The sequence below is a fragment of the Paroedura picta genome, chromosome 6 (genome assembly GCF_049243985.1).
Source record: "Paroedura picta isolate Pp20150507F chromosome 6, Ppicta_v3.0, whole genome shotgun sequence".
Lineage (NCBI taxonomy): Eukaryota > Metazoa > Chordata > Lepidosauria > Squamata > Gekkonidae > Paroedura > Paroedura picta.
In genome coordinates this window covers 1,477,502-1,616,231 of record NC_135374.1, presented here as the reverse complement: position 1 = coordinate 1,616,231, position 138,730 = coordinate 1,477,502, and the positions used below count along the sequence as shown (strand labels likewise).

Genomic DNA, 138,730 nt, shown 5'->3' with positions numbered 1-138,730 from the left:
TCCCATGTCTCGGGGCACACCCCCTCCCCTCCCCACAAGGCAGTTCCACCAATGAGTGTTTTGCAGGAGAACGCAGAAAGGAGTACGGCAGGAGCTACAGAACTACACAAACAGGATGTCTGGGGAAGGACCCCCACGCCTCAGCCACTGGGGGGGGTATTCAAGTGTCACCAAGGGGGCGTCTGTCTCCCATGGGCCTGCTCCGCTGGGGCATGCCGGCCTAGGCAGGACAGGCAGTCGGTTAGCTGTGGAAGGTCACTTTACGTGCCCCCAACCTCCCTTCTTTGGGGAAGGTCATCCCTGGCTCCCATGCAAAGCAGCAGCACCCCAGGGGGATCCCCCAGGCTCCTTCGGGGGGCTGGGGAGGGGGGAGAAGACTCTTTTGTTATTAGGGCAGACAGCCAGGCAGGTATCCATCTGGCTCGGAGCCAGACTGTCCTTCATGCTCTTCGAAGACCAGCCCAAGAGTGGGAACGGCGCCCAACTGGACTCCTTTGCCATTCTTCCTTGCAGGAGAACAGGGCAGGGAGGCCCCTGAGTCCACCTGGGAAGCTGCTTCCCAACCAGGAGCTACCTTGAGTGGGGGGGTTGGCTCAACTCTGCACATGGGCAGAAGGCTCTTTGCTCTGGCATTCCCTCCAGCATCCTCTGTCGCTCCTCTTGGGGAAGGCTCAGCCGATGATACTGCTGTCCTCCCCCCTCCCCAAGGAATACAAGAAGTGGGGCTTTTTTAAGGCAGTGACTTTGGGGTTTTCACCAGCTGCTTAGGATGGGGGAATCAGAGTGTGGTGCCGCAGCCGCAAGTAGGAAGAAGGGCCGTCCGTCTGTCTGTCTGTCCCTCCCTTCCGCGGAGTCGCGTGGTCAGTCCGCCTGCCGCTTAGGGCACATCCACACAACTTGGGTGGGTCACTGTCCTGGCGGGGTGGGAGGGACAGGCTGATCTTGGCTAAGGAAGCCTAATCTTTTCATTCAATTTAATGTGATCCTAGTCCCCCGTGAGCAGTTCTGCAGGTGAGATTCGCCCCCCCCCCCCAGCTATGAGAGGTCAAGACCACCCTGGTCTGGACAAATAATTACAGAAAACAAACATCCTCCCTCATCAAGTGCTTTGAAGACCGGCATTTGCCCTGCCCGGAACATCCGATGGCTTTTATTTTTGATCTTTCGGCCATCGACTCTCCGCTGAGCCACGCTGACTCGGCAGATTCCTTGGGGGGCTCCCCTCCACCTATTAATTGGGGTCTCAGCTTCCTTGACTCCCAAGGTGCAATGAATTCAGATTCTCCTGAGCCCCCCAGGTCAGAGCAAAAGGCAAGCAGAGGCGGATGGCCAATATCTGCCTCTGGTCAATTAGAGGCTGGGGGGGGGGGACAGGAATGGGACCCCCTGAGCTTTAGAGTCCTGGGGGGGTTCGGCAGATAAGATGGTAGAAAGGGAGAGGAGAACAGGTCTGGGGAGAAAAGGGGGGGGCCGTCTTCCGAGGAGCGGGTTTGGGGCAGAGGGCATTGCTGCCTGCCGGGATCAGCTCCCCGCCCCCAGGGGGAAAAGGCAGCTCCGTGACTTAATTCCCGCCCCGGTTGGTGTGCTCTAGGATTGCCAACCTCCAGGCAGGGCCTGGAGAACCCCAGCAATACACCGGAACCTCCAGCCAGAGAGGTCAGTGCCGTGGGGAGGGGAGGGGAGGGCGGTGGTGGAAGGTGGGCTCTACGGCATTATGCCCTGAGGGGGTCCTTCTCCTCCATACACCCCCCCCCCAGGATCCATGGGTTTCCCAGCCCAGAGGTGGGTGGGAGGGAGGTCTTGGGGAAGGGGCGGGGGCGGTATTTCTTCCCCAAACACAAACGGCATGGGATACACAGACAAAACAGAAGCCCAGGCCAGGGCAGAGCCCCCCGTCGCCACTCCCGCCCCCCCCGGCCCCCCTCAGTTGACGCTGTCTTCATCGCTCCCTTCCGCCCGGTCGTCTTTGGTCTCGGACAAGCTGCTCTCGTCGATGTTCTCCAGGGAGTCGGCGTGCTGGATGGAGAGCTCGGCCAGGCCCACCGTGGGCAGCAGGCTCTGCTCCGGGAAGAGCCAGGGCTTGAAGTGGGGGCCGTGCTTCTGCTTCCACTCCGGGTACTTCACACACGCCTTGTACATCTTCTTCATGGCCTGCGGGGGGGGCAAAGAGAGAGGGGGGGAATCAGCCCAAGCTAAGGAGGAGGAAAGGGAGAAAAAACAAAACAGTCTGGGGAGGGGATTGGAACCGGGATCCTTGGGGATTGGGCTAAGTTGGTCTGAAGGACCAAAATGAGCCTCTCTTCCTCGGGGACATCGGAGTCCTTCCTGGGTCCTGTGAGAGTCTGAGGTCGGCAGCACACTGCAAGGGCCTCAGGAGAGCCCTGCTTGGTCAGGCCAGGGAGGGTCCCTCCAGTCCAGCCTCCCGTCTCACCCAGGGGCCAGCCAGTTCCTCTGCAGGGCCAGCCACAGGGCAGAGAGGCCGAAGCCTTCCCCTGAGAAGACCCTCAGAAGAGCCCTGCTGGGTCAGACCAGGGAGGGTCCCTCCAGTCCAGTCTCCCGTCTCACCCAGGGGCCAGCCAGTTCCTCTGCAGGGCCAGCCACAGGGCAGAGAGGCCGAGGCCTTCCCCTGAGAAGACCCTCAGAAAAGCCCTGCTGGGTCAGGCCAGGGAGGGTCCCTCCAGTCCAGCCTCCCGTCTCACCCAGGGGCCAGCCAGTTCCTCTGCAGGGCCAGCCACAGGGCAGAGAGGCCGAGGCCTTCCCCTGAGAAGACCCTCAGAAGAGCCCTGCTGGGTCAGGCCAGGGAGGGTCCCTCCAGTCCAGCCTCCCGTCTCACCCAGGGGCCAGCCAGTTCCTCTGCAGGGCCAGCCACAGGGCAGAGAGGCCGAGGCCTTCCCCTGAGAAGACCCTCAGAAGAGCCCTGCTGGGTCAGGCCAGGGAGGGTCCCTCCAGTCCAGCCTCCCGTGTCACCCAGGGGCCAGCCAGTTCCACTGCAGGGCCAGCCACAGGGCAGAGAGGCCGAGGCCTTCCCCTGAGAAGACCCTCAGAAGAGCCCTGCTGGGTCAGACCAGGGAGGGTCCCTCCAGTCCAGCCTCCCGTCTCACCCAGGGGCCAGCCAGTTCCTCTGCAGGGCCAGCCACAGGGCAGGGAGGCCGAGGCCTTCCCCTGAGAAGACCCTCAGAAGAGCCCTGCTGGGTCAGGCCAGGGAGGGTCCCTCCAGTCCAGCCTCCCGTCTCACCCAGGGGCCAGCCAGTTCCTCTGCAGGGCCAGCCACAGGGCAGAGAGGCCGAGGCCTTCCCCTGAGAAGACCCTCAGGAGAGCCCTGCTGGGTCAGGCCAGGGAGGGTCCCTCCAGTCCAGCCTCCCGTCTCACCCAGGGGCCAGCCAGTTCCTCTGCAGGGCCAGCCACAGGGGAGAGAGGCCGAGGCCTTCCCCTGAGAAGACCCTCAGAAGAGCCCTGCTGGGTCAGGCCAGGGAGGGTCCCTCCAGTCCAGCCTCCTGTCTCACCCAGGGGCCAGCCAGTTGTGTGCCATTCCAATCTCACCCCCCCCCCATGCTGTCTTCCCGGGTAGCTGCCTGGGTTTTCCGCCTGACAGTCCATGTTGGCCAGGGAGGCCAGAGGCTCTGACCGGGAGCCACCTGGACGGCCTGACTTTCCCTTTGTCCAAGCGGCAGCCCTGAGCCGCAGTGGAGCTCTAGTGGCCTCAGGAAGGCCGGAAGCTGGGAAACATAAACAAGGGGGCTTGCCCCCTCCAGTCAGAGACATTCCTGGGCATTTGGGCTATGGAGTCCAAAGGGGGGGACCTCAGCAGGGCCCTTTCTTCCAGGGGAACTGATCTCTATCGTCTGCAGATCAATTGTCATTCCAGGAGATCTCCAGGCCCTACCTGGAGGTTGGCAAGGGTACGTGAAGGCCCCACATTTGCTGTGGCTTAGTTACTGGAAAACTACGTACAAAGGGCGCTGCATGCAAAGCCCCACCTCCTCCATTCCCTAGGGTTACCAACTCCAGGCAGGAAAATTCTTAGAGATTTGGGGGAAAGCCTTGGGGCGGGGGGGGGGGGGTGTGCTCAGCAGGGGAGGGCCCCCTTCCCAACAGCCATTTCCTCCCGAGGAATCGAGCTCTCAGTTGTCATTCCAGGAAGTCTCCAGGTCTTACCTGGAGGTTGGTAACCATATCAACAAGCAGCCCACACACCCAGAGTGGGGGGAAGACATACCTTTGGGGCCAGGAACTGCGAGGATTTATTCACGACCCACTTGGGCAAAGAACCTGAAAGGGAGGAGAAGAACATCAGGGAGGTGAGACAGGCGGGGGGGGGGGGGGGTTGGCCCCAGGCTTGGAATCCAGAACCCGCACAGGAAGGACCCCAAATTGCACCCCCAAAGATCATGTGTAACTATCGGCTGTCGCCACCCCAACCGTGTGGGGCTGAGAGACGCGGGCAGCTGTCTCCCCAGATGGCGCCTAGACAGCCCCGGTCTGATTCATTGCAGCCCAGCGTTTTCGCTCCTGACGCCCAGGAGCTTGGCCTCTCCGGGGGTTTGTCTTCACACTGGGCTGGGCTGGCTTGCCCTGGCTGAGTCAGAGGGAGAAGACGGATGGGCTGGCACCCTTCAGGCTGCCAGGAGCCGATACCGCATTGCTTGCAGCCTCTCCAGCGGAGGGGACAGGACTCCTGGGAGGAGGGGGCCTCAGCCTGCGGAGATTGAGGACCCCTCTCCCTGCCTCTTTTCCTGGATCATTTTCAGAAAGGGGACAGCAGCCGAATGCTGGATTGTGTGCCAAGTACAACGAGCCAAGCTGAGACCTGGGGGGGCCTGCCCAGGTCACCTCGCTCTTGTCGGGTCTCAGAAACCCAGTTAGGCTTGGATGGGAGACCCCCCAGGGAAGGGCAGGGTTGCTGTGCAGAGGCAGGCCACGGCAAACTGCCTCTGAATGTCTTTTGCCCCGAGGTCCGTGAGGAGCCACCCTAAATCAGGGCCTTTTCACGACCCCAGCCATCCCAAAAGCAGGATGGACGCTCCTCCCACCCTGTTTTGAACTCATGGCTCGATCTCCCAAGGGCCAGGCAGAGCACAAACAGGCAACTGTGGGAGCAATCCCAGGCCGGTCTACTCAGGAGCAAGCTCCGATCGGACCTATTCCTGGTGACGGTCCCTTTGGATCACACTGTGACAGCACAGGCCTACAACACTTGAAATCAGCATTTTTGTTCAGAACTTTGCACAGTGACTGCGAAGGGCCTCAGATTCTGAGTTTAGAACCCGTGTCCCTTGGTAGAGCTGGAGAAAATCCAGACAAGCGTGTTCAAGTATTTATCGCTTTCCTTGAATCCCCTGCCTTTCTCCCCAACGCAGCGTAACGGCATACCCCTCCTCACCCCAGCCTTGCAAGGTAGGCACGGCCAAGAGCGTGTGACCGGCCCCAGGTCAGCTGACAAGCTTCCACAGCAAAAGTGGGGATCTGAATTCGAGTCTTCCAGATACTAGCCCAGCGCTCTTAACCATTACGTCACAGAGGCTTTCGTTTGGAGACACTTCCCTAACAGAAGAAACTGGGGGGTGGGGGGTCAGTTTAGGAATAAAATGGACAGCTAAATTTATAAAAAATGATGCTGGGTGTTAAGAAAGCAGACAATGAGGACTTTGCTGTAATACCAGAGCTCAGGTCACCCAATGAAATTGATGAGTGATCATTTCAGGAGGAAAAAAAGGACTTTCCCAGGCTACATGCAATTACAGATGCCCATTCTATTTCTTTGTATTTATAGCTAACTATGGGCCAAGCCTGTTGCATTCAGGAATACAACGGGCACCAGACTGAGCAGGTTGGAAGAACTCTGTGGATGGCCTCCCCCTCCCCCCCAGGACCTGGAAAGGCTGCAGGCTTCAGGCTGCAGGCAGCTCTCACGCGGCAGGGATCCGCAGCCTCCGAGCCTCGGAGGGATGTGGAAGGAGGAGGGGGTGGTCAGAGGTGGGGGACGGAAGGCGATTGGCTGGCCGCTGGACAAACAGGCAAGCCGGTTGGAGGAGGAGGCACTCAGGGGCGGGACAGCCACCCTGAGTGGGGGTTAAGCGCTGAGTGGCACTTAAGCTCCTCCTCCTAGCCCTTACCCGAAATATATTATGTGGAACAGATTATAGCTAATCCATAAGAGTTCGTTATGAATTCCACAAAGAATTATTCGCCACGACCACCTTACAGAATTCTTGGTCTCAAAGCAGAACAGCTGTCTCTGGCTTAGCTCATTTTAAAAGAGGATTAGACACTTCCATGAAAGATGGTTAGCATCCATTGATGGCCCGAGGCTAGACTCAATAGAGCCTCCATGAAGAAGGGCAGTGTGTCTCCAAATGCCAGAGAGGAACAGAGCCTTACCTACTCTATCATACGTCACTTGAGGACTTCCCTGCCTGGACTGGATGGTTCTTTAGTCTGACCCTGCAGGGCAGCTGGTAGGGAGTTGAAAGAACAGCATTTAAACCTTAACCTGCTCGGAGTCTGCCCTCCAGAGTCTCCCCGGTTGACTTAAGAACCATCTTGGGGAAAGGCTCCGGCCACCGAGTTGCTTACAGATGTGGCAATTCCAGCCCCTGCCTCAATCCCAGGGTGCCAGAAGCACACACTCCCTACTCGAGAGCAAGCCTGCAATGCACCTGGTGCAAACTCTTCCCAAACCGCCACTGCTGCTACTCTCGCGGGCAGAAATACATTCCCTGCTCAGCTGGGATTTGTGCTTTAAAAAGGAAAGAGGCCGGCACCCAAATCTGACCAGCTTCGCTGTTGGCCAATCCCCGCCTGCCTCCACAACCAGCACTGCAGGGCTGTGAGGCTGGTGCTCAGAGACGCCCTCAGTTTGTGCAAGAGAGCGCCACGGTCCATTAAGAGAGCTAAGCGGAAAGATGCCTCCGGAGGCCGCGGGGAGAAGCAGAGAGACCTCATTTCTGGACCCTGCAAAGAGGAAGGGGGGCACCGACAGCCCAGCTGGGCTAATAATAATCCGGATTCTGCAAACGCCCACCTGGAGTTCTTCCCTTGGAGTCTACTGTGCCAAAGAGAGCATGGTTGGTGGCTTTTCTGTTTTGTGCATGAGTGCAGACAGAATTTCATGTGCCGCTAGGAACAGACCGTCCAGGGGCCCAAGGGGGGAAAGAGGCAGGACTAACAATGCTCAAACCAGCAGCACCTTCAAGACTATGACCAAATCTGTGACAGGGAGAGAGCTCTGGTGAGAGATTCACAAAAGCTCCTCCCTGCCACAAATTAGGTTAATCTTGAAGGTGTTTCTGGACTCTGGCTCTTTTCTGGGGCTACAGGCAGACACACGGGGCTACCTGTCTTGATCTGTCAAGAAGTGAGCCGGGACTCCCAACAGTTCCTCCCACCAGCCACAGATTTTGTTAGCTTCGATGGCTCTCCTGGACTCTGGCTCTTTTCTGCTGCTCCAGACAGACTAACGTGGCTCCCCACTTGGATTTATCTCCCTGGAAGGCGCCACATATTCAGCCGTACAGAATGGGACTCCTTGCCTCTAGCGACAAAAGGAAAGATGGACTCCCATTCCCGGTTGGTGTTCGTAGTTCGAAAAGGTCTTGTGTGTCGGTGGGGGAGAAGGAACGGGAAGTCAGAGCTCAGATGAGGCCTGGGACCTTGGCTGAAGGAGAAAAACCCCATCCCATAATAGTCCCTCCACGCAGGAAATCTCCCCTAGCTCCTCTCCGGCATGCATTACTGTGGCCTCAGGCGGGAGGAATCTGGGATTCTTGCATCCTGATCGGTTCCCAGGGGTCTGAGAGGGAAGCCCCTCTTCATCACCTCAAGAACAAACTCGAGTCATCGATAGAAGGGACTCAGGAAGTGGGCAAAGACTTGCCTTTGGGATCTACCTGCGCCAGGTAGGTGAGGCTGCAGCTGGTGGGTCCTTTCCCCTGGATTAGGTAGCCGGTCTGAATGGAGACAGCTCTCACCATATCTTTCCGGGGAGGGTATTTCTGGAAAGAGAGGAGCGGCACAGAGAGCCAATCAGCAGCAGGTCAGGCCTGGTTTATTCTGGCCAAAAAGCATCTGCCCCCCCCCCCCATAGGCAGAGCCAAGATCAGACTCCGCCCAGCGCAGCAGAAGGACCAAATCGAATTTGTGAAGCGAGGAGGGGGCAGTCTTTCAGAACATCTCCCCCCACCCCACCCCGAAGGCCAAAGTAGGTTTGCCAACTTCCAGGTGGTGGTGGTGGGAGGGGGGGGGCAAACATGCAAGGCGATTGAAAGCCATCCTAAAACAACGAGTAGAAAGACCTTCAGTAAATCATTTCATTACTGAATTTGATTCAGTAAATAATTACTGAAAAATAATTTCAGCAAATAATTTCATAAATTCAAACGTTAGTAAGCTTCAGTGACTTGTAATCCGAATTGTCTCTTGGCTGTGACCAGGGACTGACCCTTATTAACTTTTGATGAAGTTAGGGAATTGAATTATTTACTGAACCGATGAAGGTCTCACAGGCCGAACTGGTTTCTTTCATAGACTCCTCAAGCGATAAATAAGAAATGAAGAATTCTATGCGTGGTTTTATGATATTCTTCAACTGACTTGCAAGGGTCCATCCCCCCCCCCAATTGTTTCTGGCTTAATGCAGTGGAAACTAGGGTTCTGCGGATGGGTACAGTTCGGCCACCTAGGTTATCACCGAAGCGCAAAGCGGCGCACAGGAGGCCAGCACCGCGGCGGGCAAAGGAGGGGCAGTGGCGCCGTGCCAGATGGCAGCTGCACGCAGGCGCAGAGCTCTGTGCCCGCGTGCAGTCGCCAGCTGGCATGCCGCCCCCCTTCCTCTCTGCACAGAAGCACTGGCTGCCTCGGACTTCGGTGATTGTCAAGGTGGCCGAACCGCACCGAACCGCACAACCCTAACCCTTCTCTGGTTCACTTCACCTCCAGGTGGGATCTGGAATCACAACTGATTTCCAACCTACACAGAGGTCGTTTTCCAGCAGCTTCTGGCGTTTAGCAACCCCTTTTGTGACTACCTGGAAACCTCTTGCAGGCGAGAGATAATCAGGAGCTGATGACCGCTGGCTTCGGAGGTTAAAGAAGACCCCCTGTTGAAATTATTCCATTTCAAAGTAACGTGGATATCAATGACAAAGTGGACTTCAAAAGGGATGATTTTGAGCAGGGGTAGTCAAACTGCGGCCCTCCAGATGTCCATGGACTACAATTCCCAGGAGCCCCTGCCAGCATTCGCTGGCAGGGGGCTCCTGGGAATTGTAGTCCATGGACATCTGGAGGGCCGCAGTTTGACTACCCCTGATTTTGAGTATGGCCGGCTGGAAGCTCAGCAGAGTCATTGCAAAGAGCCTGATATGTCTGTTCTTAGGTCTGTTTCTTTTCTTATTTTCCATTCCTCCCTCTTTTATCTGTATTGAAATTGCTAATAAAAATTATAGCTAAAAAAAAGGAGAGATTGGTTTTCCTGGAGAAAATGGCTGCTGTGGAGGGGGGAACGGCCTGATATAGAATCATAGAATCATAGAATCATAGAGTTGTAAGGGGCCATACAGGCCATCTAGTCCAACCCCCTGCTCAACGCAGGATCAGCCCAGAGCATCCTAAAGCATCCAAGAAAAGTGTGCATCCAACCTTTGCTTGAAGACCACCGGTGAGGGGGAGCTCACCACCTCCTTAGGCAGCCTATTCCACTGCTGAACTACTCGGACTGTGAAAAACTTTTTCCTGATATCTAGCCTATATCGTTGTACTTGAAGTTTAAACCCATTACTGCGTGTCCTCTCCTCTGCAGCCAGCAGAAACAGCATCCTGCCCTCCTCCAAGTGACAACCTTTCAAATACTTAAAGAGGGCTATCATGTCCCCTCTCAACCTACTTTTCTCCAGGCTGAACATTCCCAAGTCCCTCAACCTATCTTCATAGGGCTTGGTCCCTTGGCCCCAGATCATCTTCGTCGCTCTTGGACCCCGCTGAGGGTCCTTCCCCTCCAAAAACCCTGCTGTCTCCAGCCCCACCCCCCCTGCCCAGGGAATTTCTCTCCCTGGTCTTGGCAGCCCTCAGATTAGGAAGCACAGGGGACGCTTTTAGGCAGGTGGGATTCTCAGACCCCCGTCTCTCTCCTTTATCACAAACTCAAAGTCACTTGCAGTCCAACCAAGACGAGCTCCGGAAATGTGAATTCCTTTAAAAGAAAAACCATGCCCATGATCCAGGGATTTATGAATGGCCCTGGCTGGGTTTTGGGGGAGGTGGGGTTGATGACACTTCCACATTAAAGCCCCCACAACTGAACCGCAAATCCCAGTTTAGGCATCTTTTCAAGAAGCTGTTTAAGAATCACAGAAGTGTAAAGTGATGCGGAGAAGAAACAGGACGCTGCGTGCCCAGAGTCACAGCACAAGATGACCCACACCAAGCCCAGCGGCTACGGATCCTTTTCTGCTTGTCTGTAAGAAGCAGAGCAAAAGCGGCCCTCGAGAAACCCCATTAAATCCAAATGCACCCCATTACATGCAATCCCCCACCTGCAGGGGAGTGTCTCACAGCTACTTCAAGCTGGGCGGCTGAATACAGTTGCCAGCTCCTGGCTTGGGGATACCTGGAGACTTTGGGGTGTATCCTGAGGAAGGTGGGAATTCAGGAGGGGAGGGGCCACAGAATCTGCCTTTCAAAGCTGCCATCTTTTCCCAGACAACCGAAGTCTGTCACCTGCAGATCTGTCACAATCCCAGGTCCAGACACCACCTGGAGGCTGGCAACCCTGCAGCCAAACTCCTGAGGCATATGCGCAGGGAGGGCATGCGCCTCCCTTCTGCTCCCCCCCACCCCCAGAAAGGAAAGGGGGCTCACGGGGTGCTTGACGGAGTAGTTCATGATGATGTAGTCACTGCCCATGGGGAGCCAGGAGCGGAGGGTGATCACGTCCCGGTTCTTCAGGGGTTTCGGGCACTTCCCTGCCGAGGAGGAAAAAGACGACTTGTGAGTCGGGGTAGGGAACCCTGCCGCGCAGCAGACTGACCCCAGCCACCCCTCTGCCACCCACAGTCCTTTTGCCTCCTCCAAGTTAAGGTGGGGCGGTTCGGAAAGCACCAGGTCTTGCTTGCTGATCCTGGCAAAACAGCCAAGGGGAGATTTTTAGGAGCCCAGAGAGAGGAAGGGGAAGGGGTGGACCGGAGGGTGGGCCTCGTCCAAGAGGCTAAAACATGTAAATTTGGATTTTGGAGGAGACCCATCAGGCTGGGATCTGGCAAACGGGAGGCCCAATTTACCAGGGCACTGATACTGGGGTACCATTACTGGAGCGGGCCGAGCCGGGAGGAAGGGCAGCCCCACCACAGAGAGCCCCAGTTCTCCCAGCATGCCCCGAGGATGTGCCCCCCCCCTGCTGTGCCCCCTCTCACAGGAGTAGTAGCCCACGTCCGCGTTGACCGTCAGCTTCCCGATGTCAAAGGTCTCTATGACGTTGGTGTCCCACTTTTTCCGGTACTCGATGTCATGCAGCACGTCGTAGAGGGTTTCCGCCGCCACACCCTTGCAGTCCATCCTGCACTGGAGAGGCAAAGAGGGTCAGATGCCCATCCCAGGAGCCCCACAGCCCCTCGGCAGGGCACGCGGCTGCCGACCTCCAGGCGGGGCCTGGAGATCTTCCACTGTTGCACCTCTGGGCTGGGAAGTGCCTGCAGACTTTGGGGGGAGAGCCGGGAGGGGCAGGATTTGGAGCAGGGAGGGACCTCAGTGGAGGATAATGCTCAGCAGCCCACCCTCCCAAGCAGCTATTTACTGCAGCGGAAATGAGCTCTTGAGGAGGAAGAGGGGGGGGGAAAAGGAGAGTTGGTTCTTCTATGCTGCTTTTCTCTACACAAAGGAGTCTCAGAGCGGCTTCCAATCACCTTCCCTTTCCTCTCCCCACAACAGACACCCTGAGAGGGAGGTGAGGCTGAGTGAGCTCTGTGAGAACAGCACTCTCAGGATTGGGAGTAGCCCAAGGTCACCCAGCTGGCTGCATGTGGACTAGAATTGGGGAATCAAACCAAGCTCACAAGGTTAGAAACTTCTGCTATTACACCAAGTCTGGAGATAAGCTGTAATTCCAGGGGATCCCCAGGTTCCTCTGGGAGGCTGGCATCTATTTATTTATTTATTATTTAAACTTATCACCCGCCCCTCCCAAACTGGCTCATGGTGGGTCACAATAAAACCCCAGTAAAACCCCGTTAAAAATTAAAACAATTGCGGACACACATATACATACAGTAAAAACAGAATCGTAAAAACCATGCCAGTCTGCAACCCCATGAACAAGGAGCCTCTCGCCCTAGGCCAGGGGCGGCCAAACTGTGGCTCTCCAGATGCCTACAGAGGCTGGCAGGGGCTCATGGTCATTGTAGTCCACCGTTTGGCCACAAATCAAGGGGACAATGTGTAGCTCGTCATAGAGGCCGGCTGGCAGCCGTGTGAGTCTGAAGCGGCAGAACCAAGTCTGCATCCAGGGGCCCCTTTGAGACCAACAGTTTGATTCAAGGGCTACGCTTGCATGTGCATGCGCACTCCCTCGGAGCCAGAGACTCTGGCGAGGCGTGCATGAGGCCAAAAGCACATACCTTGAATCACACCTTGTTGGTCTTCAACGTGCCCCTGGACTCGACCTTGGCTCTGCAGCTGATCAGTCTTCTCATCGGCCTCTGAGCTGTTTCGATGCTTAACGTGTATATATATATATCAATGACAGGCACCAAACAAACAACAGTGCCTGGGTAAATGCATAAATGCACGGAGACTCCCCGCACAATCAGCCAGCCCCCTGCCATTTATCCGGCTCGGCTCCTTTGCAAAGTGGGCTGGTGGGTATATATCAGCGCCCTCTCCTGGCCAGCTAAGGCCATTGCTGCTTCTGGTTTGATTTCCAAATAGCCACAAGCAACACGTATGGTGGGGGCTCCCAGCCTCTAGGAACAAGCCGGAGTCCTCCTGGGATGACAACGGAGCTGCAGAGGACAGTGGGCAATGCCAAGGGGGCATTCAGCAAGGCAGGCCCAGGGGCAATCTCTTGCAAGGTGGTCAACTCTCGGAGACTGGAGGGCTGTCTTGGGAGGGCGCGTTTTGGGGAGGGGGGGGATCTGATACATAATACCACGGAGTCCCTCCTCCCTGGCAGCCATTCTCTCCAGGACAACCAGTTTGCGGCACCAGCAGGTTCGTTGTTAACCCTTTGAGGTCTCCAGGATTCACCTGAAGATTGTCAGCTCTAGGCATGCCACTGATTCCACCCCAGATTATGTGCTCCACAGACCCCAGCTCCGAATTCCCAGGCCATAGAATGCAACTTGTTTGCCCCCCCCCAAAAAAAGCCTAGTAATTTATCCACAAGTGAGCTGCGGGGGGGGGGGGGGGTTGATGTGAAAACATCTTATACAGCACCCTGGGGGGAAATGCATTACGGAAGTCCCGGCCACAAGTCTGTGTAGGGCTCAGCCAGTGCTAAGTGAGGGGGGTGAAGCCGAGCCAGGCCAGCTGAGGCGGAGGCCGGTGTGGCCCTCTGGCTGGCGGTCTGGCCAGCTGCTTCTTTTGAGCCAGGAAGCAGAAATGCAAAGTGGAGGGGAGATGGAGGCGGTATGCGGGGCAGGACAGAGCGATGAAGCCAGGAAAGCCAGCCAGATGCGACTGCCCCCCTCACCCTCCACCTCCGTCACAGCTGGGCCAAACTGTCTGCCTCCGTCATAAAGCTCTGCCGTCCGGCCCCTTCCTACCACCCTTCACCCGGGTCTTCTTCCCCTCCTGCCAGCCAGCTGGCTGCCCTCTCCCCCTCCTCCCACGAAAGGATCACTTCCACAACCAGCACAGGTGTGGGGCACGGGGAAGAGACGGCTGTGGGGAACCCCATCCAATTGATCTGATGGCTGCCACGTAAAATGTTTGCTCGTACTTCTCATGCAAGAATCTGATTCTGCTTTTCACTGCCCAGAATCATAGAGTTGGAAGGTCCCCTAGAGGCCATCTAGTCCAACCCCCTGCTCAACGCAGGATCAGACCTAAGCATCCTAAAGCATCCAAGAGAAGTGTGTATCCAACCTTTGCTTGAAGACTGCCAGTGAGGGGGAGCTCACCACCTCCTTAGGCAGCCTATTCCACTGCTGAACTACTCTGACTGTGAACATTTTCTTCCCCTGATATCTAGCCTATATCGTTGTACTTGAAGTTTAAACCCATTACTGCGTGTCCTCTCCTCTGCAGCCAGCAGAAACAGCATCCTGCCCTCCTCCAAGTGACAACCTTTCAAATACTTAAAGAGGGCTATCATGTCCCCTCTCAACCTCCTTGTCTCCAGGCTGAACATTCCCAAGTCCCTCAACCTAACTTCATAGGGCTTGGTCCCTTGGCCCCAGATCATCTTCGTCGCTCTCCTCTGTACCCAAAGCATTCCCAAGCATCCCCAAGACCATTGCCTTCCCTCCCTCTTCCCACAACAGACACCCAGTGAGAGCTCTGGGAGAACTGTGACTGACCTAAGGTCGCCAAGATGGCTGCATGTGGAGAAGTGGGGGAACAAACCCATCTCTCTAGATTAAAGGCCACAGCTCTCAACTGCTACACCAAGCTGGCCCTCTTGAATACCCTTGGATATGCTGCAAACTATCTCTCTCGCGCGCGCGCCTACCTCACAGGATTGTTGTGAAGGGAAAATGGAGATAAATAGAATGACGTAAGCTGTTTTGAGCACCACCAGGACAAATAAAAATAGATTACTCATAAGAAGTAATAACGTGTTTCTAAACCATGGAGGCCTATGAATAATATCGTTTACATCTCTGTGCGTTAAGTGTCTGTTTCCAGCCTATGGCAACCCTGTGAATTAAGGCCCTCCAAAACACCCGCTCACTGGCAGCCTGGCTCCTGTCTTGCCAAGGGGAGGGCCGTTGCAGCTCCCTTGGAGGAGTCCCTCTGCCTCCCCCCCCCTTCTCCCTCTTTCCCACTTTTCCAGGGGTCTTCTTGTCATGTGACCAATGTACAAGCAATGGAGCCATCTGAGCTTCAGGGGAGCTTGCAGACTTGATCTGATGCATAAACCGTCGGGAGTCCCCAGAATTGGGCTTGGAATTGGGCCATCCAAACTGTGGCCACGGTGCATTTTGCCACACGAGCACACAAGCATGGCCGTGCGCATCAGAGGCCCTCGCACCCCGCCGGCCGGAGCTCTTGGCAAAGTGGGTCTGCGGATACATTTCCGAGGTTGCTCATTATTTATTAGGGCTATCGCTTGTGTCTGCTCACAAGCCGGAACTCTAAATATTTCATCAACTCCTGCAGGAGTCGTTTCTCGCCCGCCGACCCCCCCTCACCCCCCCCCACCCCCAGCCCAGAAACGGTCCAACAAAGGAGGCAGCCGAGAGGCGCAACGGAAAGGTCAGCACCCGGGAACCCGATGCGCACCACAATGCGGCCAGGAACATCAGGCGCTGAACAGGAGGCAGGCTGCCACTCGCAACCTTGGTGTTCCTGCCTTTTGTCCGAGCCGCTGTCTGGAGCACTCTGCAATTACACCTGCTCCAAAGCCCTCTCCTTCTTTCCACTCGGCACAAAGACAGAAACTGGATGAGCCCACTTTGACGTTCGCAGGAGTGCGTCAACCGGTAACGGGAGAGCTTTGGACGGGCAGACTTCACGAAGCTGGGGTTTTAATGAGAAATGAATGCCGGAACCAGACTGCTAGAATCCCAGAGTGGGAAGGGGCCACAAAGGCCATCTAGTCCACCCCCTGCTCAGTGCAGGATCAGCCTCAAGCATCCAGGAGAAGGATCTGCCCAGCTGCTGCTTGAAGACAGCCAGTGAGGGGGAGCTCCCCACCTCCTTAGGCAGCCCCTTCCACGGCTGAACTAGACTCCTAGAATCCTGGAGTGGGAAGGGGCCATGCAGGCCATCTAGTCCCACCCCCTGCTCAGTGCAGGATCAGCCTCAAGCGTCCAGGAGAAGGATCTGCCCAGCTGCTGCTTGAAGACAGCCAGTGAGGGGGAGCTCCCCACCTCCTCAGGCAGCCCCTTCCACGGCTGAACTAGACTCCAAGAATCCTAGAGTGGGAAGGGGCCATAAAGGCCATCTAGCCCACCCCCTACTCAATGCAGGTTTAGCCTCAAGCCTCCAGGAGAAGGATCTGTCCAGCCGCTGCTTGAAGATGGCCAGGGAGGGGGAGCTCCCCACCTCCTTAGGCAGCCCATTCCCCTGCTGAACTAGACACATAGAATCCTAGAGTGGGAAGGGGCCATGAAGGCCATCTAGTCCACCCCCTGCTCAGTGCAGGATCAGCCTCAAGCAGCCAGGAGAAGGATCTGTCCAGCCGCTGCTTGAAGAGGGCCAGTGAGGGGGAGCTCCCCACCTCCTGAGGCTGCCCATCCCACTGCTGAACTAGACTCCTAGAATCCTAGAGTGGGAAGGGGCCATGGAGGCCATCTAGTCCCACCCCCTGCTCAGTGCAGGATCAGCCTCCAGGAGAAGGATCTGACCAGCTTGAGGCCTGATCCTGCACTGAGCAGGGGGTGGGACTGGATGGCCTGCATGGCCCCTTCCCACTCTGAGTCTAGTTCAGCAGTGGCTGTTTCGCCTCCAGCCTGGCCCATCCAGATCAGGACAAAAGGCATGCAGAGGTGGTTTTCCGTGGCTTGCCTGTGCGTAGAGCCCCTGGGTGGTCTCCCCTCCCCTCCCCTAAGCAACGCCAACCCAGCATAGCTTTGTGAGACCCGCAGGAGAGATCCGGCTGGCCTGGCCCATCCAAGCCAGGGCCCAAATGTTCTTGTTCTCCGTACATTTCCAAATGCCTCTCCGAAATCCAAGCCCGTTTCCTTCTTCCTCCATCAAGACACGCCAGTGAGTTACGAGGTCTGCTTTTGAGCCCCCCCCCTGTCCCCCACCCCTCCACTCCTGGGGCCGAGAGCCAATTAGGCAGCCAAATGTGTCAGGAATTCACTTCCATCGATTTACATTTTGCTATTTGATCTCTGCCAAGATGCTCTGGCTTTGATCTGAGAAAGGCGGCCCATTTCCTTTCTGCCAGAGACCGGAGTGGCAGACGCAAAACACCGAGAGATTATCCGCCTTCATGTGAAAGGCAACCTAGATTTCCTCTCCGGAGCTCCTCTGGGGACCGAGCGCGCCTGTTTCCATGCAACGGCAGGGGGTCACGGGGAGAGGCTGTGCCGGAGCTCCCCCGAGGACACGGAGAGGCACTCTCACCTCCCCACTGGACCTCTGAGGCCCAATCGTACACACGGGCCATCTAGAAGTGGTGAGAAAGTCAGGCCAGGGATCAACACGATTCAAATCCCCACTTCTGCCACAGAAACTCACTGGGTGACTTGGGGCCAGTCAGATTCTCAGCCTGGCCTGCCTCGCAGGAGTGTTGCAAGGATAAAACGGAGGAAAGGGGAGAAGCTAGTGCCACTCTCCGGTGCCTGCAGGGGATAAAGGGGCACGTGCACTGGACAACCCAACCAAGCCCCTGGGAGGGCAGTAAACAAGCCCCCCCCCACCAGGCCTTTTCCCTGTCAAATTGCAAATATGGCAGTCCCCTGTATAGTTCTATGCTGCAGCCTCATTTGGAACCCTGTGCCCAGTTCTCCAAAAATGTTTTCTTGGGTGGGATTATTCTCCTCTGGTGCATGCCGCGCTGAGACCTTATTGGCAAGGGGCAGCCTAGAAATACATATTGGGGTCCAGAGGCACCTCTTAGACCAACAAAGCTTAATTCTGACCTTTTCCAGCAAACTTCTTCAGATGGAAAAAACTTCCCTGACCATCACAGGTAGGTGTTTCAGGGGGGGTGGTGGAGGAGCTTAGTTATCAGGTACAACTAGTTAGAATCAAGTTGCATAAGTAACTCTAATTGCACAGCCCTGCCTTCTGCCTCACAAAGAGGTCGAGCAGATCTTCTGCAGGGCCAACAACACAGAATCATAGAATAATAAGAGTTGGAAGGGACCTCCTGGGTCATCTAGTCCAACACTATGGAGCACACTCACAATCATATCTCTCATCCCCTGTCACCTGCCACCCCCTTGAACCTTTACAGAATCAGCCTCTGATTTAAAATCTCCAAAGATGGAGAACCCACCACCTCCCGAGGAAGCCTGTTCCACTGAGAAACCGCTCTAACTGTCAGGAACTTCTCCCAGATGTTTAGACGGAATTTCTTTTGCATTCATTTCATCCTATTGGTTCTGGTCTGTCCCTCCAGGGCAAGAGAGAACAATTCTGCCCCATCCTCTACATGGCTGCCTTTTAAATACCTGAAGATGGTTCTCAGATCCCCTCTCAGTCGTCTCCTCTCCAGGCTAAACAGACCAAGCTCCCCAACCTTTCTTCATAGGTCTTGGTCTCCAAACCCCTCACCATCTCTGTTGCCCTCCTCTGGACACGCTCCAGTTTGTCTACATCCCTCTTCAATTGGGGTGCCCAAAACTGAACACAGGACTCCAAGTGAGGCCGAACCAGAGCAGAGTAAAGTGGTACCATCACCTCCCGTGATCTGGAGACGATACTCCATTTAATACAGCCCAAAATCCCATTTGCCTTCTTAGCCACTGAGTCCAACTGCTGACTCATGTTCAATGTGTGGTCTACTAAGACTCCTAGATCCTCTTTGCACATGCTCCTGCCAAGACAAGTCTCCCCCATCCTATATTTGGGGTGGCCACAGGGGAGAGACGCCACAGCCTTCCTCTGATGTTGCTGCCTGGCTCAGGGATCAGGTTTAGCATCTCTGAATGTGGAAGTGGCTAGTAGCTATTGATAGACTTCTCTTCCACAGATCTATCCAACCCTCCACCCTGCGAGGTAGGCTCTGCTGAGAGCGAGAGGGAGAGAAAGAGAAAGTGGCCCAAGATCATTCACTGAGCTTCATGGCAGAGTGGGAGGATTTGCATCTGAGCCCTCGTGGTCCTAATCCGGCACTCTCACTATGCCCCCCCCCTGGTTCTCGTGCCAACTCTGCCCCTTTGAAGACCTGCCAAAGTCGGTCCCAGAGAAATAGGAGCGAAAGCAGAGGGGGGAGGGATGAGAATTCAGCCTATAATTTAGGATATAATTGAGGCTGTGCTTTTTGGATCGGCGTTTCCCTCTGGCACGTAGAGGCTGCCACGCCAGGACTCACAACGTTGCTTTGGGGGCCACGTCAGCAATTCAGGGTGGCCTTTCTCCTGAAATAGTTGCACGGCCACGCTGCAGAAGGACGATGCGTTTCTAGCACCGAACATCAGGTCCCGAGGGCCCTCGGGGGCAACTGGGGGGCTTTCCGATGAAGAAGTGCTTCCCAGCGTCCCGAAGGGTTGGGAGAAAAAAATTTCACAGTCAGAGTAGTTCAGCAGTGGACTAGGCTGCCTCAGGTGGTGGGGAGCTCCCCCTCACTGGCAGTCTTCCAGCAAAGGTTGGATACACACTTTTCTTGAATGCTTTGGGCTGATCCTGCGTTGAGCAGGGGGTTGGACTAGATGGCCTCTATGGCCCCTTCCAACTCTAGGATTCTATGATTCTAGTTCAGCAGTGGAATAGGCTGCCTAAGGAGGTGGTGAGCTCCCCCTCACTGGAAGTCTTCCAGCAAAGGTTGGATACACACTTTTCTTGGATGCTTTGGGCTGATCCTGCGTTGAGCGGGGGGTTGGACTAGATGGCCTCTATGGCCCCTTCCAACTCTATGATTCTATGATTCTAGTTCAGCAGTGGAATAGGCTGCCTAAGGAGGTGGTGAGCTCCCCCTCACTGGCAGTCTTCAAGCAAAGGTTGGATACACACTTTTCTTGGATGCTTTAGGATGCTTTGGGCTGATCCTGCGTTGAGCGGGGGGTTGGACTAGATGGCCTCTACGGCCCCTTCCAACTCTTTAATTCTATGATTCTATGAGATTCCACGGTCACGGGGCTGCCACCAATAAGGCCCTCTCTCGTGCGCCCACCTTGGAGGGCCTCTCCCTGCGACCTCAGCCCCTGGGCACTCGTGTCTGCGTGGGCACAAGGGAGAGAAAGAGATGCCACGGGAGGTGTTGGTCCTAGAAGTGCTCGGCCATTCCTGACCACCGCAGAGGGTCTCTCCCCAGGCGCATCGGTGAGCAGGCAGAGGGGGGCAGGTTGGAGGCCTACAGCTCCATGCTGAGAAATCCCTGGAGATTTGGGGTTGGAGCATGGGGAGAGTAGGATTTAGCCCCTCAGTAGGCACTCGTGCCACAGTTCTAATCCTGGCCGCTCTCCGGGTCCCTCCTGGAGGTTGGCAACCCGTCCTGCAGCAGGCACGCATGACGGCGGGGGGGGGGCAGCTGCCACGCGCTTTCAAGGATCTCCAGAGAGCTGTCGCCTGTCACAGGAACAGAGTTCGAGGGAAGGAGTCACACTCCACGGCTATTTTTACCCTCGCGAGGGGGAGCGTGGCTCCCGCCCAGGTGGGGCCTGCGTCCTGTCTCCCAAATGCGCCGAGCAGAGCGTAGCGGGTGCTAAAACGCTGCCTGCCACCACTTGAATGTGTACTTCTCACTTGTGGGGTTTTTTTAAATGCCTTTCTTTTAACTCCTTCCCTCCTGAGATGCAAAACACACATCTGGCCAATTAAGCTCAATGAGCAACGTGTCTCTCAGGAGCAACCCAACTGTGGCTCTCCAGATGTCCATGGACTACAATTCCCATGAGCCCCTGCCAGGCAGGGGCTCATGGGAATTGTAGTCCATGGACATCTGGAGAGCCACAGTTTGGCCACCCCTCTTCTGGCTCTTCCGGAAAGCCAGAGTGGGTCGGGGAACAAGCAACTCCCCATTGGGGAAACTCCGGAAGATCTGGGGGTGGGGCCTGGGGAGGGCAGGGGCTTCAGTGGGCTATAATGCCACAGAGACCACCCTCCACAGCAGCCATTTTGTCCAGGGGAACTGGGCCCGGGGGTCAATTGGCGTCCAGGTAGATCTCCAGGCCCTACCAGGAGGGGGGAGCCGCTCTCTGGCATCTGGAGGTTGTAATTCCAAGAGATCTCCAAGAATGAGATCTCACGATGGCGGAGATTTGTTCCCCTGGAGAAAATGCCTGGTTTGAAGGTGGTTTCTGTGGCGCTACAGCCCCCCACCCCACCCCAAACTCCAGGTATTTCCAGGTATTTCCCAACTCAGGGCTGGTCCCCTGAGCCCCACCTGAGAGCCGGAATCCACCAGCCGTGAAAAAGCGGCTTTGAAATTGGGCATAGATGCCAGGGACGTTGCAGGCTGGAGCCACCAGACCCTCCATCTGAAGTTGGATGAACCGTTCTGGTCAGAGTGAAACTCAGAAGAACGTCACCCAAGAGGATATCCATAGCCGAGTAATATTTGAGCTGGAAAGACACTGACCAAGAAGGGAATTTCGCTGAAAAGGAGCTTGATAGGCCCGGGGCTCCTTCTGACCGGCCACATCGGGTTCAAGAAACAAACTTTGTAGTTTAAAAGACTACCAAAATCTTGTTTGGGCACCATACTTTGTGTCCCAAAGCCGAGCTGTAGACACGCAATGTCGGGACCCTCCCGAGACAGACCAAACAGCACAGTCACGGTGCCACGAAACGCAGGCCACGCCGGGCGACCGGTCATTCTGCATGGCTCAGCTCTAACTGGAAAAGGCACGATCCATTATGCTAAAGGAGAAGATGCAAATGTGTGGGGTCTGCACGCTCTCCCCTGCCGAAGAGGCCAGCGGCTGTGGCTCGTGGAACAGCCCTGCTCCCAAGGAGGACTGTGCCACGCTGAACCAAGCCAGCCACGAGCGGAACCCGGCTGGCACTCAACTTCTGATAGGGTTGCCAGCTCCGGGTTGAGAAATTCCTGAGGATTTGGGGTGGAAAGTGAGGACAGCAGAGTTTGGGGAGGGGTGTCAGTGGGATGCACCACCACAGAGCCTTCTCTCCAGAGCAGCTGCAGGAGATCTCCAGACCCCACCTGGAGGTTGGTAACTAGAATCAGAGTTCGAAGAGCGTCCAGGGAAGCAGAGTTTCTCAGATGTGGCTGAGCAATGGGCAAGGCCTGCTGGAATCCACAATGTGCCTGACTGGACAGAATACAACGAATACCCTGCAGGGGACATCGGGGAGATGTGCAGTTAGCATATTTAGATCAGGAACTTCCTGGAACTTATCTCCTCCTGGGCCCTGATTGGCTCAGTGGGAGACTTCCTGTTCCTTTGAGCCCACTTCCTCTCTGATTGCCTCCAGAGCAGAAAGGAAAGAACAGCTAGACAGTTAGGACTCTCTCTTTCTGTGCCCCTTTTTGCATATCTAAACTCTGCTGACGAAGCACACGAACGCTGCCAGAATGAGCAACGCTCCTCATGACAGGGGTGCCCTTTTAATGCGCTCCTGCCAGGGCTGGCTCAGGCCCAGAGTCCTCTCAACGCCAGGCCTGGTGAGCAGCCAGGAAGAGCCTGCCAGGATTCGGCTCCGCGTCCCATCAGCTGCCTCCTGAAATGCAGAGCACTACAGCACAGCAGAGGCTGCGATCCTTCACCTTCCCAAGAGTCACACCTGCCGGATGATCCAGCCCAGGAAAGACAGGGAAGGGCTCGGATGCGTCACTCAAGGAGCCAAGCCGGGAGAGGAGAAGCCGCTGCTCACGGGCCACTGTTCCAGGACAGCGCAGGATTCTCACTGTGGCCCTGGGTCAATATTGACAAGCGAGGAGGGGCAAAGGGCAGGATTGCCGGCTTTGGGCCGGGAACTGTGTGGAGGCCCCCCAACCCTCTAGGCCAGGGGTAGTCAAACTGCGGCCCTCCAGATGTCCATGGACTACAATTCCCAGAAGCCCCTGCCAGCATTCGCTGACAGGGGCTTCTGGGAATTGTAGTCCATGGACATCTGGAGGGTCGCAGTTTGACTACCCCTGCAATCTTCCCTCACCCGAGTGGACTACCCAGCCGCCCAGCCCCAGACCAATCCAGAGAGCTCCCCAAAGCAGGGCTCAGAAAAGAAAAGAGGGAGGGGGGTCCACAAAAAGCCACGTGGCCAGAAGAACGGGCACTGGGCCACAACATCCAGACCAGCCCAACGCCGACAAGCCGTCAGTCAAGCGCTACGGGAGGCCGAGAGGCTACGAAGCGCGCGCAGGGCACCACGCTCAGGGCAATGCCGCGCATGTCCAGGAAGGCTGCGCCACTGAGCTCTCCTGGGGCTCGCTCCAGTTTCTCACACGGAGCCCAATCCTTGGGGAACGTCCCCCACGCGAGATACAAAGCAGAGGTGGCGCCTTGTGCCTCGCAGGACGGATCCCTCCTCCTCCTGATCCCCCCGAGAGAGAGAGCGAGATTCCACTGTTTGGCTTCGTTGGAGGCTGGCATGGCGGGAGACGATCCCGGCAGCCACATGAATTCTTAATGAAGCCAACGGTGCTGAATCCCCCCCCCCCCCGCTGCTAATTAGCTGGCTCTCCACAGCCTGCCTGATGCCGTCCGTGGGCCATGTGGCGGGAAAGGCCCAATAAGGCCCTGGCCTGGCTGATGTCGCCAGATCTCAGAGGAGAAGCAGGGTCGGCCATGGTTAGGACTGGCAGGGGAGAGCCCAGGGAAGCCCAGGGCCCCCTCGCAGCTGAAAGGGCCAGGCAGGAGGGGTGGGACCCAGGGGAGGGGCCGCGGTGTTGGGCAAAGGCTGGGGGTCGCTCCCCTCCGTGTGGTCTTTCTCCCCCTCGGGAGGCTGAGCAACCTTGGCCTAACACCCCCACGGAACGGCCTGATACCGGTGCAGCAGCGAGAGTTGGACAAGGAATGTCCAGTTCGGATCCCCACGGCAGCCCGCTGGGGGCGATCGGGCCAGTCAGACTCTCAGCCGCATCTACCTCACAGGGTTGTTGTGAGGATATCACGGAGGGGCTGGGACAGACGGAAGCCGCTGTGGGGAGGCAGGCGGAAGGGAACCCAAGTAAAATAAGCACACGTCAGGTCTCCGCCGTTGCCAGGCAAAAGCTCCTCGCGGCACCTGTTTAAACATTAACCAAAATGCATCATTTAATTTCAAGTAGATCGGCACAATCGTTCCACTTCCAGAACCGGTTCCTTGCCGAATCGGCAAAAGGGGCTGTAGGAGGTTACCCCCCCCCCCCCGAGTGTATCAGGAAAGGGAGACAGGTGCCGGCCACAGCCCTGCCTGGTTCTTCGGAAAGATCAGCCCTTTCCCACGTCTATAAAGCTGTCCCTTTATCTGCACTCTGCCCTCCTTCCCTTCCACAAGTGAGCATTCTGCAAACACACGGGAGCCCCACTCCTGAAAGGCCCCTGCCAACCCCCGACCTGGAGGCCTGAGATGCATCCCTCGACCACTGTCAACCCCAGAAAATTCAGGTGGGCAAGGAACGGCACCTGCAAATTAAAGACCAGTGCACTGTTGTTCTTTAGCCGCACCAGCTGCGACAGAACAGCATGCAAAAGGCCTTTATGGCACGGGTAGTCAACCTGTGGTCCTCCAGATGTTCATGGACTACAATTCCCATGAGCCCCTGCCAGCGAATGCTGGCAGGGGCTCATGGGAATTGTAGTCCATGAACATCTGGAGGACCACAGGTTGACTGCCCCTGCTTTATGGGGCGAGCTCTGTCTATAAAATGGGGAGTTGGCACCCACTGCAAGATCGGTTTACGGTGCTTTAGGCTGCAGGGGCCTAGGGTGTGTTGCATCTAGCAGAGGGAGCCTGGAACCTCCTAAACGCCTACTTGCAAATCTCATTGCTCTCTAAATTGGTCTTAATTAATTTCTAATGTCTCTGCCATGCTTTAGGCCAACGTAGAGACAGATTGTTAAAAGCAGAGAATGCACAAATCTAGGTGTCGACTGTCACTGCTTTGTGAGCTCTGGAGGTGACCACGCCCCTCCACGGTTTGTTTATTTATTTCTATTGTTAATAATCCGCTTCTCTCTCTCTCGAGCTCCAGGCGGATTACCCGGAATGAGTCAACACAATTAACAGGATGGGATGTTTGAGAAACTAAGAAATGGGATTTGGGTGCCAGAACCAACCAGAAATTAAGAAAGGAACTGAAACAAAGCAAATTGTAACTATGACACATTAAACAAAATTACATAGCAAGATCCAATTTACAGCAAATTACAGAATCCCAGAGTGGGAAGGGGCCATGCAAGCCATCTAGTCCACCCCCTGCTCAGTGCAGGATCAGCCTCCAGCACCCAGGAGAAGGATCTGTCCAGCCGCTGCTTGAAGACGGCCAGTGAGGGGGAGCTCCCCACCTCCTGAGGCAGCCCCTTCCATGGCTGAACTAGACTCCTAGAATCCTACAGTGGGAAGGGTGCATGCAGGCCATCTAGTCCACCCCCTGCTCAGTGCAGGATCAGCCTCCAGCATCCAGGAGAAGGATCTGTCCAGCCGCTGCTTGAAGACGGCCAGTGAGGGGGAGCTCCCCACCTCCTTAGGCAGCCCCTTCCACTGCTGAACTAGACTCCTAGAATCCCAGAGTGGGAAGGGGCCATGGAGGCCATCTAGTCCATCCCCTGCTCAGTGCGGGATCAGCCTCCAGCATCCAGGAGAAGGATCTGTCCAGCTGCTGCTTGAAGACGGCCAGTGAGGGGGAACTCCCCACCTCCTGAGGCAGCCCCTTCCACTGCTGAACTAGACTCCTAGAATCCCAGAGTGGGAAGGGGCCATGGAGGCCATCTAGTCCCACCCCCTGCTCTATGCAGGATCAGCCTCCAGCATCCAGGAGAAGGATCTGTCCAGCCGCTGCTTGAAGACGGCCAGTGAGGGGGAGCTCCCCACCTCCTTAGGCAGCCCCTTCCACGGCTGAACTAGACTCCTAGAATCCCAGAGTGGGAAGGGGCCCTGCAGGCCATCTAGTCCCACCCCCTGCTCAGTGCAGGATCAGCCTCCAGCATCCAGGAGAAGGATCTGTCCAGCCGCTGCTTGAAGACGGCCAGTGAGGGGGAGCTCCCCACCTCCTTAGGCAGCCCCTTCCACGGCTGAACTAGACTCCTAGAATCCCAGAGTGGGAAGGGGCCCTGCAGGCCATCTAGTCCCACCCCCTGCTCAGTGCAGGATCAGCCTCCAGCATCCAGGAGAAGGATCTGTCCAGCCGCTGCTTGAAGATGGCCAGTGAGGGGGAGCTCCCCACCTCCTTAGGCAGCCCCTTCCACTGCTGAACTAGACTCCTAGAATCCCAGAGTGGGAAGGGTCCATGGAGGCCATCTAGTCCATCCCCTGCTCAGTGCGGGATCAGCCTCCAGCATCCAGGAGAAGGATCTGTCCAGCTGCTGCTTGAAGACGGCCAGTGAGGGGGAGCTCCCCACCTCGTTAGGCAGCCCCTCCCACTGCTGATCTAGACTCCTAGAATCCCAGAGTGGGAAGGGGCCATGGAGGCCATCTAGTCCCACCCCCTGCTCTATGCAGGATCAGCCTCCAGCATCCAGGAGAAGGATCTGTCCAGCCGCTGCTTGAAGACGGCCAGTGAGGGGGAGCTCCCCACCTCCTTAGGCAGCCCCTTCCACGGCTGAACTAGACTCCTAGAATCCCAGAGTGGGAAGGGGCCCTGCAGGCCATCTACTCCCACCCCCTGCTCAGTGCAGGATCAGCCTCCAGCATCCAGGAGAAGGATCTGTCCAGCCGCTGCTTGAAGACGGCCAGTGAGGGGGAGCTCCCCACCTCCTTAGGCAGCCCCTTCCACGGCTGAACTAGACTCCTAGAATCCCAGAGTGGGAAGGGACCCTGCAGGCCATCTAGTCCCACCCCCTGCTCAGGGCAGGATCAGCCTCCAGCATCCAGGAGAAGGATCTGTCCAGCCTCTGCTAGAAGACGGCCAGTGAGGGGGAGCTCCCCACCTCCTTAGGCAGCCCCTTCCACGGCTGAACTAGACTCCTAGAATCCTAGAGTGGGAAGGGTGCATGCAGGCCATCTAGTCCACCCCCTGCTCAGTGCAGGATCAGCCTCCAGCATCCAGGAGAAGGATCTGTCCAGCCGCTGCTTGAAGACTGCCAGTGAGGGGGACCTCCCCACCTCCTGAGGCAGCCCCTTCCACGGCTGAACTAGACTCCTAGAATCCCAGAGTGGGAAGGGGCCCTGCAGGCCATCTACTCCCACCCCCTGCTCAGTGCAGGATCAGCCTCCAGCATCCAGGAGAAGGATCTGTCCAGCCGCTGCTTGAAGACGGCCAGTGAGGGGGAGCTCCCCACCTCCTTAGGCAGCCCCTTCCACGGCTGAACTAGACTCCTAGAATCCCAGAGTGGGAAGGGGCCCTGCAGGCCATCTAGTCCCACCCCCTGCTCAGGGCAGGATCAGCCTCCAGCATCCAGGAGAAGGATCTGTCCAGCCGCTGCTTGGAGACCGCCAGTGAAGGGAAGCTGCACTAGAGAAGAAGAGGCACTCTGTGCATGCTCCAAGCCACGCTGCTTGAGTGCAACATCTTTGTTCTGGGACTCAGCACTAGCCCTGTGTAAACAGGTTCCGGGGCAGAGCCTCCGGGAGAACGGGTTTGCAGTAAGCCCCACAAGACTCACGGCAATTCCCAGGCAAGGCTCAGAGCAGTGCCAAACAAGGGGCGGGACGCAGGAAGGACCGTCCTCCCGGATCTGTCGCTACAGAACGTGCCTTTTGCCTTTTACGGCCCCGTGATGACGGTGGGTGGGGGGAAAGTGAGGTTCAGGGAACGGCCAGTGCAACAGGGAGAACTCGTCCATCCAGTTCATGAGCAAAGAGGACCAGCTTGTACTCCTGCTGGAGGAAGGGTTGAGGGTGGGAAGATCGGGGACCATGAATCCAGAGTTAATGCAAACCGCAGCAGGCTGGCAAAGATTCACAACACCGCAGGAGTGCTTTTTAAACGACGCAGAACTCCCCCTTCCCACCCTGGGGAAATAAACGCCAGTATTTGGCTTCAGCTAAGAAGCTAAACAAAACAGCTGGAATGGAAAGAGGGAACGCTGCTTTACACAGGGAGGGATTAAAAGATGTCATAGTCCCATTGTATACGGCGCTGGTCAGACCACACTTGGAGTACTGTGTGCAGTTCTGGAGGCCTCACTTCAAGAAGGACGTCGATAAAATTGAAAGGGTACAGAGGAGAGCGACGAAGATGATCTGGGGCCAAGGGACCAAGCCCTATGAAGATAGGTTGAGGGACTTGGGAATGTTCAGCCTGGAGAAAAGGAGGTTGAGAGGGGACATGATAGCCCTCTTTAAGTATTTGAAAGGTTGTCACTTGGAGGAGGGCAGGATGCTGTTCCCATTGGCTGCAGAGGAGAGGACATGCAGTAATGGGTTTAAACTTCAAGCACAACGATATAGGCTAGATATCAGGAAAAAGTTTTTCACAGTCAGAGTAGTTCAGCAGTGGAATAGGCTGCCTCAGGTGGTGGTGAGCTCCCCCTCACTGGCAGTCTTCAAGCAAAGGCTGGAGACACACTTTTCTTGGATGCTTTAGGATGCTTAGGGCTGATCCTGCGTTGAGCAGGGGGTTGGACTAGATGGCCTGTATGGCCCCTTCCAACTCTATGATTCCATGATTCTATGAAAAGGTAGACTTCACAGCTAGAGGATGGAGGGACGGCACAGGAAGAGACAGCTCTGATGGGGAATTAGCCTCTGCCCTGTGGCTGGCCCTGCAGAGGAACTGGCTGGCCCCTGGGTGAGACGGGAGGCTGGACTGGAGGGACCCTCCCTGGCCTGACCCAGCAGGGCTCTTCTGAGGGTCTTCTCAGGGGAAGGCCTCGGCCTCTCTGCCCTGTGGCTGGCCCTGCAGAGGAACTGGCTGGCCCCTGGGTGAGACGGGAGGCTGGACTGGAGGGACCCTCCCTGGCCTGACCCAGCAGGGCTCTTCTGAGGGTCTTCTCAGGGGAAGGCCTCGGCCTCTCTGCCCTGTGGCTGGCCCTGCAGAGGAACTGGCTGGCCCCTGGGTGAGACGGGAGGCTGGACTGGAGGGACCCTCCCTGGCCTGACCCAGCAGGGCTCTTCTGAGGGTCTTCTCAGGGGAAGGCCTCAGCCTCTCTGCCCTGTGGCTGGACCTGCAGAGGAACTGGCTGGCCCCTGGGTGAGACGGGAGGCTGGACTGGAGGGACCCTCCCTGGCCTGACCCAGCAGGGCTCTTCTGAGGGTCTTCTCAGGGGAAGGCCTCGGCCTCTCTGCCCTGTGGCTGGCCCTGCAGAGGAACTGGCTGGCCCCTGGGTGAGACGGGAGGCTGGACTGGAGGGACCCTCCCTGGCCTGACCCAGCAGGGCTCTTCTGAGGGTCTTCTCAGGGGAAGGCCTCGGCCTCTCTGCCCTGTGGCTGGCCCTGCAGAGGAACTGGCTGGCCCCTGGGTGAGACGGGAGGCTGGACTGGCGGGACCCTCCCTGGCCTGACCCAGCAGGGCTCTTCTGAGGGTCTTCTCAGGGGAAGGCCTCGGCCTCTCTGCCCAGTGGCTGGCCCTGCAGAGGAACTGGCTGGCCCCTGGGTGAGACGGGAGGCTGGACTGGAGGGACCCTCCCTGGCCTGACCCAGCAGGGCTCTTCTGAGGGTCTTCTCAGGGGAAGGCCTCAGCCTCTCTGCCCTGTGGCTGGACCTGCAGAGGAACTGGCTGGCCCCTGGGTGAGACGGGAGGCTGGACTGGAGGGACCCTCCCTGGCCTGACCCAGCAGGGCTCTTCTGAGGGTCTTCTCAGGGGAAGGCCTCGGCCTCTCTGCCCTGTGGCTGGCCCTGCAGAGGAACTGGCTGGCCCCTGGGTGAGACGGGAGGCTGGACTGGAGGGACCCTCCCTGGCCTGACCCAGCAGGGCTCTTCTGAGGGTCTTCTCAGGGGAAGGCCTCGGCCTCTCTGCCCTGTGGCTGGCCCTGCAGAGGAACTGGCTGGCCCCTGGGTGAGACGGGAGGCTGGACTGGCGGGACCCTCCCTGGCCTGACCCAGCAGGGCTCTTCTGAGGGTCTTCTCAGGGGAAGGCCTCGGCCTCTCTGCCCAGTGGCTGGCCCTGCAGAGGAACTGGCTGGCCCCTGGGTGAGACGGGAGGCTGGACTGGAGGGACCCTCCCTGGCCTGACCCAGCAGGGCTCTTCTGAGGGTCTTCTCAGGGGAAGGCCTCAGCCTCTCTGCCCTGTGGCTGGCCCTGCAGAGGAACTGGCTGGCCCCTGGGTGAGACGGGAGGCTGGACTGGAGGGACCCTCCCTGGCCTGACCCAGCAGGGCTCTTCTGAGGGTCTTCTCAGGGGAAGGCCTCAGCCTCTCTGCCCTGTGGCTGGCCCTGCAGAGGAACTGGCTGGCCCCTGGGTGAGACGGGAGGCTGGACTGGAGGGACCCTCCCTGGCCTGACCCAGCAGGGCTCTTCTGAGGGTCTTTTCAGGGGAAGGCCTCGGCCTCTCTGCCCTGTGGCTGGCCCTGCAGAGGAACTGGCTGGCCCCTGGGTGAGACGGGAGGCTGGACTGGAGGGACCCTCCCTGGCCTGACCCAGCAGGGCTCTTCTGAGGGACTTCTCAGGGGAAGGCCTCAGCCTCTCTGCCCTGTGGCTGGCCCTGCAGAGGAACTGGCTGGCCCCTGGGTGAGACGGGAGGCTGGACTGGAGGGACCCTCCCTGGCCTGACCCAGCAGGGCTCTTCTGAGGGTCTTTTCAGGGGAAGGCCTCGGCCTCTCTGCCCTGTGGCTGGCCCTGCAGAGGAACTGGCAGGCCCCTGGGTGAGACGGGAGGCTGGACTGGAGGGACCCTCCCTGGCCTGACCCAGCAGGGCTCTTCTGAGGGTCTTCTCAGGGGAAGGCCTCGGCCTCCCTGCCCTGTGGCTGGCCCTGCAGAGGAACTGGCTGGCCCCTGGGTGAGACGGGAGGCTGGACTGGAGGGACCCTCCCTGGCCTGACCCAGCAGGGCTCTTCTGAGGGTCTTCTCAGGGGAAGGCCTCGGCCTCTCTGCCCTGTGGCTGGCCCTGCAGAGGAACTGGCTGGCCCCTGGGTGAGACGGGAGGCTGGACTGGAGGGACCCTCCCTGGCCTGACCCAGCAGGGCTCTTCTGAGGGACTTCTCAGGGGAAGGCCTCAGCCTCTCTGCCCTGTGGCTGGCCCTGCAGAGGAACTGGCTGGCCCCTGGGTGAGACGGGAGGCTGGACTGGAGGGACCCTCCCTGGTCTGACCCAGCAGGGCTCTTCTGAGGGTCTTCTCAGGGGAAGGCCTCGGCCTCCCTGCCCTGTGGCTGGCCCTGCAGAGGAACTGGCTGGCCCCTGGGTGAGACGGGAGGCTGGACTGGAGGGACCCTCCCTGGCCTGACCCAGCAGGGCTCTTCTGAGGGTCTTCTCAGGGGAAGGCCTCGGCCTCTCTGCCCTGTGGCTGGCCCTGCAGAGGAACTGGCTGGCCCCTGGGTGAGACGGGAGGCTGGACTGGAGGGACCCTCCCTGGCCTGACCCAGCAGGGCTCTTCTGAGGGTCTTCTCAGGGGAAGGCCTCGGCCTCCCTGCCCTGTGGCTGGCCCTGCAGAGGAACTGGCTGGCCCCTGGGTGAGACGGGAGGCTGGACTGGAGGGACCCTCCCTGGCCTGACCCAGCAGGGCTCTTCTGAGGGTCTTCTCAGGGGAAGGCCTCGGCCTCTCTGCCCTGTGGCTGGCCCTGCAGAGGAACTGGCTGGCCCCTGGGTGAGACGGGAGGCTGGACTGGAGGGACCCTCCCTGGCCTGACCCAGCAGGGCTCTTCTGAGGGTCTTCTCAGGGGAAGGCCTCGGCCTCTCTGCCCAGTGGCTGGCCCTGCAGAGGAACTGGCTGGCCCCTGGGTGAGACGGGAGGCTGGACTGGAGGGACCCTCCCTGGCCTGACCCAGCAGGGCTCTTCTGAGGGTCTTCTCAGGGGAAGGCCTCGGCCTCTCTGCCCTGTGGCTGGCCATGCAGAGGACCTGGCTGGCCCCTGGGTGAGACGGGAGGCTGGACTGGAGGGACCCTCCCTGGCCTGACCCAGCAGGGCTCTTCTGAGGGTCTTCTCAGGGGAAGGCCTCGGCCTCTCTGCCCTGTGGCTGGCCCTGCAGAAGAACTGGCTGGCCCCTGGGTGAGACGGGAGGCTGGGCTGGAGGGACCCTCCCTGGCCTGACCCAGCAGGGCTCTTCTGAGGGTCTTCTCAGGGGAAGGCCTCGGCCTCTCTGCCCTGTGGCTGGCCCTGCAGAGGAACTGGCTGGCCCCTGGGTGAGACGGGAGGCTGGACTGGAGGGACCCTCCCTGGCCTGACCCAGCAGGGCTCTCCTGAGGGTCTTCTCAGGGGAAGGCCTCGGCCTCTCTGCCCTATGGCTGGCCCTGCAGAGGAACTGGCTGGCCCCTGGGTGAGACGGGAGGCTGGACTGGACGGACCCTCCCTGGCCTGACCCAGCAGGGCTCTTCTGAGGGACTTCTCAGGGGAAGGCCTCGGCCTCTCTGCCCTGTGGCTGGCCCTGCAGAGGAACTGGCTGGCCCCTGGGTGAGACGGGAGGCTGGACTGGAGGGACCCTCCCTGGCCTGACCCAGCAGGGCTCTCCTGAGGGTCTTCTCAGGGGAAGGCCTCGGCCTCTCTGCCCTATGGCTGGCCCTGCAGAGGAACTGGCTGGCCCCTGGGTGAGACGGGAGGCTGGACTGGACGGACCCTCCCTGGCCTGACCCAGCAGGGCTCTTCTGAGGGACTTCTCAGGGGAAGGCCTCGGCCTCTCTGCCCTGTGGCTGGCCCTGCAGAGGAACTGGCTGGCCCCTGGGTGAGACGGGAGGCTGGGCTGGAGGGACCCTCCCTGGCCTGACCCAGCAGGGCTCTTCTGAGGGTCTTCTCAGGGGAAGGCCTCGGCCTCTCTGCCCTGTGGCTGGCCCTGCAGAAGAACTGGCTGGCCCCTGGGTGAGACGGGAGGCTGGGCTGGAGGGACCCTCCCTGGCCTGACCCAGCAGGGCTCTTCTGAGGGTCTTCTCAGGGGAAGGCCTCGGCCTCTCTGCCCTGTGGCTGGCCCTGCAGAGGAACTGGCTGGCCCCTGGGTGAGACGGGAGGCTGGACTGGAGGGACCCTCCCTGGCCTGACCCAGCAGGGCTCTCCTGAGGGTCTTCTCAGGGGAAGGCCTCGGCCTCTCTGCCCTATGGCTGGCCCTGCAGAGGAACTGGCTGGCCCCTGGGTGAGACGGGAGGCTGGACTGGACGGACCCTCCCTGGCCTGACCCAGCAGGGCTCTTCTGAGGGACTTCTCAGGGGAAGGCCTCGGCCTCTCTGCCCTGTGGCTGGCCCTGCAGAGGAACTGGCTGGCCCCTGGGTGAGACGGGAGGCTGGACTGGAGGGACCCTCCCTGGCCTGACCCAGCAGGGCTCTCCTGAGGGTCTTCTCAGGGGAAGGCCTCGGCCTCTCTGCCCTATGGCTGGCCCTGCAGAGGAACTGGCTGGCCCCTGGGTGAGACGGGAGGCTGGACTGGACGGACCCTCCCTGGCCTGACCCAGCAGGGCTCTTCTGAGGGACTTCTCAGGGGAAGGCCTCGGCCTCTCTGCCCTGTGGCTGGCCCTGCAGAGGAACTGGCTGGCCCCTGGGTGAGACGGGAGGCTGGACTGGAGGGACCCTCCCTGGCCTGACCCAGCAGGGCTCTTCTGAGGGTCTTCTCAGGGGAAGGCCTCGGCCTCTCTGCCCTGTGGCTGGCCCTGCAGAAGAACTGGCTGGCCCCTGGGTGAGACGGGAGGCTGGGCTGGAGGGACCCTCCCTGGCCTGACCCAGCAGGGCTCTTCTGAGGGTCTTCTCAGGGGAAGGCCTCGGCCTCTCTGCCCTGTGGCTGGCCCTGCAGAGGAACTGGCTGGCCCCTGGGTGAGACGGGAGGCTGGACTGGAGGGACCCTCCCTGGCCTGACCCAGCAGGGCTCTCCTGAGGGTCTTCTCAGGGGAAGGCCTCGGCCTCTCTGCCCTATGGCTGGCCCTGCAGAGGAACTGGCTGGCCCCTGGGTGAGACGGGAGGCTGGACTGGACGGACCCTCCCTGGCCTGACCCAGCAGGGCTCTTCTGAGGGTCTTCTCAGGGGAAGGCCTCGGCCTCTCTGCCCTGTGGCTGGCCCTGCAGAGGAACTGGCTGGCCCCTGGGTGAGACGGGAGGCTGGACTGGACGGACCCTCCCTGGCCTGACCCAGCAGGGCTCTTCTGAGGGTCTTCTCAGGGGAAGGCCTCGGCCTCTCTGCCCTGTGGCTGGCCCTGCAGAGGAACTGGCTGGCCCCTGTGTGAGACGGGAGGCTGGACTGGAGGGACCCTCCCTGGCCTGACCCAGCAGGGCTCTTCTGAGGGTCTTCTCAGGGGAAGGCCTCGGCCTCTCTGCCCTGTGGCTGGCCCTGCAGAGGAACTGGCTGGCCCCTGGGTGAGACGGGAGGCTGGACTGGAGGGACCCTCCCTGGCCTGACCCAGCAGGGCTCTTCTGAGGGTCTTCTCAGGGGAAGGCCTCGGCCTCTCTGCCCTGTGGCTGGCCCTGCAGAGGAACTGGCTGGCCCCTGGGTGAGACGGGAGGCTGGACTGGAGGGACCCTCCCTGGCCTGACCCAGCAGGGCTCTTCTGAGGGTCTTCTCAGGGGAAGGTCTCGGCCTCTCTGCCCTGTGGCTGGCCCTGCAGAGGAACTGGCTGGCCCCTGGGTGAGACGGGAGGCTGGACTGGAGGGACCCTCCCTGGCCTGACCCAGCAGGGTTCTTCTGAGGGTCTTCTCAGGGGAAGGCCTCGGCCTCTCTGCCCTGAGGCTGGCCCTGCAGAGGAACTGGCTGGCCCCTGGGTGAGACGGGAGGCTGGACTGGAGGGACCCTCCCTGGCTTGACCCAGCAGGGCTCTTCTGAGGGACTTCTCAGGGGAAGGCCTCGGCCTCTGTGCCCTGTGGCTGGCCCTGCAGAGGAACTGTGTGGAGGAAGATCCAACCTTTCCAACGTCACTCTCTCACTCTTTATAAAAAAACAAGAATACTTAGTTCTTATATGCCGCTTTTCTCTACCCGAAGGAGGCTCAAAGCGGCTTCCAATCCCCTTCCGTTTCCTCTCCCCACAACAGACACCCTGTGAGGTGGGTGAGGCTGAGAGAGCCCTGATATCACTTCTCTATCAGAACAGCTTCATCAGGACTGTGACTAGCTCGAGATCACCCAGCTGGCTGCATGTGGGGGAGGAGCGGGGAATCAAACCTGGCTCGCCTGATTAGAAGTCTGCTTCCTGACCACGACGCCAAGCTGGCTCTCTTGAGGTCTTGTTTTGGGCCAGCCTGCAGCTCCCCCTGCCCAGCAGCTCGGAGCTTTTTAACTGACTCAAAAACTGGCAAAAACCTGTTCCGCGTGGCAAGTGGGAAGCTTTGGATCTGTGAAATGTAAGCGCTACTAGAAAAAAAATAAAAATCTGTCAGTTCTGCACAATAGAAGTGCCGGCTGCTAAAAAAAGACCCAGCCTGTGTTTCCACAGCTCTCGCTTGAGTTTGCAAAGAGAGTGCTCACAAAGATGCCACGGCTCCCACCCAGAATGCCTCTTTGGATCAATGCCCCTTTTATTGGCTGGCAGGGCTCCTGGGCCTCTGGCGCGACAGTAGAAATCCAGCTGGTAGAGTTTCCAGATCTATGCTCTGGGAGCTCTATCTGTTGGATTTCTGCCTGTCACACTGCCATAACAGGAGGCCACGACCCCAAGGTAGTGCCTCGAAGGCCAGAATTACAGTCCCTACCCAGGCATAAGCCCCACCGATCAATACTCCTCCGCCAAACAAATCCAAACTCAGTTTTCTGTGCTGAAAATTCACGACTGCTTATTCTCCGAAGAATTAAAGGTGGCCTCTATTTATAACCATGGGTGGCATTTCGTTGATGGGCTGGCGGTGGAGGGAGAAGAAATATTTAATCTGGCCTATTGGTCTTGTAAATTCTGCCCTTTGAAGCAAATTCACAAGACTAGAGATGTATGGGTCCTTCCCTGGTTCTACCAACATTTATTTATTATTATTATTATTTGATTTATTTCCCACCACAAGGCAGGAAAAACGGGTTCAGCCTCCCTCAGCGTGAGAGCAATATTTCATAGCCGCAGCCAGTCTAAGCAGGCAAGATCTCGGCATGAGGGAAGGGCTGTGGCTCAGAGGAAGACCATCTGCTTTGCATGCAGAAGGTCCCAGGTTCAATTCCTGCCGTCTCCTGCACGGGCCTAGTCGGACAGCAACAGAAGAAATTTCCCTTCCCACGCCAGCTCTGTAATAAAGGGCGTGGAGCTTCTGAGCATGAACAGAGGGCACTTCATAGCCCCCTGCTGCAGGCCTGGGGCTGGGGGGTTGTCTCCAGCATCAGAGGGTGTAATCCCCCCCCCCCACCACCACAATACGATGCTCCAAAATACATGCCACGGACTGCAAGGAGCAGAAATAGCTTCTGTGGAGAATGTCCCTACCTGGAACGCAAAGCGGTCTGGCACCAGAATAAAGCTGCTTTGTGCACGGTTCACAAGACTGCCCCACAGGACAAAAGCCCCTTTGTCCCTGAGGCCCCTCGAGGGGTCCCTCCGGCCTCCTGGAAACCCTCGGCCACCGTCAAGACGGCTCACGGACAGGGAGAGACAAGCCAGAGCTCGAGGCCAACGCCAAAGAGAAGGTGCCCGGGCCCCTCTCCAACATACTTCTTTGGATCGCCCCCTTTTTCTTTCCGCTGCTTGTCTGGGGCTCCAGAGCCTCTGGAATGGCAGGCAGAAATTCTGCTGGTAAAGCTTCCAGGCCGACACAGTGCTCTGGGCACCACACCAGTTGAATTTCTGCCTGTCACCCTGCCGCAAAAGGTGGCTGCAACCCCAAGTCAGTGCCTCTGATGCCCGAATCTCCATCCTGGTATAAGCTGTGCGAAAACTCCTCCCCCCCAAGCAAACTCTAACCCTCTCCGGGACAAGAGGCTTCCATGCTCCAGGGTGAAGGCCAAGGAGCCACGGAAAGAAACGGGACCACGGTGGGAACGATGCCTCGTGCAGCCACTGGGCCACGTCCTGTGCCTTTTCCGTCATGGTGGGCTTTCCCTGCATGTTCCCTTGGCCAGTAAGAGGCCAGTCCCAGGAGGGACCCAAGAGGCCGCCTCACAGGGGTCCCGTCTCCGTCTTTTTTGCTGGGGGCCACTCCTGCCACCCCCTCCTGGCCCCATCCCCAAGACCCCATCTTTCACAAGCCAGAGTTTTTTTTTAACTGCAGCAAGACGGTAAACGCTCAAGATATTCTAGACCAGGGGTAGTCAAACTGCGGCCCTCCAGATGTCCATGGACTACAATTCCCAGAAGCCCCTGCCAGCGTTCGCTGGCAGGGGCTCCTGGGAATTGTAGTCCATGGGCATCTGGAGGGCCGCAGTTTGACTACCTTTGTTCTAGACGAAGGGAGCAACCCTCAACGGCTGCTTTCTTACCAATCAGTTTCAAGGCTAAGGAATATTCTTGGGTATATTAAAAGCTATGGCGAACTACGCAGAGATGACAAAATACATAACATGGAATGTGCAGCAATGACGAAATTAACCACAGAGCCTTAAAATATATCAGTTATGGAATGTGAAGTTTAAAATGTTTGAAGATAGGATTGCAGTGTTTTATGGGGAATGGGTCACAAATAAAGGAAGTGGGGAAGAGCTTCAAGCAAAGTCTTCAAGCAAAGGTTGGATACACACTTTTCTTGGATGCTTTAGGATGCTTTGGGCTGATCCTGCGTTGAGCAGGGGGTTGGACTAGATGGCCTGCATGGCCCCTTCCCACTCTAGGATTCTAGGAGTCTACAGCAGTGGAAGGGGCTGCCTAAGGAGGTGGTGAGCTCCCCCTCACTGGCAGTCTTCAAGCAAGGGTTGGATACACACTTTTCTTGGATGCTTTAGGATGCTTTGGGCTGATCCTGCGTTGAGCAGGGGGATGGACTAGATGGCCTGTATGGCCCCTTCCAACTCTATGATTCTATGATTGTATGATTCCATGATCCTGCGTTGAGCAGGGGGTTGGACTAGATGGCCTCTATGGACCCTTCCCACTCTAGGATTCTAGGAGTCTACAGCAGTGGAATAGGCTGCCTAAGGAGGTGGTGAGCTCCCCCTCACTGGCAGTCTTCAAGCAAAGGTTGGATACACACTTTTCTTGGATGCTTTAGGATGCTTAGGGCTGATCCTGCGTTGAGCAGGGGGTTGGACTAGATGGCCTGTGTGGCCCCTTCCAACTCTATGATTCTCTGATTCTATGATTCTATGAACTATTTTCTGCTGCCTACACCCAGAAATATATACTATTTTTTGAGATATATAATCTGACATATAACAACCCTTCTTACATTATTATCTTGGTTTCTAATTTTATTATATAAATGCTGTAAATGGCATTACTGTTTAAGATTACAGGTGTGAGAGGGGTGGTCTATAAATGTATACTAAATCATCATCATCATCTCATTTTTTTAGAAAGAACGGATGACTCTGAGCACCAGAACCACCCCCAAGTCTTCTAATCCTAGGAACCAAATATATTCCCTCTCTCTCTGCATCTAGCTTTAGCTGACTTATGACGACAACATTATTGATCCTTGCGATAGAGATTTTAGCTATAAAGATTAGGAAAGATGCAAGGATTAAAGGAATAAAAGCGGATGATATAGAATTTAAAATGAAAAGTTATGCTGATGACGTGGCCCTAATAGTTTTGGAGCCACAAAAATCATTACAGTATGTAGAGGAACATAATGAACGATCAGGGTCCCTTTAAGGACAATATATTACCAGGAAGAAGACAAAAATGATAACGGAATTATTCTTAACGCAACAGGAAGGTATTACAAAGAGCACAGAATGTACAATAGCCACCGAGCCTATTAAATATCTGGGGAATAAATGTGACTGGATAAAGAAGAGCTATCAGAAAATTTGGAAACTGGTACAAACTTATGAAGGTGGACAGAAACTAAAATTCTCATGGCTGGGTTGAATGTTAGCAATCAAAATGAGCATATTGCCTTTGTAAAAAATATTTTTTTTAAATTTCAAATGCTACCTATACATATATAGCCTAATGCTGGGAGCGATTGAGGGCAAAAGAAGAAGGGGACGACAGAGAATGAGGTGGCTGGATGGAGTCACTGAAGCAGTAGGTGCAAACTTAAATGGACTCCGGGGAATGGTAGAGGACAGGAAGGCCTGGAGGATCATTGTCCATGGGGTCGCAATGGGTCGGACACGACTTCGCACATAACAACAACAACACCTATACATATATAAGAAAGAATGACAAAGACAGATACATTTATTTGGAATGGCAAGAAACTAATACAGCCGCCTTCCCTTCCTCTCCCCACAACAGACACCTTGTGAGGGAGGGGAGGCCAAGAGAGCCCTGATATTACTGAAGAAGAAGAAGAGTTGGTTCTTAGATGCCGCTTTTCTCTCCCTGAAGGAGTCTCAGAGCGGCTTACAGTCGCCTTCCCTTCCTCTCCCCACAACAGACACCCTGTGAGGGAGGGGAGGCTGGGAGAGCCCTGAGATTACTGAAGAAGAAGAAGAGTTGGTTCTTAGATGCCGCTTTTCTCTCCCTGAAGGAGACTCAAAGGGGCTTCCATTCACCTTCCCTTTCCTCCCCGTTAGGTAGGTGAGGCTGAGAGAGCCCTGAGATTCCTGCTCAGTCAGAACAGCCTTATCAGTGCCCGGCGAGCCCAAGGTCACCTAGCTGGTTGCATGTGGGGGAGTGCAGAATCGAACCCAGCGTGCCAGATTAGAAGTCTGCACTTCTAATGAATTGAAGATTAAAAATCCAAGACAAAGAAGAGTAGAAATTGAATCAGCAGACCTAGATGAAGGTTTACACAATTATTTATGGTTAAAAAAAAATCAAACAGAATGGTCGTAACACGAGAAAGGAGTCATATAATTAGAAATGTTTTTTGATAATATGGTTTACATATCAGAACTTAATTCAGTCCTTCAGATTCTCCATTCATGTCCTCTGTAGAGGTTTACCTTGTTAAGAATACAAGAGGTAAGTGTTTTTTTTTTAATGTTCAGCAATATGGTAAATATTCAGGGGAAAGTCACTTCCTGGCAAGGTATTAGCGATGAAGGAATAAACAATGGCTACTCCATTACCAAGACCAAAGAATATTCTTGAATCTATTCCAAGCTATAGCTAGTATGTAGAAATGACAAAATACGTAACACGGAATACGTAGTAATGATGAAATTCACAATATAGTTGATATCCCCTGCCTGATTTGTGCTCCAGAGTGAATGACTCCCTAGGGACCCAATCAGGTAGGCGATGCGTCCCAACTCCTCCCACCATGCCTTTCCGGCTTTATTATTAGTACAGATACAGATGTCTTGCAAATTATAATGAAGAGGAAGTTGGGGGAAAATATTCTGTTTCATACACCCAGTAATAATAATTTTTGAGAGAGATATAGTCTGTCACATAACCCTCCTTTTCTTTCGTATCCCTTTTATAATATTATCTTGTTTTCCCTTCAGAATGGATGCCGTTGAGTCCGGATGCCAAAACCATCCCCAGATCTTCTGCTATTGGGACCCAACATTATTTCTTCTCTTTTTCTGACACTGAGTTACAGCCGATGTATGGGGTTTCCAAGGCAAGAGGAATGCAGGGGTGGTTTGCCATTGCCTCCCTCTCCCTAGCACCCTGGCCTGGGTGGTCTCCCGTCTGAGTACAGACCGGGGCTGACCCTGCTTAGCTTCGAAGACCTGATGAGATCAGGTTTAGCTGGGCCATCTAGCTCAGGGCAAAGCTTTTCTGCTGGGAATTTGACTTTTGCCACTCAGAGGACCCCCGCGGCTGTTTCCGGTCAGGAGAGCATCCTGCCGACGGCCTGTACAGCAACGCTCCTGCTAGCCACCTTTGCACGCCCTGTCTCAGCTGCGGAAATCGAGACGGGTCAGAAAAAGCCGTCCCCTTGACTCCGCGCTTATTGAACAGCTGTTCAAAGCAGAGAGGTTTTGCAAGCAATAAATGCTCCCCCCGTAATCAGTAACTGCAAACAGCCCCTCGTTTATCTGTCTAACATGGATGAATTAATTGACCCGAGTAAACGTAATACAATATCTCACAGAGGCAGGAGGCGGAGGCCAATGACGGCCCAGGGCCAGGTTTTTCCATCCAGGTCTCCAGCGACTTAATTGCAAAGGCTCCAACGCAAACAGAACAAATTTAGAAGAAGAAGAGTTGGTTTTAGATGCCGCTTTTCTCTACCCGAAGGAGTCTCAAAGCGGCTTCCAATTGCCTTCCCTTTCCTCTCCGCACAAGAGACACCCTGTGGGGTGGGTGAGGCTGAGAGAGCCCTGAGATCACTGAAGAAGAAGAAGAGTTGGTTCTTAGATGCCACTTTTCTCTACCGGGAGGAGGCTCAAAGCAGCTTCCAATCGCCTTCCCTTTCCTCTCCCCACAACAGACACCCTGTGAGGTGGGTGAGGCTGAGAGAGCCCTGAGATTACTGAAGAAGAAGAAGAGTTGGTTCTTAGATGCCGCTTTTCTCTACCCGAAGGAGTCTCCAAGCAGCTTACAATTGCCTTCCCTTTCCTCTCCCCACAACAGACACCCTGTGAGGGTGGGGAGGCTGAGAGAGTCCTGATATTCCTGCTCGGTCAGAACAGTTTTATCAGTGCCGTGACTATCCCAAGGTCACCCAGCTGGCTGCATGTGGGGGAGCGCAGAATCGAACCCGGCTTGCCAGATTAGAAGTCCACACTCCTAACCACGACACCAAACTGGCTCTGTGGCACCTTTAAGACCCATAACGTTTTATTCACTGGACTCTCGATTTGTCCTGCTCCTTCAGGCCAACACGGCTACCCACTTGAGCCAGTGCAAACCGCCCAAGCGGATGTGGATCAGAAGTGGTCCTCAGGCTGAACGCCCGGCCACCCCCCCCCCCCCCCCGGTTTCTTTTAAGTTCTTGGATGGTTGTAACTCATTGTCCACTAGGATGCTAGTCCATCTGTAGCAGGAGAAAAGAGCAGAGTCCAGGAGCACCTTAAGACTAACACGGTGGGTGGCAAGGAGGAGCTCGCATGAGTCATGCTCAGGCCACGACTCCCGAAAGACGTGAGCCGTGACTCCTGAAAGCTCCTCCCCTGCCACCCATTTTGTGAGTCGGGAAGGTGCTCCTGGACTCTGGCTCTTTTCTCCTACTGCAGACAGACTCACAGCCCTGCCCATCTGGATCCGTCTCCATGGAAGGCACCATATTTTGGCGCACGAAATGGAAACCCATCCACCTTGCAATAAAGGGGCAGATGGACTCGCGTTCTAGCTGTATCCGAAGAAGTGAGCAGGGACTCCCGCAAGCTTCTCACCTGCCCCAAATTTTGTCTGAGGCTGTCTAACTGCAGTACTTGTTATCCTGCAATGTGACTTGAGACCTAGTGGAAAAGTCCAATTATAAAGTAAATAAATCAATGGGGGGGGGGAGGAATGAGTTTATGCTCAGCTCTCCTGGTGCTGTCTTATCTACCCGGAGTAAAGACAGTCAATGCCCTGCCCTGGATCACCCCAGCTAGACTGACCTCACCCCAGCTAGACTGAAGCCAAGCAAGGTCAACCAGGAAAGCGGGGGCTCATGGGAATTGTAGTCCATGGACATCTGGAGGACCACAGGTTGACTACCCATGTCCTAGATAACCCATGGGCATCTCTCTTTTTGGGAACAAGTCCCGTCTACAGGCCCTGTCTGGTTCAAAGGACATGGACAGAGGCGTCTAGGGCGGCCACCTTTTCAACCAGCCCCTGCTCCTGTGCCCTGAGAGAAATGCGAGGCACAGGCATTAGCCGAGGATCACACGCAGAGCAGCAGCTGGCTTCTGCAGACTGGGCCAGCCACTGTTCAAGGCACAAGAGCAATCCAGAGGCTCCTCTCTGGTCAGTTGGCGAGAAATCCGCTCCTCTGCCCTAGAGGTCTGCCAGAGGCAGTTCCATTCTCAGGGAGTTTATTTAAAGATCCTCTGAAACCCTCAGTGAATAAAGCCAAGGCTCAAGAGCAGCTAGAGCCCCCCAAAAGACAGCATGCGTAAGGAATTCAAATCCTGTTTGACCCCGACTGCAAACGCATTCCTCCTCTGCATCGCTTAAGCCACGGATGCTTTCAGCCACGGAGGCAAGAAGGAAAACCAAGACCATTGATTCCTTCTTCTGTTCCCAGGGAGACTCTGGAGGCAGAGCTGACCTTCACCCTCTAAGTGCCGGGAAACCGTAATGGGCCCAGAGACGTTATTTTTGCCCAGGAAGATTTATGGTCTCTGGACGAGGATCCCGGCTAAAAGCCTGACGTCGCCGGCCGAGGGAGAAAAGGTGATGGGAAGGGGGCAAGGAGAAGCGGTCAAGATGGAGTCAGGTTTCCCCAGCAGGGGTGGGGCCGTGGCTCCGTGGCAAGGCCTCTGCTCTGTAAGCAGAAGGTCCCCGGTTCAATCCCAGCAGCATCTCCAGGTCGAAGGGACCAGGCAGTGGCTGGTGTGAGACCCAGGAGAGCTGCTGTTGATGGACCGGCTTCAGCATAAAGCCGCTTCAAGGGTCAATGTGTTCACCCCTAGAAGGAAGCTTTGGGTAAGTTTGCTGAGAGGGGCAGGACACAGGTTTAAGCGTTGCTGTTAATACTAAAGCATCCACTGCCGCTTGTTTGCCTTTGGCTTGGTGGTCGGCTCAGAAGGGCACCCATCAAACCAGATTCACTGCAAGGCATATTGTTCCATCCCGGCTGAGGGGCTGGTCTCCGGCACCACGACTGGGCCTGGACTGGGCCTTGCAGACCCAGGAGTTCTGGAGAACTGTCCCTGGACATGCTGAATACAACCTGGCCCCTTTGAGTTAAGCCAAGGAGATGGCAAACAGTCAACTGACACTCCGCACCCGGACGTCACCTTCTGCCTGGTGCTTTTCATTGGAGATGCCAGGGATTGAACCGGGAAATTTCTGCAGGCCAAGCAGAGGCTCTACCATTGAGCCAGGGTCTCAGGCCAAGGTCTTTCCCATCCCCTCCTGCCCAGTCCTTTCAACTGGAGATGCCGGGGATTGACCCTGGGACCTTCTGCAGGCCAGGCAGAGGCTCTGCCACTGAGCCCTGGCCCTGCTCCTGAGAGGACAGCAAGACAGAGACCTCCAAGCAGCAAGGCCTTGTGGGTGGGGGGGGCTTTGTGTGCACTGAGGGGAGCCCCCCTGCCTGAGAAGAGAAAGCGGCCAGCATTGTCCTTTGTGGCCCCTCCATTCCTTCCCAGGGGAGAGAGGACCACCAGTGCATCCTCGTGGTTGCAGCAGGAGTCCCCAGCGTGGCCCCTGTGGGTGCCACGGTCCCCTCCCAACAGCCACCCAGTATTTTTAGAGGGTCTTTCAGCGGAAGGAGCTTCCCTGTGGGACTGAAGGTAAGATGCGGCAGCCATTTTGTGCCAGGCTCTGCCTCCGCCGGCGGCCATTTTGTGGCTCCACCCACCACTCTGTGTCAGAATTCCCAAGGGGCCCGCCAGCTCGGGACTCCTGGGTTATGATCCGGGAGTCGCCGGTTCGATCCCTGCTGTGCCTTGGAATCTCGCCAGGTGCCCTTTAGCCAGTTACAGATTCTCAGTCTAGCCTACCTCACAGGGTTGTTGGGAGAATCAAACGGAGGAGAGGAAGAGGAGGAGGTAAGGCGCTTAGGATCTCCACTGGGGAGAAAGGGCAAGGGGCGCATGAACGCAATAAATGCGAGTTAGTAGATACATCAGACATTTTGAACATGGCCACAGCACACACCCTGCTGAAATGAGAGTAACGCACGACTGAGCCAGGAGATCCCCATCACAGATCTCTACCCAGCCACATACTCACGAGGTGCCCATAGCCAAGGGTGCAATGTCACTTCACCTGTCTGCCATGTGCAGACTCATAACACTGGCCTACCTTACAGGGCTCTTGGGACTACGATCACACGTGTGAAACGCTTTGAGTATTTTATCGTTTCCCAGGTCTCCTGGAGCTCTCTCTCTCTCAATCTCTCTCTGGACAAATTTAGAGTCCAGGGGCAACTTTAAGACCAACAAAATTTTACTTAAGGTATGACCTTTCGTGTGCACACACTTCCTCAGATACACACACGCAGAGGAAGTGCGCATGCACACAAAAGCTCATCCCTTGAATACAACTTTGTTGGTCTTAAAGGTGCCCCTGCTGGACTCTAAATTTGTTCTGCGGCTTCAGACCAACATGGCTACCCATTTGAATCTGTGTGTGTGTGTGTGTGAGTGTGTGAGTGTGTGTGAGAGAGAGAGAGGCTGCCAGACTAGATCCCGGCTTGATTATATTCTAATGTGAGGTAAGAGAATTACTCCAGAGCCATCGTACAAGTTCCTGCGCAAATGAACAGGCATCTTGCCAAACAACGTCCTACTCTCAACACAATAAGGGTTTGCCACGTCCTCAGGTGTCTGTGCTGCGACATTCATTGTATATAAAACAATAAACAGCAGAGGCGAAAGTCCACAAACTACAGGAAGTCCAGGGTGAGACAGAATTATGACCAAATTCAAACATGGTCCAGAAAAGTACACAGACCACACAGTGCGCTATCAAGCAGTTAAGACCTGGATTCGAATCCACACAGTTAAGAGTTCAGGGGCAACTTGGTTGGTCTCAAACTTTGCCCAGCTGCTTCCGACCCCTCTGAATCAAGCCCACCCTGTATTCTGAAGAGACCTCAACCAATTTCACCCCTGGGATGCACTGCTGATGCAGATAATTGTTAATATTTTTTATTAATTGTGATGATTTTAAAGTTTATAGATTTTATTGCCAGTCCGTTTTATTGTATATCATGAATGCTTGCTGTCCACTGCCCCGAGACGGGTAACTGAGGAGGGCAGCATAGAAATGGACGGAATAAATACAGAAATAAACATGCTCTCCACATTTAGCCTTCCTCGCAAGGCTGTCACGGTGCTGAACAGAACTGGTTACACCAGAGAACTGCTTCAGAGTTCATTAGCAATGCACACTCCGAAGGCTACACGACAATGCCGCCTGTCCTTACAATAACACTGCAAGGTAGGCCAACGCCATCCCGGCCACACACATATACCGAAGAGGAAGGGCTCTGTTTTAAGAGAGGGAGGGGCGTGTCTGAGGCCACCCAGGGAAGAAGGATTTCCTGATTCGCCACCAGACAACTTCCTCTGCTCTCCTAATCAGCACTGGTCTTCGTGCCGGAACCTTCCCTCAGCCCTGGTGAGGAGCTAAATGCGAGGTCTCACGCATAGGGATTATGAGGACGCAAATGCATTTCGTTAAGTCCTGAGTCGGCTGCAAGGATAAATGCTGGCTTTTATGTTTTTAACGTATTTTATTTTAGGTCCTTTTTCTGTCTTGTAAGCTGCGGCGGACAAGGATGGAAGGCCACGGGTACACGACATAATCAGAGAAACAGAAATAAATATTAGGAAGACCTACATGCTGGGGTGGGGGTGGGGTTTCCAAGGACCACCGGGGCTGGCAAAGGGCCATGTAAACCTTCCACCTGCACAGAACTCCTCATCCCTTGACAATTCACCAAGAGTTCTTTGCAGCCCGAAATGCAGGACTCTCCCCACACCGGCCTGCTCCCCACTGGACATTTCCTTCCCCGGATATTTTTTTCTTGAGACCTCCTGTCCCCGGGAAGCAATTTAGCCCCGCTAAGGAGGGCCAGAAAGGGCAAGACGGTGAATTTGATTAAGCCGAGGATTTCGTAAGCCGGGTTTCTAATGAATGGCACGGCCAATCTTTCGCTTCTGCCCCTGACGTGGGGGAAGCCACAAAACAGCCTTGCTAAGAAGCAGGTTGGGCGATTCCTGTAAGGCCGAAAGAGGAACCCCGCTCAGGGGCACGGAGGGGTCAGGCCTGCAGCCCCACAGAAGCTCCGGCCAGAGCCCCGCAAGAGCCCCAAGATGCTCCGGCCACCTTCACAGGGGTGGTGCAGGAGACCTTCCTCGTGGCCCCGTGCCCCTTGACCTTGCTTGCCCCCAACACCCAAAGTTTGGGAACCAGAAACTGCTGATGAAAGCCCCTGCAAAAAGTCCCCCAGGGGGTCCGGGGCCCGGGCAGGCGATGCACCTGGCAGGGAGCCCGGGGGTGTCTCGGCTGGGACGAGGGGTCCCGGCCCTGCCTCGTGCCACGCTGGGCGCTGTCGCCACTGGGCTCCCGGAGCCCGCCGTGCGTGTGCGCCTCGCGCCACCCCCCTGCAGGGTGGGCCTACCTTGATCTTGTGCAGCGCCTTCTCGGCCTCGGCGGCGGCCACCCACACGGCCAGGCCGCCCTTGCTGTAGGTGAGGCTCCAGCCGGCGTCGGCGTCGCACTGGGCGCGGAAGAGGCCGAAGTCGCGGTCGTCGGGCACCTGCACGCTGTCCCGCGCAGACATGGCCCCCCCGGCCCGGACCCCGACCCAGACCCCCTGGCCGATGGGGCGCCGCACGGGACCCCCCCCTCCCTCCCTCCCTCCCCCCCCGGGCACCGGCCGGACAGCGGGTGGCGCAAGCGGCGGACAGGGGGGCGTCCTTCCTTTGCCTTGCGACCCCCGCCCCTTCTGCCTCCCTCCCTCCCTCCTTCCTTCTCTCTCTCCGACGGGGCTGGGGGGCCGCCGAGGCTGATGCTGCGCGTCGTGGCGCCTCCGAGCTGGCCGGCGCCGTCCAGGTGAGTCACGGCGCGCGAGGCAGGCAGGCAGGCGGGCACAGGTGGGGCCGCCGGACGCCCTCCTTCCCTCCCTCCCTCCCTGCGGCGGCGATTGGCTCCGGCCTCCCGGGAGGGGCCTCCTCTGCCTCTGCCTCTGCCTCTGCCCGCCCGGCAGGAGACGGCGCCGCCCCCAAACACGGCAGGGGCTCCCGGGCAGGGCGGGAGGAGGAGGAGGCGGCGGCAGCGCCCCCCGCCCGGGAGAGAGAGAGAGAGAGAGACCCCCCCTCCGGCCAGGGGCGGGGGGGGGGGAGCGGGCGGCCAAGGCCAGCCTCCGAGGCGGCGCGGGAGCCGGGTGTTCCCGCTGGGTCCTACGCTCCCTGGGCCGGCCGGGCGGGCAGACGGGGGTCGCAGGAGAGCCCCCCACACACACGCCGGACCGGCCCTTCGGAGAAGGCTGCCCCGCACCCGGGAAAGGGCTAGCTGGACCAGGCTTGGGGGGCTGGAGCGGGAGAAAGGCAGGGGCGGGGCTGCCACGCAGTGCCACCCACCCTCTCTCCCTCCCTCTCTCCCTCCCTCCCAGGTAAGGTGGCCAGTTTCCAGGAGACTGGGGGGCAGACACTGCAGAAGGCAGCGCAGCCGGGGATCATGGCAGAGCCCACCCCGCCAATTAGCCCTTTCTGCCATCCGGAGTGGGATCCAGGAGACCTCCAGGCCCGCCCTGGAGATTGGCAGCCCTGCTCCAAAGCAGCCACGGGCGCCAGGGGAGTGGATCATTCTGCTCCCGACCTGGAAGGTGGCAAGGCCAGAGAATGACAAGAGCTTAAAAGGGGCCACACTTCTTCAGAACTGGTCTCCATGCCAATAGAAAGCCAGCTCCAAAAGCAAAGGCCTTTCCCAGGGTGAGCTAATTTTCTGCTTGCAGGGAATTTGTTTTTACATTTGCACGAGCATTCCCCTCCAGGCCCTGCTGTTTCGGCCCCCTCCCCCTGCTGTCTTGTGGAGCCATCCCAAGACAGACACTGCATCCCTCCGGTCTTGGCTGCTGTGATACGGTTGCTTTATGGGCACCCCTTGACAACTGGCCCATCTTGCCCACCTAAGAAACCCCGCTGCTCAAGGATTGCTCCGGCCCCACAGCTGGGCGGTAGCCAATGCCAGGTGTGGGCCCAGCTGGGGGGTCTCTGAGCAGCAAGCATCCCGTGAGCTTTGGTGGGCTTGGGAAGAATCTCCGCTCTGCAGCCTGCAGCGTGATGCCGGGGGGTGGTCTGTACACGTGTGGCCGACAAGTTCACATGTAGCTCATCTTGCGTTGTGAACATGTTGACGTGTGCATGTCTGGGCGTGCTCATTTGTCTCGGCTTTCCCCTCTAGCATGTGGCAGGCCTCCCTCGGCTGCTTTCGCCCCCCAGCCGAATTCAGAATCGGGGGTGGGGCTGTGGATTTCGAGGCTTGAGGAATCGTGGAGTCTGCTATGACAACAGAAGACAAACCTATAACAAGAAACACACTTGCAGCATTAGAATCAGAAGCGGTACTGTAATAACAATTTGCATTTCTCCTTGTTGCCTTCCTCACGTTACGCGATTTATGCTGAACTGTTACTCTGAGTTATGGTATGATAATCTCTGTTCAAATGTTAGTGTGGATCCGCAGAGACGATAAGATACACAGCGGAAGAAACAGCACTGGAGAAAGTTCTGGCAGAGCGGTAACATCCCGATAAACTTTGCTCAATATTAAATAGGGTGAGGATTTGGATTAGAAGGGGGCGGGAGAACCATGCAAAGAATTTGAGGAGGAGGAGGAGGGGATAATCTAGATAAGGTAAAGGTAAAGGTAAAGGTATCCCCTGTGCAAGCACCGAGTCATGTCTGACCCTTGGGGTGACGCCCTCTAGCGTTTTCATGGCAGACTCAATACGGGGTGGTTTGCCAGTGCCTTCCCCAGTCATGACCGTTTACCCCCCAGCAAGCTGGGTACTCATTTTACCGACCTCGGGAGGATGGAAGGCTGAGTCAACCTTGAGCCGGCTGCTGGGATTGAACTCCCAGCCTTATGGGCAAAGCTTTCAGACGGCTGCCTTACCACTCTGCGCCACAAGAGGCTCTTATAATCTAGATGCTTATCTGTTTATCTTTTATTGCATATATAATAATAATAATAATGTATAATAATAGAATCACAGAGTTGGGAGGGGCCACACAAGCCATCTAGTCCAACCCCCCTCCTCAATACCGGATCAGCCTCAAGCATCCAGGACAAATATTATACAGACTCTCTGTTTTCTTTACTCTTTGTCTAATTCTTTGTTGGAAACCACTACAGCATCAGAGTCCAGGAGCACCTTTAAGACACACAAAGATTGATTCAAGGCAGGAGCTTCTGAGTGCAAGCACTCTTCCTCAGACTATGAGCCTCAAAAGCTTGAATTGCCAGCTTTTGAAGACCCAATTTGTGGGTCTTAAAGGTGCTCTTGGATTCTGATTTTGCTGTGCTACTTAAGACCAACATGGCCACCCACTTGAATCTGCCCACTCGTAGTGATCCCAATTCCATGCCCAGATGATGTCCCCCCCCCAAAAAAAAATCCCAGAATCGCTGGCCAATCAGGCCTGGAAGAATTTCACCTCCTGCCCCCAAAGTGGTGATCACATGTCCCTGGGCTTGCAAGAAACAGCCTAAGACGCAATCCAGCCTCCGAGGCCCACCCACTCACCATCTGCCTCAGTTCACAGAATCCCGAGAGGTGTTAACGGACAGGGAAGTGAGGGTTACCATTCTTTTTCCAGATCTGTGCTTAAATATGGCCTAACAAATAGGGGATGAATCTTCGGGGGTACAAAATAGGATAACGCATCTTTTTGCAAAATGTCAACATGTTATTTAAAAACCGGCTTCTCCAAAGAATTAGAGCCCCCATAAGAAAAACCCGATGGTTCGACAACTATTGCAAACCAAGAGATAAACGCATGGAAGATAAACGCATCCTCCAATGGAATCTAGTTGAACAAAGTTTGAGTCCGGGGTCGCCTTTAAAACCAACCAAGTTTCATTCAAGGTAGAAGCATTCACAGGGATTGAACCTGGGACCTTCTGCGTGCCAAGCACAGGCTCTGCCACTGAGCTACGAACCCACCCCAGGTTCTGAACCTATAACCAAATGTACCTGCCGACTCAGCAATGACATTTTGGCCTTGCTGCCATCTGCAAGGTGTTCCAGGGGCTACGCTCTGGCCTTCCAAAGAGGGTTCCTTGGCTAAACCCTTCCTAAAGCAGAACTGCTCAGAGCCATAGGGAAGGGCAGTATAGAAACCCAAATAAATAAACAAACTCTGGCCATGTCCACAGAGCAGGGAAAACAAAAAGGGCCCATGCAGGGAATCAATTAAAAACCCTCCAGTTTAATACGATCCGGTCGTCGCAGGGTTACGTAACCGCGGAGGCCCCTCCATCCAATCCGGTTAGCAGCAGAAATTCCCCAAAGAGCATTAATGCACTTAACACGGCAACGCATCGAAATGCATCCTGTCAGTCTTCAGACTGGTACCCGATCCGCAGGGACCTCGATCTTCTTGCAGGCCTGCTTGCCAACCCATGAATGGCTTTATCTGAGGGTTGCCAACCTCAAGGTGAGGCCTGGAGATCTCTTGGAAGTACAGCTGATACCGATACCAGAGAAAAATGGCTGCTTCGGAGGGGGGAACTCCAGCTGAGAGGCTCCCTCCCCCACCACCAAATGCCTCTGAACTCCCCCACCCATGGTTGGCAAGCCCACGTTTGTCCCTCTCAGCTACGCAAGTCTGAAGGCAACAAGCAAAGAGGGTGTCTTCTCCGGGCTGCTGTTCTACAGGGCTGCCTCCGGCTGCAGAAGTCGGGTTGACAGCTGCTGGGCAGGAGAGATGGAGACATCCGGGAATGACAACTGATCTCTGGACGACAGGCATTGCTTCTTTGTTTACGGCATCTTTGTGGGAATCCTTTTGTCCACTTCTGCAGAAAACGGCTGCTTTGGACAGTGGGTGGCCAGGCGCTATGCCAGGGGTAGTCAAAACTGCGGCCCTCCAGATGTCCATGGACTACAATTCCTATGAGCCCCTGCCAGCGAACGCTGGCAGGGGCTCATGGGAATTGTAGTCCATGGACATCTGGAGGGCCACAGTTTGACTACCCCTGCGCTATACCCTCCCAAGGTCCCTTCGTAAGCCCACGCTCCAGCCTCAGATTTATTTATTTCATTTTTATTTCCCAACCTGGAGTTGGCAGCCCTGGTCCGGAAGACAACACATGGGCAGGTGTCCCGTTTTCTCCCCCTGACGATACCAAGACAAGGGAAACCAAAAATCCCTTTCAAAAATGCCCACGGGGGAGCTTCTGGGTGCCTGTTTGTTTTTCTCTGCACGGGAACCTGCAGTCTCCACTGTGGCTCCTGCCGGCGTCAAGTTCTGCCACAACAGGGATTTCTTTGTTTAGGATCTTGATCTGCTTCTCCCTTTTAAGAAAGACCTCCTTGGGTTAATCAGGAAAGGTATCAACAGGGGAAGGGAATCTCTGCCTCCTTCCCTCGTGTTCTGTTTTTCTTTAGGTCCCTGAAGCGCTTTAATAAAAACGTAGACCCTGCTGGTGGACCTCCGGATGCCCCCTGGGTTGAGGCCATTGTGTCGGACTGGACGGGCCATTGGCCTGATCCAACATGGCTCCTGTTGTGCTTTCATGTGTAACTGGCTGCTGTAAACATGTGCAAAAGCACCAACATTGCAGCTCAACACACAAGGAAATACACTTGTACAACACTTCTGTTCCTTTGAAGTCCTTAGTTGGATCTTGCCTTTGTGGAAGGGACTGTGGCTCGGTGGCAGAGGCTCTACCTGGGATGTAGAAGGTCCCAGGTTTGATCCCCAGCCTCTCCAATTCAAAGGACCAGGCAGGAGGGGAGGGGAAAGACCTTTCTCTGCCTGAGACCACAGAATCTTAGAGTGGGAAGGGACCTCCAGGGTCATCTAGTCCAACCCCCTGCAGAATGCAGGAAATTCACTACTACCTGCCCACCCACACTGACCCCAAATCCCCCCCCCAAAAAAACCCCAGAATCTCTGGCTAGTCTGGCCTGGAGGAAATTCACCTCCCAACCCCAAATTGGCAGTCAGCATTTCCCTGGGCAAGCAAGAGGGGACCACAAGAGCCAAACATGGACACCGTCCCTCCTGCCCACCCACTCCCCATCTGCCTGAGTCCAATGCTGGCCTTGATGGGCCAAGGGGGCCTGATTCAGTAGAGGGCAGCTTCATATGCTCATACAATATAAATCATCTCATCAATCAGTCAATAAAATAAGATTTGCCACAAAGGCAAGAAAACACCGAGGCTGTCTATGCTTGTGGCTTATCGTGCATGGATTTCAAATCTCCGCCTCCCCATCAAACCTAGAACGGCAAAGAGTTCCAACAATAAATCACGCAAGTGAAAAGGCCCTTTCCAGAAGGTCCCAGCCAGGGTTAAGAGCCTGCGTCTCCACTGGCCCAAGGATGCTGGGTGCAGCCAGGGGAAGGCCGTTCTTCTGTCCCAGAACCTGAGCGCTCAGCCACTCAGAGGGAGGGGTCCAAGGCCGGACTTGGTGCAAGGACCCCAAGGACTCTCATGCCCGTGATTAACGTGTCCCAGTGGAGACAGATCAAGGCGAGCAGCCGGGTTAGACTGTCTGGAGCGGCAGAAAAGAGCCAGGGTCCTGCAGCATCTTCAACACTGACACAATTTGTGTGTGTGTGTGTGTGTGTGTGTGTGTGTGTGTGTGTGTGTGTGTGTGTGTGTGGAGCTTCTATGAGTCCCTGCTCGCTTCTTCAGGGACAGCGAGAACGGGAGTCCCTCCTCCCTTCTATCACAGATTGGGAGTCCCGTTCTGTGTGGCTAAATGTGGTGCCTTCCAGGGAGGTAGACCGAGAAAGGCAGCCGTGTGAGTCTGGCTGGAGCAGCACAAAACAGCCAGAGTCCAGGAGCACCTCGGAGACTAGCCAAATTGGGGGCAGGGGAGGCGCTTTCCTGAGTCAGAGCTCACTTCTTCAGAGACGGCCAGAAAGGGACTCCATCGGTTCTTCTAGCACAAGGCAGAGGGGTCCCCCTTCTGAAGGGCTAAGAGTGGCACCCTCCATGAAGACGGATCCAGATATTTGTCTGGAGCAACAGAGAAGAGCCACAGTCTGTTATGCTCAAGACCAGGGGTAGTCAAACTGCGGCCCTCCAGATGTCCACGGACTACAATTCCCACGAGCCCCTGCCAGTGAATGCTGGCAGGGGCTCGTGGGAATTGTAGTCCGTGGACATCTGGAGGGCCGCAGTTTGACTACCCCTGCTCAAGACGAACGAAACCGGGGTGCCTGAAGAAGGGAGTGGGGACTCCCAGAAGCCCCTCCCCGGCCACAAATGCTGCTGCCCTCCTGGGTGCTCCTGCCTTCCGGCTCTTTCCTGCCGTGTCCCAGCGGGCCCTGCTGAGCCGTCCGTCATTCCCTCCGCCCGAGAGCAGCTTGTCCAAACTCCACTGGACAGTGGTTCAAACCACGCCTGGCAGATGTTGTGCAGTGAGGACGGCTGCAGCAGTCTGCACACGACAAACAGGACATCATGATCCGGCTCTGCTGGGAAGGCTGCTGGCCGTATTTCCGAAGGAAGGAAGCTCAGGGGCAGAGGCTCTGCCTGGCCTGCAGGAGCTCCCAGGCTCAATCCCCGGCAACTCCAGTTTAAAAGGGACCAGGCAGGAGGGGAAGGGAGGGAAGCTGCCAGCCTGAGCAGACAACGGTGACCTTGGGGGCCCAAGGCTGATTCAGCAGAAGGTAACTGTGTGGCAGCCCAGGAAGTTTCACGGGGGTCACAGGGCACTGGGAAACCCCCATGACGAAGTTGTCCGCATGTCCAACTAGGATTCTGGGAGACCTTGATTAATGGGCACCGTACACAGCCCCCCTTCCTCCATTTTACTCTGACAACAGCCCTGCCATGTAGGTTAGGTTGAAAGCGTTGGCTGGACCAAGGTCTCCCAGTGAACTTCCGTCATGGTAGATTCGAACCCGGAACCTCCAAATCCTTGCCCAGCCCCCTATAACAACTGCGGGTCAGCATGGTTAAGAGTGGCAGCCTCTGGCCGGCGGAAAGGGGCTTGATTGCCAAGCCCTCTTCCCCATGAAGCCTGCCAAGTGACTTTGGGCCAGTCACGGTTCTCTCTGAGCTCTCTCAGCCCCGCCTTCCTCACAAGGTGATTGCTGTGGGGAGAGGGAGGGAAGACGTTTGTCCACCACTCGGAGGGTCCTCAGGGTGGAGAAGGGCGAGGAGGAAGAACCGGCTCCCTCTTCTTCTACTGTCCTTCTCGGGTGGAGGACTGGGATCCCTGCTTCTCCCATGGAGCGACCTTGGGCACTTCGCAAACTCTCAGCCGAGCCTACCTCACAGGGCAGTTGTCGGGAGACAGCACAAGAGGGGAGAACAATATTCTAAAGGCCACGCTGAGTCCGAAATAGAGGGGGAGTGGGGTGTAGATAACAACTGCATGCCGATACATCACTGTACGGAAGCATCCCCAAATATCCAGGAATCTCCCAGCCCAAAGTTGGCAACCCTCCGCTGAAAAGGTGGGGCAAACAATGCCACACTGCGCCCCGGAGGAAGAGGACTGTTTTGGTTTCGCCCTCTTTCCATTACCCAGAGGAGTCCCAAAGCAGCTTACAAACCCCTTTCCCATCCTCTCCCCCTGCGAGGTAGGTGGGGCTGAGAGAGCCCTAAGAGAACTGTGACAGGCCCAAGGTCACCCAGGTGGCTGCATGTGAAGGAGGAGGGGGAATCGAACCCCACTCTCCAGATTAGAGGCTGCTGCTCCTGACCAAGACACCAAGAAGAGGAATTGGTTCTTAGACCCTGCTTTTCACTACCCAAAGGATTTACAATCGCCTTCTCTTCCCCTCCCTATGAGGTCGGTGGGGCCGAGAGAGCTCTGACAGAACTGCTCTAAGAGAACTGTGACTGGCCCAAGGTCACCCAGCAGGATGCCTGTGGAGGAGGGAGGGGGAATCCAGATTAGAGGTTGCTACTCTTAACCACGACACCCGACTGAGCCCCTTTCGATCCAGGGACGAGGTAGAGGAGCTGTGAGCTTGGCCACAGCCGGGAGGCTCCCGTTGGGGTTTCCTTTCGGCCTCCTCTCCTGACTCGGCCCTGGCCCCCCCTGCAGCCATGGCTCCTCTTTGTTTCCCTGCTGCCGCCTGCGGGGGTGGAGAGGGAAGAGAAACAGGGCCTGCCTTCCCTGCAAACACCGGCAGATGGGAAGAGGAACAGACCGAGACAGCCATGAGTCACGCCTGGTGCCCAGGGGGGCTCCCCCCCCTCCGCTCTCTACCTGCTCTCCACTTCTTCCCAAAGCCACCTTGCCCCCTTCCCCAAGCAAAGGGAGAGCAGGCACAGGGAAAGAGGGAGGGCATGGAGGGCAATTACTTGGCCTGACCCACTTTGCAGGGCTGTTAAGAAGAAAACAGAGGAGAGAAAAAAGAAGAGCTGTTTGTTTCGTTCCCTGCTTTTCTCTCCCCGAAGGAGTCTCAAAGCAGCAATTTTGCCCTTCCTCTCCCCACAACAGACAACCTGCGAGGGAGGGGGGGCTCCCAGCTCTCCTTCTTCTCTCTTCTCACCTGGCTCAGAGGAGCTGGCAAACCCACCAGGGAGGCAGTGCCATGGGGGGGGGGGGCTGCTTAAAATTCCAGGGAGCTCCCCCAACAACCGTGAGTCATGGTGGCCAGACAGCACATTGAGCAGGAGAGCTGCAGGAAAGAGGCAGCCGAGGACAGGATGCTGCGTCTGTAGAGAATCCCTCCGAGGACCATTTTCAGATTGAGGGCAGCGTGGCAGAATGGTTGGGGTATGCGTCTGGGAGACCCAGATTCGAATCCTGCTCTGCTGCAGAAGCCTGTGGGCCAGCCACGCCCTCTCAACCTAGCCTACCTCACAGGGTTGTTGTCAGGAAAGAGAGGGGTGTCAGCCAACGCAGCCAACCCCACGCAACGATGGATTAGGTTTCTGGCGTAGAAGGACGACACGGATGAGTGAGGCCCCTGCGGAGCCCCTGAAATTCCAGCTCAGCTCCTGCCGAGCCAGTTCCCCTGGAGAAAAGGGCTGCTGGGGAGGGTAGGCTTGGGGATGCCAGCCTCCAGGTGGGGCCTGGGGATCCCCTGGAATTCCACCTCATCTCCAGACTGCAGAGCTCAGTTCCCCTGGAGGAAAGGGCTGCTTGGGAGGGTGGGCTCAGTGGCCTTGGACCCCACAGAGGGTCAGGGATGCCAGCCTCCAGGTGGGGCCTGGGGATCCCCCGAAATGACAGCCCCTCTCCAGACTGCAGAGCTCAGTTCCCCTGGAGGAAAGGGCTGCTTGGGAGGGGGACTGAGATGCCAACCTCCAGGTGGGGCCTGGGGATCCCCCGAAATGCCAGCTCCTCTCCAGACTGCAGAGATCAGTTCCCATGGAGGAAAGGGCTGCTTGGGAGGGGGGACTCTGTGGCCTTGGACCCCACTGAGGGTCAGGGATGCCAGCCTCCAGGTGGGGCCTGGGGATCCCCTGGAATTCCACCTCATCTCCAGACTGCAGAGCTCCGTTCCCCTGGAGGAAAGGGCTGCTTGGGAGGGGGGACTCTGTGGCCTTGGACCCCACTGAGGGTCAGGGATGCCAGCCTCCAGGTGGGGCCTGGGGATCCCCTGGAATTCCACCTCATCTCCAGACTGCAGAGCTCAGTTCCCCTGGAGGAAAGGGCTGCTTGGGAGGGTGGGCTCAGTGGCCTTGGACCCCACAGAGGGTCAGGGATGCCAGCCTCCAGGTGGGGCCTGGGTATCCCCTGGAATTCCACCTCATCTCCAGACTGCAGAGCTCCGTTCCCCTGGAGGAAAGGGCTGCTTGGGAGGGGGGACTCTGTGGCCTTGGACCCCACTGAGGGCCAGGGATGCCAGCCTCCAGGTGGGGCCTGGGGATCCCCTGGAATTCCACCTCATCTCCAGACTGCAGAGCTCCGTTCCCCTGGAGGAAAGGGCTGCTTGGGAGGGTGGGCTCAGTGGCCTTGGACCCCACAGAGGGTCAGGGATGCCAGCCTCCAGGTGGGGCCTGGGGATCCCCCGAAATGACAGCCCCTCTCCAGACTGCAGAGCTCAGTTCCCCTGGAGGAAAGGGCTGCTTGGGAGGGGGACTGAGATGCCAATCTCCAGGTGGGGCCTGGGGATCCCCCGAAATGCCAGCTCCTCTCCAGACTGCAGAGATCAGTTCCCCTGGAGGAAAGGGCTGCTTGGGAGGGGGGACTCTGTGGCCTTGGACCCCACTGAGGGTCAGGGATGCCAGCCTCCAGGTGGGGCCTGGGGATCCCCTGGAATTCCACCTCATCTCCAGACTGCAGAGCTCCGTTCCCCTGGAGGAAAGGGCTGCTTGGGAGGGGGGACTCTGTGGCCTTGGACCCCACTGAGGGTCAGGGATGCCAGCCTCCAGGTGGGGCCTGGGGATCCCCTGGAATTCCACCTCATCTCCAGACTGCAGAGCTCAGTTCCCCTGGAGGAAAGGGCTGCTTGGGAGGGTGGGCTCAGTGGCCTTGGACCCCACAGAGGGTCAGGGATGCCAGCCTCCAGGTGGGGCCTGGGTATCCCCTGGAATTCCACCTCATCTCCAGACTGCAGAGCTCCGTTCCCCTGGAGGAAAGGGCTGCTTGGGAGGGGGGACTCTGTGGCCTTGGACCCCACTGAGGGCCAGGGATGCCAGCCTCCAGGTGGGGCCTGGGGATCCCCCGGAATTCCAGCTCCTCTCCAGACTGCAGAGCTCAGTTCCCCTGGAGAAAAGGGCTGCTTGGGAGGGGGGACTCTGTGGCCTTGGACCCCACAGAGGGTCAGGGATGCCAGCCTCCAGGTGGGGCCTGGGGATCCCCTGGAATTCCACCTCATCTCCAGACTGCAGAGCTCCGTTCCCCTGGAGGAAAGGGCTGCTTGGGAGGGGGGACTCTGTGGCCTTGGACCCCACTGAGGGCCAGGGATGCCAGCCTCCAGGTGGGGCCTGGGGATCCCCCGGAATTCCAGCTCCTCTCCAGACTGCAGAGCTCAGTTCCCCTGGAGGAAAGGGCTGCTTGGGAGGGTGGGCTCAGTGGCCTTGGACCCCACAGAGGGTCAGGGATGCCAGCCTCCAGGTGGGGCCTGGGGATCCCCCGAAATGACAGCCCCTCTCCAGACTGCAGAGCTCAGTTCCCCTGGAGGAAAGGGCTGCTTGGGAGGGGGGACTCTGTGGCCTTGGACCCCACTGAGGGTCAGGGATGCCAGCCTCCAGGTGGGGCCTGGGGATCCCCTGGAATTCCACCTCATCTCCAGACTGCAGAGCTCAGTTCCCCTGGAGGAAAGGGCTGCTTGGGAGAGGGGGTTCTGTGGCCTTGGACCCCACAGAGGGTCAGGGATGCCAGCCTCCAGGTGGGGCCTGGGGATCCCCCGGAATGACAGCTCCTCTCCAGACTGCAGAGCTCAGTTCCCCTGGAGGAAAGGGCTGCTGGGGAAGGGGGTCTCTATAGCTTTATATTCCACTGAGCCCCCTCCCTGCACCAAGTCGAACCCCCTCCCGGCTCCACCCCCGAGATGGATGGCCCAGCCCTGGCACTCCTAACCCCTTTTACAACCACTGGCTTTAATTCCTAATGCATTTTGGGTTTTGCCCGTGATATTGTGATTCGAATTACTTTTCTGATTTCATGTTATGCAAGCTTTTTTTAAAAAGCCACTTTCTGGGAAATATTATTTGGTCGTTGCCAATTTTGAAACAACTAATAACAATTAAATAATTCAAACCCACTTTCCAAACCACTACAGCATCAGAGTCCAGCAGGGGCACCTTTAAGACCAGCAAAGATTTATTCAGGGCGTGAGCTTTCGAGTGCAAGCACTCTTCCTCAGAATAGATGAACTGGCCATCATGCCAGGGGGGATATAAAGTTAATTCTGTTAAGTTAGCAAACTGTGTCTCTGCATCCCAATACAGCCACACGATGATTCTTTGCTAAAGGGTCCTTTCCCCTTCTTGACCCCCCTTGCAGAATTAAAATTCTACTCATTAAAATATTTCAACATTTCTAATTTGTAATACTATGCGTGTTGCATTATTAGATTTAAATTTAATACACAAAACCGTGACGAACAAAATAATTTACCTGCGCCGCTGATCCCCCGCCAGTTTCGAACCTGCGGCTTTGGGGGATGGAGCCTCTCCCCCCCTCCCGGCTCCCCCATGATTGACTCCATTTCCCAGAAAGCGCACAAAGCCACGCCTCGGAACTCTTTGTTGACGTCACCGCCGCCTGCGCCTTCTGGGAACTGTGGTCCCTTCTGCCCAGAGCCCCGAGGGGCGCGGCGGGCGGGGAAAGGCCGGGGACTACCACTCCCGTCGGCCCCCGCTCTTCCGCCTGCGGCGTGCCTGACGTCCCGTCCCCCTCCGGCGCCGCCATCTTGGTTTCCCGGGCGACTGGCGAGGCGGGCCGTGCGGCGCCGGGGCGAGGCGGGCCGTCATGCTGGCGTGCCGGATGAGCAGGCCGCTGCCTTCGAGTCTCGCCCGCTTCCTCGCGGCGGGGATCAGGCCCCCCCCGGCCGTCCGCGGGGCCTCGGCCAGGGAGGCGAACCGGAGCGCCTTCCCCGCCGACCTGCAGTTCCCGGCAGAGGCCGCCAGGGGCCGCCGCAGCGCCGCCTTCGAGCCGCCGGCCGTGGAGCTGCTGTGGGCCGCCGCCAGGGGGCGCTGCGGGGACGAGACGCGGCTGCAGTTCCGGGCGGTGGCCTGCAGGGGGCAGGAGCTGGGCAAGAAGGAGGGCTGGCTGCCCAGGCTGGCCCAGCCCGAGGAGGAGACCCCCAAGGACCCCCCAGCCGCCCACCTCCCCAAGGAGCCCAGCAGGGTGCGCCTCTGGCCCAACCCGGAGCATGCCGGGAGGCGCCACCGGGGCCACGAGGGACGCAGCCGGCGGGCACGGATCCCCGCCTTCTCCGCCACGGCCGTGGCAGCGGCCGGGCTGGCCTTCTGCTACAGCAAGAGCCACCTGTCCAAAGGTGAGCAGCAGCAGCAGCAGGGCCTTGGCGGTGCTGGCCCCCGTCCCAAAGGCCTCTCGCTCCAGCAGGGGGCAGCGTGGGGCTGCCGGCCAGCCTTGCTCTCCCCCTTGTGGCTGAGGCCAGCTCAGTTGGCAAGCTGGAATGGGGAGGTGCTGGGGTGACCAGGCGCCTGGAGGTTTTCTCCATTGTGGCCCAGGAGCTTTTTTTGCCCTTCTCTGGGCACAGAGCAGGGGTCACAGAGGGCATGTGCACGTGGCAGTGAATTTCTTTCTTTGTACAGGGGGTTGGGCTAGATGACCTTTGGGGTCCCTTCCAGCACTATGTTTAGTTAATTGATTTATTTATTGCATTTATATACCTAAGCTTTCTCTGTGCTGATTGAGCTCAGATCTGTCCCTGGCTCCCCAGAAGCCTCTGACATGCCTGCAGGCCACAGAGGGAGGTGGTTCCGCCCCCCTGGGCTCTTCTGACGTTCTTGCGTACCGTGAGAGAAGTTCCCCCTTGGGGCCCTTGCCCACTCACTTCTGTTCCAGCCCTCCCTGCTGCAATGTGGTCCTCTGCAGTCCCCACAGGGGCAAAGCAGTTTTGGGAATATGGGCCCTTTAATTCTGCATTTCCTTCTCTTGATGCCTCATCTTTCTCCTGAATGGGGATCTGAAAAGGCTACATGGCTCTGCTCTGGCATGTTAGGCTGAGAGCACATGGTTGTTCCAAGGCGCTGGGGCAAGCTTCCCTGACGTGGGGATTTGAAACCTGGGTCTGCCAGGTCTGCGTCTGACCCTCTGACCCACACAGTTTTGTCTCCCTCTGGGTGGAGCTCTAATAGGCAAGCTGGCCAGGGGATGCCATCTTGTGTCTTGGTGTTTCCTCTCTTGGCCAGCAGGGGGCGCCTTTGACTTGATCATGGCAGCAGGTCCCTTTTCCTGGGTCCCCCATAGGCTGTGACTTTCCAGGAACTTTGCGCGATGATTTTCATGGATTGGGACCGGGGCCTTTCTGCTTGGCATATCCTGCTGCTGTCTGACTGCAGCTCTCCAGCAGGGGGCCTGGAGCTATTCCAGCCGCTCCCTCGTCCCAGGCCCCGCCTGCTGGCTCACCTGTCCTATTAGCTAGACCGATGCTCTTGGGGGGACTCTGTCTCCAACACAGCGGCATCGTGGCTAAGAGCGGCAGACTCAGATCTGCAGGGCCCCGTTCGATTCCCCGCTCCTCCTCCACCTGAAGCCTGCTGGGTGACCTGGGGCCAGGCACAGTTCTTGCAGAGCTCTCTCATCTCCACTGGACTCACAAGGGGCCTGTTGCAGGGGAGCGGAAGGGAAAGGCGTTTTCAGACTCCTCAGTGGGGAGAAAAGCGGGGTGTAAAAAATCTCTTCCTCCTTCCTGTGAGGTCCAAGCGGCTTGTGAGCAGAGTTCCCTGGGCAGCCATCTACCCTGGCAGGCCCGTTGCATTGCCAAGTCTTGCTGGAACTGCAGCTTATTCTGCTGCCGCACCCCCAGTCCCTCTCCTGGTGCTGCTTTCGGGGTCTTTCAGGCAGAGGGAACGTGGATTTGTAAGCTGCGTCGAACCGCTGCCTGTTAATCGTAGAACCATAGAGTTGGAAAGGGCCATGCAGGCCATCTAGTCCAACCCCCTGCTCAACGCAGGATCAGCCCAGAGCATCCTAAAGCATCCAAGAAAAGTGTGTATCCAACCTTTGCTTGAAGACTGCCAGTGAGGGGGAGCTCACCACCTCCTTAGGCAGCCTATTCCGCTGCTGAACTACTCTGACTGTGAATTTTTTCCCCCTGATATCTAGCCTGTATCGTTGGACTTGAAGTTTAAACCCATTACTGTGTGTCATAGAATCGTAGAACCATAGAGTTGGAAAGGGCCATGCAGGCCATCTAGTCCAATCCTCTGCTCAATGCAGGATCAGCCCTAAGTATCCTAAAGCCCTCTTAAGAGCCCAAAGCCCTCTGCTCAGGAGACTATATGGATGTCTTCAGAGGCTTCTGTCCTGCACCTTCACCCGGAGGTGCCAGGGTGAGTCCCAACGATACAGAACAAAATAATCTTAAGATGCCTTTCCATGTGGAAGAAGTGCCAGCCAGCAGTAAGCGGAAACTTGGAGGGAGGGTCTGGGACTGGGGGGGGGGGAGGCAGCCCCCACCAGCTCTCCCTCCCACCCCCGCCCACCATGACCTGCCCTGTTATATTATTCGTACAACAGGCTTTTCTGCTAGTCATGATTATATTTGTTAACTGCCGCTCACGGCGGCTTTCAAATAAAACCATCCAACTTCTATTAAAATCCAATTACTTCCAATTACAATAAATGCGGCAGGAATCTAAATAAACAGACCCCAACAGAACTAAATATTATTGTGTTTATTTTTTACATTTATACCCTGCTCTTCCCTGAGGCTGAGTCCGGCTGACAGTTGTTGCTGGACGGGTGGAGTCCTGGCAGGACCGGAGAACTTCTTTAGAAAGGGGGCCCCTCATTCTCCAGGGCTCCTGCATGGTCTCTGGCCCTCTTTCTGCCTCCTGCTCATTGTGGCTTCCCCCTCCCCTTTCTCTTTTCCAGAGGAGGCGCTGCTGGAAGCCGCAAGGACCAACAGTATCTCCGAGGTGGACAGGTGAGTGCCCCTGCTGAGGCTTTGGGGGGCCGCTGGGTCCCTGGAGCATGTTCGGAGAAGGGTAGAGGGGTTGGCATCCGGGCCTTATGAGGAGAGGCTGAGAGAGCTGGGAACGCATCTCTTGGCACAGAGGAGGGCTGTCGAAAGGGACCACAGTCCCTTGAAACGAGGTTTGCGTGAAAAACGGGAGCCAGGGGGAGCAACCATTGCACGGCTGCTTCAATTGCATTCGCAGGAAGAGGAAAAGCAGAAGTTTAAAGAGACAGAGTCCCTTTAAACCTCTGCTTCATCTCTATCCACAGACCACACGGACTACTTTAAAGGTTCATGGAAGTTCACAATTGTACAAGCCTTGGTTTGCGAACCACCAACAGGGCAAAATTCATGACAAATTTTGCCTTGTGGCTCAGTTTGTGCCCATCCCTACTTGTTGGTCTCTAAGAAGCTACAGGACTGGAATCCAGTACTTTTACTGCTAAAGAGCTACCGTCTGTAAATAAATGAACTGTCCTGTGCTGCCCTCCTTCCGCCTTGTTCCTGCGGTCCCTGGCCGTCAGCAGCTTTCCGTTCCCGTTGCTGCTAGCATTCTTCGAAATTCTGTATTGTTGTCCTGTTGCATTATGTGTCGGGGGGGGGTCTTATGACGTAATGGTTAAAGGTAAAGGTAAAGGTATCCCCTGTGCAAGCACCGAGTCATGTCTGACCCTTGGGGTGACGCCCTCTAGCGTTTTCTTGGCAGACTCAATACGTGGTGGTTTGCCAGTGCCTTCCCCAGTCATTACCGTTTACCCCCCAGCAAGCAAGCTGGGTACTCATTTTACCGACCTCGGAAGGATGGAAGGCTGAGTCAACCTTGAGCCGGCTGCTGGGATTGAACTCCCAGCCTTATGGGCAAAGCTGTCAGACGGCTGCCTTACCACTCTGCGCCACAAGAGGCTCGACGTAATGGTTACATCTTGCAAAAATGGCTTCCACAGAGAGCCAACCGGTCTCTGGAGGTCTGTGTTGTCTCCTGAGCAGTGGCTGTTCTGCAGGGGGCTCCAGCGGAGGCAAGCACAGGAGATCCAGTGACAGTGTGGCCCTGGCCTGGATCTCCTCTGGCTAGTCTGATCTCATCAAATCTCAGTAGCTAAGCAGCATGGGTCCAGACCAGAACCCGGATGGAAGCCCCCCAAGGAAGTCCAGGAGCACTTATGAGGCGAGGGTGGGTCGGCGTTGCTGAGAGAAGAGGAGGGTCAGGATTGGGTGGCTGTGCTTGTCTAGGTCAAAGGGGTAGATTCAAGTGAGGCACCATGATGGTCTGAAGGAGCACAACAAAAATAGAGTCCAATCAGGCACCTTTAAGACCGACAAAGATTTATTCAAGGCGGGAGCTTTCGAGTGCATGCACTCTGTGCATGCACTCGAAAGCTCCCACCTTGAATAAATCTTTGTCGGTCTTAAAGGTGCCTGATTGGACTCTTATTTTTGTGACCTCAGAGGGAGACACATTGAAGAACGGGGCCCCGACTGTTGTCGGGAGTCTTGCAAATCCGCCCAGAAATAAGTGCTCTTAAAGCATCGGATGTGCCAGATGTTAAACACTATCTTTTTGGGGAGGGGGTCGCCGTGTTTTCAGCAGGGACAGAAGCTTTTGTTGTGGGCAAAAGTTCAAGTTTCCAGCTTCCTCTTCCTCCACCTGTCAGGAGGGCCAAGCCACCCGGCCGGCAGCCGCTGAGCACAAACTCAAACATGCCCTTTGGGCTCCGGCTTTGAGCCGAGGCGACCCGGAATCGCTCACCCAGAACTCACGGGAGAAGAGGCTGAATAGAAGCCCCATATGTCTGAGTGGGGGGGGGGAGAGGTAGAAGGGGGGCGCTGAGCGGCTGCCTTTGCGGCCGGACAGAGGTGGCCTGAGCCAAGCGAGTCACCGGGTGCCGTGTCTGCAGGGCACTAAAGCCATCCCTGGCTCAGTTGGCAGCCTCCTCTTCTTTATGGGTTCCAAGGCCCTCCGCCTCCCCCTAGGGAAAGGCCCATGTTGCCTCATGGGGGGGGGCAGGACGCTGTTTGTCCCCCTTAGAGTCCAAGGTCTTTGCCTTTTCTCCTCGAGTCGTGGGAGCCCTGCCCCAGAGGAGAGAGCGGAGGGCAGCTTCCCCGGCTGGTGTTCAACCGGTCCTTCTTTCCTTGGAGTGTACGGGGTGGGGGAAGTAGTGTTCACTCATGTGGGGTTGTGTGGGCTGGATGGGGTTGGACATAATGCTGTAAAGATCCTGACAATCCTGACATCATCCCTGTAAGGTAGGCCGGCCGTGCTGTGCTAGGAGCTGGGGCCTTCAGGGTTAAAAAAGGCGGACTTCCCGATTTGTGCCCCCCTCATTGAGCCCCGACTGTGCCACATTTGGATGGGGGGGGGTTACTATCATTTCTATGAATGAATGCCAAATTGCTCTTTCCAAGTTCAATCCCGGCCGGAAATCATATAGTCCGCTCCCCTCCTCTCCGTGCGCACCCTCCCTTTTTGGTAGTGAATAATCTGCATGGCCGGACAGTAGGGGGGGAGGTGGGGCTATTAATAGGGCTTCTGCCGTGTTTTATGGTGTTTTTAATATTGCATGATGCCTTTATTTAGTGCAGACCGGGGACTTGTGCCTGCAGAGCAGAGGCCCGTCCCCTGAGCCCTGGTCCTTTCCCCCAAACAATAATGCGAGTGCCCTGAGCAACAGGAGCTTCGGCGCATCTCCGTGTGTGAACGGTTGCCAGAATGATTTACATCTGCATAAAAATGTACTTGAAACTGTTCTCTGTGCTTCCAGCGCCCACAGGAATTGTCATCGCTTAACACTGTCGGTTGTTTGACACGCAAAGAAGTTCATGCTGCCCCGTTAGAGGGAAACCTTGCCTTGCATTTCAGACATTCCAGAAGGGAAGAAAATCAAAGCAGGTCCCCCCCCCCTCCATTTTCGCCCGCCTTCCGAAGCTTCTCATTCACTCCAAAACAGAAAAAATTGATGGGAGTGTTTCTTCCTCCTCAGATTCCCCAAGTGTTCTTATTGGGGGAGAAATTCTTCAGGGTCATATGGGGAGAAAGTATTTGGGTTCTCTTGGGAAGGGGGGGGCAGTGTGTTCTTGTCTCTCCCCGGGCTCCACGTCACCAGGCGTGCTGCACCGCAGGGAGTGCTGGTGGTTGAGGTCTCAGCCAGCCAGCGTAAAACTCAAAGGATCAAACTTTTCCCAAAGATGTCCCTGAAGACGTTTACAGCAGAGGCTAGATAGGCCCTTCACTGACATGCTGGTTCCGTGAACTTGGGCAGATTGTGGCTGGGCAGAAGGGATGGTGTCCGTGCATCGAGCCAGCCTGCAGTCGTGGTTAAGAGTGGCGGCTTCTAATCTGGCGAGCCGGGTTTGATTCCCCGCTCCTCCTCCACATGCGGCCAGCTGGGGGACCTTGGGCTCACTGCAGCCCGGTCAGACCTCTCTCAGCCCCACCTCCCCCACAGGGGAGAGGAAGTGAAGGTGATGGGAAGCCGCTTGGAGACTCCTTCAGGCAGAGAAAAGCGGGATATAAAAAACAACTCCGTCTTCTTTCTTGCATGTCCAGGGAAAGCCGGGCACCACTTTGCTGGCCTAACCCAACAGGGTTTCTCTTGTGTTCTTATGTCTAGGGCAGGGATGCTCTGTCTCCTTGGTACTTGGGGGGCCGCAGTGGGAGGGCTTCTGGTGTTCTGGCCCCTCTGGTGGACCTCCTGATAGCTCCTGGGCTTCGGCCCCTGCATGACCCAGAGTGCTGGACTGGATGGGCCACTGGCCTGACCCAACAGGGCTCTTCTTCTGTTCTTAGGACCCTGGAGGTGGATACTGATGCCCCTGCTATGACGGTGTATCCCCCGACTTCACGATGCCCTGGGGGTGGATTTGCTTGTTTGCCGCTTCCCTCCGGAGGTGGTGCTGCCGCTCGGGGTGTGGCAAGGCCCAGCGTCTGTGCGCGACTCTATGGAAGGCCAGGGGTCTGCGCTGCTGCGGCCTCCCTTGGATAAAATGCGGAGAGACATCCTTCAGCATTGATCTGTGGGGCTGATTCAATTAGCAACCAGATGCCCCTGCTGGTAGAGACGCTTGGTTGTCTAGGAGCCGGGCAGCGGTCGGTCGTCACGGTGCATTGATTGGCGTGATTAGATCAGGCCAGGAATATATTAATGATGATGATGACGACGGTGACGATGAGGGCCCCGGACAGGAAGTTCGGCCCTTGGAGAAAGCTGCCAGGGTGCTGATTTTGAAGAGCGCCCCTAATTGAGATGCCGATGCGCCTTCTGCTGCTGGAGGGCATTGGGGCACTGCCCTTGGTCATGCCGAAGGGCCACACCGAGGTGCTGCTTCCGTGCGCGGCACCCACCCTCTTCCGGGAGCCCTTCTGGAGGAGTCCCTCTGCTGTTGGCCCCCAACGTCTGGCGCCTGCAGCTTCTCCCCTCAAGGCCGCATCTCGGTCTCTGCCCTGCTTGAGTGTTAGATGCCCCCCCCCCCGTTTCCAGCATCACCCGGGAGAACCAGGGAGGACTGGGGAGGGGGCAGGGCATTGGCCTGATCCAGCATGGCTCCTCTTTACGTTCTTATGTCCCATGCAGAGAACACAGAAGTTGCTGGCTGAGTGGCCGGGCATCTCCTTGGCCTGCAGGAGGTCACAAGTTGAGTCCCCGGCATCTCCAGTTGGAAGGGCCAGGCAGGAGGGGAGGGGAAGTCCTCTGTGTGAGACCCTGGAGAGCCATAGGGAAGGGCCATGGCTGAGGAGCAGAGCCTCTGCTTGGCCTGCAGGAGGTCCCCGGTTCAATCCCTGGAATCTCCAGTGAAAATGGCCAGGCAGGATGGAGGGGAAAGACGCTGGCTCCTCAGGGGCAGAGCCTCTACTTGGCAGGCACAAGATCCCAGGTTCAGTCCCCAGTGGCATCTCCAGTTGGAAGGGCCAGGCAGGAGGGGGTGGCTTCATTAGGATCCTGATCTGCCCGGAGGGTTTGTGCCTCCTCCGTTGAGCATGGAATAGCCACGAGGCCCACAAACCCTCCGTCGGCTTCTTCTTTTCCTGGCTGCGACAGACCAGCTCTGCCTTCCTCGGCAATTAAGCGAGTAACATAAGTCCATTTGAAAGGCGGCCGGCTGCCACCCCCGGCCCTCGTGTTGGGATCCAAACTTCTTGGGGTGGGGGGGCATTTTATCAAAACGGGTGACAATTCCCGTCCCAAGCAGGGCAGACGGAGGGAGCCTTCGCAAGCCCCCAGATGGGGCGGAGGTGTCGATTCACGCTGCGGGCGATGCTCCTCTGAGCGAGAGGCGACCAGCACAATGCCGAAGGCCCTCTTGGGTTACTGTAAACAGAATCCTGTCGGCCCTCTTGACATCCAATCCGGCTTCCTGGCTTTCCGGGGGCTGCATGTCACTCATGGACAGAAATGCATTTAGCACTGTTCTGCTGGAGGTGGGGGGGGGCTTCCGAAGGGTCTGTCTTTTGCTCTTGTCCTTTCACGTTTACTCCTGATGTTCTGTCTCACCTACCTTTCTCACTGGATCCCGGGCAGGCAGCATAGGCAAAACACCTGAGGGCAAAGTGGGGGCAAACCTGGGTTTCTCTCTTTCCAAGCACCTCGTCCCTGTAAGAAGCACGTGGGCGGAACAGAGCAGGGGCAGAGGAGGGGGACAAGGAGGACCAGGGGCCCGGGGGCCAAGAAGAAAGGCTGAGGGGCCACGGAAGGTTTTGTCGGGAGAAAAGGAGGTCGAAGGGCGGGCGGGATGGCTCTCTTGAAATCCTGGAAAGACGGCCGCGTAGAGGAGGGCAGGGGGCGGTTCCTCTTGGCAGCAGGGGAGAGGACCTGCAAGAACTGACGGGTGGAAAGGCACCAGCTGGGCGTTAGGAAGAAAATTTTACATTCAGAGCTGTTCTGCAGCAGAATGGGCTGCCTTGGAAGGTGGGGAGCTCCCCCTCCCTGGCAGCCTTCAAGCAGCGGCTGGTCGAACCTTTGCTGCTTTATGTTGGTCCAGTCTTGGGCAGGGAGGGCCGGACTAGGTGGCCTCTCTGGCCCCTTCCACATCTGTGATTCCGTAACGTGCCAGTCAGTATCCCTCCTCAGCGCTTGTATATTTTCTTGGAGAGATTCATTGAAGCCGCCTCTGGGAAGCCGAACGTGTCCCACGTGTCTATATTTATGCATCTTCATATTCTGCTCCTCTCCTTATTGCAGAGATGCATCAGGGCTGTGAACCATTAAAACAGATCCTGGAAGTGTTTGTTTCTTTTTGACAAAAGCAGTTCCCCCTGCTCTTGACAGCTAAGGCAGAAGTAGCAGCTCGGAGCAAGGCAGAAGGACACTTAGCATGTGCTGCTTCTGTCCCGATGCCGGTATGCCTGGCCAGAGATCGGTGTCTGCCCCAGGGAACTCACCGTCTGAATTTCAGTTCTCGACTTCATACAGGGTTGCTGCAGATGTTTTAACTCCTCTGTCAAGCAGACTCAGTAGGGAACGCAGGTGGTTTGCACCATAGGAGGGAACACAAGAACTGCCTCTTACAGAGTCTCTCGAGGTCCGTCTGGTCCCCCCAAACTGGCAACAGCTTTCCAGGGTCCCAGGCTGAGGTCTTTCATGTCACACCTTACCCAATCCTGTAAAGAAGAGGTGCTGGGGATTGAACCTGGGACCTTCTGCATGCCAAGCAGAGGCTCTGCCACTGAGCCACAGTGTCTTCCCTTGAGAGCAGAAACTGAACTTGGTCAGAAGGATCTTCAGAAATGTCTCTCTGTGTGTGGGGGGGGGTTGGGGGGGAGGCTGTGCTGCGAAATTGCTAGGTGGCATTTGGCATATTAGTCTCTTTTACTCTGAATCTTTCCATCTGGAAGGCCTGGATTTATTTCTCTTTTTTCACTTCATTCACCTTTATTTATTTATGTATTAGAAGATTTGATTTCTCCCCATCAGGGTTCCAGAACAGCTTGCTTCCTTCTCTCTTTATCCGCACAACAATACTTTCAGGTAGGCCAGAGTGAAAAGTATGGACTAGCCCAAGGTCAGTCTTAACATGATAGAGGCTGACCAAGTTGTTCTTGGGAGAGAGACAGTAGAGAAAGAAGCCCTCTTCTTGTTCCTCTCAGCAAAGTGGATGAGCAGGAGGCTTCGAACAGAGAAAAGGAAGGCAAGAGTGGGAGGACTTCTGGAGTTGGGGCCCTGCTGGTGGACCTGCTGAGGGCCCCTGGGTTTTGGCCCCTGAATGACACTGGCCTGACCCTTATGTTCTTCTTTCTGGGGCAGGGATGCTCTGTCTCCTGGGTGCTTGGGGGACAAGAAAGGGAGGGTCTCTGCTGGTGGACCTCCTGATGGATTTGATTTTGACCTCTGCGTGACACTGTGTGTTGGACTGGATTGATTGTAGGATGCTTTAGGATGCTCTGGGCTGATCCTGCATTGAGCAGGGGGTTGGACTAGATGGCCTGTATGGCCCCTTCTTTGATTCTATGATTCTATGAGTTCATTCCTGATCTGGTTATTGGGGGGGGGAGGGTTGGCTCGTGCATGTGTTTTTGGGCTGTTCTCCTCTGTTTAAAGCCCCTGGAATCTCACTCCCTGTTTCTGTCCAGATTGCTGCAGGACGGCGCCAACGTGAACGCTCGGCACAAGCTCGGCTGGACGGCATTGATGGTAGCAGCGATCAACCGAAACTCCAGGTCAGGGCGGCTTCCTTGTTGGGGATGCTCTTCTGGGTCCCCCTCTCATTTGGTGCTGCAGGCAATGTAAAATGTGAACAGTGCAGAGAAATCCTGTGTGGATGGGGAGGGGAGGGCCAGGCATGCAGTGAGGGAGGGGCTGTGGCTCACCTGGGCCTTGGAGAGGGAGTGTGAAATCGTTCCCTGAGAACCAGGGGCTCCTTGCCCCAAGCACACACTCAATAACTTCTCCCCACTTTTCCCCCCACTTAAAAGATTCCTGCCGTTCACCCTCCCCAGAAAGCCCCAACAAGCAGGCAGGCCTTGCAGGGCCTTCTGAACCCCCCCCCCTCCTCCCAGCACCAGAGCCTCAATGGAAAAGGCCAGGGCCAGAGGGGCCCCCCAAGGGACGGCAAAGCCCTGGGAGGTCAATATTCTGGGAGTTCTGGAGTCCATTCCGTTGTCACCAGCTTGGGCTGGGAGACTCAGCAATACCTCTGCACGCCTGGGGAGACGCCCGCATCAGCAAAGGCCCCGGTCTTGTCTGTCAAGGGCCTGGATTTAATGCTTTTGAAGAAGAGCTGGTTCTTATAACTATTATACCCTCCACTTCTCACTGCCTAAAGGAGTCTCAAAGCGGCTTGAAATCCCTTCCTCTCCCCACAACAGACACCCTGTGAGGAAGGGGAGGCTGAGAGATCTCTGATGGAACTGCTCTGTGAGAAGCTCGGACAGGACTGTGACTAGCCCAAGGCCACCCAGCTGGGTGCATGTGGAGGACGGGTGGGGACCCAAACCCAGCTCTCCAGATTAGAAGCCTCTGCTCTTAACCACCTCCTCACACTGGCTGTTGTGAGCCACCTACTTTCCTGATAGAAACCCCAGAGTCAGTGCCATAAGGTGGGTGGCACCGCCAGTCCCCCTGGTGAAGCATCAGTGTTCCAGCCCCACACGGGTGCAAGAGGGGTCTTCCCGAGCCCCCTGCCTTTATGTGCTGCACTGTGTCTCTCTGAACCGCAAGCACGCTGTGTGCCGACCCCCCCGCCCTGAGTTTCCCAGGCGAATAGCCACGTCTTCTGGTAACCTTTAAAAGCAGCCCTTCAATGTATTCAGTCTACAAGTAAATTCAATTAGTTAAAAAAAATTTTAAAGATGAAGCCCAAGGGGTGGGGGCGAGGGGGGGGAGAGCAAAATCCAATTTTAGCCAACGTGGGACAGCCGGTTGGGCCGGGCTTTGATGTCACAGCCTCTCAGGGCTGCTTTTCTTAGTCACAAGTTCATAAGCAAAAAGAGGGCTTAATTATTTGGGAAAACACAGGCTTAACCGGGAAGCACAAAGGCCGAATATCCGCTCTCGGGCGACACGATGCCAATCCGTGTGCCGGGTTCGTGTGTGGTGCAAACTTTGATGTGTGCCGTGACAAGCGGGGAGTGGTGACCCCCTCGGGGAGCTCCTCGCGGCGGGCCAAGGTGGGGGGGACGGGCCGGGGCCTGTTTGTTTAACTTTGATGTCCGAGCAGCCAGGGGGCTCCCTTGTTTGCAGGGCTGCCGAAGGGTGGGCTCTGAGCCCCTCCGACCTTTGCCCGGGGACAATGGCCATCGGCGGAGTGTGACGGTTGTTGACCATTCCGAGCAATTGGTGGCCTGGAACTGGGGGCGGGGGGGCCGGGGAGAGGAGGCTGCTCAGGGGATAATCATCGCCCCAGATGGTTCTCCGTCCTGGCCTCCCCCCCCCCCCGCTGCCCCCCTTGAGTTTTAGGGGTCGCAAAACCGCTACCACGTTGGCACCCTGCTAGAAGGGGCGTCTTTGGCGCCTGGCAGAGGAGCTCTCGAGGGCACTGGGAGGGGCAGCTTCATCTAATTACTGTCCAGTTCTGTTTTTTAGGGGAAAGACTTTGACTCGGGGACACTCAGCAGGGCCAGCCTAATCGAAAGCTAATGAAGTTAAGGGGAGGGCTTCCCCTCGAGGTCTTAGGAGACCCCACGGGTCGGCTCCTTTCTGGTCTGCGTGACCCCATTAGGCAGAGCCCCGCCCTTCTCCCAGCTGGCCCCGTGGAGCGTCCCCACCCCAGAAGGAACTCCAAGGACTGTCGCTATCAGAGGTCTGTCCACAAGCGGGATTCCTTGAGGAGAGGCCGTGACTCTGTGCTAGAGGGTCAGCTTCGGGTCTTTAGTTCAATGCCCAGCAGCATCTCTAGTTGGAAGAATCGGGCAGCAGGTGATGGGGAAGGCCTCAGGCTCATCACAGTCCTGATAGTGCTGTCCTGATCAAGCAGTAACATCAGGGCTCTCTCAGCTCCACCTCCTTCACAGGGAGGAAAGGGAGGGCGATTGGAAGCCACTTTGAGAGCAGTTCCTCCGTGGAAGAGGCTTCCTCGGGAGGTGGTGGGTTCTCCTTCCTTGGAAGCTTTTAAGTAGAGGCTAGAGAGTCATCTGACAGAAATGCTGATTTTAAGAACTTAACAAAGGAAAAAAGAATCTGTCCAGTGGCTTAATCAAAATTTAAGAGTCTCTGTTATTGGACAGATTCTTTTTTCCTTTGTTGTGTTTTTGGGATCGTCCACTTTCTTCTTGCAGCACCTAGATTTTATCAACTGAGGCAGACAGGGAGTGGGTGGGCAGGAAGGGATGGGCCAGGGTTTGTCTCTTTGGCCCTTCCTTGCAGACCCAGGGAATTGCTGATCACCACTGGGGGATGGTAGGTGGATTTCTTCCAGGCCAGGCTGGATTCTGGAGATTTTTGGTGGTGGTGGTGGGGAATCCATTGGGCATGAAATTGGGGGTCACTGTGGGTAGGCAGATAGTTGTGACTTCTTGCGTTGTGCAGGGGGTTGGACTAGATGACCCTGGAGATCCCTTCCCATTCCAGGATTCTATGATTCTTTGGGGTAGTGAAACGCTGGGTATAAAAAACAACTCTTCTTCTTCTTCTCTGCCTGAGATCCTGCAGAGCTGCTGCTGGTCTGAGTAGGCAATACTGACTTTGACCCACCAAGGGTCTGAGTCAGTGTCAGGCAGCTTCAGGCTTTCCCTTCCACAGTTTGGAAGGGCCGTGGTTCAGTTCAGCAGCCTCTGCGTGGCCTGTAGATTCATCTATGGTGCCCGCTCACGGGAAGTCCTCTGCATAGCAGCCCTGGACTTCCTCCTAATGCCAAGGAGGGTCAGCCCCACGTAGCTTCCAGGCTGGGAGGAGGCTGGGCCATCAGGGAATGCAGCACACAAAAGACCCCCGGCCCTTGCCAGGTAAAGCTGGCGGTGCTGACTGGCCCATCGGCCCCTCCCAGGCCTCAGAGAACAGGGACTGGCCCGACGTCACCTAGTTGGCTGCATTAGGGGTGGGGAATCAAACCCGGTTTGCCAGATTAGAGGGCACCGCTCTTGACCCCGACATCCCACAGGCTCTTGATGCTAAAGCACTGGGGCTGACCCCCTTTCTGCTGAGCTTTGGCTCCGTTGCCTCTCCGTGGTTCCCCGGCTGCTGCCCTCTGGAGGCTGTGGAGCTGCTTCCCAGCCGAGTCCACCGAGGACCCCCTGAGCTTCTGTGCCAGCTCCCCCCCCCTCACGGCCCCCGGGCGCTAACAGCAGAAAGCACTTACCATCATCGATTGGAGCGCCCGGTGAACTTTCATTGAAAGCCACCCTCTGGGGTCAGTGCGGATTTATACGCATGCAGATGAGGAGGACGCTGCAGCTAATGCAGTTAGGGCCAGATCAACAAATTAATGCCCTGGTTGGGCGAGGGAATGAGCGATTGATGCTCCCACGCCTGCCCGCCCGCCCGTCTGCCTGGTGGTGCATTCAGCCAGCCCCACGACTGCAGTCCTGGCCGTCTGGGCCGAGGGATCCGTCCCTCCGTGCAACGCAGGTAAACCCAGTCCGGTCATATCAAAGGGCAAGTGGGCTGGGCTGTTTAGTGTTTGGATGGGAGATCTCCAAAGGCTTTGGTGGTCGTTCTTCCCAGAACCATTAGGAACCCTGCTGCTGAGGCAGGGGGTGGCAGAGCACTTCCTGATGTCCCCTGCCTGGTCCTTGGTTCTCCTGGCTGCGCGGCACACACACCACACGGAAAATAAGTCAGCACCCGGGTATCCTCAGTTTCTGACCAGGAAGCACCAGTTGAGCATGTGACGGAAGAGCAAGAGGGAAGAGGATATCCCCTGGCTTATAGAATCATAGAATCATAGAGTTGGAAGGGGCCACACAGGTCATCAACGCAGGTTCATCCCAAAGCATCCCTCATGTATGTTCCATGTCTCTACACAGTGGCTTGGGGAGGGCTGCATTTGTGATTCTGTCTTGAGATTCAAGAGGAGTTTGTCCAAAAAGGGACAGCGTTCTTGTCCCTCCTTTAACTGTACACACAATGGCCAGGTGTCTCGAATGTACATTGTTTGGTAATATATCTCAGATGGCCACACTCTCACTTAGAATCATTGAATCATAGATTTGGAAGGGACCTCCAGGATCATCTGGCCCTACCCCCTGCTGAATGCAGGAATTCACAAGTACTTGCCCACCCATGGTGACCCCAATTTCATGCCCAACTGATCCCTCCACCAAAAATCTCCAGAATCCAGCCTGGCCTGGAGGAAATTCACCTCCCATCCCACAGCAGCAATTAGCAATTCCCTGGGTCTGCAAGGAAGGGCCACAAGAAACAAACCCTGGCACATCCCTTCCTGCCCACCCACTCACCATCTGCCTCAGTTCACAAAATCAGTATTTCTGTCAGATGACTCTCTAGCCTCTGCTTAAAACTTCCAAAGATGGAGAACCCACCACCTCCCGAGGAAGCCTGTTCCACTTAGGAGCCGCTCTAACTGTCAGGAACTTCTTCCAGATGATCTGGGGCAACAGAAAACAACTCTGTTCCATCTTCTAATATGACAGCCCCACAAGTATTTGAGGATGGTTATCATATCACCTCGTAGTCGCCTTGTCTCCAGGCTAAATAGACCAAGCGCCCTCAACCTTTCCTCATATGACTTGGTCTCCAACCCCCTGATCATCTTTGTAGACCTCCTCTGGACACGCTCCAATTTCTCTACCCCTTTCTTCAGTTGTGGTGCCCAAAACTGGACACAGGACTCCAAGCGAGGTCTAATCAGAGCGAAGTAAAGTGGTGACATCATGTTGCGCGATCTGGACACTGTATTACTTTTAATACAGTTCAAAATCTCGTTACCCTTTTTAGCTACCGAGTCATACTGCTGACTCATGTTCAGTGTATGGTCTACTAAGACCCCAGATCCTTTTCACACGTACTACTTCCAAGACAAGTTTCACCCATCCTATAGTGATGCATTTGATTTTTCACTATTGAAATTCATTTTAGCCCAATTTTTCAGCCTGTCAAGATCATCCTGTATCCTCATTCTATCTTCTGGTGTGTTTTCTCCCCCTCCCACTTTAGTATCATCTGCAAATTTAATAAGCACCCCCTCTATTCCTTCATCCAAATCACTTACGAATATGTTGAACAACACAGGCCCCAGGATAGATCCCTGAGGAACTCCAACACTCGCCTCTAAGAAGCCAAACGATTTACAAGCACCCTTTGGGTGTGATCTGTCAACCAGTTCTTGATCCACCTAACAGTAATTGGATCCATACAACATATTAGCAGCTTGTCAACAATAATATGCAGAACCTTATCAAAGCTTTACTGAAATAAAGGTAAACAATTTCCACAACATTCCTCTGATCTAGCAAGGTAGTAACTTTAGTAACTTTCTCAAAAAAAGAGATAAGGTTAGCCTGACATGACTTGTTCTTGAGAAACCCATGCTGACTCTTAGTAATTACAGCCATCTGCTCTAGCTGCTCATGGACCTCCCTGTTTGATGATTTGTTCTAAAATTTTGCCTGCTATAGGTGTCAAGCTGATGGGTCAGTAGTTACGTGGATCCAACTTTTTCCCCATCTTGATGATGGGGACAACATTTGCCCACCTCCGGTCTTCTGCCACTTCACCTGTTCTCCAAGAACTGTCAAAAATAATGGACAGAGGATGCAAGGGGGCTGCCTCCTTCTTGCCCCCCACCCCCACATCTCCCAAAGGCCAAGCTAGTTGGGGGCACTTCTGAATAGGGCAGCAAGCTTTATTCCATTTCGGAGAACAACCAGTCCAGGATACCTTAGAGACCTACAAGATTTTAGGCATATAAGTTCATATATCCTTTAATCACTAAACATAATAAAGCTGAAGTTGCCTGCAAACAGCTCACTTCCTACCTGACTGGCCACCCTTTCCTTAAAAGTCACAGTCGACGGTTGCTTTTTTGTCACGCCTCCCAGCTGTGCAGCAGACTCGGATTTGGTTGCTTTGCCCGTGACTTAAGAGGGTAGCCATGACAGGCTGCAGGAGAGCCTTAGAGAGCAACACGATTTGGGGGCGTGAGTTTCCAGGAGCCCGATCCCCTTTCGTCATGACCGCGTTCTCGTGAGCCGCCCCGATCGTCGTTGGCCTGTGTGGCAAGGAAGACGAGAAATCAATACCGGCGACGTTTGCCACGGCTGTTCTGCTCCGCGTCCAACCTTTGCAAAGGCTAATCCTCTTGCTGGTTGGGAATCTGGTTTGTGACCTGCAGATTGGACAAGGGGCGATCGATTCCCACCATCGCTCAAATGTCATGCTGGCCCCTTGAAAGGGAAAGGCAGGGGCGGGAGCTGCCCAGAGGGCAGGGCCAGCCATTTTGCCAGGAAGGCCAGCCAAAACAGGGCGCTGCCGGATGGGCCCAAATGCCAACCAGATGGCGTCTCTTGGGCACTGCTGAGCAGCAGGCACCGGGCACTGCATGGAACCCCCTGGCCCTGGGATGAGCCCATGCCTTGGCATGGTGTGGCTGGAGAAATCACACCCTGCACACGTGAACCCAGGACCCTCCTGAAACTGAGTCAGACCACTGGGCCATCTTGATCAGGACCCTCTACTCTGGTCTTGGGATAGAACATAAGAGGCAGGAACATCAGAGCAGCCCGGTTGGCTCAGGCCAGGGGCCCACCCAGGTCAACACTCTGGGTCACTTAGGGGTCAAAGCCCAGCAGCCATGAGGAGGCCCACCAGCAGGGCCAGAACTCCAGGAGCCCTCCCACTGTGGCCCCCCAAGCACCAAGGAGACAGAGCATCACTGCCCCAGACATAACACAAGAGAAGCCATGGTGGATCAGGCCCTGGGCATATCCAGTCCAATGCACAGTATCACACAGTAGCCAAAACCCAGGGGCCATCAGGAGGTCCCCCAGTAGGGCCAGAACTCCAGGAGCCCTCCCACTGTGGCCCCCCAGCACCAAGGAGACAAGAGCATCACTGCCCCAGACAGAAGAACCTAAGAGGAGCCCTGTTGGGTCAGGCCAATGGCCCATCCAGGCCAACACTCTGAGTCACTCAGGGGCCAAAACCCAGGGGCCATTGGGAGGTCCACCAGCGGGGCCAAAACTCCAGAATGTGTAGAAAGGCACACTGGGGGCTGGGGGTGGGGGGACACCTATGAAATATTTTCTAAGCTGGAATGAGTGCAATGCTTTTTAAGGCAAAGTTTTTCTCACCCTAAGGTGTAGTTTGCTTCATGCATTCGGTGTCGGGTTGTCAGCTCTGGTTGGGAAATTTCAGATGAGGTCTCAGTGGGGTGTAGCTCCATAGAATCCACCTTCCACAGCATCCATGATCTCCAGATGAACTGATCTCTGCAGTGGGGAGATCACCTGTAATTCCAGGAACCATCCTGGAGGCTGGCACCCTCAGTGAGTCAATCAGTCCCGTGTATAATGCAGGCATGTGCAAGATAGTGCCAGGCATCCCCTCCTTTCTTTTATTACTCTATTGCAGCCTTTTGACCAGGGTTGGAAAAATGTTCAGGCTTCGAGTACCCTCAGAGGTGATGTCAGCTGGCCACGCCCCCTGCCACGCCCCTGGAAGTGACATCACCTTAGCCCACCTTAGGTGTCCTTCTCCTGCTTTTACAAGTACAGTGGGGGCTCTGTCCCATGGAGGCCAGAGAGAAGAGTAGGAGCTGAGAAGACAGCCAGGACCCTGCCCCCCCACCCCCAAAAAAACAATCCATGCCCCCATACTCCTGGTTGGGAATCCCTGCTCTATTATGCGCTTTTAATTATATTTTAATTTTGGTTTGATGGTTTTTAAATGATGCTTTGCGTTAGCTGCCTCTGTGTCCCTTCTTGGGCAGAAAGACGGCATGAATAATTTTTTCAATAAAAATGTATAAATAAAAATAAGAAATGCAATGTACACAACTAATAGGCTACAGGGCATCTATAGGGTGATAATTCAACATTACATACACCAGGTTGCCTTATAGTGAACCTGACCCTTAGCCCACCAGCGTCAGCCTTGTCAGCTCAAACTAGCAGTGCTTTTCTGGGGTCTCTCAGGCAGAAGCCCCCTGCCTCCTGACCCCTTTCAACTGGAGATGCTGGGGACTGAACCTTTTGCAGGCCAAGGAGAGGCTCTGCCCCTGAGCCCCAGCCACTCCTGAGCTGGATGTCTCCCATGTGCTGCTAGTCCTGCTAGAGCTGGGAGAGGCTGTTTCTGTCCCTGTAACATACCTGGTTCCTGGTAACAAATGCCTGGTGATTTTCCCCCTTCCTCTGACGTGGCTGACACCAAGACAGATGTGCTGAGGTGTCCCCAGGTGCAGTGGGCTGCAATCTCCTCCAGAATCGCTAGGATTGGGTGCATCTGTGCTGTTGCTCCTAGGAAACTAAAAGGTTTATAGCCCTTAAATTTCATAAATATGCCAAACAGTTCAGTTTTATACAGTAACTAAATTATAAATGATGCATTTTATGTTGCTTATGCAGTAAAATAAGTTGAGGCTTGGTGAAAATGTAAAGCATATCTTATTTTTTTTTCCAAAAAATTTCCATTCTCCCCCCCACACAAACTCTGGTTTCACTATTTCTGGAAATTGTTCATTTCTGTGGGGAACTGATCCCCGGACATCCTGGAGACGGGTCTGGCTTGCTCCCCGCTCCTTTGGTACCTGACCAAGAAGGGAGCTTCGACTCTCAAGTGCTTATGCCCCCCAAATCTTGTCAGCCTGCCAGACTCAAATCTGTGGTTGAGCCCCGGAGCTTCTGGTGGCTTGCTTATCATACAGGCGGCTGGACCAGGCCCAACGCCTCAGGGCCCCTGGGTTGCAGGCCAGACCCACCCACCCGCCTCCCCATGGGTGGCTGAAGGGGAGACCCAGATGCCGAGTCTGCTGACCAGAGGGCAGGTGGGCTCTCAGCCAGATTGGCAGCCAGCTCTGGTTTGGGGAGTTCCCAGCTCCTTCTCCATGTGAAAGTTTGCCCAGGGGAACAGAATAGAAAGTGGATCCGTCTTGGTCGGAAATGAAGCCGTGAGCAGGGAGTAGATTGGTCTCCAGGACCCCTTAGAGATCAACGAGAGTGTCTGGGTATGAGCTTTTGAGAGTCAAAGCGGCCTCTCTCACGGCTTTGGCTTCCGGAAGGCTGCAGTTCAGCGACAGAGCCTCTGCTTGGCACGCAGAAGGTCCCCGGGTCAACCCTGGTCATCAGCCGGTGCCATGAAAGGCTCAGGGATAGAAGTTGATGGGAAAGACTTCTTTTGCCTGAGACCCTGCAGAGCTGCTGCCAGTCTGAGTAAACCAGACTGACCTTGACAGGCCGGTGGTCAGATTCAGTGGAAAGCAGCTTCATATCCTCCTCCACCCCCCCCCCCCAAAAAAAGATCTTGTCGGTCCCTGAGGTGCTCCTGGACTTGGACATGTCTCTCCTGTTGCAGACCAGCCTGGCTGCGTTCTGGATCTAAAGGGAGCTTCAATTCTTGACTCGGATCGAGCTCTTTGACTGTTGTCATGATTGGGAGGGCTGGTTGTTGGCGGGGGGGGGGGTTACATTGCAAGCACTCCCTATTTATCCTGTTCCTCCTCCCCAGACAACCTGGTTGAGGCAGCTCAAAAAGCAAAGCCTGATAAAACCCTAAGAGAGCATGAAAATAACTCAGGTTCAGCAAAGTGCTGACATCTCTTTCCCCTCCCGCAAAGCCGGTGACTCACCCCCCATCGCTCTCGCCTTCTGCTTCTGCCCACAGCACGCTGAATCTTCTGCTCGTGGCGGGGGCTGATCCGACCCTGGGAGACGAGTTCAGCAGCGTCTACGAGACGGCCAAAGAAAAGGGGATGCATTCTCTGGAAGGTAGCAAAGGCGGCGGGTTGGTCATTTCTCTGTCCTCATTCTCACGTCTGCCCGTTGCTCCCACTTCTTCCCCCAAGAGGCCTTGCCAACTACCAAGAAGGTCCCACCTCCCTGCCAGGCAGGCATTAAGTAAATTAATATTGCGTACTAGCAGCAGATCTCCAGCCTCCCAGGCAGAGGTCTGTCCCCTCCCCTCCTGCCTGGCCCTTTGAACTGGAGATGCTGCCGGGGATTGAACCAGGAACCTTCTTCAGGCCAAACAGAGGCTCTGCCCCTGAGCCAGGGTCTCAGGTCAGGGTCTTTCCCCTCCCCTCCTGCCTGGCCCTTTGAACTGGAGATGCCAGGGATTGAACCAGGGACCTTCTGCAGGCCAAGCAGAGGCTCAGCCACTGAGCTAGGGTCTCAGATCAAGGTCTGTCCCATCCCCTCCTGCCTGGCCCTGTGAACTGGAGATGACGGGGATTGAACCAGGGACCTTCTTCAGGCCAAGCAGAGGCTCAGCCACTGAGCCAGGGTCTCAGATCAAGGTCTGTCCCCTCCCCTCCTGCCTGGCCCTGTGAACTGGAGATGCCGGGGATTGAACCAGGGTCCTTCTTCAGGCCAAGCAGAGGCTCAGCCACTGAGCCAGGGTCTCAGATCAAGGTCTGTCCCCTCCCCTCCTGCCTGGCCCTTTGAACTGGAGATGCCGGGGATTGAACCGGGGACCTTCTTCAGGCCAAGCAGAGGCTCAGCCACTGAGCCAGGGTCTCAGGTCAGGCTCTTTCCCCTCCCCTCTTGCCTGGCCCTTTGAACTGGAGATGCTGCCAGGGATTGAGCCTGGGACCTTCTGCCTGCCACGCAGAGGTTCTGCCATCGTGCCACAGAGATGAGGCTTTTGAGCACTTTCTGGCCATTGGCATGTTGCCTGTTTGGCCTGTGATTTTTCGCAGCTGGTGGAGGGACGTCCTTGCCAGTTGATATCCCGGCAGGAGTATCCCTCACCCCACAGCCGTCTCTGTTGTTTCCTAAAGCCGGCCAGCTTTCCAAAAGGCCGCTGAGTGTCCTGCCAGCCTTGGGTGTCCTCTGCAGGGAAGGGGGGGGGGGCTTGAAATCCTCTCTGAATCCTCTTTGCCTTGAAACCCCCTTGTCTGCCACTGCCAGATGTCAACCAGGTGACGATCTGCAGAGCCAAAGGGGCTACGTCGGGCAGTGCAGACTGATCTGTGCTTGTGAGAATGTTTTAAAAGGTAACTTTTAAAACTTTACGGGCTGCGCTCTCCATTTTCTGAAACCCTTCACGCCTCAAAGTTAACCCAATCCTCAACCAGCTCTGTGGATCAGCCATAGCTTCCCACACGGCAGGTATCCCTTTTACTGCTGTGTATGTAGGTTAACGTGCCTCCCTTCACCCCACACCCCCAAACCCTGCATGTTTTTTGCACACCGGTGGCCAAACGCCTGATTTCCCGGTTGGCGGAACAGCTAAGGTTTTACAATGTTTGTATATCAGCTCAGGTTCAGCCACATGGATCTTACCTGGTTTTCAGAGGGAACTTAGCTAGGTCTTGCACAGTCCTCAGATTCTTTCAAACACTGGAGCCTTTACAGAGTGCTTTGCTCTGCTCTGGCAACACTGGATCTCCAAAGTTAACCTTGATTTAAAAGATTAAACTATCTAAACTTATTTTATTTATTTGCACTTACATACCGCCCTCCCTTTTGGCTCGGGGCAGGGGTCAGTAATTGTCAGACAAACGTAATTGTCTGTAAAAGTTGTGTTTATTTTGTTTGGAATATTTCTATCCTGCCTCATCTCCTTGCACTCAAGGTGGCTGGACAGTCAGCAGGAACAGCAGGTGGCAGGTGCGTCTCTCAAGTGGAGGCCAGTCACTTCCGATTCATGGCCACCCTGTGAATTAGAGTAGTCCCAAACGTCCTCTCCTTAACGTCCTTGCCCGGCCTTGCACAGGGAGGGCCTTGGGGGCTTCCTTCCTCCACCTCCTGCTGGGTCTTCCTCTCCTCCTGCCGCCTCCCACTTTTGCCCTTTTGTACTCACCTTAGAAGAGCCTCTTGTGGCGCAGAGTGGTAAGGCAGCAGACATGCAGTCTGAAAGCTCTGCCCATGAGGCTGGGAGTTCAAGCCCAGCAGCTGGCTCAAGGTCGACTCAGCCTTCCATCCTTCCGAGGTCGGTAAAATGAGTACCCAGCTTGCTGCTGGGGGGTAAATGGTAATGACTGGGGAAGGCCCTGGCAAACCACCCCGTATTGAGTCTGCCATGAAAACGCTGGAGGGCGTCACCCCAAGGGTCAGACATGACCCGGTGCTTGCACAGGGGATAGCTTTACCTTTACTCACCTTAGTCCTCTGGGCCTCCAGGGCACACTTTCTCAACCAGGGTTTTCTTGACAGCCCTGGAAGCATTTCTCGAATGGCTGAGAATTAATTTTGTGTATATATATATATATGTAAGAATTGTTAAGTATTTATGGGCTGATATGATGGTATATGGTCATGTCAACCGGCTCCCCCCTTCCAGAATGGCCAGTGATGGGCCTGGAGGGGTGGGAACAGGGTGGGGGCCTTGGGTGGGCACATGCAGAGCTCTGCTTCCCAACCGTAAGCCGCACCATCTGTAACCTTCCCGACCGTAACCTGCACACTTCTGGGGTTTCTCGAAGCCTGAAGAATGTTTCCGGGGCTTCTCAATGGTAAGAAGGCTGAGAAAGGCTGTTCTAGAGAGAGTTCAGACTTGATTTGATCTAGAACCTGCTGATTTGTTTCCTTGGTGGCCCTCTGTATCCATAAAAATCTCCTCCAGCGGCACATGTCAAAGGAACCCCCCTTCTCCTTGCCTGCTTCCTTCCTTGTCCAACTTCCACCCCCCGGCATGGGAATAGGGAGCCGCGTGGCTTCAAGTCCCTCGCTCTTGGCCCCCCTCAACCCATCCTTACAGACCTTTTCTAGCTCCGTCATGAAGGCTCTTGCCAGCCACGGCAGCAGGTAGCCGAGACCCCCAAGCAGCAAAATAAAGTCCAAACCCACCTGAACAGCAGCCCTTCCCCACCCCACCCCCCCAGTGCCTGCTTTGGACATGCCGATGAAGATCAAAGTGACCAAAGCAAACCTGGGGTCAACAAAGGAGCCTTGTAAGCAGGAAAGAGGAGGGCAGAGGAGGGGGTCAGCATCTCCTGGAACCACCAAAGAGTTGGCAAGCCGGGTAGGGTGTGAACGTGGCATGTGGCAGACCTGCGCTTGGCACCAAATGCAGACGCCTGCCAAAGAGCGCTTTAAAGAGTTGGCAGCCGATGCGTCATGATGTCGGTGGGCCTTGTGGAAGACAAAAATAAATCGACCCGTAAAGTTAATCTCTGCTGCCCGCATTCTGCCCCCTCAACCAATCTCTATGTTCCTTTTTGGCGGAGGAGGGAGGAGCAACCGGCGGGGAGGGCCAACTGAAGCCACTCCGGAGGAAGTTGCATTAATCCCCCCCCCCTCTTTTTTTTGGGTTGACATATTTTATTAAAAAGAATAAATTCAGTTGCCTTTTCTTTTAAAAGGAGCAAAGGGGGGTGGGATTGTGCACGAGAAAGAGAGAGAGAGAGAGAGAGAAAAACGGCCTTTGTATTGCGGGGTTATTTTTTCCTTAACGATTTGCATATTTTGTGTATAAATATTTTTTTTCATAAAAACATCCAAATCGGAGGGGGGGGGGAGGCTGCCCGCCATAACCGCCGCCACGGCGCGTGCCACGCAAAATATATTGCAGACATTTGTATGGATGGCAGGGAGGGAGACGGAGGGCTGAAAAATTCCAGGCTGCCCGTGATTGATGGCAGGCAGGGCTCCCCTTGACGCTTTATTGAGTTTCCGATGATTATCTCTCGCTGAGACATTTTTTACAGATGACGGCCGAGCTGTCATGGTGGACCATGGGGGAAAAGCAGCCCAACAATAATAACACTTTAATCTTTTTACTGCAGTGCTCCCTAGTAGCTCAGATTCATCTTCCCTGACACCAGCCACTTGATTATCCGGCCCCTCCCTGGATAGGCAAAGGAGGGAAATAAATAAATATACATATGCACCTCTTCTCCACCCCCACCCCTTCCCCTGACGCCCCCTGAGCTTCTGCAGGAACGCGAGGCCGGAGAGCCGTCTCGCTGAGCGCGGCGTCTGTCGGTGCGGAGGTCTCTTCGCGGCACTGCCAGCTCAGGGAGGAGCCGGTTAATCGTTCCAGCCTTTTCCATTTGACTCCAGTTGGAGCTGGCACTTGGGGGCATCTGGTGGCAGCTGCAGGAAGGCCATGGAGCCCTGGTTCTCTGCCAAACTCTGTCGCTGTTCCCTGGGTTTGCTCTCTTCTCAGAACTGCGCCGGACAAGATTTTGCAGCGTCAGGGAGGTGTTTCGAACCGGCTTCAAGCCAGGTTCCTCCCAGATCTTGTGAGATCCAAACTGGGCCAGGGTCCCCGCGGCAGGCGCTCCTCAAAAAGGATCCACCGGAATCCTCCAGGCTGCAGAAGATGACCAGGAAGGGTTTGCAGAGAGGAGCAGGAAGGACCTGATGAGAAGTCAGTGGCTTCTAGTGTGCGAAATCCTGGCCTTGGACAGCGACCGGGGCATCAACCCCCCTCAGGAAGGCAAGGCCAAAACCCCTGCGTTAGTCTCTTGCCTTGAAACCCGGCAGGATCACTGCAAGCCGGCTGTGATTGGTCAGTGCTTGACACATGCTCACAGCCCCCTGGATGGATGTGGACCGATTACTCTCTGGGCCAGTGGAGGGAATTTCTTCACCCCATGCAGGGTGTGCCCATCTGCTCTAGCAGCCCCAGATTTGGGGGGAGCCTTGGACAAAGAGCCCCCGGGCACCCCAACGCTCAGTACTGCCCCCCCCATCTCCCTATCCATCCATCCACCTGCCCCCTCTCCACTCTGCATCTTTGGAGCACCCTCCCTAGGAGGGGAGGCTGAAGAGTCCAGGGAGAAATGAGTAAGGAAGGATGGGATAGAAGTTTATCAAATTATGCACGGGGTGGAGAGAGGGGACAAAGTGCTAGGACTCAAGGGCATCCAGCTGAGCTGATGGGCAGGAGGTTCAAGAGGGGAAAAAAGATAAACATCTTTACAGGAAGAGTGATTAAAATGTGGCATCCATAGAACCATACAATCCTAGAGTTGGAAGGGACCTCCGGGGTCATCTAGCCCAGCACTCTGCACTATGCAAGACACTCACAACTACCTGCCCACCCACAGTGACCCCAATTTCATGCCCAAGTAATCCCCCCCCCAAATCTCCAGAATCCAGCGTGGCCTGGAGGAGATTCACCTCCCATCCCATAGCAGCAATTAGCAGTTCCTTGGGTGAGCAAGGAAGGGCCACTAGAGACAAACACTGGCCCATCCCTTCCGGCCCACCCATTCCCCATCTGCCTCAGCTCATAAAATCAGTATTTCTGTCAGATGACTCTCTAGTCTCTGATTAAAAATCTCCAAAGATGGAAAACCCACCACCTCCGAAGGAAGCCTGTTCCACCGAGGAACCGCTCTCACTATCAGGAACTTCTTCTGGATGTTTAGCCAAAAATCCTTTTGAATTTATTCTAACCCATTTGTTCTGGTCAGACCCACTGGGGCAAAAGAGAACAACTCTGCTCCATCCTCTATACGACAGCCCTTCAAGCCAAGTGTGACCATCACATCACATCCCAGTCATGCTGACCCCTGTGTGAGGCGGGAGGCTGGACTGAAGGGACCCTCCCTGGCCTGACCCAGCAGGGCTCTTCTGAGGGTCTTCTCAGGGGAAGGCCTCGGGCTCTCTGCCCTGTGGCTGGCCCTGCAGAGGAACTGGCTGGCCCCTGGGGGAGACAGGAGGCTGGACTGGAGAGACCCTCCCTGGTCTGACCCAGCAGGGCTCTCCTGAGGGTCTTCTCAGGGGAAGGCCTCGGCCTCTCTGCCCTGTGGCTGGCCCTGCAGAGGAACTGGCTGGCCCCTGGGGGAGACAGGAGGCTGGACTGGAGAGACCCTCCCTGGTCTGACCCAGCAGGGCTCTCCTGAGGGTCTTCTCAGGGGAAGGCCTCGGCCTCTCTGCCCTGTGGCTGGCCCTGCAGAGGAACTGGCTGGCCCCTGGGTGAGACGGGAGGCTGGACTGGAGGGACCCTCCCTGGCCTGACCCAGCAGGGCTCTTCTGAAGGTCTTCTCAGGGGAAGGCCTTGGCCTCTCTGCCCTGTGGCTGGCCCTGCAGAGGAACTGGCTGCCCCCTGGGTGAGACGGGAGGCTGGACTGGAGGGACCCTCCCTGGCCTGACCCAGCAGGGCTCTTCTGAGGATCTTCTCAGGGGAAGGCCTCGGGCTCTCTGCCCTGTGGCTGGCCCTGCAGAGGAACTGGCTGGCCCCTGGGTGAGACGGGAGGCTGGACTGGAGGGACCCTCCCTGGTCTGACCCAGCAGGGCTCTTCTGAGGGTCTTCTCAGGGGAAGGCCTCGGCCTCCCTGCCCTGTGGCTGGCCCTGCAGAGGAACTGGCTGGCCCCTGGGTGAGACGGGAGGCTGGACTGGAGGGACCCTCCCTGGCCTGACCCAGCAGGGCTCTTCTGAGGGTCTTCTCAGGGGAAGGCCTGTGCCTCTCTGCCCTGTGGCTGGCCCTGCAGAGGAACTGGCTGGCCCCTGGGTGAGACGGGAGGCTGGACTGGAGGGACCCTCCCTGGTCTGACCCAGCAGGGCTCTTCTGAGGGTCTTCTCAGGGGAAGGCCTCGGCCTCCCTGCCCTGTGGCTGGCCCTGCAGAGGAACTGGCTGGCCTCTGGGTGAGACGGGAGGCTGGACTGGAGGGACCCTCCCTGGCCTGACCCAGCAGGGCTCTTCTGAGGGTCTTCTCAGGGGAAGGCCTCGGCCTCTCTGCCCTGTGGCTGGCCCTGCAGAGGAACTGGCTGGCCCCTGGGTGAGACGGGAGGCTGGACTGGAGGGACCCTCCCTGGCCTACCCAGCAGGGCTCTTCTGAGGGTCTTCTCAGGGGAAGGCCTTGGCCTCTCTGCCCTGTGGCTGGCCCTGCAGAGGAACTGGCTGGCCCCTCGGTGAGACGGGAGGCTGGACTGGAGGGACCCTCCCTGGCCTGACACAGCAGGGCTCTTCTGAGGGTCTTCTCAGGGGAAGGCCTCGGCCTCCCTGCCCTGTGGCTGGCCCTGCAGAGGAACTGGCTGGCCCCTGGGTGAGACGGGAGGCTGGACTGGAGGGACCCTCCCTGGCCTGACCCAGCAGGGCTCTTCTGAGGGTCTTCTCAGGGGAAGGCCATGGCCTCCCTGCCCTGTGGGTGGCCCTGCAGAGGAACTGGCTGGCCCCTGGGTGAGACGGGAGGCTGGACTGGAGGGACCCTCCCTGGCCTGACCCAGCAGGGCTCTTCTGAGGGTCTTCTCAGGGGAAGGCCATGGCCTCCCTGCCCTGTGGCTGGCCCTGCAGAGGAACTGTCTGGCCCCTGGGTGAGACGGGAGGCTGGACTGGACGGATACTGGCCTTATCCAGCAAAGATCTTATAAATTCCAACACATGTTTAAAAAACAGCTACAGTCTCATCCTTTGCTCCACTTGGATTGTGTATGCTGTTGTGGGGGGTTCATTTTTTATATCCAGTCCACGCACACACATGAATGATGCCAGGAGGGTTGAAGAATGGTCGGGTGGGATGCCGTGGTCTGTGGCCAAGCGTGCAGGTGCTCCTGGCAGCATTCTTATTGATTTATCCCTAAAACTCAAGGCAGGTCCCTTTTATTGCCTCTCCCTCGTGTTGCAAAGGCAGTGGCTGTATTGATGGGGACACCCCGATGGGACCTGGGTTTTTGCCCCTGTGTGACCTCGAGCATTGTGCTGGGGGTGCCATTGGCCTGATCCCGTACTGCTTCTCTGATGTTCTTATGAAAGGCCGGATATAAATAAATAGACCCAGGGGAGAAGGAAGTAGGACCATTTCCCATTTCCCCTCACACCTGCTTTGAACCCCCATCCGTCCAGGATTGGCAGCCCTTTCTGGGGGGAGTCACAGAACAGGCCATTGGGGGTCCTGAAACTCGCTGTGTTGGTGCAGTTATTTAGGCCGCCTCCCGTTCTCCTCCATGGTTGTCATCCCTCCCCCCCTCCCCCGCAGAGAACCAAGCGAGGCCTTTGGGTTGCCTTTGTGTCATTCCGTGATCGGCATTTTCTCCCCGTTTGCCTCCCCCTGCAGTTCTGGTCACCCGGGAGGATGACTTCAACAACCGGCTGAACAACCGGGCCAGCTTCAAGGGCTGCACAGCTCTGCATTACGCGGTGCTGGCCGACGACTTCCCCTCCGTCAAGATGCTTCTCGATGCAGGTAAGCAAAGGGAGGGGGCTTCTGGGACCGGGCCCCCCTCTGGACCCACCGTTGCCTCAAGGAGTGTTCAGTGCTTGGGAGGGCCCCCATTGTGAATTCTGTGGTCACCAAGGTGCCTGCTGCGTTTCTGAGCAACCGTTGGGGAGTTGATTTGCTGGGCAGATTTTTAGAGGCGTCCCCTTGGCTGCAGCTGTCATCCCAGCCCAAGGATTCTCGCTACGTGACTGAAGGTGTGGCAGCCATTTTGTGGTATGACATGTAAGCTAGCCATGGCAGCCATGTTGTAGCTAGCTCCTCCTCCTGAGGCAGCCATTTTGTGGTTGGGCGTGCCTCTTGCCACAGGCACGTTGAGACTGCAGCCCTCCTGCTGTGTCAGACTCCCAAAGGTGCCTGCAGGCTCAGAAAAGTCGGGGACCCCTGAGAAGCATGCGTCAGCACAGCTGCAGAAATCTCCCTCTTAAGGCTGTGCTTTCAGGGTTTTGAGCTCCTGTGGGTTTGCATAAGGGGCTCACCGGCCATTTTTGCAAAGCACCGAGGGGGACAGCCTGGGACTGTGGATTCCTGGCACCGCTCTCCTGCCTCATGCTTGTTGTTGGGTGGCGTGGTTCTTTTCAAATTACTGCTATCGACAGCAGTAAGAATAGTTCCAAGAATGTTCCAACTATTCCAAGCACAGTTCCGCTCTGCTTGGGGTAACTTCATCTCGCAGGATGCTGCTGATCACTGTACATGGGAAACATCGGCGAGTCGCCCTCCTGCCTTGCGGAAGGAGGCTTCCCATCTAAGCAAAACCACAGTTACAAGAAACACAGTAAAGGGCACAATTCGAGATTCCCTGCCATAACAACCCGACTCAGTCAAATGCAGTCCTGCGTAAAGCAGCCTCCAGCAGCCTCCTGAAGATGGAAAGGGAGGGAGGGAGCCAGGCAGACCTCCCCAGGGAAACGTTTCCATTACTGTGGGGCTCCCACTGAAGAGAGGCCCTCTTGGGTGCCCACCACAAGGGCCAGAACACAACTGATGGACCAGCAGAGGCTGCCAGCAGACTGGAGGAGAGGGGGCTTCCCCCACTGCGGTCCTGCATTGCAAGGGAGGCGCTTGTGGGAGGAAAGGGGCTTGTTTTTCTGGTCCCCAGCAGCCCTCAGGAACACAACTCTCTCTGCTGTCAGGATTTAGCAGTGTAAGGGATGCTCAGTGACACAGTGGAAGAGCATCTCCTTGTCATGCAGGAGGGGATGGGAAAGGCCTCTGCCTGAGACCCTGGGGAGCCATGGGGGGCTAGTTAAAAGGACCAGGCAGGAGGGGAGGGGAGAGACCTGAACCTCAGACCCTGGAGATCCATGGAGAAGGGCCATAGCTCAGGGGCAGAGCCTGTGCTTGGCAGGCAGAAGGTCCCCGGTTCAATCCCCGGCAGCATCTCCACCTGAAAGGACCAGGCAGGAGGGAATGGGAAAGACCTCTGAGCAAGACCCTGGAGAACCACCAACAGTCTGAGTGTACAATAGTAGCTTTGATATTTTTACTGCCTCTGAACATGGAAGTTCCCCTCAATCACCAGGGGTAGTAGCTACTGAATCGGTCTAATCCCCTTTTAAAGCCATCTGCTCCTGTGGCCATCCCCTGGCAGCGAATCTATTTATTTATATTTACTTTTATTAGCCGCCACTCCCGGACCCAGCTACTCGTGGCAGTTTACAATAAAATCTTAAAACCCACATGTGACATAATGCATAAGCCACAGTGCGGTGCTGGCTGCAGACCTCCCTTCTCCCGCCCGCCCATGCCCTACCACCCCAGCCACCACTGCCCCGGGTGATGTCAGGCCTATGGGTCCTATGCAGGGAGGGACCCCATGATCTTCCTTACCTGGCCTCAACCACAGGCCTGGCGGAAGAGCTCCGTTTTGCAGGCCCTGCAGGAACACTGACAGCTCCGTCCGGGCCTTCAGCCCTTGCACCAGGTCGGAGCCACGGATGAAAAGGGGCCAGCCCATTTCAATCCCTCTCAGCAGGAGGTGTGTGGGCTTCTGTGTGTGTGTAGAAGGGGTGATTGTGTCAACAGAGGATTGTGCTTAGGGACCCCCCTGGCCCCTCCGTACTCCTCTGATTGGTGAACAACTGCATGGAGCGATGCTGCTGGAGACATTGCCCCGAGGCAGGGGTCCCCAACATGGCGCCCCCTGAGATTTTTCCTGGGGCCCAGCAAGTGTTCTTGGAAGGGCGTGGGGCCGGGTGGGAGCTTTCGCACAGCAGAACTTTGGACTGGCCCTTTGAGATTTGGTCGGCCTGCAGAAGCCCTGCAGAAGAAGGATCTTCGCTGGCTGAAAACAAAGCCCCTCTGAATGTCGGTCCCTGGCCATTCCGCTTTAACCAGCCAGGCAGGAGAGGGTGGGAAAGATGTGAGACCCTGGGGAGCTGCTGCCAGCCTGAGTAGGCAATACTGGCTGGGACGGACCAAGGAGCTCATTCAGGATAAGGCAGCCGCGGTGTCCCCCCTCACACGCCACACAAAGGCACGCAGTCTACAGGTCACAATGCAAAAAGGAAAGCGCTAAGAAATCATCATTTTTAAAAAATGCGGCAGGGGCTTGTCCCGATCCCTGCGGTGGCTGCTTCGGCCAAACAGGCCTCGACCCTGCCAGGAGCAACGTTCCGCCCTGCCGCCTCGCAGGGGCCCCGCTCTTTGCCTGCCGCATGCCCCAGAGCCCGAAGGCGGAGAGTGCTCCGGAGCCGGCCCATGGAAATGTTGTCATAATAAGCATCGCGCTTCAAAAGAGACCGCCTGCATTTCCACAAGCCCCCGATGTCGCTCGCCTGTCTTGGGAAGCCCAAGGCCCCCTTCCCCGATGAAAGGAACACAAAAGCCCAAGGATCGATTCCGTATTAAACCAGCGGGATAAAAGCTGAAGGGCACCTTCCACCGAGCACGCCCGGGCTCTCCGCACGCCCTTTGCTGGTGTCAGCGCAGGTCAGGGGACGGTCACAAGTCAGCGGCTGCAGCACAAGAGAGGCAGGCCTTGCTCCGTTGGGCACGCAGCCAACTGGCCACAAGGAAGGGTCAAGTGATTCAGCAAAGGGACGGCCGGAGGCCAAAGCCACGGGGTGAGGGGTGCGGTGGATGCTGCTTCTAGCCAGGCACGTGGCTGGAAAGGGACAGTGGGGAGGCTGTTTAAGGACAGAGGAGCTAAGCCCTGGATGGCCTTGGCCCGGAGGGCTGGGCGGCCGGCCGAGGAGGGGAGGCAGGTGTGGCCGCGCCTGAGAGAGGAAGGGCAAAGGGCACCGGCCCTCAGAAGCGGACCCAGATTTCTGTGGGCTCAAACGACCATGAGAGATGATCTCCACGGAGGCCCCTGGGGGCAGCAGAGTCACCCCAAGCGGCAAGGGGCTGGGGTCCCCAAAGTGGCGCCCGCAGGCACCGTGCCACCGTGCCACCCACCTACCCACACCTTTCCTGGGGCCCACAGGAGCCAGACGGGGGCTTTGGACCAGGAAGGGTTCTGATGAGCTGTGATATTTCAAAAGCAGCTTTAGCAATGGTCCAAGGATCTCCACTGCCTTGATGTGAAGTGTTCACTTTGAAAGGGAACCTCTGTCGGAACTCTTGGAATCCACAGCCCGGCTCCCTCGCAGCCTCGGGCTGGAATAAATATGTGTCCCCAGGCTTGTAAAGGTTGGGGACCCCTGGCACAGCATCACCAGCCCAGGTTGCCTCTCGTGGAAACAAGGCTTGTAGGTGTCCCAGGCATACCGTTGCCTTTAGAGATGGGAGGCTGGACTGGAGGGACCCTCCCTGGCCTGACCCAGCAGGGCTCTTCTGAGGGTCTTCTCAGGGGAAGGCCTCGGCCTCTCTGCCCTGTGGCTGGCCCTGCAGAGGAACTGGCTGGCCCCTGGGTGAGACGGGAGGCTGGACTGGAGGGACCCTCCCTGGTCTGGCCCAGCAGGGCTCTCGTGAGGGTCTTCTCAGGGGAAGGCCTCGGCCTCTCTGCCCTGTGGCTGGCCCTGCAGAGGAACTGGCTGGCCCCTGGGTGAGACGGGAGGCTGGACTGGAGGGACCCTCCCTGGCCTGACCCAGCAGGGCACTTCTGAGGGTCTTCTCAGGGGAAGGCCTCGGCCTCTCTGCCCTGTGGCTGGCCCTGCAGAGGAACTGGCTGGCCCCTGGGTGAGACGGGAGGCTGGACTGGAGGGACCCTCCCTGGCCTGACCCAGCAGGGCACTTCTGAGGGTCTTCTCAGGGGAAGGCCTCGGCCTCTCTGCCCTGTGGCTGGCCCTGCAGAGGAACTGGCTGGCCCCTGGGTGAGACGGGAGGCTGGGCTGGAGGGACCCTCCCTGGCCTGACCCAGCAGGGCTCTTCTGAGGGTCTTCTCAGGGGAAGGCCTCGGCCTCTCTGCCCTGTGGCTGGCCCTGCAGAGGAACTGGCTGGCCCCTGGGTGAGACGGGAGGCTGGACTGGAGGGACCCTCCCTGGTCTTCTCAGGGGAAGGCTGGCCCTCCAGAGGAACTACAGGCTAGACTTGAAGGACCATTGGTCTGCTCTGTAAGGGCCCTTCCATGGTTCTTACGTTCCTCCCATTTACCACTGGATTTTGCACATAAAAGCACACCCACAAAATAACACGTTAGCCTCAAAGCCACGGTTCTTGCCTAACCACAGGATGCCAGCGAGGAGCCAGATAGTGGAGCAGTCACAGGTCTTGTCAGGCTGCTCCTGCTGTTCTTTGTTCCCTATGATACTTGCCCTAAAAATTAGGGATTGTCAGGGGAGATCCCTGAATGCCCCCAGTGCCCTGGGGATTCATACTTCCAGCTCTCTGTAATGTGTCTGGAGCTCTCTCTTTCCTCTCTCTCTCTCTCTCTCTCTTTCTCTCTCTCTGCTCATATTTACAAGAGAACGTGATAAATTCCGTATTGATTCCTTCTGTTGCCCTGTAAATTTTGCAAAAGATGATTAAATAGTGCAATAGAGTCTGCCAGCACCAGAGCTCAATATGTTGCATGCTGGCGATATCGACCCCCCGTATCCGAAGGCGGCGAGCTCTAAGCCCCGGCAGCCCCAAACCAGTAATTAAACTCCTGCGAGACCGGCCAGGATGTAAACGCCAATCATGTCACTGAGCCGAGGGCCCCAGCATGCCAACCCCAGGAACACAATAAGCACCTGGCCACCAGCTGGTTTATGTCTCTGTCGAAGCTTTTAAGGATAGTTTCCCCACAGGCTGGGGAACAAATGGAGCCCTCCAAAGTCTATGTGGGCACGGAGGGTTGGACACCGACATAACCGTTTGTAAGACATTTAATAGCCATATATAGAGAGAGAGAAATAAAAGAGAGAGTGCTTCTTTATACACGTGCCAGGCAGCAAAGGTACAAGAACCTCGGAAGAGCCCTGCTGGGTCAGGCCACGATACGTCCCTCCAGTCCAGCCTCCCGTATCACAAAGGGGCCAACCACAGGGCAGAGAGGCCGAGGCCTTCCCCTGAGAAGACCCTCAGAAGAGCCCTGCTGGGTCAGGCCAGGGAGGGTCCCTCCAGTCCAGCCTCCCGTCTCACCCAGGGGCCAGCCAGTTCCTCTGCAGGGCCAGCCACAGGGCAGAGAGGCCGAGGCCTTCCCCTGAGAAGACCCTCAGAAGAGCCCTGCTGGGTCAGGCCAGGGAGGGTCCCTCCAGTCCAGCCTCCCGTCTCACCCAGGGGCCAGCCACAGGGCAGAGAGGCCGAGGCCTTCCCCTGAGAAGACCCTCAGAAGAGCCCTGCTGGGTCAGGCCAGGGAGGGTCCCTCCAGTCCAGCCTCCCGTCTCACCCAGGGGCCAGCCAGTTCCTCTGCAGGGCCAGCCACAGGGCAGAGAGGCCGAGGCCTTCCCCTGAGAAGACCCTCAGAAGAGCCCTGCTGGGTCAGGCCAGGGAGGGTCCCTCCAGTCCAGCCTCCCGTCTCACCCAGGGGCCAGCCACAGGGCAGAGAGGCCGAGGCCTTCCCCTGAGAAGACCCTCAGAAGAGCCCTGCTGGGTCAGGCCAGGGAGGGTTCCTCCAGTCCAGCCTCCCGTCTCACCCAGGGGCCAGCCACAGGGCAGAGAGGCCGAGGCCTTCCCCTGAGAAGACCCTCAGAAGAGCCCTGCTGGGTCAGACCAGGGAGGGTCCCTCCAGTCCAGGCTCCCGTCTCACCCAGGGGCCAGCCAGTTCCTCTGCAGGGCCAGCCACAGGGCAGGGAGGCCGAGGCCTTCCCCTGAGAAGACCCTCAGAAGAGCCCTGCTGGGTCAGGCCAGGGAGGGTTCCTCCAGTCCAGCCTCCCGTCTCACCCAGGGGCCAGCCACAGGGCAGAGAGGCCGAGGCCTTCCCCTGAGAAGACCCTCAGAAGAGCCCTGCTGGGTCAGGCCAGGGAGGGTCCCTCCAGTCCAGCCTCCCGTCTCACCCAGGGGCCAGCCACTTCCTCTGCAGGGCCAGCCACAGGGCAGAGAGGCCGAGGCCTTCCCCTGAGAAGACCCTCAAAGAGCCCTGCTGGGTCAGACCAGGGAGGGTCCCTCCAGTCCAGCCTCCCGTCTCACCCAGGGGCCAGCCAGTTCCTCTGCAGGGCCAGCCACAGGGCAGAGAGGCCGAGGCCTTCCCCTGAGAAGACCCTCAGAAGAGCCCTGCTGGGTCAGGCCAGGGAGGGTCCCTCCAGTCCAGCCTCCCGTCTCCCCCAGGGGCCAGCCACTTCCTCTGCAGGGCCAGCCACAGGGCAGAGAGGCCGAGGCCTTCCCCTGAGAAGACCCTCAAAGAGCCCTGCTGGGTCAGACCAGGGAGGGTCCCTCCAGTCCAGCCTCCCGTCTCACCCAGGGGCCAGCCAGTTCCTCTGCAGGGCCAGCCACAGGGCAGAGAGGCCGAGGCCTTCCCCTGAGAAGACCCTCAGAAGAGCCCTGCTGGGTCAGGCCAGGGAGGGTCCCTCCAGTCCAGCCTCCCGTCTCACCCAGGGGCCAGCCAGTTCCTCTGCAGGGCCAGCCACAGGGCAGAGAGGCCGAGGCCTTCCCCTGAGAAGACCCTCAGAAGAGCCCTGCTGGGTCAGCCCAGGGAGGGTCCCTCCAGTCCAGCCTCCCGTCTCACCCAGGGGCCAGCCAGTTCCTCTGCAGGGCCAGCCACAGGGCAGAGAGGCCGAGGCCTTCCCCTGAGAATACCCTCAGAAGAGCCCTGCTGGGTCAGGCCAGGGAGGGTCCCTCCAGTCCAGCCTCCCGTCTCCCCCAGGGGCCAGCCAGTTCCTCTGCAGGGCCAGCCACAGGGCAGAGAGGCCGAGGCCTTCCCCTGAGAAGACCCTCAGAAGAGCCCTGCTGGGTCAGGCCAGGGAGGGTCCCTCCAGTCCAGCCTCCCGTCTCCCCCAGGGGCCAGCCAGTTCCTCTGCAGGGTCAGCCACAGGGCAGAGAGGCCGAGGCCTTCCCCTGAGAAGACCCTCAGAAGAGCCCTGCTGGGTCAGGCCAGGGAGGGTCCCTCCAGTCCAGCCTCCACTCTCACCCAGGGGCCAGCCAGTTCCTCTGCAGGGTCAGCCACAGGGCAGAGAGGCTGAGGCCTTCTTAAGGACCTCAGGAGAGCCCTGCTGGGTCAGGCCAGGGAGGGTCCCTCCAGTCCAGCCTCCCGTCTCCCCCAGGGGCCAGCCAGTTCCTCTGCAGGGCCAGAAACGGCAGAGAGGCCGAGGCCTTCCCCTGAGAAGACCCTCAGAAGAGCCCTGCTGGGTCAGGCCAGGGAGGGTCCCTGCAGTCCAGCCTCCCGTCTCACCCAAGGGCCAGCCAGTTCCTCTGCAGGGCCAGCCACAGGGCAGAGAGGCCGAGGCCTTCCCCTGAGAAGACCCTCAGAAGAGCCCTGCTGGGTCAGGCCAGGGAGGGTCCCTCCAGTCCAGCCTCCCGTCTCACCCAGGGGCCAGCCAGTTCCTCTGCAGGACCAGCCACAGGGCAGAGAGGCCGAGGCCTTCCCCTGAGAAGACCCTCAGAAGAGCCCTGCTGGGTCAGACCAGGGAGGGTCCCTCCAGTCCAGCCTCCCATCTCACCCAGGGGCCAGCCAGTTCCTCTGCAGGGCCAGCTACAGGGCTGCCAGTTCCTCCGCAGGCTGTAATCTGGAGATTTTTGATGTGTGTGGGGGCATCATCTGGGCATGAAATTGGGGCCTCTGTGGGTAGGCAGGTATTTGTGAGCTCTTGCATTGTGCAGAGGATTGGACTAGACGACCCTGGAGATCCCTTCCAGTTCTATGATTCTATGAAACGTTTGTGTATCTCTGTGTCTATGAATCTATCTATACACACACAGCCCCATATATGCAGAGCTGGCTTCCTTCAAGTCCTTAAAATGGTTCCTATATGGTTCCTATATACCTCTTCTGACAACAGGCTGATCTGTTTAAGCACCTCTTTATGATGAGCTTTAGCCAAAAATCGCCCTTTCTAATATGATGCACCAGCTGCTGTACCAGACTAATACTTGATGGTTATTGATCCTGTCCTCCTCTACAGGGCTGTTGGGAGGATTATGACAAGCATTTTGAATACTCCAGTGAGCTGCACAAGAGTTAAACTGTTGCTGTATAGAACAAGGACTCGAGTGGGAGGGGAAAGCCCACTGCACCCTGACAGCACTGGCTTCCTGCTGCCAGGGGCTCTCCTTCTCCCTTACACACATGCACACAACACACACTCAGGCCTTTGGTTCTTCACTTTGTTCATCCCATGCCATTCCCCCACCCCCTTGTACATTCTTTTTCTTTTCTGTTTTTTTTTGCCAATGTCTGCACATGCACAGATACTCCTGTCAACTGCTAGGGGTGGGGTAATTGCCCCCCAAGGCTGAAGTTTCTGCATGCGCAGTTGTCCCATGGGCCGCAGGGAAAATACTATGACATACCTGAAAAAACTTATTCAAATGGGTAGCCGTGTTGGTCTGAAGTAGCACAATGAAATCAGAGTCCAGGGGCACCTTGAAGACCAACAAAGATTTATTCAAGGTGTGAGCTTTTGAGTGCACTCTGTGCATGCACTCGAAAGCTCCCACCTTGAATAAATCTTTGTTGGTCTTCAAGGTGCCCCTGGACTCTGATTTTACAGAAAAAACGGAGAAGATCCTCACTGACCCACAGTGACCCAATGAGGTTTGTGCCTGCTCCCACTCCTCCAGGGCAGCTGGGCATCGCTTAAAAGTCGGGGTGGGGGCAGAAGGGGACTTTGGCATGCTGGAGTGTCCTAGAGAGGGCAAAGGAACTCTGTCCCCCTCTGTGCATTTTACTGCCAGATTCAAGGCTAGATTTCCTGGGGGCTTTGCCAGCCCTGAACTTTATCGACCATTGTTTGGAGACATAAAGGCCTGTGGCTTTTGCGCATGCTCAGAGAACTAGCTAGCATCATGGGCACGCACCACTCGCTTTGAGGCATCCGTATCCCCAAACCAGATGTGTGGGGAGAGGGGCCTGCGTCCGCTCTCCCTGGCGGAGGTCTCCCTGGCAGTGTCTCGGCATGGCTGAGTCCGACAAGCGCCACGGGCAGGGAGGACTGGAACGGCGCCAGCCCTCTCTTCCACGGAGCGGCCAAAGGAGGGTTTGTGCTGCCCCATAACGGAAGGCCGCCTGTTTTACTGGGGGGAAAGGGTGATCGTGTTAATCCAATCAGAGGGAGGCTCGGGAGGGCAGGTGTCTCTCCCCATTACTCTAACTAGCCAGGCCGAGCAATCAGGGTGTCAGGGCTCATAAGGAGTGAGTCCTGATGACACACCGCCGTCCCTGGTATTCTTCCGGCGCACGTCGGGCAGCCCTGGCGCTTGGGACGAGGCAAGCGACACGCACTTGTGTGTGCATGTGCCTGTTTGGGCTGGGGCTGTTTGGAGAAGAAGTGATACTGCAGTTTCTCCCCTGTTGTCATTGATTTTTTAAAAACTGGTCATATCAGAAAGTAGTTCTGGGAAGGTCCTCCCAGGGCAGGAGTCCCCGGCTGTTTTGAGTCACCCTTGGAAGACACAGAAGGGGGCCGTGGGAGGCAGAGCAGAAGGAGAGTTAGTTTTTTATGCCCCACTTTCACTGCCTGAACAAGTCTCAGAGCGGCTTCCAGTTGCCCCCCTTCCTCTCCCCGCAACAGACATCTTGTAAGGGAGGAGAGGCTGAGAGAGCCCTGAGATTGTTGAAGAAGAAGAAGAGCTGGTTCTTATAGGCCGCTTTTCCCTACCTGAAGGAGTCTCAAAGCGGCTTATAATCACCTTCCCTTTTCTCTCCCCACAACAGACACCCTAGGAGGTGGGTGAGGCTGAGAGAGCCCTGAGATTGCTGAAGAAGAAGAAGAGTTGGTTCTTATATGCCACTTTTCTCTACCCGAAGGAGTCTCAAAGCGGCTTTCAATCTCCTTCCCTTTCCTCTCCCCACAACAGACACCCTGTGAGGAGGGTGAGGCTGAGAGAGCCCTGAGATTGTTGAAGAACAAGAGCTGGTTCTTATAGGCCACTTTTCCCTACCTGAAGGAGTCTCAAAGCGGCTTATAATCACCTTCCCTTTTCTCTCCCCACAACAGACACCCTAGGAGGTGGGTGAGGATGAGAGAGCCCTGAGATTACTGAAGAAGAAGAAGAAGTTGGTTTTTATATGCTGCTTTTCTGAACCTGAAGGAGTCTCAAAGCGGCTTCCAGTCGCCTTCCCTTTCCTCTCCCCACAACAGACACCCTGTGAGGGAGGGAGGCTGAGGGAGCCCTGAGATTACTGAAGAAGAAGAGTTGGTTCTTATATGCCACTTTTCTGTATCCAAAGGAGTCTCCAAGTGGCTTCCAGTCGCCTTCCCTTCCTCTCCCCAAACCAGACACCCTGTGAGGGAGGTGAGGCTGAGAGGACACTGAGAAAACTGCTCTAACAGGACTGTGACTGGTCCAAGGTCCCCCAGCTGGCTGCATATGGAGGAGGAGTGGGGCATAATGCCCTGCTCTCCAGATTAGAGGCTGCCCCTCTTAACCCCGACACCATTCCCAAATGGTTCCTGCTGCTTTGAAGATCCTGGGGTTGTGGGGAGGGGCAGCCGCTGCCCAAATCAAATTCTTTAAAATCAGCTCCGCCTCCCAGGTCTCCCGTGGCCAGTCAGAAGCCTTGTTGGCCCAAGCCCCACCTGCTCTGTAAAGCCCTTGGTGGGCACTACAGCTGGTGCCAGTGGGCCCTGGGACGGCCACGGGCAGCATGCTGGGAGCCCTTCTTTAGAGCCACAGAGCTGGAGAAGAAGGCCAGCGGCAAAGAGGGATGGTCCACTTGCTCGGACCTCCCCGGTCCCGCCAACCGATGCAGGCCACCCAGTGCCTTGAGGAGAGCACAGTCTGAAGTGGCTACGCAGGAATCGCACCAGATCCCTCCGTTGCTAGAGACAGCCTTGCTGGACTAGATGCCCTCTATGGGCCCTTCCAACTCTGTGATTCTCTGCTTCTACTGACCGGGTTCAGCTCCACCATGTTCATGGCCCCTTCTTGAGTGGGTGGGCCTGGCAAGAATTATCGTGCCACTTTGCAGCCTCTTCTCTTCTAAGCGGAAACAGCCTGAATGCTTTAGCCCTGGCTCGTGATTTCATGGCATGATAGAACAACCACCCTAAGAGGTAGGCACCCACCCTCTCCTCAGAAAGCATGGCCATAAACGAGAAAGGAGGTGGCTGATGGGACTCAGGAAGAAGCCATCACTCACTTGGTCTTCTACCAAATATTCTTGGGGGAATTTTTTTGCTACAGCGTTATGGTGGAGGGTCCCCCCGGCTCTTAGAGTTTGCGGAAACCTTTGGAATATGCAAGTGCATTGTGAGCATCAGTGCAGAAAGGATGCTGTAGCTTCCCATCCGTTACACCAGGGGTAGTCAAACTGCGGCCCTCCAGATGTCCATGGACTACAATTCCCAGGAGCCCCTGCCAGCAAATGCTGGCAGGGGCTCCTGGGAATTGTAGTCCATGGACATCTGGAGGGCCGCAGTTTGACTACCCTTGCATTACACAGTGAGGACCCTCGTGCTGTGGGGACAGTCGCTACCAAAGCACCAGTTTTTTTAAAATCTGCACAGCCACTTGAATCGCCAGTGGCTAACATAGGAGGCCCTTCCTGCCCACAGGCACTTCTTAAAAACACAGGGCATCAAAGATGGTGGAGACCAAGACGGAGGAGGAAAGGCTGGGGGAGCTTGGCCTGCTTAGCCTGGAGAGGAGGCGGCTGAGAGGGGATCTGAGAACCATCTTCGAGTATTTTAAAGGCTGCCATGTAGAGGATGGAGCAGAGTTGTTCTCTCTTGCCCCAGAGGGACAGACCAGATCCAATGGGATGAAATTAATGCAAAAGAAATTCCATCTAAATATGCGGAAGAAGTTCCTGAAAGATAGAGCGGTTCCTCAGTGGAACAGGCTTCCTCGGGAGGTGGTGGGTTCTCCATCTCTGGAGATTTTTAAAGAGAGGCTGGAGAGTCATCTGACGGAGAGGCTGATTCTGTGAAGGTTCAAGGGGGTAGCAGGTGACAGTGGAGGAGCGAGAAGGTTGGGAGTGTCCTGCACAGTGCAGGGGGTTGGACTAGATGACCCTGGAGGGCCCTTCCAACTCTAGGATTCTATGATTCCAGGTTTGGGACTAGGAAAGGTGGTGGTGGGTGTCATGGTGCCCCCAGGCACAAGACTGGGGACCCCTATTGACGGCTGTAAAAGCGCATTGACCGTTAGCCATGATTGTTGACTAGAAACAAACCAATTTAAAAAGGATGCACAATTGGCCACTGAGGAAGGCCCTGGGGGGCGAATCATGGAAGGTCTCGTGTCGGTCTTTTGACATGCTCATGTAGGGAATTATTACAGTTTATGTAAAGCTTGTCCTGGCGCTTAATGCAGCCTGATATTCAGACCTGATGTTTTTAATTTTACTATTGTGATATTATTTTATCTGCTGTACGTGACCCTTGGAGCATTTTCTGTTAAAAGGAGTGTCAGTTGCTGGGGAAAATATAGTAGGAAGCAGCTTTAAATCGTTAGCTATACTGATTTTAGATCATAGAATCATAGAATCTGAACTATTCCAGGTGTGGTCTGACCAGTGCCGTATACAATGGGACTATGACATCTTGTGATTTTGATGTGATGCCCCTGTTGATACAGCCCAAAATGGCATTCGCCTTTTTTACATCACACTGCCTGCTCATGTTTAGTTTACAGTCCACAAGTACCCCAAGGTCTCGTTCACACACAGTGCTACCTAGAAGCATATCCCCCATCCAGTAGGCATGCTTTTCATTTTTCTGACCCAGATGCAGAACTTTACACTTATCTTTATTAAATTGCATCTTGTTCTCATTGGCTCATTTTTCCATTGTGTTCAGATCTCGTTGAACTCTGTCTCTATCTTCCGGAGTATTTGCCAGTCCTCCCAATTTGGTGTCATCTGCAAACTTGATGAGTAGTCCCTCCACCCCCTCATCTAGATCATTAATAAATATGTTAAAAAGTACCGGGCCGAGCACCGAACCCTGAGGTACCCCGCTACTCACCTCTCTCCAGTCTGATGAAACACCATTGACAACAACTCTTTGAGTGCGGTTCTCTAACCAATTCCCTATCCACCTGACTATCTGAAAATCCAGATTGCAGTCCTTCAACTTATCCATCAGAACATCATGGGGAACCTTGTCAAAAGCTTTACTAAAATCCAAGTAAACGACATCAACCAAATTTCCCCGATCCAGCAAACCTGTTACTTGGTCAAAAAAGGAAACCAGGTTGGTCTGGCAGGACCTGTTGGAGACCAATCCATGCTGACTTCCTTGGATCACCAAATTGTCCTCCAGATGTTTGCAGATCGCTCCCTTTAATATCTGCTCCATTATCTTCCCCACAACAGAGGTCAGAGTCACTGGTCTGTAGTTTCCCGGGTCATCCTTCCTCCCTTTTTTGAAGATCGGATCCTAGAGTAGAAAGGGGTCTTCTAGTCCAACCCCCTGAACTATGCAGGACACTCACAGCCCTCTCGCTCCTCCACTGTCACCTGCCACCCCCTTGAGCCTTCACAGAATCAGATGATTTTAAAACTTGAAAGCGAGCGGGTTTTTAACTGTTAAACGCCGTAGTGATCCACCCCAAGACCGTTCAGGGAGAGGTGGCCTCTAAGCCCCAGCATAATGAATAAATAAGTAAATAGATGAATAAATAAATCAAACAAATAAGTTTTGCATGCCACTTGTGGGCTTCTCTGTGTCATCGCGCTGATCGCCCTTGGAAAGAGAGGGGGTCCTCTGTGCGGGGTCCCCCCTCCCCCATTTTCTCTTGCCCAGCTGGGTCCTCCTTCCCCCACCCCAGCGTCATTAAGCGGCACCGGAGACCACCCGAGCGCGCGGGGCCCCTCCCTGGTCCCCACCCCAAGCCCTCCTATTGACAGTTATCCGGAATCCGAAGGAATTCAAGACAAATGATTAAGAGGACGGAGTTAATAAAATTTGAAAAATTGAGGCCTGTCACTCGGCTAAACTTTTTTCAATACCACCGACAGGAAACATATTTCCCCAATGAGTGACCTTCCGCAGCTGCGCTGGTTGTGCGCGGCTGCGGCGTGGGGCGGCCGGCCTGCTATTTATCAAATATTATAAGCTGGAGCCGGCTAATGCACGCGCTGCCTCGGTGGGTGGGGAGGGGGGAGGAGAAGGGCGGATGCCGTGAGGGGCCCGGGGCGTTGCCCAGGTGTCCATTCTCTGCTCGACAGACGGCCTGTGGGAGGTGACGGATGGCCTGCCTGCGGACGGCTGCGAGGTTGGCGCACGACAGGCCACCGCGGCCCACGGCAGGCCCCGCTCCTTAGGGCAGCTGCCCCAGCGCCGCAGAAGGGCCGGCGGGGTCAGGCCAGGGCTCCGGAGCAACCAGCGGCCGCCTCCGCTTCTGACACCCAGATATTTATTAAAGCATAATATTTTATTGCCCACCGGTACCGGAGGTGGAGATCGACCGGGCGGCAGGAGTCTGGTTCTATCAATTATTGCTGCAATTAGTCAAGTCGTCAGAGCCATTAACGGGGGGATTAGGCCAATATTGGTTAGCCGTTATTAATAGATCTAAGGGAGGAAATGGGGGGGGGGGGTGGAGAGAGCCGGCCTGAAAGATGCCCTCCTGGGGGGGGGGGAGTGCAGAGCAAACTTTCGCTCTTGGAATGGAGGCGAACTGTTTGGCAACCACAGAAGCGGCCGGGGGACTGTGGGGCTGCCTCTTTAAGAGCTGCCGGGTGGCCACAGGCCGGCCGTCTGCCTTCTCCCCTGTCCCGATCTCGGTCTTCATTGGATGCGACAGGCCTCAGGGCCAAAACGACTCTGCGCCGGATGTTTATGGAGCTCATTTTTCATTCTGTAAGCAAATATAGATCCCTTACGCTGGATCGCAGAGACGGCTCATTTCTCTGTCTGTCCCTCGCTCCCTTCTCCCGCTTTGCTGAAGTCTCGGCAGGGTGCTTGAAAGATGGAGCACAGAGGCGACGGCTGGAGGATCCTGGGTTCAAATCCGTGCTCAGTTGTGATGGTCACTGGGTGACCCGGGGCCACCCGCTGTCTCTGCACCAGACTCTGCCTCCCCTAAAATCATAGAATCCTAGAGTTGGAAGGGACCTCCTGGGTCATCAAGTCCAGCCCCCTGCACTATAATCTCCTCTAGTTATTGTTATCAACATAGCTTCATCACACGTAAATGCCTGTTGTTACCTGCCCTGAGCCAACCAGGAAAGGTGGGCTACAAAAAATTAAATTGGTGTTGTTGCTATATCACTTGGGGGGCTTCTGGATCTTTAGCCGCAGTAGCCAGGAGCGCCCTTCACCAGCCTGGGCGGGCAAGCCGGCTGCAGCTCTTCCTGGGCAGAAGAGGGCTTGCTCTGCATTTCATGCCCTGCTAGCATCTGATCTCCTCTCCGCTGCATTTTGGACCAGCTGTAGTTTTTGGGTCAAGGCTAAGGGCAGGCCTGCGTAGAGCGAGTTACAGAGGTGACTGTCACGTGGATCACTGTGGCTAGGCGTTCCGGGACCAGGTAGGGTGCTAGTAGCTTGGCTTGCCGGAGGTGGTAAAATGCCAGCCATGCTACCTTTGTGACCGGGGCTTCCATTGTGAGGGAAGCGTCCAGAATCACGCCCAGGTTTCTGGCGGAGTGGGGCACTGTTAGCTGCACTCCCTCCAGATTGGACAGGCATGTGTAATGGCTGAAAGTGGCAGCTTCTAACCTGGCCAGCAGGGTTTGATTCTCCACTCCTCCATGTACAACCAGCTGGTTGACACTGGGCTAGTTACAGTCCTGCTCGAGCAGTTCTCACAGAGCTCTCTCAGCCTCCCCTCTCTCCCAGGGTGTCTGTTGTGGGGAGAGGAAGGGAAGGCTACTGGAAGCCGCTGTGAGACTCATTCAGGTAGTAAAAAGCGAGTATAAAAAGCAACTCTTCTTCCTCCTCCTCCTCCTCCCCCGGAGGTCCACAGGAGCAAGTTTTTGGTCTCCAGAGAAGAAGCTGAGAGGCTGCTTCTGCAGGGAGGGGTGCAGATCTCTACACCCAAGAGCCCCCCCCCCGTTTCTCCCCGCCCCGCTTTGACCTGCTCTTTTCCTGCCATCACACATTGTCCTTCGGGGTCCCTGCAGCCCCACAACTGCGTTTGGCAACAGTTGAGGTCACGAGCCAAGAGCGCTCTGTCTAATTGCGGCCACGACCGGGCTGCGGGAGCGCTGTAAGCCCGCGGGCAGGTCGGCGGGGGAGGCATTCACTTCCCGCTCGCTTTCGCTCCCCTCGTCCTGCAAACGGGTTTCCCTTGGCAAGGCCATTGTTCCCGGTGCTCTCTCCCTTTTGTTGGGTCCTCGGACATCCGCCCGCCTCACTGCTGGGGGGCCCCGGGCCCTTTCTGAGCCGAGCCCCGGTCAGAGCAAAGGTTAAAGAGGGTGTCGGAGAGCCGAGAGGCCGCAAGCTGCACGCCGGGCCTGCCGCCCTCCTCCGTCCCCCGGGCTGAGCTCCTCTTCTTCCCTTCCAGGTGCCAACCCCCTGCAGAGGAATGAGATGGGGCACACGGCCGTGGATTACGCCCGGGAAGGAGAGGTCATGAAGCTCCTGAAAGCGTCTCAGACAAAGGTGGGTGAGCCCAGATTCCGTTTGCGAGAGCAGATGGGAGACAGGCCCGGGAGGGTGGGAGACTGGAGCCGCTCTTAGAGGAGGGGGCTCTGGCAAAACGGCTCTGGGACCCTAAAGCCCTTGGAACCTGGGCGGCCCTGAGTAGTGTCTTGCGGAGAGATCGGGGGCATGGCGGCATGGCCATTCTCCTTCCCCGGCCTCCTTGAGCCCTTGGAATTCTGACGCAGCAGAGGTGACAGCCCCAACCAAAAGGGCAGCTCCAGAAGGGCATGAAGCTGGGCACACAGCGGCTGCTGCAGCTGACCTTCAGCCTCAGGGCTGGGGCAGCAGCTTCTGCCAAAGTAGGGGCTTTAAAAATGTGTACAGCCAATCAGGTGGCCGGGGGCCTGTCAGAAGCGCTGCTTGGCAGAGGTCCTGTCCACTTTCTAGGAACACTAGGCCAAGAAAAGTGTCACCGGGCACCCTGGTGCCCGTGGGAGGCTTGTTGGGGACCCCTGCTCTGGCCAAAAACACAGCGTCACGGAATGCAAGTGGGTTTTCTGCCGTTTGTGAAGCAGGGCCGCCCCAACTGTGGTTATTTTTCCTATGCCTGTGGACTACAGTTCCCATGAGCACCTGCCAGAACAATTTGTGGGAATTGTAGTCCATGGAAATCTAGCGAGCAGCACTTTGGCCATCCCAGTCTAAAGGGTGCCTCCCTTCAGGAATTTGCCACTTTGTATGGGGCTGAACTGACCATTGCTGGCTGGGGTAAGAGACTTGGGGTTATACAAGAGTCAAGATTACTGCTTGCAAATCAAGTATATATTGCAAATCAAGGTTTTATACCTCACTTTTCACTGCCCGAAGGAGTGTCAGGGCAGCTTAGAATCACCTTCCCTTCCTCTCCCCACAACAGACGCCCTGTGAGGTAGGTGAGTAGCCGTGCATGTGAACGAGATTTTGGGGTGCAGGTAGATTGTGAGTGAAATGTCAGCACACCGCATGATGCAGCGGCAAAAAAGGCTAATGTGGTCTGGGGGTCTATCACCAGCAGAAGCATAAGATCCAAATTGCAAGGTTCAGAGTCCCCCCTGTAATCTGGATTGGTGAGGCCACCCCTGGAGTCCTGTGTGCAGTTCTGCAGGCCTCACTTCCCAAAGGATGTGGACAGAACGGGGCGGGTGCAGAAGAGGGCAAGGAGGATGACCCAGGCGTGTGAGGAAAGGCTGAGGGACTTGGAGAAGAGGAGGCAGCCGCAGGCGGGATGGGGTGGGATGGCTCTCCTGAAGTCTTCTGTGACTGGATAAACACTTTGCCAGGGATGCTTCAGGCTGCTCCTGCCTTGAGCAGGGGGTTGGACTGGATGGCCTCGATGGACCCTTCCAGTCCTTTGATTCTGCCTCTCTAGGAGCAGGAGAGAGACAATCCACGAACAAGGCTCAGAAGCGGCCCAGAAGCCCAACGGCCCTCCCGCGGCTGGGCCAATAACGCTCCCCGTACCGCAGGGGAAGGAGAGAGAAGCGATGCTCAGGGTGGGACGATTTGTGGCCGGCGTGCGCCTACAATCCGGCCGTCTCCAGAGCTGCTTCGTGATGAATATACAGCTGGGGGGGATTGGATGGTAGAGGCCCTGCCAGCCCCACTTTCCCTGCCTGGAGCCCACCGAGAGTCTTTGAGAATTTATTGCCCATTTTAATCACCGCTGGAGAATGAATTGGTGGCGCTATTAACAGAGTAGACATGGCCCATCGATTTTATTTACATACGCCGGTGCCAAAGCAGCGGCGGAAGGGGCCTTCCCATATGCAGACGCTGTCTCTTTTTTAGGAGAGCTCTCCCCTCACCTGCGCCAGGTGTGTCCCACTCTTGGGAAGAGTCGTGGGAAGGCACGAGGCAGCAGGCCCTTGTAGCGAGGCTTGTCGGTTGTTTATCCCCCCCCACACACACACACACATAGCAGAGGGAACGTGGCTCAGTGTTGGGCAGGCAGAAGGTCCCCGGTTCAATCCCCGGCAGCATCTCCAGGGAAAGACCTCCGGCCAGGGCCTGAGAGAGCCACTGCCCGTCTGGGGTCCTGATGCAATAGAAGGCAGTTTTGTGAGTCCCGTCGGCCGCTGCTTATTCCGTCTCATCCCAAAAGCAGCTTACGGGGCAGATGTTGTGCTGCTGCAGGACAGGCCAAGTGGCAGGAGCCAGCTGTTGCCTCTGTGCCGTTTCTCAGCAGTGGGGCACGTCGGGGGGGCATCGGGAGCAGGGGGCTGCTTTCCCAGTTTGCTGTTGCCTGTGCCCCCCTCACGGCCCTGATAGTTCTTGGGGGCCGCCCTGGTGGGCTTCCGACATCTGATGGGATCCGGCTTGCCAGGGTTGCCGGATTTGTTTGGCGCATACCTGAAATGTTGGCCCTTTCTCTCGTAGAAGAAGAAGAGCGTGGGTTTTGTACCCCGCTTTATACTACCTGAAGGAGTCTCAACCCAGCTCATGATTGCCTCCCCTTCCTCTCCCCAGGAGAGAGCTCTGAGAGAACTGGGAAGGGCCCAAGGTCACCCAGCTGGCTGCATGTGGGGCAGGAGCGGGGAATCTTACCTGGTTCTCCAGATTGGGAGCCTCTGCCCCTCGTTCCCACTGCAAAGAAATGCATTTCGGGCTGCCGTTCTGTGATGTGGCGGCTGTGCTGTGAGGGGGTGGGGGAGGAGGAAGTCATGCGGGGATCGCTCCCAGGTGCGGGCGCATAGACTTGCAGCCCGGTCGGACCTGTCACCCTTGCAGCAGCTTGTCCCAGTGAGTTCCACAGGTCAGTGGCACATTGTGCAAAGAAGTTCCCCGTATTGTTGTCAGCGGCAGTTTCCTCTCCTCTCCTCTCCTCTCCTCTCCTCTCCTCTCCTCTCCTCTCCTCTCCTCTCCTCTCCTCTCCTCTCCTCTCCTCTCCTCTCCTCTCCCTTTCCTTTCCTTTCCTGCCGCTCGGGAAGAGCCCCGGAGAAGCCGCTTTCCCCGAGAGACCTGGCCCATCGCTTAGGTCTCTTTGACGCGTCTCCCTCAGCCTCTGCCCTCGAGTCTGATCGTTTGTAATATGAACGAGCAGCTTTTATGGATTCTTTTCAAAAATGTAAAAAAAAAATTAAAAATAAAAGGCAAGAAGGAAGGAAGGAAGGGGGGAAAAAAGAATTGGCCTATATATTCAGGAAGACAGAGATGCATCGGTGGGGCTGGGTAGTTGGGGGTCAGTGATATATACGGAGCCTGAGGGAGCTGCACCGTCCAGGCTCGGGATGCAGTCCAGCAAGTGCTGCTCCGCTGGGACCGGCCTGGAAGTTATTGCTCCATATAGAAGAGGCAGGAGTGAGGGGGCGTCTCCACCCCCTGCCAGGCGGACAGTAGCCACCAGCACGGGCTGCTTTGCCATTTGTCCTTCTAAAAACCTCTTGTCAAGGTCAGCACCGAGGCAGGAAACGCACCGGCCAGAGGTGCTCTGCTGCGTTCCTAAGCCTCTGCGCTCGCTGCGCTGCTAGCAGAGGGGCTCTCGGAGCTTGTGGAATGGGAGGAAGGGCCGCGGTTCAGTGGCCGAGCATCCGCTGGGCCTGCAGAAGGTCCCCGGTTCAATCCCCGGCATCTCCGCTTAAAAGGACCCCGCAGGAGGGAAAGACTTCTGCCTGAGACCCTGGAGAGCGGCTGAAAAGGGTCTGGTTCCATGGCGATCGTCTTCAGAACTTGAGCATGGTGGGTCCCCGCTGGGCCTTCGAGGTCAAGGGGCGCTTTGTGTGAGTTGCAGGCCAGAGTAGCGTCAGGAGAAGAAAGTTTAAAAAGCCCCTGCGGGGCCCAGCCAGGGGCCTGCTTGGCAGTCTTAACAGCTGATCAGCAGCCAGTGATGTCACTCTAGGAGGCCCACCAGCGGCTGCCTTTCCCCTGCTTTGCCCTCCCTAGCCAGTGGATTCCAAGAGGTGCTCCATGGGGGGGCTCAGTCTTGCCCCCCCCTCCTTCCACCAGCCTGGGGGCTTCTTGCCGTTGCTCAGTGCTCAGTCCTTCTCTCTCTCCAGGGGGGCTGCGCAGAGACAGGCAATGGCAGCCACCACGTCTTGCCTTGAAGACCCCCCCGCAAGGGGGCCGTGGCAACCGTGCCCACCCTCCGAGTATGCCCGACAGAACCTGAGACATCGCCCCTTTTCCGTTCTTTTGCCCGCCTTCCCTCCCTTCCTCCCGTTCGCCAGAATCTCCCTGCAGAGCTGCTTCCCTGTACCGATCCCGCAGACGGCTGGCTCCAGAGTTTAAGCGCCTCAGGTTTCCAGCCTCGGAAGCTGAGACGGGAGGCCTTCCTGGCAGAGCTCAGCATTTCCAGAAAGCTGGATCAGCATCCCAAGAGAGTAGCATTAGTGATATCTGGTTTTATCCAGTTTGCTTCCTTTATGTTTCCACCCTTGCCTTTTCCCCGATGGGGACCCAAAGTGGTTTACCTCGTTCTCTCTTTTATCCTCACAACCACCCTGTTGGGTAGCACAATAAAATCAGAGTCCAGGAGCACCTTTAAGACCAACAAAGATTTATCCAAGGTGTGAGCTTTCGAGTGCTTGCACTCGAAAGCTCACACCTTGAATAAATCTTTGTTGGTCTTAAAGGTGCTCCTGGACTCTGTTTTTATTGTGCTACTTCAGACCAATAAAGCGACCCACTTGAATCTAACCCGCTGGGGTAGGTCAGGCTGAGCATACATGTCTGCCCTGAGATCACCCAGCCAGCTTTCTTAGCAGAGCGGGGATTTGAACCTGGGTCTCCCAGATCGTAGTCTGACACTCTGACCGCTATGCCACTGTGGCTCTCTGCTGAGAAGACTCCTGGGAGGAAGTCAGCAGGAAGATGCTGCTGGGGAGATTCGTAGTGACTGGCATGGCCCCCTCTTTTGCACCCCAGCCATTCCCTCTGGAGCCCCTGGGTGCCACATTCCGTTTGAGGCCCCGAGACAAATACCAGCCCTTCCAGTTGCTGGGTAGAGTTTCACCTGTTTCTCTCCAGCCCAGATTAGGACAGCCCAGATCCCGTCAGCTCTCGGAAACTAAGCAGGGCCAACCCTGAATAATATTTGGATGGGAGACCCCCAAGGGTGTGGGTGGGGGTTCCTCCAAGGAACGCCAGGGGTCATGGCACAGAGGCAGGCAATGCGCGTCTGATATACCTGTGCTTTCTTATTGGAAAGAAATATATTTTGGGCGGCCCTGCTGTACAATTGTGCTTGCTGAGCTGGGTGTCGCAGGGAAGTAAGTGAATTGCTCCTAGCTTAAGTCGTGTGGGTCCTTTGCCCTGGCATAAACTTGTAGCAGAGTGTTAGACAGGCCACTTGCACATTCTGCAAAGAAGCTCCCTGTATGGGCCTGTTCATCAGTGTGGCGGCCTGTATTTTTGAAGCCGCATCTTCGCTTCCTTTCCTGCTGCTCTGGAAGGGCCTTGGGGAAGCGGCTTTCCCAGAGACTCCTGCTTGTTCTCCCCTCTAAGTCTCTCCATCTAGGTTTCAGCCCAGGAGCAACTTAGGCCAGGCTTTCTCAGCTAGGGTGAGCCCCTGGCCTTTCTTGACAGCCCTGGAAGGGTTTCCTGAATGGGTGAGAGTTAATTAATTTTTATATATAGTTTTTAACAAACATTTATGTATCATATCAAACCCCACCTCCCCAAAATAGCTCATGATGGACGTGGGAAGGGGAGGGGCCCCATTTGGCATAAAGAAAAGGAACACAAATTGGTTTTTATTCCCAAAGGAGTCTCCAAGAGGCTGACAATCTCCTTCCATTTTGGGCTGTATCAACAGGGGCATCACATCAAAATCACAAGATGTCATAGTCCCATTGTATATGGCACTGGTCAGACCACACCTGGAGTACTGTGTGCAGTTCTGGAGGCCTCACTTCAAGAAGGACGTGGATAAAATTCAATAAAATTGAAAGGGTACAACAATATAGGCTAGATATCAGGAAAACAATTTCACAGTCAGAGTAGTTCAGCAGTGGAATAGGCTGCCTAAGGAGGTGGTGAGCTCCCCCTCACTGGCAGTCTTCAAGCAAAGGTTGGATACACACTTTTCTTGGATGCTTTAGGATGCTTAGGGCTGATCCTGCGTTGAGCAAGGGGTTGGACTAGATGGCCTGTATGGACCCTTTCAACTCTATGATTCTATGATTCTAGTTCAGCAGTGGAATAGGCTGCCTAAGGAGGTGGTGAGCTCCCCCTCACTGGCAGTCTTCAAGCAAAGGTTGGATACACACTTTTCTTGGATGCTTTAGGATGCTCAGGGCTGATCCTGCGTTGAGCAGGGGGTTGGACTAGATGGCCTGTATGGCCCCTTCCAACTCTATGATTCTAGGAGTCTATGATTCTAGTTCAGCAGTGGAATAGGCTGCCTAAGGTGGTGGTGAGCTCCCCCTCACTGGCAGTCTTCAAGCAAAGGCTGGATACACACTTTTCTTGGATGCTTTAGGATGCTTAGGGCTAATCCTGCGTTGAGCAGGGGGTTGGACTAGATGGCCTGTATGGCCCCTTCCAACTCTATGATTCTATGATTCTATGATTCCCTTTCCCCACAACACTCACCCTGTGAGGGAGGGGAGGCTGAGAGAGCTCCGACAGGACTGCTCTGTGAGAACTGCTCCAACAGGGCTGTGATGAGCCCAAGGTTATCCAGCTGGCTGCATGCGGAGGAGCAGGGAATCAAACCCGGCTCGCCAGATTAGAAGCTGCCAGTCTTAACCGCCACACCATGCTGCCTCTCATATCCACAGCTCTGCTTCGCAACCTGCAGGATGGTGCCCCTTCTGGGGTTTATCATAGCCTGAAGGATGTTTCTGAGGTTTCTCATGGTAAAAAAGTTGAGCGAGGCTGCCTTAGAGACTAACAGGATTTCCATGGGAACAAAGTTAAGGCCAGCAGAATTTAATTCCAGGTCCAAGATTTCGTGTGTACCTGAAGAAGAGCTCCTCAGCATCAGTTGGGTCCTCCAGACCCCCCTCCCATTCAGATATCTCCCCCGTCCCCAATACATTGTGGGGCAATCCCGACCTGACCCCTCTGCTGTCGAAATGTTAACAATACACGCCCAGTGCTGTTGACCTTATTGCTGAGAGATGCCGTTACTGAACGGATGTTTTAGCTGTCCGTTTTGGATTCCACGCTCCCTGTAAACTGCTCTGAGCCACCAGGGAGGGCGGTATAAAAATCTTATGAGATAAACCTTTTGCCACACCCCCGCCTGCCTTCTGACTGGGACAGAAGTAGGTCTGGTATCTGACCAAGGGAGCTTTGGCTCTCCAAGGCAGACACCCCAGAAACCTTGCCAGCCTGCAAGGCTGTCCTGGGCCCGGATCTCATGGTTCCACTGCAGACCAGACCAGCGGGGTTGTCAAAACTGCGGCCCTCCAGATGTCCATGGGCTACAATTCCCATGAGCCCCTGCCAGCGAACGCTGGCAGGGGCTCATGGGAATTGTAGCCCATGGACATCTGGAAGGCCGCAGTTTGACTACCCCTGAGCTGCACCCTCAAGAACGATCTCTCCATCGCATGGAAGCAGGTCACGAAGGCCCTTCTCTTACGGGCAGACTTGCCCTGCTGCAGACGCATCCTCCGTCCGGAAGGTGAGTGGCGGCCGTAGGAATCCATGTTGCAGAATCCGACCCTGACACCCCCCCTCCCTCCTCCCGCCCCCAGTTCCAGGAAGAGCAGCGCAAGAGAGAAATCGAGGAGCGGCGCCGTTTCCCCCTGGAGCAGCGGCTGCGGGAGCATATCATTGGGCAGGAGAGCGCCATAGCAACCGTCGGAGCCGGTAAGCGGCCGTCCAGCCCCATCGGCCTGTTGCTTCGCAGGCCCCCTTCGGGGAAGCAAAGAGCAGGGGTCCCGCACGGGGACCCAGGGGGAGTGGTTCTGGGCATGCAGCCAGAGCAGCGGGCCGTGCGTTCTGAGCATGCTCCAGAGCTCAGCATTTCACCTTCAGGACGCTCTGAGGAATACGGTCCTTGTTGGGGAGATGCCAGGAAATCAGTTCTTGCCCTGAGCAGTCGGTTGAAGGAACAAGGTGCAAATCCGTTTGATAGAGGGCAGACATCTTTGCTGTGTAGGAAAGAGGGGAGAAGTTTCCAGGGGCTACGGAGTGGAGAGGCAGAGGGTCTGGTTCCCAGTGGCTGGCAAACCGTTCCGCTGCATCTCTTACCATCCCCAAATTGTGACTTGGCTGCACACACCTGTTGCCTCCAAGTTATTCTCTGCCCCACCTGTTCTGAGGTTCCCAAGAAACAGTGCTCAGAGCAGAGCCTCTCGCACTGTCATGGAAAGTTGGATGCTTTCTTGGATGCTTAGGGCTGACCCTGCGTTGAGCAGGGGGTTGGACTAGATGGCCTGCATGGCCCCTTCCAACTCTAGGATTCTCTGATTCTATGAAAGTTGCCTATGTGTGGGGCTGGTGTGCCAAAAGGAGAGAGGGGCTGGCCTCAGTGGAACAGCTCCTGCCAGGATCTTCAGTTCAAAAGGGGCCGGCAGCAGATGATGATAAAGACCTGGGACCCTGGAGAGCTGCTGCCAGTCTAAAAGAAAGATGTAGAGAAACTGGAAAAATGTAGAGAAAATGGAGCATGTCCAGAGTTTGGGGTTTGGAGACCAAGACAGGAGGAAAGGTTGGGGGAGCTTGGTCTGTTTAGCCGGGAGAGGAGGCGGCTGAGAGGGGATCTGAGAACCATCTTCAAGTATTTAAAAGGCTGCCATGTAGAGGATGGAGCAGAATTGTTCTCTCTTGCCCCAGAGGGACGGACCAGAACCAATGGGATGAAATTAATGCAAAAGAAATTCCGTCTAAATATGCGGAAGAAGTTCCTGACAGAGTGGTTTCCCAGTGGAACAGGCTTCCTCTGGAGGAGGTGGGCACTCCATCTTTGGAGATTTCTAAACAGAGGCTGGAGAGCCATCTGATGGAGAGGCTGATTCTGGGAAGGCTCAAAGGGCTGTCAGGTGACAGGGGATGAGCGAGGGGGTTGGGAGTGTCCTGCGTGGTGCAGGGGGTTGGACTAGATGACCCAGGTGCCCCTTCCAACTCTAGGATTCTGTGTGTGTGCCTTCATGTTTAGAGGTGCAGAGATTGAACCGCAGTTTTTCCTGCTGCAAAACAGGAACTCTGCACTGTTTAATGTAGTAGTTAAACATACATCACCGTTGTGTTGTGAAGTCCCCCATGGGTGGCTGCACAAGGACAACTCAGTGACCAAGAGTTAGCAGGTAAGCGCGGCCCTGTTCTTCCCTGGATGTTGCAGGAACATCTCTAAGTGAGAGAGAATATGTTTACCCACCCTCTATACTGGAGTATATGTCCCTAGAGCAGGGGTAGTCAAACTGCGGCCCTCCAGATGTCCGTGAACTACAATTCCCAGGAGCCCCTGCCAGCATTCGCTGGCAGGGGCTCCTGGGAATTGTAGTCCACGGACATCTGGAGGGCCGCAGTTTGACTACCCCTGCCCTAGAGGGCTCCCTAGAGGTCAGCCACCGTGGGAACAGAAGGCCAATGGGCCCTTGGTCTGATCACGCCAGATTCTTCTTATGGACTTGTAAGATTATGTCACACCTCAACAGGTCTGTTGCAGGACAGAACAGGGAATTTTGTGGCACTGGAAATACAAGCATTTCCTGTACCGTAAGATATTTTATGTTAGGAAAAACTGCAGAATATGTACATTTCACAAAAATATGCATATGCACATACTCCAGAGTCCATCTTAAGAGGTTCCAAAAGTGTATAGACAGGGATAGCTCGATTCCAGTCCAGGAACACCTGGGAGACCAATAACATTTTTGGGTTGTAAGCATTCGAGAGTCAGATACTAATGCTGGCAGGGGCTCATGGGAACTGTAGTCCATGGACATCTGGAGAGCTACCGTTCGGCCACTCCTGGATATACCTAGCATAAATAATTTTTTAAAAAACACCTCAAAGTGGTTCAGGAAGTCACAAAGGAAAATGTGGCCTCTGGATCCGTGGCACCCAGTACAAACCCAGTTTCCTGGCTGGAGAACTGGTGGAACACAGATTGCCTTCTCAGCCTCTGGTATGAAAACGAAGGGAGCCGATTCAGCCTCCCCCTTGCTTAGAACACAACACGTAGTAAATAAAGAATATTAAAACTCTTTGTCAGCCAGCTGGTTGTTACGTCTTCCCCTCTTACATTCATGAGACCATTAAGAGGGATGGATTGAAGAGAGGCTAGGGGAGAGGAGCCCCCAGACGTGAGAGAGAGGAACCAGCTCCAGAGATATCATGATGGATGCCCATCCCTCAGCCTGGATCAGGCCTCCTGGGAGGGTCCCTCCAGTCCAGCCTCCCGTCTCACCCAGGGGCCAGCCAGTTCCTCTACAGGGCCAGCCACAGGTCAGAGAGGCCGAGGCCTTCCCCTGAGAAGACCCTCAGAAGAGCCCTGCTGGGTCAGACCAGGGAGGGACCCTCCAGTCCAGCCTCCCGTCTCACCCAGGGGCCAGCCAGTTCCTCTGCAGGGCCAGCCACAGGGCAGAGAGGGTGAGGCCTTCCCCTGAGAAGACCCCCAGAAGAGCCCTGCTGGGTCAGGCCAGGGAGGGTCCCTCCAGTCCAACCTCCCGTCTCACCCAGGGGCCAGCCAGTTCCTCTGCAGGTCCAGCCACAGGGCAGAGAGGCCGAGGCCTTCCCCTGAGAAGACCCCCAGAAGAGCCCTGCTGGGTCAGGCCAGGGAGGGTCCCTCCAGTCCAGCCTCCCGTCTCACCCAGGGGCCAGCCAGTTCCTCTGCAGGGCCAGCCACAGGGCAGAGAGGCCGAGGCCTTCCCCTGAGAAGACCCTCAGAAGAGCCCTGCTGGGTCAGGCCAGGGAGGGTCCCTCCAGTCCAGCCCCCATCTCACACAGCGGCCAGCCAGTTCCTCTGCAGGGCCAGCCACAGGGCAGAGAGGCCGAGGCCTTCCCCTGAGAAGACCCTCAGAAGAGCCCTGCTGGGTCAGGCCAGGGAGGGTCCCTCCAGTCCAGCCTCCCGTCTCACCCAGGGGCCAGCCAGTTCCTCTGCAGGGCCAGCCACAGGGCAGAGAGGCCGAGGCCTTCCCCTGAGAAGACCTTCAGTAGAGCCCTGCTGGGTCAGACCAGGGAGGGTCCCTCCAGTCCAGCCTCCCGTCTCACCCAGGGGCCAGCCAGTTCCTCTGCAGGGCCAGCCACAGGGCAGAGAGGCCGAGGCCTTCCCCTGAGAAGACCCTCAGAAGAGCCCTGCTGGGTCAGACCAGGGAGGGTCCCTCCAGTCCAGCCTCCCGTCTCACCCAGGGGCCAGCCAGTTCCTCTGCAGGGCCAGCCACAGGGCAGAGAGGCCGAGGCCTTCCCCTCAGAAGACCCTCAGAAGAGCCCTGCTGGGTCAGGCCAGGGAGGGTCCCTCCAGTCCAGCCTCCCATCTCACCCAGGGGCCAGCCAGTTCCTCTGCAGGTCCAGCCACAGGGCAGAGAAGGTGAGGCCTTCCCCTGAGAAGACCCTCAGAAGAGCCCTGCTGGGTCAGGCCAGGAAGGGTCCCTCCAGTCCAGCCTCCCGTCTCACCCAGGGGCCAGCCAGTTCCTCTGCAGGGCCAACCACAGGGCAGGGAGGCCGAGGCCTTCCCCTGAGAAGACCCTCAGAAGAGCCCTGCTGGGTCAGGCCAGGAAGGGTCCCTCCAGTCCAGCCTCCCGTCTCACCCAGGGGCCAGCCAGTTCCTCTGCAGGGCCAGCCACAGGTCAGAGAGGCCGAGGCCTTCCCCTGAGAAGACCCTCAGAAGAGCCCTGCTGAGTCAGACCAGGGAGGGTCCCTCCAGTCCAGCCTCCCGTCTCACCCAGGGGCCAGCCAGTTCCTATGCAGGGCCAACCACAGGGCAGAGAGGCCGAGGCCTTCCCCTGAGAAGACCCTCAGAAGAGCCCTGCTGGGTCAGGCCAGGAAGGGTCCCTCCAGTCCAGCCTCCCATCTCACCCAGGGGCCAGCCAGTTCCTCTGCAGGGCCAGCCACAGGGCAGAGAGGCCGAGGCCTTCCCCTGAGATGACCCTCAGAAGAGCCCTGCTGATTCAGGCCAGGGAGGGTCCCTCCAGTCCAGCCTCCCGTCTCACCCAGGGGCCAGCCAGTTCCTCTGCAGGGCCAGCCACAGGGCAGAGAGGCCGAGGCCTTCCCCTGAGAAGACCCTCAGAAGAGCCCTGCTGGGTCAGGCCAGGAAGGGTCCCTCCAGTCCAGCCTCCCGTCTCACCCAGGGGCCAGCCAGTTCCTCTGCAGGGCCAGCCACAGGGCAGAGAGGCCGAGGCTTTCCCCTGAGAAGACCCTCAGAAGAGCCCTGCTGGGTAGGCCAGGGAGGGTCCCTCCAGTCCAGCCTCCCGTCTCACCCAGGGGCCAGCCAGTTCCTCTGCAGGGCCAGCCTCAGGGCAGAGGCCGAGGCCTTCCCCTGAGATGACCCTCAGAAGAGCCCTGCTGGGTAGGCCAGGGAGGGTCCCTCCAGTCCAGCCTCCCGTCTCACACGGGGGTCAGAGCCTGGATTCTCGAATCTGATAGGCCACTCTTCCGCCGTTCCCCTCCATGCAAGAAACGCAGGTCTTTGGGCCTGGAGCCCCTGCAGGATGAGGAAGCAAGAAGGCTGAGCCCCCCCTCCCCAGTACGGCTGTGCCCAAAGGCAGCAGTGGGGGCTAATTGGGCTGCTCTGACGAACGGGCAGAGGCTCTCTGGGAGACGGGGAGGGCAGCTGCCTCCTTTTGAGCTCCCGGGATCGAATGATCAGGGATGTCAGCCTCGACTACCTCGGGATGTCCCCCTGGGAAGCCAGGGCTCTCCGGAGCTGCTGCCCACCCCTGCCTGCAGACAGGTGAGAGCGACAGAGTCTTTCCGTGGGCCCTGCTGCCCCACTGAGTCTGTTCTCCTTGCTGCACCGGGGATACTTCAGGACTGCCAGGTGGGGTGTGTTGCATCTGGCAGCCAGGAGAACCACCTTCTTGCTGAACTGGAGAACAAGTTGGCTGGTTGGCTGGTCTCAGAACGGCCCTCCTTGTGTCTGGGAGAGCTCTCTCCAGCCTTTGCAGAAACCCATTCCCTTGCCCCGTGACCCGCCCGCTCCTCTCCAGACCTCCTCACCTCCTTGGGCCTGGACCCTTCAATGCCCGGGCCGTGAGCCCAGCGACCAGGGAAGCGGGTGAGGCCAGACCAGCCACGCGGATGCCAGCGGCACTGCCTCGCAGGGCACGGCTGGCCTTGGGTTGGTGTCGCTGCTTCGGCATCGCAGGTCCCGTTGGTCCAGGAAGCCCCACAGAATGAATTGATTTGATAAATGGACATTTATTACACTCACAAATTGGCTGAAACCAATTTTGGCCACGTCAACCCCTGATAACTGCTGGGGTATTGATTTGTGTAAAGTAATACAGTGAATTTATCAGTTCAATAGCTAGCCGGAAAGGCCTCCCGGAGACCCGGCGCTCCGTCTCCTCAGCCAAGGATGGAATCATAAAGGCCGGGCGAGAAACGGGGCCTGGGGTGGGGTGGGGCGGGGTGGGGCCGGCTCTCTTCTGCTTCCCGGAACCGACTTGAGCTTCCAGTGGAGGGTTTTTTGGGGAGGCGAGGGGGGGCTGCCCCACTGTGAGAAGCCTATAGCCTGGGAGGGGGGGGGGGTGCAGTTCCCTACCCAGCTGTGGGTTCCCTCCAGAACCGGGGATGAAAAATTAATGATGCGACGGCATAGAAGGACGTTAGAGCCGTTCACCCTTCAAGCTCCCTGTCAGCTGGCGTTTGCCGCTTTGCTAACTGATGTTTGAGCCTCCCGGTCCAGGGTGGAGGGCGGCTGTGCTGGACGGGCAGGGTTGTCTCTGCCCAGACGCCCCTCATTTCTGGCAGGAGGGAATCACAGTTTCGCACAAGGGTCTCCAGCATGGCGCCCGTGGGCACTGTGGTGATGGCTGGCTCCTTTTCTGGTGCCCTCCAAGGCTTTTCCAGCCAGCGGGTGGGACTTTTGCCCAGCAGGGCTTCTGATTGGCCAGTGGCTGTGCAGATGTTTTTAAAGAGTTGCTTCGGTGCCCCCACAGCACAAGGATGTTTGTTGGCTGCGTGACGGAAGGGGAGCTGTGGCAGCCATTTTGTGGTGGGCGCTGCCTTCTGCAGCAGCCATTTTGTGCCTGTTCCCCTCACGCTGGCTCTGCATTCTGAAGGTGCCGAGAGGCTTAAAGAAGTCAGAGTGCTTTGAAAGCCTTCCCTGTTCTGGCTGTCACAACAGCCCTGCAGAGCGGGTTTCTCGGGGCCGTGTTCCAGATGGGGAGCCAAGGCGTAAGAGAAGGTGGGGGACGTTGGGTGAGTTCCGGGTAGACTCTGGGCAGGGCGTGTGGTTTATGGGTGTGGACTCTGTCTAAGGCAGGCGCTGGAGAGCTGAGCCTTCACACTGCCTCTGTGGGCAAAGGCTGATTGTTTTTAAAGGAAGTCAGAGGTTCCCTCTCATCCACATTCCAAATTCTACACCTGATGCTGAAAGCTGCCCCTGCAGGACCCTCCTGCTCTTTGTTTGCCTTTTGCACGTGGTGGACGGGCAAGAACCGACACTGCATTTGCATTTGCTGGCAGGGGCTCATGGGAAATGTAGTCCATGAACATCTGGAGGACCACAGGTCGACTACTCCTGCTCTGAGTGACAGCTTGTTGTCTTAGTTAAGAGCACAATAAAACCAGAGTCCAGCAGCACCTTTAAGACCAACAAAGATTTATTCAGGGCACACCCTGAATAAGCTTTCGAGTGCAAGCCCTCTTCCTCTGACTATGATCTGACAAGCAGGGTTTGATTCTCCACTCCTCCACATGCAGCCGGCTGGGTCACCTTGGGCTAGTCACAGCCCTGATAGTGCTGTTCTCACAGAGCAATCTCTCTCAGTGGTCTCTCAGCCCCACCTCCCTCACAGGGTGTCTCTTGCGGGGAGAGGAAGGGAAGGCAATTGGAAGCTGCTTTGAGACTCCTCCGGGCAGTGGAAAACAGGGTATAAAAACCAACTTTCCTTTTTCTTTTAAAGACCTCAGAAAGCAATCAGATCCCCCCCAACCCCCTTCCCCCAGCCTCCAGACCAAACATTCCTGAGTCGCTCAGCCTTTCCTTGCAGAACCCTGGTCATCCTTGCTGCCCTCTTCTGCACCCGCTCTGTTCTGCCCACATCCTTCCTGGGGTGATCCCTCCGGAGTTGCACCAGGTCCTCCTTGTGCGGCCTGACCAGTGCACCGTGCAGTGGGGCTGTGGCATCTCACAATCTGACTGTTAGGCCTCACCCTTGTACTGTCTGAACAGTTGATCTCACAAGGCTCCCTGGCCCTGTTTTGGCCTGGCCTTGGGAGCGCCTGATGTTCCCTTTATTCTGACAGGAGCCCGCTCTCCTTGGAGGTGCCCGACGGTGCTCAGGCACGCCCTTCCACCTGCCTTTCCACTTCTGTTCTGCTACTGGGGGGGCAGGACCCAAAGCAGCCACCCACATGAAGCAGAGCTGTCCCTGGGGATGGGGCTGACCCACGTCGCTGTTACTTTATTTAGAAGAGATGGGGTTTTCGAAGGCCGCTTTTCACTACCCCAAGGAATCTCCCCACAAGAAAGAACTCCAAGAAAACTGCTCTGTCAGGACAGCTCTAAAAGAACCGTGACTGGCCCAAGGTGACCCAGCTGGCTGCTTGGGGGGGGGGGGGAGGAGTGGCGAATCAAACCCGGCTGACCAGATTAGGCTGCCTCACATTATTTATGGTCTGCTCTTCTTCCTGGGACTCCAGGTGGATCCCACAGAAGGCGTCGATCCAGGCCACAGAATGAGAGATCCAATAAATAGTGAAATAGGATTTGGGTTGTCCAATCCACTGGAAGTCTAAAAGCAGAACTGAAAGCATGAGCCACTTCACCGGCAGAGCGGTACAAAAATCGAATAAATAAGTAAAATAAGCCAGTGGTCCCCAACCTGCGGTCCGCGGCCCAGCATCGGGCCGCGAAGGCTAGGGCGCCGGGACGCGGTTCCCTCACCCCGCCCCCCCCCCCGCAGTAAAAAACTACCCAGGCCACAAGCTTCCGGCCCGGGAAGCTTCTTACTGTGGGAGGGGGGGGGAGAGGGAATAAGGGCCGCGCATTGCGCATGCGTGCTGCGAGGCCGAAATCACGCATGCGCGGCATTTTGCGCATGCGCGAAAGTGCCACGCACACACGATTTCTGCCGCGCGGCGTGCATGCATGCATGCGCGGCCCAGCCGCACATGCGCGATGCGCGGGCGTGGCCACACATGCGTGCTGCGTGGCCATCGCCCTGCTGGTCCCCAGCCAAAAAAAGGTTGGGGACCACTGAAATAAGTGATGCAAAATTGCATTGCTGTATGGGTGTGGTAATGAGCCTCTTGTGGCGTAGAGTGGTAAGACAGCAGACATGCAGTCTGAAGCTCTGCCCATGAAACTGGGAGTTCAATCCCAGCAGCCGGCTGAAGGTTGACTCAGCCTTCCATCCTTCCGAGGTCGGTAAAATGAGGACCCAGCTTGCTGGGGGGTAAACGGTAATGACTGGGGAAGGCACTGGCAAACCACCCCCTATTGAGTCTGCCATGAAAACGCTGGAGGGCGTCACCCCAAGGGTCAGACATGACCTGGTGCTTGCACGGATACCTTGACCTTTACGGGTGTGGTCCACGAGCATCTTCCTTCCCCGTGATCTCTTTTTATTGCAGCACAAACCAGATCCTTCTTTAACACTGACTCACTCGACAGACACCTACTGCACCCATAGGCTAGGTGCTGCTGTTGCACGTGGCCTTTGGGGGGGGGCGTCTGCTGGGGAGGGGGCCGCACCCCGTCTTCCGAAATCCATCCCGTGCTCCCTGGCTGCCCCCTCTGCATTCCCCTTCACATCCCGTCGCCACTCCCAGGGGCCCTCGACACCTCTGCTGGAGGCTTCCGCGACCTTGACTTCAAACCTTCCTTCCCGGCTGTGGAACAGAAGCAGCAAACTTCTCTTTCCCAGGTTTTTGTGTCGCAAAGGTGGTGCTTCCAATTTGGAGAGCAACGGCACTTCTTCAATTCCCCCCCCCACACACACACACCTCCTTTATCCCCCTCCCAGTCCACCCAGTGGGTCCCTTTCTGGTTCATTCCCTGTCCATCCTCCGTTCTGTTTCCCTGGCAACCTTGAGTGCGCATCCTGGAAAACTTTATCCGAAATCTGCTCTGGGCAGCTTTCCAAATCCATGCTAACCTGATTAGGTGTCTCTGGGGGCCTTGCCGGCTAATCAAATTAGGTAGCTCTAATGGTAGCGAGGACTTTGAGTGGGCAGAGAGCAGTAAAACAGAGTGTATACTTAGTGATAATTATACTTGCTGTTGTGTCATTGATTTATTTGCCTTTCCTTTTTTATGTGCCCAGATATATAACCCCCTTCCCTTCTGTTTTGTTTTGTGTGGTGGTGGTTGTTTTTTTTGGGGGGTCGGCCTTCAATTGCAGCCATCCGGAGGAAGGAAAATGGCTGGTACGACGAAGAGCACCCTTTGGTTTTCCTCTTCTTGGGATCGTCCGGAATAGGTAACGTGGCCATTCTTCTTTGTTGTGAGGCTGAGCAGGAGAGCGGGTAGGAAAGGCCATGCCCCAAATAACCTCCCGTGGCTTTTTCTCTGGGGAGGAGCACAGGAGGGGTTGGGGGCAGACATCTCAGCCCTTCTTCTGGAGCCCCTTCTGCCTTGGGGTTTACAGCACCCTGACCTGTTCATGAGAAGAGGTGAGACCAGCGGTCCATCCAGTCGGGCATCCTGTCTCACACAGCTGCCTTCTTGCCCCAACAACAGGGCACAGAGGCCCAGGCCTTCCCCTCAACTCGCCATCCAGCTCTGGGTCTCTGAATATGGGGCTTCCCGTTAGGCCCCACTTCTAGCACCATGTCTAATCCCCTTGTAAAGCGACCTAGAATGGGAAGGGATCTCCAGGGTCATCTAATCCAACCCCTGCACAATGCCCCTGGCCATCACTTGGTCCTCTGGCAGCAAATCCCACCTTTCAGTCCCTCTCTCTCTAAAGTAGCCTGTCCTTTGGTCCGTCCTGAACCTCCTGCCCAGGAGCTTCCTTGGCATTTGGAGTGGAGGGCGGGAATTGGGCTCAGTAGCAAGTCGCATTACCTGCTCCAGGTCGGGGGCAGAGCCTGGAGAAAGCAGGGAGATTTAAGGCCACCAACTGGAGGTTGGCAACTGTATTGGCAAGGCCACCTGGGAGGCTGGCTGTTGCATACAAGGCTTTTGTGTTAGGTTCGGAGGAGAGCTAGGTCCGGTCCCCAAGGTGCTGCCTGCCCAGCCCTTTCCAGGTACCTGCCAGGTGCTTTTTGAAAGTGGGTGGGTCCCGCAGAGAAACATCAGGTGCGTGTTTCTTAGGGAGCATAATATGCAGTGTGGAAGCCAGAAAATATTTGTGAACAATATTGGTGCTTTAAAGGGCATCTCGTCCAACAGATGTCGAAGAGGTACGAGTCATGCATAACCTCGCCCGCTAACATTCTGTGGTTGGCTCCGCCTCCTGCAGCAGCCATTTTGTGAGTGGCTCCGCTGTTTGCAGCGCCCATCTTGGGGCTGTGCCCACCACTCTGGGTCAGAGTTCCAAAGGTGCCCACAGGCTCAAAAAGGGTGGGGACCCCTGAGCTAGACTCAGTCCAGGAGCACCTTAAAGACCAAACTAGATTTTGGAAAACCGAAGCCCCCCGCACCAGGAAGCAGGTTCAGAGACTGGAGCGTGGCATTCGGGGTGAGCCAGAAGGGAGCCGAAAGAACACTTGTCAGCCATGTCGGTGCGAAGGCGGGAGGAGGAATTGGGGGCAGAATCCTCATCCAGGGGCCTTCCCTCCTCCTTCCCCTTTGGGTGCCTTTGAGCCCCGCCCCCCACTTGCCCAATTCCCGTGGCTCCTGGCAGAGGCAGGCAGCTGCTCGGCTGAGGAATGAGACTCCAGTCCAGGGTGCCGATCGCATGTCGATGTAGATTTATCCTGTAATATGTGTTTTGAATTATTGATTGTCTTCACGCCTCGAGCTCCTCTGACAGGCATGCATATCAATGCAATAAACAGAGAATATCGTGTTTCCCGGAGAAATCCGCTCCTCGTCGCTCAGTCAAGGACGTGGCCTGGGGGGGGAAGGCCGGGGGGCTCTGCTGAAGAGGGGCTACTGGTCCGGGCCTGTGGCGCGATTCTGCAGTGGGAATGCTGTGATTTTTTTTAAAGAATTATTCTTTATGTTTATCTCTTTTTCTTTACATCATTTACCGCCCACCTTTCTCCCTTGGGCTCGAGGTGGATCTCACAGAGTGAGTCAAGATGGTCGGAACCTCCAGTAAACCGTAGAATATAATTAGTCCTGCAGAGTGGACTGGACAGCATTCGCTGGCAGGGGCTTCTGGGAATTGTGGTCCATGGACATCTGGAGGGCCGCAGTTTGACTACCCCTGCTATGAACCCTTGGGGCGGAACCGGCCCACTTTAGACTTGTGAGACCTCTTCTGCCTCGGCCGTCCTCTTTCCTGGCTAGACGCCAGCCCCTGGGGGCAAAAGCGTCTCTGTGGGTCACTTTGCCCCACTGGTATTCAGACAGGATTCCCCCCTGAGAGGGCCAGGCTCCCAGCTCCCCCCCCCCCCTTCCACTGAGGCCCAGCCTTACTAGACCAAGGTTGTGTGACCCCCTGGAAGGGTTTCCCAAATGGGTTAATTAATTTTAAATATATTTTTAAAATTGGTTAAGCCCTTTTTGGGTGATATGACCACATATTACGTTAGTGTGTATCCAGCAGAGCTCCCTGCATATTTAAACCGCGGTTTCTTATCAGCCCCTGGAGAGAGAGAACCCTACACGTGTGGGATGGTGGGTGGGGGAGGACCCTGAAGCAACAGGAATTTAATGAGACTGCAGAATAGCCCCTAAATAAAAACTCAATAAATACTGAGGGTGGCATGTATAGGTGTGCAGAGCCTGGGGAAATGCCACCCCAACCCCCAGGTGGCTGGTTCACAACAAAATCCGATGCAGGTCCCTGGCAAAGCAATATCTCCAAAAATGAACCAGGGATGCTCTGTTTTCTTGGGCTGCAAGAGTGGGAGGACTCCTGGAGTTCTGGCCCTGCTGATGGACCTCTCGATGGCCCCTGGGTTTGGCCCCTGAGTGACCCAGAGTGTTGGACTGGATGGGCCAGTGGGCTGATCCAACAGCCCTTCTCTTATGTTCTTCTGTCTGGGGAAGTTATGATCTGTCTTCTTGGTGCTTGGGGGCAAGAGTGGGGGGCTGCTGGAGTTCTGGCCCCACTGGTGGACCTCCTGAGGGCCCCTGGGCTTTGGCCCCTGAGTGACCCAGAGGGTTGGCCTGGATGGCCGCTGGCCTGATCCAGCATGGTTTCTCTGATGTTCTTGGCCATGTTTTTTTTCCCCCTCATACTTCCTTCTTCTGCAGGTAAAACCGAGCTAGCCAAGCAGACAGCCAAGTACCTCCACAAAGATGTCAAGAAGGTAAGCCTCTGCTTTTTTCTCTCTGCTTTTTTTAGGACAGGCTTCCTGAGCCCCAGTGGGTGGACTTGCCCTGCCAGACTCCTGTGAGATATTTCCCTCCCACGGAGCAGCTCTCGGGATCCATAGAATCTTAGAATTGGAAGGGGCCTCCAGTGTCATCTAGTCCGTCCTCCTGCACAATGCACGAAACCCACAACTACCTGCCCACCCACAGTTTCATGCTCAGATGATGGCCCCACACATATCAAACATCTCCAGAGTCCATCCTGGCCGGGAGGAAATTCACCTCCCATCCTACAGTGGCAATCAGCAATTCCCTGGGTGAGCAAGGAAGGGCCACAAGAGACCAACACTGGCACATCCCTTCCTGCCCACCCACTCCCCGTCTGCCCAAGTTCACAGAATCAGCATTTCTGTCAGATGGCTATCTAGACTGTGCTTAAAAACATCCAAGGAAAGAGAACCCACCGCCTCCCAAGGAAGCCTGTTCCACTGAGAAACCGCTCTGAATGTCAGGACTTCCGGAGGTTTAGACGGAATTTCTTTTGAATGTATTTCAACCCATTCGTTCTGGTCCGACCCTCTGGGGCAACAGAAAGCAATTCTTCTCCACCTTCTCTAGGGCAGCCCGTCAAGTATTTGAGGGTGGTTATCGTATCACCAGAGCCTCTTGTGGCGCAGAGTGGTAAGGCAGCCGACATACTGTCTGAAGCTCTGCCCATGAGGCTGGGAGTTCGATCCCATCAGCCGGCTCAAGGTTGACTCCGCCTTCCATCCTTCCGAGGTCGGTAAAATGAGTACCCAGCTTGCTGCTGGGGGGTAAACGGTCATGACTGGGGAAGGCACTGGCAAACCACCCCGTATTGAGTCTGCCATGAAAACGCTGGAGGGCGTCACCCCAAGGGTCAGACATGACTCGGTGCTTACACAGGGGACACCTTTACCTTTTTATTGTATCACCTCTTAGTCGTCTTTGCTGGTGGTGGCTCCTGGGCGAACACCAAAGGTGGGTCTCTGGCTGGAGATAGCACAGCTGCTCCTGGGATCTCCAGGGCAAAATTTGAGTCTACTGGCACCTTTTAAGGCCCACAACGTGTTATGCTTAAAGGTGCCGTTGGACTCATATCTTGCGCTGTTACTTCAGACCACGAAGGCCACCCAGCTGGACCCGGCAGCATTTGAGTGGTGAGAAGAAGGGCAGCAGGTCAAAGGTGGAGCCGACAAAGAGGGATCCAGGCAGGCAGGCAGGCGGGCGGGCAACAGCAGAGCAACAGCAGGGAATAGGCTGCCTCAGGAGGTGGTGAGCTCCCCCTCACTGGCCGTCTTCAAGCAAAGGTTGGATACACACTTTTCTTGGATGCTTTAGGATGCTTAGGGCTGATCCTGCGTTGAGCAGGGGGTGGGACTAGATGGCCTCTATGGACCCTTCCAACTCTAGGATTCTATGATTCTAGTTCAGCAGTGGAATAGGCTGCCTAAGGAGGTGGGGAGCTCCCCCTCACTGGCGGTCTTCAAGCAGCTCCTGGACAGATCCTTCTCCTGGATGCTTGAGGCTGATCCTGTACTGAGCAGGGGGTGGACTAGATGGCCTGCATGGCCCCTTCCCACTCTGGGATTCTAGGAGTCTAGTTCAGCCGTGGAAGGGGCTGCCTCAGGAGGTGGGGAGCTCCCCCTCACTGGCCGCCTTCAAGCAGCGGCTGGACAGAACCTTCTCCTGGATGCTTGAGGCTGATCCTGCACTGAGCAGGGGGTGGGACTAGATGGCCTGCATGGCCCCTTCCAACTCTATGATTCTATTATTCTAGTTCAGCAGTGGAATAGGCTGCCTAAGGAGGTGGGGAGCTCCCCCTCACTGGCCGTCTTCAAGCAAAGGTTGGATGCACACTTTTCTTGGATGCTTTAGGATGGTTAGGCCTGATCCTGCGTTGAGCAGGGGGTGGTACTAGATGGCCTTTGTGGCCCCTTCCCACTCTGTGATTCTGTGATTCTAAGCAGTTGACTGGATTTGGCCGGGATACCAGGAGTGGCTGCAGCACCTTACTGGGTACTCAGGTTGTCCTTTGGGGTGGTTGAAAGAGCCACAGATGACTGCCCCCCCCCCCCAGGCATGAGGCGTTGCTGCTAAAGAGTTCTCCTCCTTTGTCCTTCAGGGGTTCATTCGGCTGGACATGTCTGAGTTTCAGGAGAGGCATGAGGTGAGTCACAGGCTCTCCTGTTTCCTTTTCCCACTTTGCTTCTGTTAGAATGTCTTAGGGGAAAACCAGGAATCAGAAGAGCAAAACTGGATTGCAGGAGACCCTTGCTTGCATCGCACGAGATACCAGTCCTCTTGATGAGGCCCACCCTTTGCAGCTCTCACTGTCGCCCCTGTGGAGGGGGGCCCCCTCCCTCCCAGTTCTCAGCCTGGCCCCCCTTTGCCTCCTCGCTTAATAACAATGAGGTTTGGCATTTTAGTCACACAGCGCCGTGAGGAGCAACCCTGTGAGGTAGGCCAAGCTCAGCGTTTCTGAGGGGCCTCCGTCACCCAGTGATCTTTCATGAGCCCTACGCCACCCTCCAAAGCAGCCGCTTTCCCCCTGTGGAACGTCTGCCTGTTGATCAGTTGTCCCTGGGAGATTCCAGGCCCCACCTGGGGGCTGGCGGCCCTCTTTGGACAGGACGTCTCTTGCCTCTTCCCCTTCCAGGTCGCCAAGTTCATTGGCTCCCCGCCGGGCTACGTGGGCCACGAGGAAGGCGGGCAGCTCACGAAGAAGCTCAAGCAGTGCCCCAATGCCGTGGTCCTCTTTGACGAAGTGGACAAGGCCCACCCAGACGTCCTCACGATCATGCTGCAGCTCTTCGATGAAGTAAGTTCCTGGGCGGGTGGGCTGAGGCCGCAGCAGAGCAACACGGAATTCGAGTGGGCTTGAAACCCCCCCCCCCCCCAGGGTCTGATGCACCCTCTCATCCTAGTCCAGTAGAATTGAGCGTTGCTGAAAAGGGGAGTTCCCTTCCCCTCTCACAGGTCGCTTGGACCTCCCGTTGGATGGTAGGCTGGAGCTAAGGGGGCCGGTGTCCTTCTCCACAAGAGCTCCAAGGCAGACGGCGAGAGGGAGGGCAGGAAGGGGTGAGCTCATGCTTGGCTCTCATGGCCCTTTCTTGCATGGTTGGGTTATACCGATCCCCACTTGCAGCCAGGAATGGATTTTCCTCCAGGCCAGATTGGCCCAGGGCTCCTTGAAGGCGGCCAGTGAGGGGGAGCTCCCCACCTCCTTAGGCAGCCCCTTCCACGGCTGCACTAGACTCCTAGAATCCTAGAGTGGGAAGGGGCCATGCAGGCCATCCAGTCCCACCCCCTGCTCAGTGCACGATCAGCCCCAAGCATCCAGGAGAAGGATCTGTCCAGCTGCTGCTTGAAGACAGCCAGTGAGGGGGAGCCCAGTCCCCAAGTCTGGTGAGGGGCCTAGATTGAAGCTCAGGCTCATTCTGAGAGAGGCCTCACCACAGTCAATTGGAGCAGGACAGACGATGCGGTTCTTCTTTTCCTGAAAAGGACCAGGCAGTAGGTGGCAGAGCCTCTGCTTGGCCTGCAGAAGCTCCCAAGTTCAATCCTCGGCATCTCCCGTTGAAAAGACCAGGCAGGAGGGGAGGGGGGAGTCCTGAGATCCTGGAGAGTGGCTGCCCGCCTGAGTAGACAAGGCTGACCACGACGTACCAAGGGGGGTCTCATGTAAAAGGCCGTTTCCCCTGTTCCTGTGCTCTCAGGGGCTCTATATGTTGCTGGGTAGAGGCGTTTTCCCCCCAGGCAGCTGCTGAGTGACCCTTGGACGAGACAGGCCGAGATTAATGCAGGACCTTCTGCATGGGGGGGGGGGGGGGCTCTACCATGCAAGTATGCACGGCAGCAGAGAACAGTGTGGGAAACGCAAACGTTTTCCTGCAATCCCTTCCCAGCATTGCCGTGTTTTGTTCTTTTCTGTCGAAGGGCCGGCTGACGGACGGGAAAGGAAAGACCATCGACTGCAAGGACGCCATCTTTATCATGACCTCCAACGTGGCCAGCGACGAGATCGCCCAGCATGCCTTGCAGCTGAGGCAGGAGACCATGGAGCTGAGCCAGAAGAGGATCGCCGAAAATCTGGGTACTGCTTTCCCTGACCCCGGCTGGCTCCTGGCCCTGCTGGCGCTACGTGCGAGCAAAGAGCTCTGCCCCGCAGGGCTCAGCCTGGCTGCTTCCAGGGCCGGCCCACTGCACACACACAGGCAGGCTGGGAGGAGAGCAGAGGGACTCGCCTCCAGCACCTGGTGATCACAGGTAGACTCCCCCTGACTGTGGAGGCTCCTTTTAACCCCACGTAAGGTCCCACTTACAACTCTGCTCCATCCTCCATATGGCACCCTTTTAAATACTTGAAGATGGTTCTCAGATCCCCTCTCAGTCGCCTCCTCTCCAGGCTAAACAGACCAAGCTCCCCCAACCTTTCTTCATAGGTCTTGGTCTCCCAACCCCTCACCCTCTTTGTTGCCCTCCTCTGGACACGCTCCAGTTTGTCTACCTCCCTCTTCAATTGGGGTGCCCAAAACTGAAGACAGTGAGGCTGCAGCCCGTGACCCGTGCCCTGCCCTTCCTTTCAGATGATGTCCAGATGACCGACAAGATCACCATCTCCAAGCAGTTCAAGGAGAATGTCATTCGGCCCATCTTGAAGGTACCGGTGGTGTTGCCTCCCTTCCATCTCTCTCAGCTTTCCTCCCTGAGGCCGGGGGTTAGTGTCTGTTCCCAGCCAGCTTCCTTTGGGGAAGGGAAGAATCGGAGAGCAGCTGCAGACTTGAGTTTTGCGGCTGAATGGGGAGGGGTCTCCCATCCTGTCCCACAGGGGCCTCCGAGATGAAATAGATGCGGCATCTTCCCAGGGCAAATAGGAGGTGGGGAGCTCAGAAACGCAGCCAGCCTGCCAAAAGACCACCTTGCACACGCTGCAGCTTGCAGAGGGACGGATGCCGGACACCCGGTCAGGCCTTCCCGAAGTGAGGAGCCCTGCCAGGAAATGCTTGGGGGTTTTTAGAAGCGGATGACCCAGGCTGGCCCCATCTCATCGAATCTCGGGAGCTAACCAGGGTTGGCCCCAATGAGTCCTCACAGGGAAGTCCAGGGTCGTTGTGCAGAGGCAAACCACACCTGTGTGTCTCTTGCCTGGACCTGGATCTCATCAGCTCTGGGAAGCTGAGCTGGTTCCGCCCTCGTTGGTTCTTAGATTGGGGATCAACAGGGAAGTTGATAAATTTATTAATTTATTATTAATAAATAATAATTAAATAAAAGTCCTGGGTCCCGACACAGAGGCAGGCCCCTCTGAGCCTCTCTCAGCTTGCAAAGCCTCCAGGGCTGCCTTAAGGGGGCTGCAACATGGTGGGGCTTTTCGCCACAGAAGTGAAAGAGAGACCAGCATATAGGCGGCCTGGTTGTCCTTTCTGTCAATCCCAGCAGCTGGTGACCCTGGTTTGCATTCGCCCACCTGCACATTTTGGCTCCCCAGCCTCTGTCCTCCTCCCTCCACAGGCTCACTTCCGAAGGGACGAGTTCCTCGGCAGGATCAACGAAATCGTCTACTTCCTCCCCTTCTGCCACTCGGAGCTCATCCAGCTGGTCAACAAGGAGCTCAGCTTCTGGGCCAAGAGGGTGAGTCGAAGGCAAGCCCCCCTTTCGGCCCGAGTGTGGCAGCGGCGGCAGCAGGTGTGCAAAGGCCACACCCCCCCCCCCTGGGAAGTGCCAGGAACGAGGCTGGAGGCAAAAGAGCCCCGATTGCCAACCCTTGGCCAGAAGTCCCGGCTCCAAATCTCAGCAAATAAGGTCTGACTTTGCTGAGGCCGGGAGGAAAAAGGACCTTGGAGCCGTGGGGGGGAGATCCATGCAGGAGCTCCATGCAAGGCCAAGCAAGGCAAGCTCCATGTCAGGGATCAGTGGGAGAGGAATGGAGGATGAAACGGCCAATATGCTCAAGCCCTTGGACAGATCTATGGCGCGGCCTCATTTGGAAGACTCTGTCCGAATCAGGTCACTGTAGCTCCATAACGACATTTCAGAGCTGTGGAAATAATACAGCAGGGGTAGTCAAACTGCGGCCCTCCAGATGCCCATGGACTACAATTCCCATGAGCCCCTGCCAGCATTCGCCCATGGACTACAATTCCCATGAGCCCCTGCCAGCATTCGCTGGCAGGGGCTCATGGGAATTGTAGCCCATGGGCATATGGAGGGCCGCAGTTTGACTACCCCTGTAATAGAGGAAGGCCACTGGCACAACTCCTCCATCCCTGGAGGAGAGGCAGAAGGCGGCGGAGGGAGGGGGGCATGTCAATTTAGAAAAGTGACACTTAAGGGAGAAATGAGAGCTTATGAGGGGGGTGGAGAAGGTTGACAAAGATCTCTCTCTCCCCCTCCCAAAGTACAAGGGCTCCACTGAAGCCAAAGGGCAGGAGGAATGACCGGTTCAAACAGAGGGAGATTCAGACTTGGAATTCGCCGTGAGAAGATATAGTAGAGGCCACAGGAATAAACACCTTTGAAAGGGGCTTAGACAGATTCATGGAGGATAAGCGGCTACTGGCCATGGTGACTGGGAACTTCCACATTCAGGGGCAGTCAATCTCTGAATCCCAGATCCAGGAGTCAGCATCCGAGGAAGGGGAAGGCCTCGGCCTCTCTGCCCTGTTGTCGGCTGTCCAGAGGAACTGTCTGGCCCCTGGGGGAGACGGGAGGCTAGGTGGACTGTTCCCGCAGGGCTCTTCTTGTTCTGATGCTTGTAAAGTTTTGGTGTAGCCTCATTAGAATGCCGCCTGCAGTTCTTGTCACGGTATAAGAAGAATCTAAAAAAGGGTACTGTGTTGTTGGGAGTGTAGAGGAGAAGAGGCAAGCAAACTAAACGAGTAATTGAAGCGTCGTTCCTACAGCTGTGTGGTGTGGCTGCCGCGAGTTCAAAGCCCCCCTGATTTCTCCTGGGTGGGGGAGTGGACAATGGCAGAGGGGTGGTCTTGAGAGTTCCCTGCCTCTCCTGCATCCCCGCAGGCAGAGCCAAAAGGTCCAGAGCTGCTCTCTCTCTCCCCCTGCAGGCCAAGGCGAGGCATAACATCACTTTGCTGTGGGACCGGGAAGTCATGGATGTCCTGGTGGACGGCTACAACTTGCACTACGGCGCCCGCTCCATCAAGCACGAGGTTGGTGCCTCTTCTGGCTGCTTCTCCTGTTCTGGTTGGGCTGAAGGGGCCGGAAGGAAGGCTACCGGGCTGCTCCAGATCACGAGGCTGGACGCTTGACACTGGGGGTCAGGCAGTGTTTGGGTCACCTCTGGCCATCGAAGCCCTCCGGAGCAGACTGAGAGCCAGGGGCGCCTTCTGCCACTCTGCCTCTGCCCTGGAATATCGTCCCTCCCACTCCATCCCCATTCAGAGGAGAGGCCCAGCTGTAGTCTGGTAGGGGGATGCTCCCACCAAATTGACACGCAGATATGGGCACAGATTTACAGCCATTATTTGCCCACCTCTGCGCCCGAATAAGAATAGCTCTGCTGGATCAGACCAGTGAGGACTCATGTAGTCCAGCCTCCTGCCTCACACAGAGGCCACTTACCCTGGAGAGCCAACAAAAGGGCAGAGAGGCCGAGGCCTTCCCCTGATAAGGACCTCAGAAGAGCCCTGCAGGGCCAGAGCAGGGAGGGTCCCTCCAGTCCACAGTCCTGTTTCACAAAGGAACTGGTTGGCCACTGTGTTAGGCACCTCCAGAGGCACTGGTTGGCTACTGGGTGAGGCAGGAGGCTGGACTGGGTGGACCCAGCAGGGCTCTTCTTAAGCCCCGCCAGTCGGAGTGTGGAGTCTGTTGTAGATCCCCCTGCAGGTGGGCCTCGGAGGCAGATGGCAGACCCACTGGGAGTGAGTGGGCCATCCTCGGGCCGAGCCTCCCTGCAGGTAGGCAGGCAGGTGGTGGATGTGCTTCGCTTACTTCCCCGCGGACCCTGCAGCCTGCCTTCTCCTGGCCTGGTGCTTTTCCTCTGTGGCCACTCCTCTTCTTCTCCCCCCCCCAACCCCCACAGGTGGAGCGCCGGGTGGTGAACCAGCTGGCCGCCGCCTACGAGCAGGAGCTGCTGCCGCGCGGGTGCACCCTGCGGATCATCGTGGACGACTCAGGCAAGCGGCTGCTGAGAGCCAAGGACAGTTCCCAGGCCAAGGAGGGCGGCCAGAGGCAGGGGCCCACCCTGCGGCTGGAGATCGTCGAGAAGGACAGCAAGGGCCGCAAGCTGGACATCCAGGCCCCGCTGACCCCCGAGGAAATGTCCTTTTCTTTGTAGCCTGCCTCCGGCTTCCTTTTGCCCGGGGGGGGGGGGGGCGGGGGGCTGCCGCCGCGTTTCAGGTTGCAAAATAAAGCCATCGTGAGAGGTGGGCGAGTGAGTCCGGACAGTGGTGTGGGCAGCCATTGGGGGCGACATCCGTGCCGGTGGGCTTGCCGGTGTGACCCCAATGTCCGTGCTGTGGGGCAAGCGTCCGTCTCTCGTGCCAGGAAGCCCCGTGGGGAGGGGCCCCGGGGGAGGGGTGGTGTGCGGGAGGAGGAAGCATGGGTCTGCTCCTTGACGGCGGCCCCCTCCTCCTCCTCCCCGCCCCGAAGGCCGCTCCTCGGGGTGGGCTGCCCCCAAACAGGAGCCCTTTCCCCTGATGCTTCCCTGGGGGGCAGGCAAAGGATGCGCTCTGTGGATGACTTAATTTATTGCAATAAAGCCAAAGTGTACACCCAGCAGCCCCCGTCTGTGCGTTTCAGGCCTCGGAAGTCCCATCCCAATGTGAAGATCTCCTGCAGGAGGTTTCTGGAAGACACAGAGTCAGGACCGTATATGGTCATATATGTGGCTGACCTCCGTGGGGCTCCGTCAAGAGACCTTTGCATGGATGCACACGGCGGCGGCTTTCCCTAGGCTAGATCTCAGGGGGGGAAATTCACCGTCAGAGTAGTTCAGCCATGGAATAGGCTGCCTAAGGAGGTGGGGAGCTCCCCCTCACTGGCAGTCTTCAAGCAAAGGTTGGATACACACTTTTCTTGGATGCTTTAGGATGCTTAGGGCTGATCCTGCGTTGAGCAGGGGGTTGGACTAGATGGCCTTTGTGGCCCCTTCCAACTCTAGGATTCTGTGGTTCCCTCTGCAGTAGCATCCTCGCCAGCCCCTCCTTGCTACAAGCCCAAAGGCAGCTTGGCCTGTCTGCCCGTGCCCTTCCACATTCAAGGGTTCCCACACATATCGGCTGTCCTTCCGTGGTCTTGGCAGAGGCGCACGGGGAGGGGGCAGGGGGGAGGATTCCTGCACTTCTCCGTGCCCCAGAGCTATTTTTAAGAGCTGAGTGTTGCACATGTTGGCTGCCACAGGTGCAAGGAGGAAAGCAAAGCTATTCCTGGGTGGGGTGGAGAAAGCGGCCGAGGCCCGGCCTGCAGGCCATTAAGCCAGACTGCCCCGGCAGGGAGGTGTTTTGCTGGCACGGCCTTCCTTGCCAGCGTCCCAAGAACAGAGAGCTTCACTGGGTCCTGGCCAAGGGATGCCACCTTTCCCCAAAAAGCAGCTGGCACGAACACACCTTGGGCGTGGATGGATCGATTGACTGATCACCAGCAAGCATCTCTAACTCGGATCAGCATGCAGAATTTCAGCCCATTGATCTGAGCCGGCCTGGAGGTTTGGCCGCTAATCGAGTTAGAGGCCGAGGATGGAGAGACGGCGGTAGAAGCGGAATCGGAATGCCTGGATTACCGGGGTGGTTATTCCTCATTTCGGCTCTCCGAAAAGCGCTGCAAAGTGGAGTCGTGGCCTTCCAAAGCTCAGCGGGAAGGTGGCCAATTTGGCAGCCCCAGTTGCAATTCTGAAAAGGAAAGGGGCAGCAGCGACTGGGGGCTCTCTCTTTTCCTGAGCGTGGCGCTGGGACTGCCCCGGCAGCGGGGTTTCGGTACTGATTGTAGCGATCGTGCTTGGCCCTGTTGTGGCGGCAGCATCAAAAGCCTGAGTGCGTTAGAAGTGCCCCCGATGGGCCCTCCAGAAGCGGGAGGCAGACAGAAGAGCAGGACTCGAATCCAGAAGCAGCTTGGAGACCAAGGAGATTTCTGCCAGTGCTGCGAGGGAAAATCCCTGGAGATTTTGGGAGTGGGGCCTGGGGGAGGGTGGGCCTTGGGGGGAGAGGGAACAGGATGTCCACCTAGAGCAGGGGTAGTCAAACTGTGGCCCTCTAGATGTCCATGGACTACAATTCCCAGGAGCCCCTGCCAGCGAATGCTGGCAGGGGCTCCTGGGAATTGTAGTCCATGGACATCTGGAGGGCTGCAGTTTGACTACCCCTGACCTAGAGTCTGCCCTCCAAAGCAGCCAGGGGAACGGACAGGTGCATTGTGGGAGTTCTCGGGGCCTTGCCCTGGAGGGGCCCAATGTCTCCACCATTCTGAAAGCATGAAACACTCTTGGGGACAGAGTTTTGGGGAAGTATAAATCATGGCCTGTAGGTATCGTCTATGATACCACCTATGAGGAATTTGTGTTCACTGTTGGGAATTTATTCCAGGGCCTGTCAGACCTCTCGTGCTGTCTTTGCCACCGAGGACAATATTTTGAAAATGGTTGCTAGCAGAAGGGCGCCTGGGTGAAGATCACAAATAAATCAGCCAAAAGAAAAGCAGGCAAGAATCCTCTTTTTTCACTGGCTTACCGGTTACGCTCCCCGTACTTTATCCCGCCCCTGTTCAGCATCCTCTGTGCTTTCCCGCCTGCAGGTTGGCCCCCCTAAAAGGCTGAGCCTCCAAGAGCCAAAGCCCCTAGTCAGAGCCTGCAGACTCCCCGAAACGTTGCCACAGGTAGGTGGCACGTGGGACTCCTCGCCACAAGATGTAGCCGCAGCAGCTGCTGTCTGGAGTTGATATGAAGGAATCACACACACGAGTAGAGGTTTGGGCAGCCAGAGAGCCCAGCAGGAGGGCTCTGAGAGCAGCCGGCAGGAGGGTGGAGTGCGTGGGGCCCATTCCTGGCTTCCCTCGTGGCATCTGTGTGGGCATAAAGCAAGAGCATGGGCATAAAGCTTAGGGGCCAGTCCCGGCCTAGCCCACCTCACCGTGCTTGTTTGTTTATCACATTTGTATACCGCCTTCCATTGCGGCTCAGGGCAGTGGAAATTCGTGCAACGTGATTGTCGTAAGGATAACATGGTGCAAAGGGGAGTGTTGTAGGCTGCTCCAGGCCAGCACGGCTACCCACCTGGACTGCACTTATGATTGTTGGCTCTCCTTCAGTGGTGTCCAAGTTAAGTTTCTTTCGGGCCTTATCCTTGGAGACTGTTCAGAAACTCCCCACCAGTTTCAGAGGCCTGGAATACTGAGCTGCCGGACCTGGGTCTCGAACTTGGATTCAAGCTGCCTCGCTCACACCATCCATCCTGCAGTGCCTCTTCTTCACTTTGGTCTGGCCTCTACTCATGAGGGAGCCACCCCTCCTGCCTCGGTGCAGCAAGCTGGTCACCTTAGCTGTGAGCAACCTGTTGCGTCTTTGGCAGTAATGACTCTGCGCTGGCCAGGTCCAGAAGAAGACGCTTGGAAAATTCAGCAGGCAGCCAGCACAACAGCTGGGGAGGGCCTGCAGGGCTGGCCGCCTCTTCTTATGAAGATAGGTTGAGGGGCTTGGGAATGTTCAGCCTGGAGAAAAGGAGGTGGAGAGGGGACATGATAGCCCTCTTTAAGGATTTGACAGGTTGTCACTTGGAGGAGGGCAGGAGGCTGTTTCTGTTGGCTGCAGAGGAAAGGACACGCAGTAATGGGTTTAAACTTCAAGTACAACGATATAGGCTAGATATCAGGGGGAAAATTTTCACAGTCAGAGTAGTTCAGCAGTGGAATAGGCTGCCTAAGGAGGTGGTGAGCTCCCCCTCACT

The 138,730-nt window shown here is 56.5% G+C and overlaps 2 protein-coding genes and 1 long non-coding RNA gene across 3 annotated transcripts in view; 1 reads left to right on the top strand and 2 right to left on the bottom strand.

Moving 5' to 3' along the window:
- The window catches only part of STARD10 (StAR related lipid transfer domain containing 10), a 47,483-nt gene extending 214 nt beyond the window's left edge, over nucleotides 1-47,269 (bottom strand). Inside the window, exons 1-6 of the mRNA XM_077341141.1 lie at nucleotides 47,071-47,269; nucleotides 11,406-11,553; nucleotides 10,855-10,958; nucleotides 7,874-7,991; nucleotides 4,217-4,269; nucleotides 1-2,151 (exon numbers count right to left, since the gene is read on the bottom strand). The exon at nucleotides 1-2,151 is cut by the window's left edge and continues 214 nt beyond it. Of these exons, the coding sequence (XP_077197256.1) occupies nucleotides 1,924-2,151; nucleotides 4,217-4,269; nucleotides 7,874-7,991; nucleotides 10,855-10,958; nucleotides 11,406-11,553; nucleotides 47,071-47,232 (813 nt within the window). The 5' untranslated portion in view covers nucleotides 47,233-47,269 and the 3' untranslated portion in view covers nucleotides 1-1,923. The remainder of the gene's footprint in view (nucleotides 2,152-4,216; nucleotides 4,270-7,873; nucleotides 7,992-10,854; nucleotides 10,959-11,405; nucleotides 11,554-47,070) is intronic.
- Nucleotides 47,270-59,955: 12,686 nt separating this feature from the next.
- Nucleotides 59,956-135,575, top strand: CLPB (ClpB family mitochondrial disaggregase). Its single transcript, XM_077341140.1, has 16 exons — nucleotides 59,956-60,547; nucleotides 63,115-63,166; nucleotides 70,761-70,847; nucleotides 80,902-81,005; nucleotides 89,187-89,315; nucleotides 106,266-106,363; nucleotides 114,025-114,139; nucleotides 123,787-123,864; nucleotides 126,756-126,811; nucleotides 128,962-129,006; nucleotides 129,496-129,657; nucleotides 130,776-130,932; nucleotides 131,426-131,499; nucleotides 132,351-132,470; nucleotides 133,901-134,005; nucleotides 134,878-135,575. The coding sequence occupies exons 1-16, from the start codon at nucleotides 60,019-60,021 to the stop codon at nucleotides 135,130-135,132; spliced, it is 2,166 nt and encodes a 721-aa protein (XP_077197255.1). The 5' UTR covers nucleotides 59,956-60,018; the 3' UTR covers nucleotides 135,133-135,575.
- Nucleotides 76,531-81,004, bottom strand: LOC143839307 (uncharacterized). Its single transcript, XR_013231682.1, has 4 exons — nucleotides 80,867-81,004; nucleotides 79,392-79,546; nucleotides 78,375-78,512; nucleotides 76,531-77,293 (listed from the first exon to the last, which is right to left on the bottom strand). It is a non-coding gene; the product is annotated as an uncharacterized LOC143839307 (long non-coding RNA).
- Nucleotides 135,576-138,730: the final 3,155 nt, after the last annotated feature.

Excerpts from the sequence above, each read along its gene's own strand:
- CLPB (XM_077341140.1), top strand. The coding sequence starts at position 60,019 with ATGCTGGCGTGCCGGATGAGCAGGCCGCTGCCTTCGAGTCTCGCCCGC. Across the intron at positions 129,007-129,495 it reads AGTTTCAGGAGAGGCATGAG|GTCGCCAAGTTCATTGGCTC; the intron begins GTGAGTCACAGG and ends TTCCCCTTCCAG. Across the intron at positions 131,500-132,350 it reads TCATTCGGCCCATCTTGAAG|GCTCACTTCCGAAGGGACGA; the intron begins GTACCGGTGGTG and ends CTCCCTCCACAG.